At 36.0% G+C, this 144,179-nt stretch overlaps 4 protein-coding genes across 8 annotated transcripts; 1 reads left to right on the top strand and 3 right to left on the bottom strand.

The window, feature by feature from the left end:
* Positions 1-11,953: 11,953 nt before the first annotated feature.
* LOC127880275 (uncharacterized) lies at positions 11,954-15,992 on the bottom strand. 2 transcript variants are annotated; one of them, XM_052427628.1, is made up of 4 exons: positions 15,892-15,992; positions 15,642-15,698; positions 12,440-14,770; positions 11,954-12,092 (listed from the first exon to the last, which is right to left on the bottom strand). In XM_052427628.1, the coding sequence occupies exons 2-3, from the start codon at positions 15,679-15,681 to the stop codon at positions 12,894-12,896; spliced, it is 1,917 nt and encodes a 638-aa protein (XP_052283588.1). In that variant the 5' UTR covers positions 15,682-15,698; positions 15,892-15,992; the 3' UTR covers positions 11,954-12,092; positions 12,440-12,893. The 2 variants fall into 2 exon arrangements, with proteins under 2 accessions (XP_052283588.1, XP_052283591.1); XM_052427631.1 differs by having other exon boundaries at positions 12,444-14,770.
* Positions 15,993-39,115: 23,123 nt separating this feature from the next.
* LOC127880369 (probable G-protein coupled receptor 139) lies at positions 39,116-40,786 on the bottom strand. The gene has a single exon (XM_052427757.1). The coding sequence runs from the start codon at positions 40,777-40,779 to the stop codon at positions 39,685-39,687; it is 1,095 nt and encodes a 364-aa protein (XP_052283717.1). The 5' UTR covers positions 40,780-40,786; the 3' UTR covers positions 39,116-39,684.
* A 6,730-nt stretch (positions 40,787-47,516) lies between these two features.
* On the bottom strand, positions 47,517-64,750 carry LOC127880319 (dolichyl-diphosphooligosaccharide--protein glycosyltransferase subunit 1-like). Its single transcript, XM_052427696.1, has 10 exons — positions 64,397-64,750; positions 55,750-55,817; positions 54,951-55,260; positions 54,550-54,756; positions 53,184-53,376; positions 52,825-52,924; positions 51,692-51,830; positions 49,425-49,544; positions 48,406-48,651; positions 47,517-48,094 (listed from the first exon to the last, which is right to left on the bottom strand). The coding sequence occupies exons 1-10, from the start codon at positions 64,646-64,648 to the stop codon at positions 47,909-47,911; spliced, it is 1,821 nt and encodes a 606-aa protein (XP_052283656.1). The 5' UTR covers positions 64,649-64,750; the 3' UTR covers positions 47,517-47,908.
* A 147-nt stretch (positions 64,751-64,897) lies between these two features.
* LOC127880258 (importin-9-like) lies at positions 64,898-132,673 on the top strand. Of its 4 annotated transcripts, XR_008049489.1 has the most exons (26): positions 64,898-65,066; positions 65,280-65,428; positions 69,827-70,028; positions 70,457-70,545; positions 73,193-73,279; positions 73,552-73,671; positions 75,329-75,429; positions 76,031-76,089; positions 78,054-78,080; positions 80,740-80,891; positions 81,556-81,654; positions 84,424-84,527; positions 86,874-87,013; positions 92,784-92,862; positions 95,315-95,543; positions 110,677-110,755; positions 112,582-112,730; positions 113,118-113,243; positions 120,050-120,122; positions 120,665-120,867; positions 123,223-123,389; positions 124,332-124,459; positions 126,163-126,293; positions 129,721-129,894; positions 130,437-131,612; positions 131,771-132,673. XR_008049489.1 is itself a non-coding variant. In XM_052427577.1 (25 exons), exons 1-25 carry the CDS (start codon positions 64,937-64,939, stop codon positions 130,551-130,553), a joined length of 3,114 nt encoding a protein of 1,037 aa, XP_052283537.1. In that variant the 5' UTR covers positions 64,898-64,936; the 3' UTR covers positions 130,554-132,673. The 4 variants fall into 4 exon arrangements, 3 of the variants coding, with proteins under 3 accessions (XP_052283537.1, XP_052283550.1, XP_052283560.1); XM_052427577.1 differs by having other exon boundaries at positions 130,437-132,673; XM_052427590.1 differs by lacking the exon at positions 78,054-78,080 and having other exon boundaries at positions 130,437-132,673.
* Positions 132,674-144,179: the final 11,506 nt, after the last annotated feature.

Genomic DNA, 144,179 nt, shown 5'->3' with positions numbered 1-144,179 from the left:
AGGGTGCTTTTTGTTGAGTAACTTGGCTCTTGCCAAAATTTCACTGAAGAAACCCATATTACTTTAGGTTGCACTTAGGCGAAATGAATTCTCTCACAAGTAAAATTATTTATCTGTTTTATTATATTTTTCAGATGAGGACATTCTCATTTTTTTTAAATTTGTACTATGCTGTATTTGCGCGATGATTATCTGAAATATTAACTTAATGACGCTATATTTTAAAATCTTTTTCTATAAAGAAGGAATGTAGTTGACACTTGTTTGTAGTTTCATTTTATCGTTCGTCAGAAAGTTGTTACTCTGTTGCTCTGGTATCTTCAATACCATTGAGTAATTAAATTGTTATTAAATTGAATGCGTTTTAATTCCCTTTTATTATTGTTTGATTTGAGTTACAATGCCATGAAGTTAAATTTTATTTACACTTAAATGTATTATGAATATTGTTCGGCCAAGTGTGAGGTTGAGCGCTCTATAACCGGTTTAAACCCCCAATGCTTTGCATTGACCGTTCCAAGGCGGTGACCCCAGCTTTATTCATATTTTGTGTTTATGTTGGTTTGTATTGTACTGTATTGTGCTGTTTTGTATTGTTTGGGCAATCGGTCACTTGCCTTAAATAAAGGACAAACTAATTGTTTTTAATGAGAATTCAATACTGCTCCAGCAGCTGGAGTTTCACTTCTTTATATTGTACTATCTTTAATTATGCGACGGCAAGAAAAATGTCATGAAAGTTGGCCGATTTATTATTTACCCTATTTTAATTGGATTAAGTGTAATCTATCCTGAAAATTTGACGAACTTCAATTTCATATGTCGCTGATGCAATCAATAAGTATATTAGCACCAAGTAAATTGATATCTATATAAACCGTGTAAAACGCGTACGCTTTAAATCAGCTGTTGATGTGTTACGTATTTGATAAAGTTTAAATGGGAATAGACATAGTAAATATAACTGTGAATTGCAAAATTAAAGTTCCTTCTGTTATCAAGATATATTATGATTTGCGGATTTTGGATTTTAAAGAACACAAACAACAGGCAACACGTAATATTTATTCATTTATATAGAAACACTAACTATTAAATAACTATTACCATATAAAACATCATATCTATACATCATTATAAAATACAAGATTAAAAAAGTAATCCCTCTAATGTAACAATTTAAAATTGTTCTTAAAGATATTTAACATTTGTTAAAAAAAAGTGTCTTGGTTGAAAAATGTAAAGAAATGTAAACTTGAAAAATATGTGTAATTGTTACTACTAATAATAGTACAGCAAACACTCGGTCAGTGTGAGATTAATGCAGCAAAATAAACAAATATCTCATTTGAAATCATCAAAATCGTTTTCAATATCTTGCATGTAGTCGAAGCTATTTAAGTTAGGTCTTCATTGAAACCATAAAAGCAAAAGACCGGCGAGTGTTTTCTTCTATTTCTTTCCTTTTCCGTTTCACTATGGCATCTTTCAATAAGGCTACCAATTGTTCCTGAGTGAAGCCAGACTTCCTATCATACCAGTTTATACTGGTGAACGATGTTAATCCAGTTGGTGTCTTGTAAGTTCTAGAACTACTTGGACTTGTATGAACCGGTTTGATGATGCATCTTTTATATCCCATTGGATCATTAAACGAATTGATTTCAGGAAACTCTGTCGTAGCTATTGCTTCCGCGCAAAAGTAATTAATAAACGTCGTGTTGGTATGTTTAGTGAGATATATAAAAGCTACACCGCATTTGGAAATCACATCCTCGACAACCTTAACAGTTGACTGCGCAAAATGTTCACTGTCGAACAGTTCGATCCTTATTGGTTCTCTAATGTCAGATGTTTCAGGTAACCTAGTTAATTCGTTCTTGAACATCAACACAGTGTCGTAGTCCCTCTTGTCGTAAACAATCGCCGCATCGTAACACATAAAAGGCGCTGACCTCATTTCGCAAATTGCCGTCTGAACTGCCTCACGTATTCTGATTGTACGGTCATTTAAATGCTGGCTAGATAAAACTTCTTTTGCTATCGGACATTTTAAACAACTATTTGATGCATCATTCTGTGTGTAAGGCAGTTCGAATTCGCAATAAGAAATCTTTTCATTTTCACAGCCACACTGAGAATTGCTCGCAACGATACAAGTCGACTGCTTTTGTAATTGTTCTTGAAATTGACATTTTCCGGCGGTAGCTGAAATTCCAGGAACTGAATTTATGACATTTCTACTTTGAGATTGCTGTTCTTCACAATTATATTGTATGATGTTATTATTTGGCGTTGCTTTATTTTGATGCTCATTGTTTATCGCTTTTACTCCGGCTCGAGGTATAGAGTTATGTTCGTCACTCTTTTCTTTTACTGGATGTGGTTTTGCGAGTTCGTCGTGCGTACCATCTGAATTATCGACCAAATCCTCATTTTCTTCAAATGTCTCTTCGGCATCGTCCGTGTCACCAGCTAAAATGAAATGGTATGCATGAATGGGAATGTAGTCAGTAATCATGTCAATCTATCTGTTTGTCGAACAATTTGGAATATTGTTTAACAACTACATATGATGTAAACTGATCCGGAGATAACAGAAGTGAGTGTTAATGAATGGAAATGACAGTAAGTTTAAGTAACATAAATGCACAAAATCAACGAATATTTGCCAATATGTTTCGTAAAATAAAGTGAACCCATAAACAAATCAGTGCTCGTTTTTATTTTTTGTGGCACAATATATTGCATTTTAATATGCCGCAACGATATATATTTATACGAAACACGAATACTAACATGGTACATGAACATGTGTTGCATATATTGTTCCACAAAAAACAAAAAAGAGCATTTTGTATCTTGGGGACATCTATGTTACAAGAACAGTTCTAGCGTTGAAATTTTGGCATTGCTAAAAGGATTTTTTTTATGTGTTAACTTTATTTTTTCGAAATATTATTCGTTGACTTTGAGTGTAAAGGGCTTTAAAACACCTTAAGTAAGATCCTTGCCTGATCGTTATAGATACAAAATATGAATATAGTTTAACATATAAACTCTCAGAGAGGACAGAGCACCGTTAACAAGGCAATTTTACCTTTTTCGAGTAATACAGAAACTAAGGAAGATCTTGAACCATTTCGACGTTCCAGGGAAAAATGAAACTTCTTCATTAGAAATGTTGAAATGCTAGCAATCAGTTAAAAACACAAACGACATCTGTGAGTATTTATAATATGTTAACAATAGTTTGTTTGATATAGTCTAGATGTCAAGTGAACAACTGTCATATCATCGTTTTACCTATGTATGGTACATTTCACGTAGAGAGTTTGTTTTTAGTTGTATCCAATGTTGTATACGTCATCGGTCATTTGGATTAAATAAAAGACCACCTGGCGGTAACAAAAATGTTCATCCTGATAATTTCTCTGGAGTTCGATATTCCTATATTTCATACAAGTGTTAAATTAAGTACTGTTTCCATACCATTGATGACAAAAGTAATACACGAGTAAACCTTACATATTATACGAGTTAGATAATTTTGTTAATACTTATGGTAGTTGCAAAGCAGCCGTTTCCATTCGTTTACATACAAAACGAAATCAGAGTGTTATTTGTTGATAGTGTTCTCATATTCAATATATTTAAATACACTTTTTAAAGTTGTTACTATACTGGGTTGTAAAAAATAAAAGGTGCTTAACAAAATGCATTTCCTTTCCACAATGATACAGATAAACATGTTTCCAGCATTCATACAGATATAAGAAATGTATAATTAGTAACCTAAATTAGCTACAATAAGTAACCAATAATATTTTATATTTATTAATTGTGTGTCTAAACGATAAATTTCTATTATCGAGTTATCTTATACATCTTAAATATTTTTTTGTAATTTAAAAACTGTACGTCCGTCTAATATATTTAATAAATATCGTACATTTTGGTTTGATACTATGAACTGATTCTTTCTGTCTTAAACCTGTACATCCGTCTTATTTATAGTTTAATTTATCTCTTGCTAAATTGATAAGCGATGTAATTACATGTATTGAACACGTCTCTTAGTCTAATCCGAACTTGTACACACGGCTTCGTCGTTGTTTTCTCTTTTATAGAAATAATTAAATTTACGTCGAACAAGTATTTCAATGTCTTTAAAACACAATAAATAAACACACCATGTCAATTGTCCATTACAGTGCTCTTAGAGTCAAATTTATTTATCTTTAAGTTAATAAAATATTAGGAAATATAGAAACTAGGCAGACATATTATATTTTCTTACACAGACAACGCTGTAGCACATCAGGGCGAAGCCTTAGGATCATTCTACGTCCACTCATACTTTAGACACCTTTCCAAATAAATATTTCTTCATGTTTACGTTTTTTATAGTCCTAACAAGACAAAATTCAATACCGGACTTTCTGTGTTAGCAATTCCGCTGTTCCGATAATTTTTACCGCTGAGTACAACGTTTTCCTGTTAAAGTGTGTTGTGGGCGTTTACGGAAAATACGAATCGAATATAAGAAAACTTTGTCAATTATTTAGTTCCTGTAAAGTTTTTATAGTTTATAATCGTATTAGAAAATATAAATCATCAAAAGAACATAATTATATGTTTCTAGTTCCGCCAATAGTCAAACAATTGAGAAAGAGAAACTAATGTATTATACATTTATTTCCATACTTAAAGGGGCGGTCAACCAACCAAAAAGAACAGGTCTAAAATACCGTATTTTTTTACAATAATTAGTTTATATTGATTAAAATATCACGACTGGTATAATACATTATTTGAAAAAAGTTGTTAAGTTTTCATATTTTCAGTATATTCGGTAATAAAACCAGGTAATTTGGAGAGTTCTGTTGTTGTCGTTATATTTTGTGAAACTACGAGGATTGCTTATAAGTATAAAATACAACACTAATTGTATGAGCAATGGATGGCCGAGTGGTTTATATGGGAGACTTTTTACTCTTTTTACTCCAGGACTCCAGGGGTCAGTGGTTCGAGCCCTGTTCAGTGTTAGTTTTTTCTCTGTTTTTTCATTTTATTATTGATTTTTTTTTACTGGAAATTGTTAGATCCAATGTTTAAATTTATCTGTATAAAGCATTTAATGACGGTATTTAAGAACTTTTATTTTTTCGTCAATCTTGTTGACCGCCTCTTTAAAGTTGTGTATAAGGCGGATGTCGATAGCGGTTCTTTTAGGAAACACGCCTTTTAAATCATAATGTCCGCAACGTTTTTGTGCGTTTAACAGATCAAAATTAGCTAAGCATCATCACTTCTGCATAAGCTTCTGTACCAACAGGGGCATCTGAATATTCAGCATTATTTACAATATTACCTCATATATCATTAGTGGCATTATATTAACAGGTAGACAAGAATGGTTTAGAAGTTTATTGAATGGTTGTCAAATAATGCAAACATTAGTAAAAGATGGTTGCTTCTCGGGCACCTTTAAACGGAGTTTGTTTATGATTCCATAAATGATATTCGTTATTAGCAAGTTTATGTTTTCAATATGTTATGTGTTTTGTGTACCCTGTGCAATCTTTGCTACTTTTACGCTATTGTTTGCTTAGAATCCAACAATTGTACATGATAACATATATATAAAATGTTACCTATAGATTTTTTCTGTGGACATTTTCAAAGAGTCCTTTTCACGTTTTGGTAAATTGACAAAATTAAAAAAAGTTGTTTTAGATTCGCAAATTTTCGTATTAGTTATGATATTTGTGAGGAAATGATAATACTGAACATATACCATGCTCTAAAATATCCATTATATGCATATTTTGGCGATTTGAAAACCTGAAAATTATAAAACGTTGCAACGCGAAACGATTGAATAATTTGCAAATTTCTGTTGTTGTCGTTATATTTTGTGAAACTACGAGGGTTGCTTATATAAGAGAAAAATACATCCCTGAGCACGGATGGTCGAATCCCTGAGTTTGGCCTTTCACCCCTGATTGCGTCATTTAGGTCATTGGGTACGCAGTCGTTTAAATTGCATTTTCGATTTAGTTAAAATGTCGAATGTACTCGAATAACGCGATGTTTTGTTGAAAAGTTGATGGATTAAATTTAAGAAAAGTGTCAGTGAATTGTTCTTTAACTTTTCGAAGGAAATCGATGTCGAATTAAAATGGTTATTTCTTTGATGGTTTATTCGTTCCTTTGTCAGTCGATGAAAGAATGTCTATCCACAAAGAATTGCCTGCTTACATCCAGTGTTTTAAAATGGAAAAGATGGATGGCGATGAAGAAATTTGTCTAGAATTTTAACTCGTCATGGAAGCAAATTAAAAATTACGAAAAAAAAACATGGACGTGGTTACTATACAACTTCGGTGAGTAGAACAATAATTTTATGTAAGTAAGTATAAAGTGTGTTAAAAGAAGAGTTGTTTAAAGACTAAAATTAACAATATCGACGGGAATAAATGCTGAATCATGCTTCACGTAGCCACGGTATGTGTCTACACATTTTGTAAATTTCAAAATGGCGGGAGCCATGTTAGTTTTTTGGTTTTTTACAGTGGTGAAACAAGAATTGTAGTTTGAACACAACCGTCTGTGTTCTACTTGAGTGTGTTACATTTAGAACGCTGATTAAATTTGAATCGAGGCGTATTGCGATATTTTGTCTCGTTACTTTTCTTTTGCGTGGAATTCTTAAGGACTATTTCGATTGCCGTAAACAGGAAAGGTCACAATAAATATTACTACGCAATGTAAGATTCAGTTAATTTAATGTGTTTTTGCTTTTATTTTAGGAATAAATTAAATAAAACAATATTGTAGGATAAATAGAATACTATGTTAGTGTGATTGTGTACTTAAATTTATCCCACTCGTGTCAGAAAGGCTTACAAGGCTCGGCAAGCCTCGCCATGTAAACCTTTCTTCACTCGTGGGATAAATTTAAGTACACAATCACACTAACATAGTATTCTCTATTTACTCCAGGACTCCAGGGGTCAGTGGTTCGAGTCCAGTTGAGGGTTACTTTTGTTTCTTTATTTTTAAATTGTATTCTTGTTTTTTTACTGGAGATTTTTAGGTCAAATGTTTAAATTTATAAGTATAGAGCATTTAATGACAAGCTTCAATACATGCCAAAATATGTGAAAAGGCCCATTTAGCAATATATACGGGCTTATAGACTTTAAAGGGATCTTTTCACGTTTTGGTAAATTGACAAAATTGAAAAACGTTGTTTCAGATTCGCAAATTTTCGTTTTAGTTATGATATTTGTGAGGAAACAGTAATACTGAACATTTACCATGGTATAATATAGCCATTATATGCATCTTTTGACGATTTAAAAACCTGAAAATTATAAAGCGTTGCAACGCGAAACTATTGAATAATTTGGAGAGTTCTGTTGTTGTCGTTTAATTTTGTGAAACTACGAAGATTGCGTATATACAGTATAAAATACGTCACTCACATATAATTGGCATGATGGCCGAGCGGTCTAATTGGTTTTTACTCCAGGATACCAGGGGCACTGGTTCGAACCCTGCTGCGAGCTACTTTTTTTCTCCTTTTTTAAATTTTATTCTTGACTTTTTACTGGAGCTTTTTAGATCCAATGTTTTTATTTATCAATATAAAGCATTTAATGACAAACTTCAAAACATGCCAAAGTCGGTGAAAAGGCCCCTTTAACTTGTACGATTTGATGCAAATGTGCACAACGGACTTGCGGATACGTGCATATTGGATAGAGGCCTTACTTAAAAAGTTTGATTCGTCACAGTCGCATTTCCATTTCATAAGGTATGTGTCAATAAAATTAATAAGCATGAACACATGTTATTATTTAAAACGAAAATACTTGGAAAAGCTGGTTCTCACTTTATTATCGTCATATCAATAGTTTTCACAAACACTTTCATATTTGATGTATTGCAATGCGCAGAACGATTACTATCTTTGCAGTAAAACCAAAGGTTTTGATTATTTATAAACGTAGATATTATTCTAAGTATTATCATAACCCGTGATATCAGCAAACACACGATATGCTCTAGGAGTAGTCCAACTTGTTGACGCTCTCAAATATTAAGCTACCCATATAAAAGTATCTCTAAAGTCGTTGCGCGTCTTATCAATAAGACTAGCTCTCAGAGATGAAATTAAAACGGATCGCATAGCTTATCTGTAGAAAGATCTCTGAATGTCAAGCATACGATACGTTTAATCTATGTACAAGCATAAACAACTTTATATAATTTGTTCGTAATTGTTTAACTAATGACTTAGTACAATTAAAGCTCTTGAAGTCGAACACATACATGAGAAAGCAAATATAAATACTACAACAGCCATCACACTGGACTCGTTATTGTGGTATCCCAGGGAATATGAACAAGCATTTACGAGATTGTTAACATGACGTATGTTTGTTTTTGTTTCAATGATTGCAAAGCACGGAAAACATATTTAAAATACTTACGTATTATTGAATTTTCATTCTATGCAAACCGATAAGTAAGATATGCCAAATAAATTTATGTTGAAATGTAACTGTTCAAGGTTTTCTGTCCTTACACATTTTTGAAATTGAACGGCTGCCCGGTCAGTGTTTAATTCTGTAAAAAGGCTTAGTTTAAATTTTTAGCACTTTCTATATACAGTTTATACAAATATTAATATTACAATGGAATGCTGATATAAAACAATTTAGAACATGATAGACAGTGGTCTTCAGTTTAAACTTGACAAAAGTCAGACCACATGATTCGAGAGTATTGAATGAAGACAATAGTCGACACTTTATTTTCAAAGTAACGAAAAACAAATAAAATCTGAATTGATTGACAATAATTTTACCGTTGGAAAGACGCGTTCATTATCGAGATGCGTTTAGTACTGACATTTAAGAGAAGCATTACAAACAAATGCGAGTTTCAACCACACATCTCCATTATTCACTAGACAGACTATTGATTATGGATAATGACTTTTTATATAATTTTTCAACGAGAGATTATCCATCCCAGGTGGATAAGATAAAACTTTACATATCTAAAGTGGACATAGTCTAACCACATTGTATATCAGACAAAGGATTCAAGTGTCTGAAATTATGTCGGATGAAATGCAATTAATATCATAGAATGTATTATAAAGCATTAAAAGTACATTGGTATGCATATGTGCCCACATACACTTACTATATGCCTCTATAAAGCAAAGAAATTGCAACAAAATGGCTGGAAATTAGTTTTTGGTCTCCAAAAAGAATTATAAAGTAACTGTTCATACGAGGTTCCTGGTCTTCTCCAGATGGTATCCATGTTTTCCCAACATGGTCATTAAAAACGCAAATTTCTCCACATGAAATAGTTTTCTGGAGACACCCTGCTGAGAGGTTAAGGCAGACATGTGTAAGTTTGTATAAACCCTTTAATTATTGTAGTGGCTTGCAAATAACAGCAGTTTTTCTCCCCTAAATGCCTGAACATGGCCCATTTTGTCCGATCTTCTACTTCAGGGAGCCACATTTCGCACATTTTTTAAGAAAATTTGTCATGATTTTGTCTACATGTAGGCCAATACCTTTGTTATTAATGTTTAAACACAGTTGTTTCAGATTTGACTTGACAATTTTAATTTTACCAATTTACTTACCCTATGTAAGTTTATGGTAAAATACCGAACACTGTTCCAATGGTTTTACACTGCTCACAATGTTACGGGTTTCCTGGGGTCTTATCATAACAAATATTTTAATTGTCTTCAGTAGCGTTCAGTGTTCTTTTTCCACAGTGAAACTTCACTAATAGAAATATCCCACTAAGCTCTTTTTTAATGTCTGGAATCAGTCAAGTCATAGTCAAAACTATGTGTGTGTCAGCACACATTTTCACCGCCAACGTTCAGCGTGAATTTGTAATAAGTATACTTATACTTTACTAGAAAGATTTCTTTGACTGTGTATCCCCTGACTATTTTCAGAATATAATTGTTTGTGCAACCAAGTCAGCAAAGTCAGTAAATAATTATGCTTACAAATGAATGAAATTCATGTTTACAATAACCCTTACACTGAGAATTAAAATCGATATATGATAAATTATTCACTGAACTTCGATCCAGGGTTTTAGCTGTCAATCTGCTGCGGCCGCTTACCTCCCATGATCGCTGCTGCTTCTATTGCATATGGCCGAAGTGTTGACTCAATGACTCCATTTGTCCTGGTCGTTGAGTCATATCTTCCATGACTTAAAATCTTATATATAGAGATTCGTTTCCTAGTAATTTCATATCAGATCAACGCTATGTAATGAATATGATATATCAAGTACCATCATGTTCCTATTGAAACCTTTAGGATAAATATAATACGTACTGATTTGAAGCCTAGATGATTAAATATATCTGACTTTCTATACACGGAAGTATCACTCATTAGAATCTGTTAGTAAAAAAATACCAATGAGAGTGTGTTACAACTGTTTATATTACAATGTTGTTCCATCATTAGTTGGTACTTATTTTTACGTAGATTTTATATAAATCCAGCGTATCAGTTGTCGTCCTTACATTCCGGCAGTGTGTTTGTCAGTGGCGTGCTAGATTATGTTCTAGTTGTAGTCTCAGTCATTTAGCCGATATGAACAAACAAATATTTAATTTGACAAACAATTACAATAATTATAGTTCCATTGCTGGTCTTTTCGCACATAGGTTTAGTATTAAAGAATGAAAAAATCGCCGTTCCCGCCTTTTGGAAACATGTTCTTTTGACAATTTGAAATAACTTCTCTCGACTTGTAAATTTAAACTACCATAGTAATTCTTTCTAAAGAACGACAACATGTTCATTGCAGCATTCAATAGTGAACACACTTGTATGATAGTGCTGTACAATACTTAAATATTCATTCTTGTAGCCCGGTATTATTAGATATGTTACCAAATGCGATCGGCTGTCTATGAACTTTCTTTGATATGTCATTCTTTAAGCAGAAAACATAAGTCTACCCCTAGTAACCTAAAAGCTAAATGAACACCTTAAAAATTCCCCGCCTTGTTTTGGCAGAATAACCATTCGTGTAAGAAAGGCTTTCCGTTTCGACGATTCGAAAAATTGGGCCAACAAATACACACGATTGTCCAATAATTAGCTGCCATTATAAGGCAATCATCCTTGTAGTCCAATCATCCTATAATTTATCGCTTACAACTTCATGTTAACAGCAGTTACCTCTTAGTTATTACAACATGTCGGTAGAAGTTTAAGAGTGAACACAACAGATGTATTGATAGTTTATCAATTTGTTATAGTTGGTCTGCTGGAAGTTTTTTTGACATCTTTGATGAATGGAACACATCAACTGTATCTATAGTATTGTTTCAGCAATTGTTTGTCAGTTTTGATGAATCTAAGGATTCAATTGTATGGTACACAATAACAACGTTATCAAGAGAAACATCTGCACATAAAGTTTGATGCACCGTTGTATGCCAGTTGTTTGGTGCAGTGTACGCAATTTAAGTTTATCTAAGATTTAAAAATGTAACTAGGAAACTGTAAATCTGTATTCAAATAACGTCCATTATGATTGTAAAGGGTTTATAGGGTTTGTCCTGTTTGACTATAATCGTTAATAACCTTTGTTTGGTGCATGTTTGGGTAATTTATATTTTCCACTTTTGATGACAAGTTTCAAGTTTTAGGCCGGAGTCTCTATAAATGTATGACACTTGTTGAACTCAAAGCAGACAATTTATTTTGTATAAAACTTCCCTCGTCTCTTATATATCCTTTATAATATCCGGATCTTCAAATACTGTTCACTACTCACTTGAATTGTGATTTACAATACTACAATATATGGCCAGTATAAAACTCTTAAACATTTGGAAAGCTCCGGGATGACATTATAACAATAAAAATGCGTGCCATCATAACTTTATTACTTTAAATGGATGCATTTTATGTAAACATCCCGATGCCACAGCAAATCCGTTAAACGATGACATTTTCAGACGCACGCCCTCATTGCAGCAATCGATGCAGTAGCAGAAGTTTGTCCTAAAAGTAAGTAAGCGATATTAAATACGTTTGCACAGCATTTGTATAAAATGATATGTTGACGGTGAACAATAATTCTTAACAGAGTGGAATTGTTATTGATACACAACGTTGGGCCTTACATTCGTTATTAATATGCATTCAAATGAAACTAAAAATGCATACTTTGATCACGCAATGTCTCGTGACCTGAAATCGATTTTGAAATTTTAACTTTGGACTATGCAGTACTGTTAATATTAAAGCTTATATACAAACAACCAATATAAAACTGTCTCAAGTTCATCACCCGAAATTAGCCTGTAATTATATTTTAAAACGTTAACATGTATATCATGTATACGTACCTACCCAACATCTGTGTGGTATTTGAACAGGTAGTGTTCGACATGAGCAGCATGGGACCACAGTCTTTGGATGACCTGATCTCCATAGTACGTTCTTCAACCACAAGTCAGATCAGCATTTGGCAGGAATGCAGTCGATACTTAGCCCACACTGACTACTGTTTTAAATAATGATTTCATAAATCAATTCCATCGGTCAGAATTTAATACAAACATTAAACAAACAGATGTAATGATAAAAGTAATAAAACGAGCAGTCTGAATTGTTATTGGCTTGGCTGTTTTAAAAAGAGTTGATACTAGTACATAAGACATGAAAGCGAGCAGTAACTGTACTTACATTTTTTACTCAGAAAATGCACTCTGGTTCTCGTAAAGGGTAACCCTGTATGCGTACAGACTCTCCCTGCTGTGGTCACAGACTCTCCCTGCTGTGGTCTCAATCGTTTTCCATTCAGGACATCCCCTGATCGATTTCAAGGTCGTCCGAATTGAGATCATTACTGGAAAGCGCATCATGCGAGATTGACAGTCCAAGTAGCTCTTGGAAGGGTGGGATGTATTGTCGCCTATGTATTAAACTGGAGTGCTGGTTTCCAAGAACACTTGCACTTGAAAACGTAGACCGCAATGCGTCTGTACTGAAGCGATCATCAACACTGTGTTCGTTGTCATAAGGAGTTTGTTCCGGTTTTTCATTATGCTGAACATTAATGAACTGTCTTGACTGGATGTCATCGGCTTTTTTAGGATTTGTATTTGTCATTTGTAAAGTAGTTAATTGAGTATGCCCAGGCCGGTCTTCTGGTGAATGAGGTATTTGAAACTTTCGTTGATTTGGTGTATATAACGCGTGTTGCAAGAGAGGTTGATGACGCTGTTCAGAAATGTTTTCCCCATTTTGTGTTCGAGTATCCTGATTTGGTGCTGGCGAGGCGAAATACGGTGGGAGCAGTTCCATGGGGTTAGGTTCCGATTCGGGCGATGCCGGAGGTACACGCATTTGCACATACGGTATCTGTTCAGCATAAAATGTTTGTGGAATTTGAGATTGATTAACGTCTGGTGGTAGTCGTATGTGCGCAGTGCTTCCATTGGCAACGCCGAAGTTGGTGTGTTTGTCACCATTAAAAACCTGATAATTATGATGATGATTATTTGAAAGCGGTCGTATGAACGTAGAAGATCCATTAGCAACACCGCCTGGAGACCGCCTTTCCTCATAAAACGCCTGGTGGTGATGGCCCAATGACGATCTTACGAAGGCAGTAGTGGCATCGGTACTTTTAAGCAAACCACCATTTAAATGCGCGTCTCCAATAAAAGCTGGAGGATACATTAGGTGACTAGAATACTGACGTGGCGCTTCTGAGCCCGCAGTTAGTCTGTGCATGTACGAAAACTCACGCTTCGTGTTGTCCCTGTCTTCTTGTCTTATTCTTGTATTAATCGCTTCACGTAAGGTTGAGATAATCTTGTCCCGAGTAAATGAGGATGTATAATCAAAAATGTCAATGCTGGTTATTGACATAAGACCTGGTGGGATTGGATACATCCTGCGAGAAGAAGGGACCGTCTGCAAGGGTTTAATAATACACTTCAATGGACTGTCGAACGCGTTGGCAGCACCAAATGAAGACTGGTTGCTAGGGTCAATGTGAAGCCTAGCAACCGCTTCCTCGCAGAAGAAATTGATCTGTCTTGTGTCGGAATGGACGGACAACAGCACGAAAATGACGCTGCTCTTCGAAATGACGTCATCAATAACTCGCACACTGGACTGCAGGAATTGTTCGCTGTCGTACAGTTCAATCCTCACAGGTTCCTTCACATCCGATTGCGACATAATGTCTTCCATTTGATTTTTATAAAACATTACCTGTTCATAGTCCCGTTTGTCGTAAACTATTACGCTATCAAAATGCTTCCTTTTTTCAGGCTTTGCCCCTTGAATCTGCTCCTTTACCACCGATTTAATAAAACTGCGTAAATATTCATCATTTTGAGAAGTGTCAACAGGCCTCCTTTGCTTGTCACTTTCTCCCACCGTAACATACCTCACTGCACTATCATACGCGGGTCCATACGGCCGTGCATCTGTTCTTTCCCCGCCATGGTAAGCTAATTCCCCATTGGAAAGAATTTCGTCACATTGCACTGTGCTTGCACGTGACCCCAAATGAAAACTCTCATTCGATGGAAAATGTACCTGCTGTCCTACAGGAAACGGCAGACTTGAATGAGATGGATCAACGTGAGGTGGACTCAGATGGATCCCTTGTTTACTTTGCTGGGCTCCATTCCCGGGAGTTGAGGTACAATCAGCATGCACTGTTGAAGAAAAAAGTATTTGAAGACGCTAAAGAAAAATTTCTTTATAAAACTGGCGCTCTATTAATTTGGAATGTAAACACAAATTGAGCCTTACCATTTAACTGCAGCAGCCTCAATGCCTTGTAAGAACATTGAATACTAAATCAAAATCAGAAACATTATAGATTCTAAGAGTCATATGATTTAAAATGTTTAAACACTCATCCTATATAGAGCCTTGCTGATAACACACAGTCAAGTGATTGGTGTAACGTTCACACGATGTCGATGATTTATGACTGAGTAATGTATTAATGATAACAAATGATAAATGTCACTGGTTATATATATTTATATATGCTATATGCATTCCCCATAGATGACTTACACTACTTCTATAGATAGTATAGACCTAAACAAGTCAATAAAACTGTTTTTATCTTTTCAATATTTTATAATCATGTACAGACTGACACGTCTACCGGTGTATAATATGCGCATGTCCATATTGATATCAAAAGATCTACCGGTAGTTTTACATTTCATTCTTTTATGATTTGTGAATGTAGAATCGCCCCATAGATATAAAATTAACCCCAAAACTATATCGATAATGGAAAAATCAATAACTCTTCAAGAATTGGAAAAAATGAACATCGATCGAAACTTACCCAATCGAGTTATTATAAACATTGACGTCATAGTTTTAGATCGGCAATAAAACAGTCTATACAGAAAACCCACACAAAGGAATCAGATTACTCCCTCGATAACGTTTCACAAAGGCTTATACTACCCAGGTTCATTTACCACTCCTGCGTCGAGTGATATCGGGTTGCGCTTTCAATACATGTATATACAGCATATAATATATCTAGGCTGAACTCACCTTTCTTCTCACTGTCGGTTGTTCCGACGGATATAACCATATCCTCGTGCTCTCTACCTGAAAATAATCAAAATGTGATATTGTGTTTATTCGTATAAGTTAGCTTATAAATGGAAAATAAATGTTTGTAAGCAGACGACAGAGACATACCTCACATTTTAAACATCAACATTTATATTTTAGACTTATATACAACGATTTATATATTTTACTTCCGTTTAAATATGTACTGTTAATATCAAACCTTTACCTTTATTTTTATATATATTCCAAAAACAATTAGACCAATATCTGATAGAGTACTAGATCACATGAAAAATTCAACCGAAAGACCCGCAGAAGCAAAGCTCTGCTCTTAAATAGGCCTACTCGATCGACGGTTTTTTTCTGGTGCCGCGCATGAAAGGGGTTTTAAGCAGACGTTCATAACGAAAGCCGGGCTAAACGGTTTCTATTAATATAACTTTCGACCTACGTATGTTGTATATTGTGCGTTGCAGTATTAGCCTTACTCACGTTATAAATTAAATACTGTAATTTCTTCTAATTTTGTAACTGTCAATGATGTAATACACATACCAATATAGTATAAACATGGTCCGTTTGGCATGTTTATTCATGTACGAACGTAAATATCAAGATGGTTTAACTTGTTTTACTACTCAATCCAATTCACTACTTATTATAACTCGGTTTGTTGGAAAAACCATTGTTATAAAATTAGGCTGGACATTTTCAGCTTTAAATTCCCTGCAGAAATTACAAACAAAATCCAAATATTTCGTTTTCTGTTCGTAGAGTAAACTCTATTAAATTAATAATACAATAGATCTTTATTGATAAATGTTAAATTATTGACTTAAATAAGTATTTGTGTATGATAACAAAATGTACATGTATGTATATAGTTTTTATGTAATGGCATGGACATATGCACGTAAATACTAGTACTTTTTCTAAAAAAGGAACTTTTTTCCAATGTTGACATATTTAATTTTCTAAATTGGTGTCGCAGTTTCTAAAACGTAAAAATAATTATAAAACAATGTTCACAATCGGGCGCGATTAGGACATGTATACACATTTCTCAATGACCCTATGCCCTGTGTTTACATATAAACGTGTTGTTTTTTTTTCGATGTTCATGTATTTACTATACCAACACATTCAATTTTTAGAAAATTTTAAAAGAAACACGATCTCAACAACGCAATTTTTACTAAATGAATTAATACAATTAATTTACAATTGGAATGATGTTAAATGATAGGTGAAGTATACATACATTCACATGTCTGATCGTTGACTAGAAGGTCACGCGAGTTGAGAATCGTGTTATTTCTTAAAATTTGACCCATCATTTGTATACAATATTACAAGAAATGTACATTTCCAGAAAGGTAATTCGTTTATGCGTTGAATAAGACCGATTTCATGGAAATAGCCGCACAATTGATAAAGTTATGGCTGTTCAAAGCGATGCACCCTGTTTTGGGGTGATTTTGAGTTGAACACCTTATTATATATATATATATATTTGATAGTGATTTTTTTCCAGAGAAGTTGATTTTTCGTTATAATGTGATTATTTTTCATTTCGAATGATTTTTTTCTAATTAAAATCATAGCCACACGCTAACCACCTATACATACATTGAGTTTCTTTAAATGCTTAGTACTCCGGTAATATAGTCCATATAATCACCCATGTACGTCGATAATCCAAACTGAGTTGGATAATTTAAACTGAAAAAAATGTCGGCCGAAACTGAAACTGAAAGGCAGGTGATTATTTTATCATTTCTGCTAATTTAGTTCTACACTTGTGATAATGAATGTCTGACACTCACATGCGTTTTGAGTTTTGCAATGACTACATGACTAAGACCTTTATAGTTTTCTAGTATAAAACGATAAATTTGTCTTCGGAATATGCTTATTTTAATGAAATTCGACCCATGTATTGAATTATTTACACGTTAGTTGACAAAAGAGCGAACGGAACTGTAACACATAGTGTGTTTCTGTGTTAAAATGTGTTTGCAGGACGGGTATAAAAGTTTATGGATAAATCCAAATTGATATGAACATTTCTGTGGATAATAACCAAACTCAAATGGATAATGCACGAACTGCGATGTATTGAACATGTTTTCCATAGACAGGTTGGATATTATTCTTTGAGAACAACTATGTATAACCAAAAACTCACATGATGTGTATAATGGAATATAAAAAAAAACAACATTTGAACGAATATTAACATTCATTTATTTATTATTAGTGAAATCAATTTGCATATATATACAATTTAGATTAGAAGCAAAATAAGCATGCGAAATTTGCATTCCACGTACACAGAGATGTTTTAACACGTGTTCCATGTCATTTTGGATAGCATGAAAAGCATACAACTTTAAAAATGTCCCTACTTATTATTTAATCACTTGATTTAAAGGGATTCAAGTCGAAGCTGCAGGTAAAAGTGGCACTTGTCCCGCTGATTCATGTGTTGTCACCATATGAGAGGTTTCGAATATTATTTGAGGCATTACTGATCTGATTCATTTTACATTATATCCGAATGTTTGCATCGAATGGTACACGCATATTTAAGGAGCATATCGTCGGCTAGAACAGCATTTTACTTCCCGAAATATATTTACACATTGAAAAGAACATACTGAATGATTTTTAGCTCCACTGGCCAAAGGCCAGCGGGGCTTATGTCATGGTCCTGTGTCCGTCGTGTGTGCGTGCGTGCGTCCGTGCGTGCGTGCGTTAACTTTTTCTTTAAACATCTTCTCCTAAACTACTGGTCCAAATCTGATGAAATTTCTCAGGAATGTTCCTGTGGTGAACCTTTTTCAAATTTGTTCAAATTATGCCCCTGGGGTCAAATTTGACCCTGCCCCGGGGGTCAAAAAATTGAAAATTTGCTTATATAAGGCCTATTTTGTGCAAACTTTATAAATCTTCTTGTCCATAACCATTAGGCCTAGGGCTACCAAATTTGGTATGTATTGACATCTTATAGTCCTCTACCAAGTTTGTTCAAATTATGCCCCTGGGGTCAAATTTGACCCTGCCCCGGGGGGGTCAAAAAAATGAAAATTTGCTTATATAAAGCCTATTTTGTGCAAACTTTAAAAATCTTCTTGTCCGTAACCATTGGGCCTAGGGCTACCAAATTTGCTATGTAGTGACATCTTATAGTCCTCTACCAAGTTTGTTCAAATTATGCCCCTGGGGTTAAATTTTACCCTGCCACGGGGGGGTCAAAACATTGAAAATTTGCTTATATAAGGCCTATTTGTGCAAACTTTAAAAATCTTGTCCATAACCGTATGGCATAGGGCTACCAAATTTGGCATGTAGTGACATCTTATTGTCCTTTACCAAGTTTGTTCAAATTATGCCCCTGGGGTCAAATTTGACCCTGCCCCGGAAGGTTAAAAAATTGAAAATTTGCTTATATAAGGCTTATTTTGTGCAAACGTTAAAAACCTTCTTGTCCATAACCATTGGGCCTAGGGCTACCAAATTTGCCATGTAGTGACATCTTATAGTCCTCTACCAAGTTTGTTCACATTATGCCCCTGGGGTCAAATTTGACCCTGCCACGGGGGGGGGGGGGGTAAAAAAAAATTGTTTATATAAGGCCTATTTTGTGCAAACTTTAAAAATCTTCTTGTCCATAACCATTGGGCATAGGGCTACCAAATTTGCTATGTAGTGACATCTTATAGTCCTCTACCAAGTTTGTTCAAATTATGCCCCTGGGGTCAAATTTGACCCTGCCCCGGGGGGTTAAAAAATTGAAAATTTGCTTATATAAGGCCTATTTTGTGCAAACTTTAAAAATCTTCTTGTCCATAACCATTGGGCCTAGGGCTACCAAATTTGCTATGTAGTGACATCTTATAGTCCTCTACCAAGTTTGTTCAAATTATGCCCCTGGGGTCAAATTTGACCCTGCCCCGGGGGTAAAAAAATTGAACGTTTGCTTATATTAGGCCTATTTTGTGAAAACTTTAAAAATCTTCTTGTCCATAACCTTTGGGCCAAGGGCTACCAAATTTGGTATGTAGTGACATCTTATAGTCCTCTACCAAGTTTGTTCAAATTATGCCCCTGGGGTCAAATTTGACCCTGCTCCGGGGGGTCAAAAAATTGAAAATTTGCTAATATAAGGCCTATTTTGTGAAAACTTAAAAAATCTTCTCGTCCATAACCATTGGGCCTAGGGCTACCAAATTTGCTATGTAGTGACATCTTATAGTCCTCTACCAAGTTTGTTCAAATTATGCCCCTGGGGTCAAATTTGACCCTGCCCTGGGGGGTCAAAAAATCGAAAATTTGCTTATATAAGGCCTATTTTGTGCAAACTTTAAAAATCTTCTTGTCCATAACCGTATGGCATAGGGCTACCAAATTTGATATGTAATGACATCTTATAGTCCTGTACCAAGTTTGTTCAAATTAAGCCCCTGGGATCAAATTTGACCGTTCCCCAGGGGTCACAAAATTGAACATATGCTTATATTGGGCCCATATTGTGCAAACTATAAAAACCTTCTTGTCCATAACCATTGGGCCTATTTCTACCAAATTCGGTAGGTAGTGACATCTAATAGTTCTCTACTTAGTTTGTTCAAATTATGCCCCTAGGGACAAATTTGACTTGCCCCAGGGGTCACAAAAATGAACATATGCTTAAATAAGGCCTATTTTGTGCAAACTTTAAAAATCTTCTTGTCCTTAATTATAGAGCCTAGGGCTACTAAATTTGGTATGTAGTGATATCTAATAGTCCTCTACCAAATTTGTTCAAATTATTCCCCTCGGCTTAAATTTGACCCGGCCCCGGGGGTCACAAAATTGAACATATGATGTTTACCAGTGGAGATTACTGCGGCCGTTTGGCTGTGACCAACAACAACATCAACATCTTGTGAACATGAGATAAAACCCTGTCATTTAGTGCCATTTTAGGTCAGATGGTGACTAGAGCTGCAACGATTCGATCCGATTCATCGAAAATCGATTCGAAATGCTTCGATTCGATTACGATACCAAACCTACCAAATTCGATTCGATTCTTTAAAATATATACATATATACATAAATACGTAAAGAACGCTGTATTCTGACTGTTGATACGGGAAGGTGAAGGTTTTATGTTTACCTGTAATTAGGACCCGCGCGATTGGTTGCTTATTACTTTAGTCATCCAATCAATAAGCGCGTTACGGTCTACTTTCGGAAAAAGCGTCAAAATGGCTGAACAAGTTGTTTCCGACAAATTGAAATTATCAGATGCGCCTAAGTGTGGCAATATTTTGGGTTTGGTAGCCCTACCGATAAAGCAAAGTGTAAACTATACTTCACGGATGTGGCGTACGCAAAGTCCGGCTTAACCACTAATCTAATGCAACATGTCAAACAAAAACATAACGTTGATTTAGCAGGACTAAGAGGTCGCACAAGTGCAACTTCTGAAGTCGCGAGCCAGAAAAGTAGTTCTATTTCTGTTGGAATTTTGTTAAGTTTATCAGAGAATGTGATTTGTCCTACAGGTAACAGGTGATGCTGTCATGTCACAATGGCAGACATGCTTATTGCGGTTTTGGGTAAAAGTATTATGTGATAGTACTACCATTCAACTGATTCCAGATACGTTCTTATGATTATTTATTTATTTTTTATATTATTGTGTAATTAACACAATCTTCTAGTCAGAAGTTTTTATATTAAAAATCCTAATTTGCTTTTCTTTTTAATGTGTTTTATTGAATTCACATTTGAACAGAAATGTTAATTTTGAGGCATAAGAGTGAATATATGATAAAACTAGGTTTAAAGATGAATCGAATCGAAAAAATCGGTATCGGAGTGTCTGAAATCGAAATCGAATCGAATCGAGCTGTTGGTGAATCGTTGCAGCTCTAATGGTGACTGCTTACAAAGGCATTGAAGTAAGAACATGTGTTATGAATGTTTTTCTTATAAACTGAAAAAAGTCGGGTTTTATTTAAATATGTCGAAAGTGACCATATATCCGGATGAAAATATTTTGGATGACATGTTAATTTCATGTCTTTTTTGTAGTGTTAAAACCAGTTTAATAATATATTATTGATTTTAAAAACGCAACTTCCATGAACATGATATAATTATTTCAAGGAAAGTCAATATATGATACTGCACGGTAAACTCAAACTTTGTATCCAAGAGAAGGTGTTGAAATTAATGAAGTGCAATGTTCTTAACTATCGTATATGCTGCTTTTTAATAACTAATGATTCATTGTTCCATTTGTGAATCGTGACTGATCATGAATTGTTGAAATGATTGTCAATTGCTCAACAATCCATATATATTTCTGACCATTTTATAATTTTCTTAATATAAGTTATGAATTGATCTTAGAAGTCAAATGTATTACTTAATTAAATACATTAAAAATATAAAGAAATAATCTTTAGATTATCATAGTATTCTCAGGCCTGTTGGTCTTAGGGATGTGTTGGTTGATGAGCAATTTCTCCTTTTATCACAATTATTTCTACCCTACCTGATCATTTCCTTCATATTCCATTTTAATTCAATTGACGTCTGCAACCTCTTTCAAATTGGGAAAGTCCAAAATGTGTTGTTTGGTAAAGGGTTAAGGCATTTTGATTCCTATGGGTCTTGTGAATCTGTTTCAATATAAAGAAGTGAAACTCCAGCTGCTGGAGCAGTATTGAATTTTCATTAAAAACAATTAGTTGGTCCTTTATTTAAGGCAAGTGACCGATTGCCCAAACAGTACAAAACAGCACAATACAAACTAACATAAACACAAAATATGAATAAAGCTGGGGTCACCGCCTTGGAACGGTCAATGCAAAGCATTGGGGGTTTAAACCTGGTTATAGAGCGCTCAACCTCACACTTGGCCCAGCAATATTCATAATACATTTAAGTGTAAATAAAATTTAACGTCATAGCATTGTAACTCAAATTAAACAATAATAAAAGGGAATTAAAACGCATTCAATTTAATTACTATTTAATTACTCAATTGCATTGAAGATACAAGAGTAACAGAATTACAACTTTTTGACGAACGATCAAATAAAACTATTAACAATTGTCAACTACATTCCTTCTTTATAGAAAAGATTTGAGAATATAGAATCATAATGTTAATATCTCATATAATCATCGCGCAAATACAGGAAGAAGCAGAAATAATGGGTGTAAAAATTCCATATTACATAGCTTGGTTGTTTATGTGACTGCTAAACAAATTAAAAATAATTAAATCAAACAAGAAACGCCTATCAGAGAGAAAATATAAATAAAATGGAACATTATAAAACCAATGACCTATGCATGTAGATTACAACTGGGAAAGTCGGTCGTATGACGTCACAAAAATCCATAATGACATGAACAAATTCCAAGGGCAGTACTAAATAAAACTATTAATGGGGCTGTGCTACTAATAAAACAAGTTTAGGTGATTTAATATTAAGAAGCAAATGAATAAAAATGGTAATTCCATTAAAGCGACATTATTGGAATCAAATAGTATATAGGTGTTTTGACAACTGAAGACAGAAATGATTTGATGTACGATTTGAAAATCAAATGCGTAGATTTGATCTTCAGCATCTATAAATATGTGAAATAGAAAGAACGACAATATCTTTTGGAGAGATAAATGTACCTACGTTATAAGCAAAGGACCTGTGCAACAATTCCGAGGCTTTTTTGTCTGTTCAGTTAACACGGTAGTAACTTTTTCCATATATAAAAATGCTCACCCTTCCAGCTTTAAGCGCCCAGTGGGACGAGGGATAGAAAGAGAAAGTCACATGCTTGAGTACATTTCAACCCATGCGCATTACACGTTTTTTTCGCAAAGAAAAAACAGTGGAGCGATACAGGGCCATCAGGCCCTCTTGTTCAATACACAGACATAGATATTAAAAATCTTTTGTAAATTATGTACTAGTATTTTAATAATAATAACAAGTTTTCGCCCTGGCCCTTTTTGCCGGCGCGCGAAAATTGAAAAAGTAGTAAAATATTTACGAGTAAATTGTACAGTACCCCGCTATGCGCATGCTCACTGACGATAAACGACTTTTAACGATATTTTAGCATAGAAAGCTTGCGAGTTCTATATGGAATGACATTGAATCCTATTGAAACCTTGGTGGGAATAATATTTGTTGACTTTTAACTATTTTTCTTTCCGATTTCATCAATTACGTATTATTTCTTCCGATTTTATTAAAATAAAATTTGGACTTTTTGTAATTTTGAATATTTTATATTTCATTATATAGGGAAATACCGCCAATTCGTTCCTTTAAACTGGTGGCTAATTGTTTAAGAGTCGGGGCTAGGGCACATAGTAATGGCCTTATTTCGCTACGTGGTAGGACCAGACTGATAGAGGCATTCGTATGCAAATGCTTATTTATTTTCAACATTTGAATACAGTTTTATGAAATATACGTTTTTCAGTACAACTCCTTTGGCGGAAATGGAGATCGATCGGCATAACGAAGAATTTGAGTTGTCATTTCAAGACGAAGAAGGAAACATCGGTGATGTAATACCTGTGCTCATTTTGTTCTATGTAATGGTTAGTTGTGTTATGGATTAGTATTTCTTTCGGGCATTTAAAGGACTCTGTACAATAATAACATCTGTAGTTTTCCATTATCTGCTGTTTTACCTGAAAAGAAAATCTTTTTTTATGATGATTGTTTAACAATGTGCTAAAATGCTTTTGTTGTCAGCAATTAAATACATCTCGAAATATTTTACAAGAGTGTTCATTTTACATAGATCTTTACATAAAGACATCTTGCAGTTTGGTCATTATCCATCGACTTCCTAATGTTAGTTTGGAAATATCCATACACTAGTTAGGTCATTATCCAATTTGTATATTCTTGTCCCAAACAAATACGAATATATTGCGTTTTCTAGCATTTACGCCAATCAAATTTTTTACATACATATTTGAAAGTTTAATACATAAGTCCTAGCATTAAAACATTGAAAACATTCGATTATAATTGTTTTTAGCCTAAAACTTTCGACAATTTGATTTACTTTTTCCTGATTTTCAAACATATTAATTTTAATTTGACGTCACTGAATTTAATTGCTATGGGTTTATTAGCGCATTGTATCCGGCAAATAACGTTTTATCAAAAAGAAACGTTTATTATGCCTCATCTTATCTTAAATAAGCGTGTTCTTAGAAATAAATGACTGGAGTCTTTATATCTGTCGCCATTTTTCTTCAGTTTGAATTATCCTACTAAGTTTGGATTATCGACGTACAGGGGTGGTATTTATACTGAAAATATCTATTACTGTAATTACGAGTAATCATCATTTGACAATGATAATATTAGAAAGCGTGTTTACGCGTAGTGATATACTAATTTGTACTAATTTGGTGCGTTTCTGCTGTTGTTTCTGTTTGTTTTTTTGTTGTTCTTTGTGCTTACATAAACTAATATATGCATTATGCGATGTAAATGTCTTGATGACCGAGATGGCAAAAGAACCTGTCGCAGACTGCCAAAATAGCATAATGAAGTACCTGTATATTAAATTCAAACCCAAAATAACACTTTGGACAAAGAAAACACGCATGAGTACGGAAAGTATTCAAATAGTGGTTCTTTAATGGTAAATCATCATTCGAAATCTATTGCGAAGTACTAAATTAAGCGATTGTCGTCTGTTCGCTGTTCACTGATAATTTAGAAGTTATCCAAAATTAAATTACTTATATACTAGTAGCTTTAAAAAAAAATCACATGTACCGGTTTTGAATCCCGGTGATGGCAGTTGTGTTGGTTTGTTGTATTTTTTGTTTGCTTATAATTTGGAGTATTTATAATAAACATGTTTTGTAAGATAATATGCTAATTGCCATTTTATAGTAAGAAAACGGAAACTACGGTTAAAGGTGAACCATAGATGTAAACAGTTAAAGAAATTATGTCACCATGATGATGTTTTTGTTATACGTGCGCTCATAAATCTACCAAGTCGTGACGAGATAAGGCATGTAATACCAAACTTCAACAATCCCCTTGAAAAGAAACGATTTTCTACAAGGACGATATTTTGAAAACTTTACCAGGAAAATAAATATAAATCAACCAGCTCTAAGGATGTATATATTGACGATAAGACTGATCGCATGTAAGCAGGTATAGCCATGGATGACGGTTAGCGACAGAAAAAAAAGAAACCAAGAGCAAACTACTTGGGGACTTTCTAAAACACCATTCAATTCTTTTTAACGAAACAATATTTTTCGAATCGCTCATCGTTAACTTATACTCCGTACCTCTCACTTTTTGGTTACGTAAACGCAGCAAAAGAAAAGCAAAAAGATTATCACGCGTTTCGACCGTTTGAAATCGCCATACTGTTAGACCGTTGGCTTCCTAAATGAAATTTGAACGATTTTCATTGTGGGTTTATGACTTGGTTAACCGTCGGGGCAAACTTTTACTTTTGACTTACCGTAGGAGATAAGGTAAGTTTATAAATAAAGTTTCTCCTCTGATTACGCACATTACATCAAATGAAACATCACACGGGGTTATTTTCTTTTCGCGAAACCTTTCGGCATTGCTTGAAAATAAGCAGTTTGCCAAGGGGAATGGGTGTCAGTGTTCCTAATTAGGCGAAAGTGAAATATTGTGAACACTATTGTAATCACATTTTCCCCGAAGGCCTCCAGATCTTACCCCAATAGTTCCATGACCTCATACCAAAGGCCTCCAGATCTCACCCCAATAGTTCCATGACCTCATACCCAAGGACTCCAAATATCACCCCAATAGTTCGATGAACTCGTACCAAAGGACTGCAGATCTCACCCCAATAGTTCCATGATCTCAAACCAAAGGTCCCCAGATCTCACCCCAATAGCTCTATGACCTCATAGCAAAGGACTCCATATCTCACCCAAATAGTTCTATGACCTCATAGCAAAGGACTCCAGATCCCACCCCAATAGTCCTATGACCTCATACGGTCTAGTGTATTATACAGGAAGGAAAGGACTCCAGATTTTACCATAAAGGATATGTATCGAATTTACGAGTTGTAATCCCTTCATGTAAAAATGTAGGATCATAAGATGTACATAATGCTGCTTAAATAGGGCAGGGGGGGGATTGCGGATTTAAGTTGGTGAATTTATCTAATAATTCAATAAATCTAGGACATTTCTTAGTGTGACACTTGGAAATCGGGCTTTTAAATAATGATTATGAATAGTTTTATGAATCCATTTTTTTAAATTTTAACAGATTTTCACATTTGTTTTTGTATTTACCATTCTCGATTGGAAAAAGGTGCAGTAGTGGGGGAGGGGCATGCGCAACACCCGGCTATTTCACTTAAGATATGTAATTATTATAAGTATATTGTTTTGCACTCTGATTTTCCCACATTATTTCTGGTTTTGCAGTATCATACCGATTAATGTGTTTTCGAACCTTGATTTCTGGATAAGCAGATAATACCAAAGCATCTATTTATATTAATTTATTTCTGTGTGTACTTACAAACTTGGCAAAAGGTATCATGTTTTCAACACCTGGTTGTAAATATGGACACGATAAAATATTTTTTTACATGACCAAAACAGGTCATAGACTTCAACAAATAAATCTTCTATATGCTATTTATTAAAGCATCATTTGCAACAATTTCCCAAACAACGTGTTTATTTTCATTTCGACACTTAACACATTTATCACAAAGAATGTTCACCCTTTATATCAAACTATGTGATTCGGTGTATTTAATAATCAAATGCATCCACAGTTCTTCGATTTAAATAATAAATGTTATATTCAATTTGTGCTTAGATTAACTCGACATACAGTTTTTCGTAAAATACCACAACATTTTCCGCTGCTTATGAACAGGATTCACGTGTGATATTCTGCGAAGAAGAAGCATACTCGGGCCAATTAACTTCAATTACATTAAAAAAAGATTGAGTGAACTTGTATATTTATATAAAACCCACGAAATTTCAGTCCAACTATACCAACCTCGCATTGTGCAAGTGGGTAATCCCTACTCTTTCAATCCGATAAACTTGTGCAGAGTCCAAATATGGTAAACCATAGTATATCCAGAGATTTAAACTCAGCATAGCAAACAAGTGTACTCAATGGTATATACGCATTTATTTCTCTTGCACAACTATATTTGAATGTAGAATGCAAATTTAAACAAGTTCTGAATGTTGCATTTAAAATTTAACGATTATACATGTATGTTTTTGTTGATTTTGAGGAAGACATTCACACATTCGAATAAAGAACTCTTAAATAAATATTAAATATTCAAATGTGCGTTAAGCTGTATGAACTTAACTTTACATTTCTCTACATACTGGCATTTATTTAAGCTCATTTGTCATACACATATTGTATAATTATGTTTTGCGATTTGAGTGACACGTTAATCTATTTGTGTGAATCCGTTGGTTAAAACAAATTTGCCTTGTCAGCTATTTTAAAATAGAACCGTACATAGACAATTGTACAAATATTTATATATGTCTACCCATCTAGCGATCTGTCTATCTGGCTGTCTATTTAGCTGTCTGCCTGTCTGTCTGTCTGTCTGTCTGTCCATCCTTCTGTTTATATGCATGTCTATCTGTCTGTGTGTCTATCTGCATGTCTATGAATAATTTTCTCTTTTATTCTCATACTCATCATCACCATGGGCAACAACATCATCATAACAAAATGTCATATGTTTACTATGCTTCGACTATAAATGAATGGGTGCATATAGAGTTTTACCTGTTCTTACGTGCGTATGTTCGAGTTTTCGGAATCGTGTTAAGAGAATAACTTTTTTTAGTATTTAATAAATTTAAGATAAGATGGCACACAGCTAAGGATAGTTATACGGTGGTTCGCTTGCAGTGCACGTGATGCGAAGGGCACCTGGAAAGTCAAACATCAAATATAAAATGTTTAGCCATACGTTATGTCCAGAGTATAATTTAACCTTTGAAGGAAGAACTTTCAAATAACATAAACACATATGTTAAGCATTGTTAACCGATACGTATGACACTAAATACAACCTTTATGTTATTGTATTTATAGAGGGCAATGAGAAGAAGTGACGAGTACGAAAACAACAACTCTCTGTTCAGAATTTATTGAGTATTGAACTTTGCTAAAGTTTTGTCTTCTCCATTATCTTTTTTGTTCAGAGCATAACTACTGAAGTATTGAGGGATTCATATGAAAGGTCATATAGTGATAGAGAGCTTAATTGGAAAAGTACTTATTACAAGATCAATAGCTATCTCTTTAGGATTTACAGTTATTGACTATTACTCAATTCCCTTGAGCGGACCATACCTCTCATAGCACTGAATGTATGTAAAACGTTATACGTCGATAGGGAACGTTGAAAGTGAATGCAGAGTACAAGAACCACTACTATTTGAAAAGAATTTATGGAGACAGTGAACTATTTTGTATAGTAAGGTTTTTGTGCAAAGCAATCCTCTTCAAGCATTAACGGTATTCAAATAAATCTGCATTAAATAATTGCTGGCTTTAAGAGCATTGCGACATTACTTTTCATTATTGACAAAGTTATTGTCGTTCGTTTATTTTGTATACTTGGAGAATTCAATCATGAGTTTTTAGATATTATTTTAGCGCATTAATATAAATTTGGTGTACAATAAAATGCATTTACAATAATGATATGTTCGTATACATTCACAAAGACAGTTACATCTTTGGAGATATCTGCTGTATTAATGTAATTTAAATGAAAATGGATTGAGGTAAAACCGAGAAGCCATAATTCGTCTGGGCTAATGTCTGCTTATAAAACAATAGACAATTTAATGCCCAGAACCTTACAACTTGAAACATTTACTTATATTCACTACACAGGTGGTTAGCGTGTGGCTATGATATTACTTAGTGAATACATCATTTTAAGAAAATCGCTGCACAATTGATAAAGATATGGCTGTTCAAAGCGATGCACCCCGTTTTGGGCCGATTTTGAGTTGCGTACCTTGTTATATTTGATAGTGAATATTTTTTTTTCAGAGAAATTAATTTTTCGTTATAATATGATTATTTATGATTCAAAATGAGGTTTTTACCAATTAATATCATAGCCACACGCTAACCACCTGTGATTCACTACACTTGGAGACTTTTCTAACGCTATTCAAATCAATATAGCTTCCTTATTTTCGAACGTATTTTGTTGAAATTTGGACTCAGACTAATTCAACACATATCTAATAATTCATTTAAATTTAATTGAAATTGATCAACATTAAAATATAAACATAACAAATAAAAAAAAATCATTGACAATGTAAAATTCTCAAAATCGTTCATCTTAAAGGGATCTTTTCACGGTTTGGTAAATCGACAAAATTGAGAAAAGTTGTTTCAGAATCGCAAATTTTCGGTTTAGTTATGCTATTTGTGAGGAAAACGTATTACTGAACATTTGCCATGATCTAATATAGCCATTATATGCATCTTTTGACGATTTAAAAACCTAAAAGTTATAAAGCGTTGCAACGCGAAACGATTGAATAATTTGGAAAGTTCTGTTGTTGTTGTCTAAATTTGTGAAACTACGAAGATTGCGTATATAAGGTATAAAATACGCATGTTATGTATGTTGGCAGAAAAGCTCAGTTGGCTAATGCGTTTTTTACTTCAGGATTCCGGGGGTCACTGGTTCGAGTCCTGCTGCGGGCTGCGTGAAATGGCAACTACCGTGCAATGAATATTATATGCTGCCAAAAGATTGGTATACCGTAATGTAATTTTCAAATATGAAGATTCGCCCTAGCAAACAAACACGGAATGCAGAGTTATTGTCCATATGCTATTTATTTCACAAAACTAAACTTCCTTATTAGACAATACCTCTCATTAACATAACGAACATCAGCAATTAACAATGCGCAGTCAAACATTCACACACGAGAATACGCAATCAAATACAAGAATACAGGGTTTTTTATTGACAAGTACATATAGCTTCCACGAATAAAGAACATTCCTAATGTCCTAATGAGATATATTTAATCCTCTTAAGCACTCACAAGAGCACTCAGCTTGCAACAATTAAATAGTTTTACACGTCAAAGGGCACTAGAGCACTGGAATGTATACATTCGCCGGTTTTCCATATTATAATGATGGTAAAGACTATCAATGATGGAATGTAAATTCAAGTTGAGATTCTTAGAAAGTAGAACAAACGCGAAATACCTACCTGACTGATAAATTATTTACAGTTAATATAAAGCATTTTACTTGTTCTTTATTTCAAAAACGTTATGTATTAGGATCAGAAATATTTATTTGTTGTGAGCAAATACTTTAGTCATTAGTGCAGTTCGTAAGATGTTTGTTACGACGGTATCTTAATTAATTTAGATTATTGATTTTACAAAAGTACAATTCAGTGTGCGGTTACAGAAGAACAAATATTCACATTAGCAGGTAAGCAGGCAATTCTACAGGTCCAACGAACACAAAATAAAATTCAGATAAGAATGGTTATTTCACAATTCAGGGCTCGCACGTACGAGTCGCATGTAACATCAAACATTGTGTCGCATTCTTATGATACGATGTACGCTTCTTGTTATCTCGGTTCAAATATGATCATGACTGCTCGATTTTATGGTTGTTAAGTCCAAAAGAAGGTTGTTTATCTTTGATTTTGCACTTGGAGTGCATTAGCATGTAGATTTTCATGACGGTCATTCTGAATGTAAAATGCTATAGTTAAATTTAAATAGTGTGCTTTTTCCGCCATTTAACATCTTATTCCTGTTCTTATACATTAGATAATGGAAGGCCAGGGAGAAACTTGCGTGATCAGCAAAATTTCCAGAAATGTTATGTAAGCAAAATTATTTATAGTCCACATAAAAACGCGATAACATATGAGCCCCACTTATTTAATCTTTAATTACAATATTTAAATATTGACTGGTATTTACATGTGAAAGTCTTGTACTGAAGTTTGAAGAAGTATATTTCCGTCGGGCATTTGTAACCTAGTAAGCACAGCGATTTTTAAACCCGAGCTGAGTAAACATTTTGTTTACAGTATTTTACTGCAAAGGAATACGGTTAACAGACACGGTTATAAATATACTTATTTGTTTCAAGGTCGTTTAAACTAGGTAAAAGAAACTAGTGGTAAATCCAATCTCCACGCAGAGTTGTCGTTCCTCTCACATACAACATTTGTTCTAGCTATCTCTGCGCGGAGGTTGTGATAAATCATGAACTTTTTAAGTTTAAACCGAGTATGCACGAGTTTGTCAAATATTAATGAATTTATATAAAATGAGTAAAAAAACTAATTATACATATATTTCAATATAAATTAAAATAAAAGTTAAAAAGACCATGTTTCGACATTGTGTCACACCGGTCTTACTGACGACACCATTTATGTATAGAATGCATGTTTCGATAAATGCAAAATAAGCCAGCTATATAATTCTGAAATCGAAAATGTCTGTACAGTCGAATTCGCCAGCATGTATATCATGCATGTACGATGGGAATCTAAATTTAGTTTTAGTGCAGATTCGTTCATACGACACAAAGACACAATTTTGTTTTACGGATCATTTTAATTTCCTGCAACGATATCTATTCATACGACACACGAATACTAACTCCGATCCTAATAAAAAGACGAATGCTTCGGTTAATGTAGGAAAATATGTACGAAATATCTTCGTCACAATCGGTTCGGGGCGCTAATTTGTCTTTGCTGCATTTTATGAAATTCGTCTTCAATGTATAATTTTTCTTGCCTATTTTGCGTTAATGCAACATATTTTTATCAATATATAACAATTTAACACATATACAAATCGTGCATCATTGCTTTAAAGGGATCTTTTCACGCTTTGGTAAATTGACAAAATTGAAAAAAGTTGTTTCAGATTCGCAAATTTTCGTTTTAGTTATGATATTTGTGAGGAAACAGTAATACTGAACATTTACCATGGGCTAATATAGCCATTATGTGCATCTTTTGACGATTTTAAAACCTAAAAATTATAAAGCGTTGCAACGCGAAACGATTGAATAATTTGGAGAGTTCTGTTTTTGTCGTTAAATTTTGTGAAACTACGAAGATTGCTTATATAAGGTATAAAATACTTCACGTATATGTACTCGGCGGAATAGCTCAGTAGGCTAAAGCGTTTTCACTTCAGGTCTCTGGCAGGACTCCAGGGGTCACTGGTTCGAAACCTGGTCCGGGCAATGTTCTTTTCCTTTTTTAAATTTTATTCTTCATTTTTTACTGGAGCTTATACGATCCAATGTTTACATTTATCGATATAAAGCATTTAATGAATAAGTTAAAAAATGCCAAAATCTGTGAAAAGGCCCCTTTAAGTTCTCACAGTGGTCTCCTCTGCTGCACGCCGGGTATGCGGACAACAAAAGAACAACAAAAGCCACACGCGAGAGAAGAGTTCTTCAGCTTTTTTCAATTTATGTTTTGTTCATTTGATTTTCAGACACGGAACTATGTTTGGTCGATTACTAGTATAGCACTTCGTATTGCGAAGAATGAAATTCGCGGAAAACGGTGGATTATATATTAAAAAAACATACGATACAACTTCATCGATAATCAGCATGAATTGAATGATCAGTTAATATTTCAATAAAATAAAAACACTTGAAAATAAATCAAGAACGTGCCTACTATTTCAAATAAAAGATCAATATGTCCTTTACTGTTACACCATGTTATATTTTAGTTACGTATTTGATGAAATTCAATTGTTTAAAGAGTCGGATGCCAAATGTTCATGGGCACTTCTCTAACCGATCATCTCAATGACAATGGCTCTTCTATTCCCGATTAATCGACACTTTTTACATGACATAACACACTCTTTTAGTGTATCAGAAATGCAGAAATGGTCGTGGAATACTGTTATAGAAAGCAGGAAATACATAAAAATGTATGTACTGACGTAAATTTAAAACGAATTACTGAAACATTTTCTAATCCCTTTGGAATATGATTATGATTTTGTATAAATGTGAAAGATAAATGTGAAACTAATTATGGTACACGAGCTTAAACAGTTTAATTAACGTTATTTGTAGCGAAACGGTTGATCTTAAGCATGTGCAATTATGTCCTCATGAAGGTACTAAGGCCATTTACTAACATTATATAAGATCTCTCTCTCTCTCTCTCTCTCTCTCTCTCTCTCTCTCTCTCTCTCTCTCTCTCTCTCTCTCTCTCTCTCTCTCTCTCTCTCTCTCTCTCTCTCTCTCTCTCTCTCTCTCTCTCTCCTCTCCTATATTAGATAGCATGTAATGAAACATCACTCTGCTAAAACTGCTACTCAGAGATAAATATCAGCAGCGATGAAGGTCTGAAATTCTTTTTACTCAACCAATAGTGATTTAGGGTGAAGTGAATCGCATTTCGAGCTAACGTTATCATTGCGTAAAAGTAAGTGCTCCCTTTAGACAGAGTTCAAGATAAAGAGAGTTTTCCGTTCTCTTATTAATTTTGTGGCTACGCATAAGAATCGTCTTGATGATGCGATTCTAATGAGCTACAACGACATAGTATTATATGAAGAACAAAGGTGTATGTGCCTCTTAAAGACCCCTTCGCTACCTTTATTTAGAGCCCTGTTGTAAGTAAAATTAAAAACGATCGTGTTTATCCACATAATCCGTTGTATTTTCATCTCTCCAAATCTCAAGTTACCACTAAAAAACAAGTTCATTATTTAGACAATTATTTCCGGTCGTCACTTGAAACTTGAATTTCTTCAGAAATAAGCATTTTAATATTGTTTAAAAATAAGTATACATTTATAGTAATTATATTTTTGAAAACGAACAACGCCATTGGTTAGATTTCACGTGGGTTTGTAATTAAGTTATGCATATATTCACACTATGTCGCGCTGGGCTATGCGCATTGATTCGTACTTCAAAATGTTTGGAAAGAATAGCCATAATATACATAAATGCATTTCATGCAAACAATCAGTTTTCAGATTGCCCAATTTGTTGAAAGTCTCTGTTAGCTAAATTGTACTTTATCGGGAATCAAAGTGCCCGAAACCTCATGAATACCACATATTAAAACCTCGTTCTATAAAAACAAGGACTGTTTGTAAAACACGCATGCCCACCAAATGAGCTGTCAGTTGTAGTGGCAGTCATTGTGTGAATACGTTAGAAACCATTTTACTGCTTCAGGTCACTGTGACCTTGACATTTGACCTAGTGACGTGAAAATGAATAGGGGTCATCTGCCAGTCATGATCAATGTGACTATGAAGTTTCATGATCCTAGGCCTAAGCGTTCTTGCGTTATCATCCGGAAATCATTTTACTGTTTCGAGTCACTGTGACCTTGACCTTTGACCTAATGACGTTAAAATCAATAGGGGTCATCTGCCAGTCATGATCAATGTACCTGAAGTTTCATGATCCTAGGCCTAAGCATTCTTGAGTTATCATCCGAAAACCATTTTACTGTTTCGAGTCACTGTGACCTTGACCTTTGACCTAGTGACCTGAAAATCAATAGGGGTCATCTGCCAGTCATGATCAATGTACCAACGAAGTTTCATGATCCAAGGCCTAGGCATTCTTGAGTTATCATCTAGCATCATTTGGTGGACGGACCGACCGACGGACAGACGACATGCGCAAAATAATATACCACTCTTCTTCGAAGGGGGGGGGGGGGGGGCATAAAAATCAGTATTTCAAGCACAGTCATTACTTTACATGCTGGGATATCAAAACTTTCTTGCAATATTTCTAAGTAGATTTATTTTGTTGAAATGTTCACTGTTCATCCAGTTCATGCCGTTTCCATACCGACTTATATATTTTTGGGGCAAAAATCTACTGTGATTTTTTTTCTTCCCAATAGAAAAGGAAACGCCATTTATCAATTTGACCATGTGCCTTGTCTAAAACACTTATTATTAGGATATAACTTTAAAAAACTGAGGAACTTACCTCTCGCGCGTGGCTTTTGTTTTTCTCTGTTATCGCTGTGAAATCGGTTATCAAAGTATCCGCATTACCAGTGTGTGCAGCAACTGCGCAAAACTTTGATCATACAAATTTCGATGAAATGTTTGGAACGTTCAGTATTATACAGTTACGTTATAAAACCAAATTCCATGTCACAAAGTCAAGTCTCAAGTTTGTCTTTAAAATCGAATTCAATCAACCTAATACATTGTATCAAACACAATAGCTATTCACAATGTTATCAATGTGCGTGTTTTTGTGGATAAATGCTAAGAACAAAAAGTTGATACAACCGTAATCAAACCGGAAACCGAAGTTTTGAACTGGCAATTCAATCTATCTTACGGAGGTTCCGGAGAAAGTTGGTGTAGCACGGTTGATTGATTAGACATAAGATCTATATTGCCGAGGATTCCGGAGATAGTCGAAGTATACATAAGAATGTTTTCAAAATCGGAATACTCGGCGTTTTCAATTGCAAAAACTTACACATTGTATTTCACCAATTAAAGTAATCCAGGCGGCAGAGTTTCAATGAAAAAGCTTGCTATCAGCTTCAACTCCCAGCGACCCGAAGGGTCAATAGCTTGGAGTTTGATTATTGCAACTAAAGCTGAACCTATATGGACAACAGCAAACTCCACGAAAAAATGAACAGTTGTATGTTTATTGCATTGATGTGTTATTCCATTGTCTATCTGTTTCGCTTTAACATTGTCTGACATTCAAAAAAGATTGCTTTAAATCAAGAGGAGGCAATAATTTCTTACTGGTCATGTATTATTTCGACATTTCCCTTTTATTTTTCGGTCATTCGATAGTTTCGAAATTGAACATGAAAAAGTGGACTAATTGCCCTTCAATGTTTTGAAACATGCCGTTTGTTATAAATAAAGAACTTTAAAACTATCGAAACTTGTTGTCCGCTTTTCTCAATCGTGTTCATATTTTATTCAATAACATTCACATTGGTTTGTGAGGACATATCTTCGTGTTTAAGGACATTAAGATATCATCTCCCCATTCACTGTTGATTTATGAGACTTCAACTGTCTAAAAGTGGCATTTTCTACTTACCAAAATTGTTTTTTTCTCCTGACTGTATACTGTTTATATTGTTGTTAATCAGGACGGGTCATACTTGTATATGTTTAAAAAAGATATATTGTTTTGTGTTCTGAGTTGTACAAGTGATGAATGTTTACTCTGCGTCTTTTGTGTTTTCGATGATAATATTGAAAGAAAGTGAATTCATTCTGAGAATCGCTTTCCTAACAAAACACATCGCGATTTGCGAATTTTATTTTAATGTGTTCTGTTTATTTTGAAATTCTCTGTCGCATCATCTTGAGGGTATAAAACATGACATCCCTTAAAGTGGCCTTTTCACGTTTTGGTAAATTGACAAAATTTAAACAAATTGTTTCAGATTCGCAAATTTTCGTTGTAGTTATGGTATTTGTGAGAAAACAGTAAAACTGAACATTTACCATGCTCTAAAATTTCCAATATATGAATCTTTTGACGATTTAAAAACCTGAAAATTATATTTAAAGCGTTGCAACGCGAAACGATTGAATAATTTGGAAAGTTCTGTTGTTGTCGTTATTTTTTGTGACACTACGAGGATTGATTATATTAAGATTAAACTGCATCATTTATTGTGTGAGCACGATTGGCCGAGTGATCTAAGTGTTAGACTTTTACTCCAGGGGTCAGTAGTTCGTGTCCAGTTGATGGTTACTTTTTTCTTTCTTCAATTTTATTATTGTTTTTTGTGTGTGGAGCTTTTTAGATCCAATGTTTACATTTATCTATATAAAGATTTAATGACAAACTTCAATATCTGCCAAAGTCTATGAAAAAGCCCCTTTAAATACATTGCACATGAAAACATGTATCTTATAAATCGAAAATTAAGTCCATAACATATGTATTTATTACGCATGCTGTTCAATATACAAGTGTTAAGCGAGTAATTTATTATTGTATACAGAACTACGTGAACTATCTAACTTGAACACAACGTGGTTAATTTTCAATTAATAATTTTAATTTAGTAAACGATATCTCCGGATTAGTTTTCAGTATCCGTGGCAAAATCCGGATTCGTCTATGTTGATTTCCAACGGTTTCGAAAAGATGTTTCAGATAGCACAATAGCAACCAAAAATACGGCTCCTAAGCGGAACCTAAGTACCCGGTAATAATAATATAAGCTGTTGTAGATACGTTCGTTTTAGTTTAATTGCCGATTAAAGTATTTGTCGGTAAATACAGATTTCCGGTTGAGAATACGTCTCTGTTGAAGTGGAAGTTTTAAAAGTTCTATAGAAATGAAAATTGAAAACTTTAAAAATTGCTGATAAATTTCCTGATGGAGGTTTGTACACAATAATTTAAATTTCATTCAATTATTTAAGAATAGTATAGAGCACGAAGTGATCAAGGAAAATATTCTGTATCCACTAAACCATTCAGACCGTGTAAGAAATAACAATTAAGTGCACTTTATACAAAGGACATTGATAAACTCCTTGAAAATGATGTGTCAATAGATAAGCCACTAACATGGATTGTTTATAGACATGAATTTTGATGGATGAGGTCAACACCCTATTAACATGGACTCTTCTCATTTCGGTGATGTATACTATAATAATTAGCCAATACATCTACCAATGTGGAGCTCAAGTCTCAACTCGTGTTAACTAAGTTAAAAACAGTTAAGAGGTATATGATTTTTCTTTAGCACGTCAATTGGTAGCTTTATATAACAATTGGACCCAACGAACGGAAACGATCTCACTTAACAGTTAAAAATACTGGTTTTGGAGAAAACCAGGATGTATTTTAGGGTGACATCTAATGAATTTCAACAGTATATTGACATTTTCAAATACATTGTTTATTACGAAGAAGCAAACAATACACTTATTACTTCAAAGACGTCCATAAAGAGTTTGAGCATTTGTTCATTGTCAATAACAATAACATGTAAGCAGCTGATATGCTTGGAAGCTTAACGCCGAGCTCATTCCATTACACTAGAGTGGACTAATTTTGGTCCCTGAAAACAAAGTGTTGAAACTGTGTATATAAAAAGCCTAACAAGTAACCTGAACTCTTATGCCAGAAACTGATAACGTCTGTACGCAGAGGTTTTTGCATAGTCTTATACATATTTTTACGACAAATTGCACATACGCGTTACTACTATTTGGCCTAGCCAAACCGTGAACTCGCAGATGGTAAAGCCAAGTGCTCCATCAATTTATTCTACCAGACTTCTATAGAAGTGAATTGAACAGCAAGTGCATGGGATAATAAATATTATGCGAAATTTATTAGGTCCTTTTTCGCCTGAGACTGCACTAAGTGATGACCCGGATCGTGTCTTAGCACTCCTATCTTATCAACTTACTAGACTCGCGAAAGGTGCGATGCATTTTTAACTATAGCTGAGATTTCTAGATAATAAGTTTTAACCGAAGATACGTATTTGTGTGTGGTCTTGTGCTATCGAGGGTAGCCGGAGTATCCGGATGGAAGTCCACCTGTCAGGCGTGTTGACCTCAATCGTGCGTCGGATCGGGGATTGTACTAAGTTGCACGTATAACAACACCTGCGCTAATCAGATAACCGACACACTACTTTACTAGTTTATGTTCGTTAAATAGTACAAGGTGGGCTGTCGTCCCCTGAGGGCGGATGCGAAGAGGCAATACCATTTACATAACACGTGAACTGATGTTCTGTAATACTATGTAGTCGCCTTCTGGTGAATTAATAGTTTTACGAACACACCGAACAACCACAATTGCATAGTCTGCAATACACAAAATAAAGATGAGAATTATGAGCTTCTCAGTATTTACCAAACTGTCTGCACGTTCTATATGTTAGAATGCATTTCTCTCCTTTCCGAATTACCATTACTGTGAGTATGATCCGAAGTATGCGAGGTCGTTTCAGTTTCTTTGCGCATGCACGTGAAGGCGCATGCGCAATCAAAAAGTGTTTTGACCTCGTTGCGAAAACGGGATCCCATAAAGCAGTACATAACAAAGTTACATGCATTATTTGTGTATAAAAGCATATTCACGACTGCCCACCAAGGGTCTTTAAGCTTTATGTGAAGCGGAACTTCTTGTGGAATCCAATATCTATTCCCTATGAAGTAAATACATATCGGAAGCGTGCACACAATAAACACAACGTTTAGACAAACTAAGAGAACACTCATGTTGGACGTTCGTGCGTTCCTTTGCTGTGTACTTCCTCGCGTGCTAGCTGACGTCGTTGATGACCTCATCATTTTATGTCCGCTCTGAACAACTTTGTACACAATACACGCGTTTCCTGACGACAAAATGACAAACGGAACAAGAGAGAATTTGGCAAGGTCGATCCAATGCCACGTTTGGTCGTAAAAATCCTCATACCCACCATCGTGAGGCTTGCATTGTGATGTGTGAGTAGCATTCCCATTCAGTTCAACCAACCTGTACCCAACCAAAATATTGACGTTCACCGCTAAAGACGCGATGACGATACAAAACAACACTATTTTGGGTGCACGATTTGAGCATAGACTTTTGCTTCTATGCGGCAACAGCGTTGCCAAAACTCGTTCTACCGTAATCATCACCAATATCCATACCGAGCAGTCGGCTAAAACGTATACCAACCATGCGTGTATCTTACACACAGCGTCGTACGTAAACCTGACATCATATTCGAACGTGTACTTGACCCACTGACGTAGCAAGCCGACTATTAGCACCGCCATGTCCACAAAGGAGAGTCCCAGAAGATACGTCGTGGATACCATCTTAGCGAAGCGCTTTTTTGACAAGACTATGATCGACAAAGTGTTTCCAATAAGACCAAAACATATCAACATTGGAGATACGATAATCCATATGTACACACCGGTTTCCAACTGGCCCTCGGTCCGAAAGTAATCGTAATTAGGTTCCATGATCATATTTCTATTATCAGGTTCTATTCCACAGTGTCAAGAGTAATTGTTATTAAGCGACGTCGAGATAATTTGATATAATATACACGCATCTACTCCTCAGATTATCAATTCAATAAGGAACAGTATGTCGTATTTCCTCAACGATCATAAACACAGGCAGTTCAAACTTTGGTCTGTCGTTTGTTTGGAAATATTCAGAACAGACGCACACTAAGGTATCGGTTACAACGACACGTGCTGAGATCCGTCTTCAGTATCTATTTGTACATATTCGGACAAACATTTGCATAATTAACCCACGAACGATGAGCAGTCACGAACACTTCAATCTGACTAATAACGTTTTGCATTTTTTGTAGTTATAATTAATAATGGTACATGTCTGAGTATATTTAATTATGAGGACGCATGTCGTTATTGTAGTGCAGTCGTGCAGTGATATGCGTACCGGGTATGTTATGGTAGAGATGATCTAAGTTGATAAAGTTAAAGTTCACATACACATTTTTTCTTTTAATGTATGAGCAAAATATAAACAATGCATACACTTGCGATAAATGATTTGTTTGAGACTTTTTGAGAAATATGGTCAATTATAAAAATAAAGTTGGTCAACAATCAATCAATTAGAGACTCTTGAGAAAAAATCATTAAGTAGTCAACAAACTTAAAACCATGGCATATTGATTATCAAGTTTTTTTCACATTGCAACTTCAGTTTCATTTCGAGCTGTTTTTTAATGATAAATTTAGATTGAAATTACACGTATTTAATAATAAACTATAAAATCATATTTTGTCCTATATTCGTTATAAACATTAATGTTGAAACCAATCGATGGCTACTTATTTGAAATTCGTGACCTATTTAGCTTTGTCCTAGTACTAAGAACGTAACCAGGTATCCCAGCAAAGACAAATCTGCAAATGATCAATACCAGACTGCTTAACCCTCTCACAAAGTGTTAAGGTATAATACGAAAGCTTCGGACATGTGTAAAACAATGTATCTACCCTAAAGTATAATACAACACAGTTGCAATAACTTCCATACATCTTTCTGCGAGCCCTTAGCGCTCAAGATGTGGTACAGATAACACCCCGGGACGTTCTCTCGCAGAGAACGAAGGAAACTGTGAAGACCAACCCTAGTACCGTGGCGGGTAACGGTAACTGTCGCCAAACCATTTTGACTGGGTCCCTTTGTGTCAAAGTAATTAAATTGAAGTTATGATGAAATGTGAAGCTTGCAACAAATATATATTTATGATGCATATGTAACTTAAACATAATTCATGCTAAAAGTTGAAAGCAAATTAATAGAAATTTGTCACATAATGTTTAATACGACGGCCACCAGCGAATTTACTAATAAGGGAAAAATATTAACCGTCGTGGATGTCGCTACCGCGGGTCATTGGTGAGGGTTAACTTAAACTTTTCATTTTGAACAAAACAGTTACAGCTATCGATAGATATAATTTGTAAACATCGAGGATACTAGAAGGTTAAGTTATTGATTACGAATTGAAAAAAGTTGTTTGGCGACAGATGCCGTTGTTATGTAAATCTATTAACCACTTCGATACTAGAATGAGAAGAGATAAAAGACCCATGTATATGAAAGACATAGTAATGGTTCTTTTACCCTCACCTCCATGCCATGTCGATGGACATCTCTACGGAGCTGCCCCGTTTGGCAAAAGTCGCGCAATGGCATGCTTCATCTAAGTCATATAACCTTATATGAATTAGAATTTGAATCCGTTCAATGCTTTTTGGGCTATGGCCTGCACAATAAAAGAACACTATCTAAAATTTCTCTGCGTAAGAAAACACAGGATATAGCTATCGTTCTTGCATTTAGCACTACTCCGAAACGTCGCTGGTGATCGATAAATAACCAGTGGCGATAACTCTGTACAAAATTGAATTAAAAGAGTTACGTTTCTTTTCTCTGCACTTCCTCCCAAACACATTTGGTGGCACACTACAGTTTTTTTAGTCTCGGCCAATCTCGTTCACAAGCAGGAGCGAACCAATGTCTGAAAACTGGTCACCTCGCAAATCTGAAAATAAACCAAGCACATTTCCAGAATGGTTGAGGCTGTGCCTTCTGAAAAATCAGTAACATTCAAATCAAATGAGTTGGGGCAAAATGTTTTAGTATTGATTATTTCAAATCAAAACATCAGAATTCTGTGTGTTTCCGAGCCTTTTAAGCCAGTTTCAACAACAAACTGCCACTTTCCTGCAGAAGCAAGGTGCCTGAAAACCATGTTTTTACATTGGTAACTTACCAAGTACTAAACAGCAATGGAGAAAATTGGGAGTCAAAGGATTAGATTTTTTGTAATAGTTCAATGTCCGTACGCCCTTTCAATTTTCCAACAGAAATACTGACTGGAGCCAGCATTACACCTGTTTTCGAATTGCATTAATTCTACTTCCTGTATGCAGCTATAGTTACAATGCCAATGTTTTGGTAACTTACAAACATCCAAGAAAAATCACCACAACTCAAACCTGACATTCATTATTATTTAGACACTCAAAATGGTGCTTACTTAAGCAATGTTCTTTCTTTAGAAATTTGACCGGGGCCAATTCGCATTGGTGGCTAAAAAGTGTAGTGTGCAGCCTTTATCTATGTGTGAAGGATCTTTTGAATTCAATCAAAACTTCTCGAATGGTTCGTACAAGACATAACCGTATGAATTTATGAACAACGAAAGAAAAATAAGTAAAGGGAAATAACTTCAAAATCAAAACACATCACACACACGATGTAGAAAGATGTAAGATTTATTTACGCTAAATTTGCTGCCATAAACCATAAAATACTTATTAATCTATTCTCCATACATGACACATTAACAAATAGTAATTATCGTACTCAACTCTTACCTGAACAAACTTGTATACATCAAAGAAATATCTCACAGAGCCAGTACTAAAACTTCCACCGCTTCCGGTAGTCAGTTATTCAAAAAGTTAGCTATAGAAACTTCAGCGTACAGTTCATATATGCTTATGTCATGAAAGGGCAATGCGGCTGCCTTTGAAAAGGGCAGCGTGGCGATAATTGACTTTGAAAGGGGCAGCCTGGCGAAACAAAACAAGGGCATGGCGATTCGCCACGCTAAAGCGGCCAGGGAAAACCACTGGTTCCATGACGTAACATGGGTAGAAAGGCAGTTCAGATCAATGCAGGCATCCTGAAAGGGGTTTCTAGTACTTCTTTTGGGGACACAGCTTCCTGCAGAATTCTCAACACAACAAATATCATTGATCCATGTCACCTTTCTATGCAAAGACAAGCGAATAAGGTCAATAATGCCCTTAAATCACTGAATGAGAGAAGCATGTACCAAATAAAAAACAAAACAAGTTGCTGAAAGTGCCAAATTTTGTCAAAAAGATCTCTCTAATGTAAATGATGAAGGGGACACATGCTACAACAATCCTAAGTTTAAGTCGGGAGCGACACCCTTTTAAGTCGGAACCATGACTGTAAGCATATTGTGAGAAAACAATACCAAAAACAAGCTAATTGAAGGGTTTACAAGTAGCAAATCAACTCAGCTGCACTACATCCATGCTCAGGAACAAGGATAAACCTGTAAAGTGCCAACTTCAGCTGCCAACAAAGAACGAGCATGACGTGTCAGGATGCGAACTATCGATACAAACTGCTCGGGGAATTACACGACGGCAAGGGTTTGAGTGACCACACACCTGATAATGACAGTTTTTCACACCTTAAGCATCATAAATATGCTTATTTGCTTGTGTACATGATAATAAATTAATATTATTACCTGTTTTGCCATCAACAACCCTTATCCAGTGGCCCTCTTCTTAGTCGCAGACATTCCTGTATTAAACTGAAAAAGTCAAAATACCCTGAAGCCAACCCCGTATCGAAAGTCAACCAGAGTCTTGACATATTTATGTCACGCTATAAGTAAAAAAAGCTCATTTTCTTTGATACATTTCTGCGTATATTGGTGAATGAATACAAATGACCTGCATCGGGGAATATTTTAAGGTTCAAATGTTTCAAATGCATCTTAGAATAGATGAAAATAACTCATCAGTCTGAAATTCACAATTTTGACGCCATTGTCGCTTTGTCACGTGACGAGTTTTCATTTGGATACAGGTACTTTCGGATCGACCTTGACATTTTTTTGCTGAAATTGTAAATATTAATTACGTTTTCTGAAATCTATTATTTGAGATTTACAACTTACGTGTGGTTGATTATAAGACTGATTTCAGTGTGAATCAGGTAGTTTTAAATAATATTTACATTGAGTTTGTATTTACACTACAATTTGTTTACAAAACAAGCTAGAATAATCTAAAATACCAGGAAATGTCATTCTGAATTTGAAAACACTTGAGCACATGGTATGTTACTAAAAATAGAAATAACGTCATTTAACCGTGAAATCTCGGGAGTCGGTTGATTCTTATTTGAAGAAAGTCTGTCACATCGCTGTTTTTCTCGATATGTAAGAGCAGAATAGATAAATTTTAAAAGTTAAAGATAGTATTTTGTGAAATAATATATCAGTTGCAATAAGTCATCTACCAACAGGATCCACCATTTTCAGCAATATTTGAAGTTTATTTGTTGCAATAGCAACCAGAATTCTTGACGTAGGAACAAAATGAAATGACGTGCATTATCTCCATATTGCAATCTATCCATGTTTCAAGTTTCGTGAAAAATATGAAGAACTGTTAAAAGTTATCGCAGGATCAACCATTTTCAGCAATATTCATAGTCTATTTGTTGCAATAGCAACCAGAATTCTTGACGGAGGAACAAAATGAAATGACGTGCATAATCTCCATATTGCCATCTGTCCATGTTTCATGAAAAAAATATGAAGAACTCCAGTTATCGCAGGATCCAGAAAAGTGTGACTGCTGGACTGACAGACAGAGCGCAAACCTTAAAGGGATATTTTCACGCTTTGGTAAATTGACAAAATTGAAAAAAGTTGTTTCAGATTCGCAAATTTTCGTTTTAGTTATGATATTTGTGAGGAAACAGTAATACTGAACATTTACCATGGTCTAATATAGCCATTATATGCATCTTTTGACAATTTTAAAACCTAAAAATTATAAAGCGTTGCAACGCGAAACGATTGAATAATTTGGAGAGTTCTGTTTTTGTCGTTAAATTTTGTGAAACTACGAAGATTGCTTATATAAGGTATAAAATACGTCAAGTATGTGTACTCGGCGGAATAGCTCAATAGGCTAAAGCGTTTGTACTTCAGGACTCTGGCAGGACTTCAGGGGTCACTGGTTCAAAACCTGCTCCGGGCAATGTTCTTTTCCTTTTTTTAATTTTATTCTTGATTTTTTACTGGAGCCTTTACGATCCAATGTTTACATTTATCAATATAAAGCATTTAATGAATAAGTTAAAAAATGCCAAAATCTGTGAAAAGGCCCCTTTAAGTCCCTCTCCCGTTTCACCGGTAGGGGACTAATAAACATGATAGGCTTGGCACCACGCTTCCAGATTCTCTTCGTCGTTCGATGTACATGATCTTTAAAACAAGCCAAGTTTCTCTTTTGACACGAAGCAGCTTTAAATGTTCTACCAGAAAATAAACATTGCGTCAGAGAAACCACATCTTGTTTCATATATTTCTTGCTATGTATGTTTTTTTAAAGTATTACGTTATATCTATTTTTATAACATCGAGACATTTAGAAGAAATGCGATAGAAATGCACAATATACAGTTGTAATGTATTGGGTTATGAATCTCACATGTTATTGCAATTTTTAAGGTGTCCTCGTATATTTTAGTAACGGTCAAGCGAAGTTTGAACCCTCGATAATATAAATGGTCATGAAAGATTCTGTAATCACTACTTATGTTTCAATACTTAAAATGTTCGAGTTATTTGACAGCTGCATGCCTGGCGGACGTACAAAGAGTAAATCGTAAAGGTGAAAGTGTTCATTAGGTTTTATGATCAGCTCTTACATACTTTGGTCCCTTTTTTGTAATAGTCACATGATCTTTGAGATTTGTTAAAAAACAAGTTTGTAAATAGTAATCGCGTCCCATTTCATAAAATATCTTAAAAACAAACTGACATTTAATGTCTAGTAAAATTGTGGTATTGAACTTTTTTTAAGGATCTTCGATAAACCTCAAGAAGAAAGAATTATGATTTTGTACAAGTCTTTTAAATACACACACTATCATCCCAAGTATACATACTTGTTTATAAACAGTGGCTTTGTTTACTTACTAGAGTTTCAAGGTCCATGCTTTTCATGAAAAGTTGTATCTTTATACACTGATCACTTCGTTTTGAGGGTCATGTGATGGGTTTTGAACACTATAATTAAGCAATAAACTCCATAAATTATTTAACACTTTCATAAACACTAGATAGTCAGTTTGATGATAAACAATATTATTTTGTTTCACTTTATGTTTGTGTTTTATTCGAATTGTTATTCCAATTTTCTTCATGATTATCTGATTGAAGATGCTAATAAGACGAACTCAAAATGAAAGTGTTTCTGTAACAATAACGTGATTGCTACACACCTCCAGTCCCTGAAGAACTTCCCCAAGATGTAAAAAGTTGGTTCAGTAAGGTATGACAAAGCAAAGAAATTGAGATGCAACTACTTTAAAGCAAAGAACAACCGTGCTTTAAGATGCCTTTTTAAAATAACAACTAATGTAATGACAAATAAAATACTTTTATTAAATACTTAATATTAAATTGCTAATGTCCATTTGTTACATTCGTTATATTCACATCCAAATCGACCAAAAGTTTATTTGAAATTGTACACAAACATCAAAACTCAGCACAATATGAAACATACACACATTTTGGTATGCAATTTGATAAACCTAATGGGAGTTTTATTTAGCAGTGAAGTTTTCTAGAACACATAATTTCTGAAAGAAAATCTTTATATGTCTTTCATTGAGCTTGGATCTAAAAAAAATCCTCCATGATCATTTGGCAAGATTTAACAATAAGTATCGATCACTTAAAAACCTGTCTTGGTAGTAAGATAATAAAATCAAACCAAGCCAAGTGCCCTAGATAACTTCACGGCCATAGAATCAGTTAAGACTGGAGGAGATGTCCTCCATTTTCTTGTAGATTTCACTACGTTTGTCCTCTATAGCCTTGTCGGAGTCCACATACTGTGCCTTGTTGAGTTTGCCTGCCACCAGCTTCTCAGCAAGGGTCACCTGGGCCCCTAGCTGCTCCTTGTACTGCTGGTCCTGCCGGTTCAACTCTGCCACCTGGGGGTAGAATACGAGACATTTGTAAATTTCTTTGTAAAAAATTATAATGCTAAAATCTGCTTAACCTGTCATTGACAAACAGGTCATTCACTATATGACCAAAGAGTGCACAAATGAGTTGTGGTTAGGATTCATTATTTTAAATTGACCATGTGTATTTGTAAGAGACAATTATTCAGAATGACAAATTAGCATTACTTTCAATAAATGAGTAGAAAATTTATAATTCTGCATACAAATACTCATAGATATGTTGACTGCAAGGCATGTATCAGAACCTACACTCTGAGAAGTGCCCCAACACTTACCTTTTCAGCCAGGTCGGAGCCTTCATTCTTCAGCTGGGTCTGCAGGCCCTGTAACTGGGTGGTCAACTGTTTATAGTCTGCGTCTATTTTCTTCCTGGTGCTCACAAACGTGGCCTGATCCTTGCTTGACTTGTACTTGTCAACGGCGTCGTCGTAACTCTGGTAAAGGGCGCTGCGCCGGTCCTGTGCGCTCTGCACCTCGTCCAGTAGGCTGGCCACGCGCATCTTGCTCTCCTTAGCCTCATCCTGAAGGTCAGAAAGGGGCAACAGTTTGTAAGGATATGCTGTTAAATTATGCACTTCTAATAACAGAAAGTAGCAACAATATGTAGAGATAAGCTGTTGTATTTGAGCAGTGTTCTAGAAAAACTGGGTTTAATGCAAGTGTGTAAAATGTCATCCCAGATTAGCCTGCGCAGTTTGCACAAGCTGATTAGGGACAAGGGACAATGCTGTCCGCTCTTATGATTTTGTTTTTGTTTAAATGATGTCAGTTCCAAACAAAAAATCCCGTCTACCGGTAAGCAGATTAGCCTGTTCACACTTCGTGGGCTAATCTGGGACGGCATATTATGCACATGAATTAAACCAAGTTTTTCCAGAACAAGGCCCATTTTTTTTCTAGAAATGATGCACCATAAAAAGCCTCGACAAAAGAAGAATGGTGGACTTTGCCTTTTTAGCAAGAGTTCCTAGCAAAGCTTGTTTAACAAAGCTAACTTTATATTCTAATGTCAGTAATTCACAACTGCCACACACAACTTGAATCAAAAGAAGGAAAACAAGCAAACAGTAGAAGTAATATGATGGCCCAACAAACTCGTAATTTAAATTTAATTTCAAGAATAACATTTATATTTTAATGAAAATTATTGTACCATGAAATATATTAAATGAATAAATAGCCTCTTTGAATTGCTTTTAAAACATTTCAAAATGGAGTAGAACCAACCCTGAACTTAATATTCTACTAATTTTTATAAAAGCAGAGTTGCAAAATGTGGCCTGGAAGTCTTTACCTTGGTGATGGAGAAGTCGAGCCTGACATAGACAATGACGACCAGGAAAAGCAGGTAGAAGGCCCCGACCACGAGCAGGGGTTCCTGCAGGAGTCGCCACTTCTGGAACGTGTAGTGAAGCTGAAACATACGGAACAAATGTATGGACGTGAATAGGATGCTTTTATATATAGTGGGAACAAGAGATGTGTTTGTCAGAAACACAATGCCCCCTATTGTGCCGCTTTTAAATAAAATTTCAATATATCATTTGGCAGGTTTAGAAATTATCTCCCTTTTATAGCTTATTACTTCCCTTGGATTGTATTTTTTTTACTTTTGACCGTGAAGGATGGCATTAACCTTAAAATTTGTTCCAGATTATATCCTTTTAAAAAATATTACTTTTTTTGTGAAAATGATCTGTACCTGCCAAATGATATAAAATAGAAATTATCTCCCTTTAAAGCTTGTTACTTCCCTTGGATTTTGTTTTTTGACTTTTGACCTTGAAGGATGACCTTGACCTTTCAACACTTAAAATGTGCAGCTTCATGAGATACACATGCATGCCAAATATCAAGTTGCTATCTTCAATATTACAAAAGTTATGGCCAATGCTAAAGTTTTTGGACGGACGGACGGACAGACTGACTGACACACTAACGGACAGTTCAACTGCTATAGGCCACCCTACGATAAGATAATAAGCCAGTAAAACATTACACAAATTCGTGCTTTCACCAAGAAAATGCTTAACTGTAATTCTAATAACTAAAATAACAATAATAAAATTGGATTCTTGAAACAAAACAGCATAAACATTATGTTAAAAGTTTTCTTCCTTCACTTAACATTTCGTATGTTAATACATTCGATGAGCTACAAGTTATATTTGACTATATGAACAAAACTTTAAGACTTTCTTTGACAAACTTATTGATAATTCTTCCAATGCTTTGAACGCAAAAATATATTTTGTTCAGGGGTTCTGAAATATTTTAAGATTCACTTGTCCACGGACAAGTTGGACTTACAAATTCACTTGTCCGTACCAAAGAAGTACTTGTCCGTACTTTTAAGATAGATCAAGGAAAAGGTCATTACTTATTCAGCAAATAATACAAGCATACACTTTTGTTAACTTCTATTTTAAATTATAAACATAGTTAACTAGAAAATTCACATGAACAAAAATACAAGCAAGATGTGCATATAATAAGATCACGTTTAAGTCACACATGATACCATCTCGGATATTTAATAATCTCATCATGACTAGACAATTCACTTGAAATAAAATAATCTCCAATAATCATAAGTAGATAATTATCCGCTAATAAAGGAAACTCCTTACAAAGTTTACATTTACACACATCGGCAACGTTTTTAAGCCAAGGAAAATCAATTAGCCAAGACTCAACAAAGTCTCGTTTCCACTTGGCGTCGTATGTTTATCATATTCATACTTGGCTTTTCTCTTCTTTTTCGACGCCGAACTGATTTTATCATTGGTCTGATTAGCAAAAATAGAATGCAGGTCGTTAGAACATGTATTCGGCCATTTGCAATGTACGAAAAGTGTTATCTTATGCGCGATTGGCTGTTGCTATACACATGTGTGCTGGTTTCTCTATTAAAATTGTTTTCTTATGCGTGATTGGCTGTTGCTATATATACTCGTGGACTGGTTTTCTACATTAAATAATTATTATCGGAAAATAACCTACCTCCAGTTGAAAAAGTGTGCCAGTCCGCAGATTAATCATAAGCTATTTATATAAACTTTCGTTTTTGATTTTCGGAAAATAGAGTAGTTTCGTCCTCGAAAAAAAATTACCAAGGAATTTTTACTTGTCCCCGGACAAGTCAGCTTTCAAAAACTGCTTGTCCGGAAGGGGAAATTGACGACTCGGACAGCATATTTCAGAACCCCTGTTGTTTGTTTAGATGGGTTTCTACTACATTTCAATCATATCACAGTAGTTTGTCATTTTACCCTCAAACACTTTTCCTGGGTTAGCTTGTTTACCAGTGCTAAGAGCACATACTCCTGACAGTAAGTGAAAACTGCTATAAATAAATCAAAGGTAGGGGAAACAAGTATTTCATTGCCGAACCCCAGGCCATTAATGTGTACTGGCCAGGAATCGATATCGCGATCCTCAGATTAGATGCTAAGCGCTCAAACAACTGAGCAAGCCAGCCTGATTCAATTTATTTTTACTTTAGTTCAATATTTATTCACTTCAACGACCCATCAAGTGACTGTTTCACAACATTTTTACCTCAAAGTCTTGAATGTGCTGGTCAACGAGGTTGTTCTTGTATGCCACAATCACAGGTCGCCCAACAGTGTCCAAGTAGGTGTAGTGTAACCCATTCTCACCTTTCTGCACTTGGAATGGCGTCTTCAGCTCCATACCACTTAAAAAGAAGTTTGAACTTTTAAAGACATACACCTTAAACAGTTTTTATACCATTTTGATCTTACAGTTAAAACCATAATTATACACCTATAAATGTCCTAAGCATATACATTGAACTACATGTAAATGAATTTTGAATGTAAAAAGTCTATTGCCATTTTTATAGGCTTCACAGATGTTTGGAAAGAACATGGTTAACAGACAACTTACACTGAAAAAATTGTTCATAAAACTATTCCCTATACTGGGATTGCCCTGCATTCAGGAACATTGACAACCATCGCAAAATCAGATTTTTTTCTGCCTATTTGGGAAAAGGTGTCTGACCAAATTGGGAATTTTTTATCGACAAAATTGTCTATTTTGGGAATTTTTGCTCCGATGAAATGGCTCATTTTGGGAAAACATTGAGAATTTATCATGCTTAAATAAGTCAGTGGTTTAACAAATCAATTTGTTTTTATTTGTTATTTTGTCTTTTTTTATATAAACACATGCAATATTGGCCATGTTCAACATTTATTCAAGTACTGCAATTTTGTCTTTCAGTTTCAGTTACACTCTGAGATAAGACATGTACAGTCAAACTTATAGCGTATATTTTTTACCAACACAAACACCGGTTAGTCACACAAGAAACAGCATAATTTTTCTCTGCTTTCTGTTTTTGAAAGCATCGCACATCTTCTCCAATGTTTTGTCATTCAGGTCTAGACCTTCAATGCAGGTACAAAGTGTAAGCATCAGATGAGTAAGTTTGTTTTGTGTGGTAATGGTGAGCACACCACCTTAATAATAATCTAATATTCATAAGTCATAAGACACTTCTTTCTAAAAAAAAAAAGAATATTTTTATTTTTTTTGGAAATTGGGATTTTTTTTTATAATTTCGGTTTGGGATCGGGCCCTTTTCCTTTGAGAATGCCTCCGTTTTCCGGAGGCGCAGACAGTGCTGAAAAACCCCTGAAAATAAACCTGTAAGTATGCCTTACCTGGATCCCTCTGGCAGGATGACCTTGAAGGTGATCTGGTCGATGACAAGGTCATCAAACACATGGTCTACAAACCTCATCTTCAGAGCATACTGGTCACCTAGGACATAACATAAGGTCTTAAACCATTGTTGAAATAATGAACTTTTTTATTTATAAAGTTTTGCCAATTAAACTTGATAAATAACGTGTACAATAGTGATTTTACACAGACAATTTATGGAATACAGTACATTTTCAACCAAATTTACATGACAATTTTTTATGGTAGATTTATTTTTTCAGACTTTAAAAATTAGCTTACATAAATATAATACACAATTTGGGGCTAAGAATATGAGCTTTTATATTTAATGTACCTTCATTAAAGAGGTACTGATAGCTTGGCACGTTATAACCAATGGTGTACTTGGTCTTCCAGCCTCCAAACAGAGGGAATCTTGGTCTCAATTCCAACTCTACCATGTCATCGAGCTCCCGCATGGCACTGGTAGAGATGTTACCGATCTCATCTCTGTAGTACACATCACGGGCTGCTGCTGGTAGAACAGTCTGAAACAATCATGGGCCATTTGTCAAAATTAGACAAACCAAGCCTTAGAGGCCTGTATTCTTAAATCTTGTGTCAAGCTTTTTATGCTGGAGTGTTTAAAAAGGGCTGTAAAACAAATTTGATATAATTCTTCACTAGGCCAAACTGCTGATTTCAATAAGCTCTTAATATATTCAAAAAAGTAGTTTGAAGCACAAATGGACATAGTGAAGTTATGAAAGTGTAAATTAGAATGTTCAAAAATTGTGTTGGACTTTTTAAAACTGTGCTGTTAAATTAAGGATGTTAAGTTATAAACCAAATAGTTATATTCCATAAAGAGATAAACACTTTCAGGCTTCCTGAAAAGTCCCAAAAAGTGCCTGTCAACCGGACAGGCTGATGGAAAAGTTTGCTTGTCCGGACAAAATTTCACCTGACAGAACAGAGTGAGTTTATAATTGAAGAATAAAGTTAACGTTTAACTCATATTTATTGCAATGTTGCAATGTGCAGCCTGTGTACAAGTACACTGATAAAGTAAAACAAAACGTTTGCGTGTTCTTGTGATTAGAGTGTATGATGGACAACAGCTTTAAATTATAGTCAGACTCAAAACAAAATAACATAACATGACTACACATTGATTAGAAGACTTGCACCGTATTGGATCGTTTCAACATACGTCACAAAACAAATTGATTGACTCGAAATTCACAAAAAGAGGGATTCTAATGGGATGTTTTCGTTCTTTTGGCAAGTATTAGACTTTTCAGTACTTAGTCACAATTTTTTTGACCTGTCACAAGGAGTGGCGATATTAGAAATTTCGCCGGACCATAAAGAATTTTGCCGGACAAGACCGGCGGACCAGCCTTTTCAGGAAGCCTGCACTTTGGGCTTATTTGGAGCCTAAATTTGTCATGAATCCCCTGCTGAAAAGGTATACATTTTAACGCTATAATGACTTAAAATTCGCTTCCCAATGTAAAAAAAAAATCTACTAATTTTGGCAAAAACTGAAAAGGTTGAGGAGTTTGTTTATGTTCCCGCTATATTTATCAAACCCAGTTTGAGTGTAATATAATTGAGCATTTGTAGCAAGTATTTGATAGACATTTGAGACCACAAACGTTGCGAACATGGATCAAAGAAATCCCATTTGTGATAATGAATTTTCATACAACAGGTACCTTAAAGGATTTCACAGAGGCCCCATGGTCGGCAGATCTCTGGTAGTCATATCTGGAGAAGGGTCCCTTGAGTTCTGCGCCCGTGTGTCTGACCTCAATGTGCTCCTCTACTGCAATATTGCCCCAATGGGAGACCTCAATCACACGCTCCATGCTGGTGATCGTCAGAAAGGGGGTGTTGTTCTCAGAATGCACACGCAGCTCAGCCTACAGAAAAGGTAGATGCTTTTATTTATATACTAAATCCTGATACAAATGGTTGGTCATATTTCATATGCAATTTTCACAAACTGCTTCACAATTGTTTGTGATTGTATTATCCATTTTACATATTTTTTGTAAAGGAATCACACTGTTCTTATTTCGAATCCCTGTTTTGGCTACAAAAATTAAGAACCAACCTCTGAAAAAGGTTCCTTGTTCTCAAATGGTCCATATGTTATGGTGTTCTCAGTCTGAGTATTTGGCTTGGTTTTTGTGAAGGATTCAATAGTGTTGGATGCAGTAGTGACTGTGGTTTTCTGTGTTTTCACTTTGTATGGTGAGAAGACATGCAGGTTCCCATTGAAAACCACATACTGCTTCTCAGCCTGAGTAATTTGCCTTGGGAATGGGGTCAGTGCATGGCTAAACACCGTCTCCACATTCACATCCACAGTCTTGCCACTCTCTACGGCTGATGGCAGGTTTACTCTCCAGAACTGCTTATCACTGAAAATGATAGAAACAATTCTGAGAAGGAATTCTTTGACTTTTCATACTAATAATTTTGCATTTTTATTTGTGAAAATCAAGGCTCTTTTGGGATGATTTTATGGCAATTATTTGATCATATTCCAACTGACAAAAAACTTTTTTCATCAAAATCCAGTACCAAAATTCCAATATGATAGTTTTACTTTCTGATGTTGGGAAATAAAGCTGATGCGTTTAGAAAATACAGAGATTGAAGTTATAATATTCATTTAAATAATATCTTTATATTTTACTATTTTCTGTTTTATGTATATTTTATCAATGATAATTCAAAATAACATGGACGCTAAAATTCCCAATTTATGGGCATAGGTCACAATCCCAAAATGTGAGAAAAGCGCTGAAATTGTGTGACATTACAATTTGAAACTCAATACAATAAAGAGGCAATCAATTAAAATACTGGTAAGTACTTAAAATTAAGAACTGAAAACAAGTCTATACCTATGACCAGATACAGTAGTCTGTGAAACTGTCAGAGCTGGGCCTTTTTCATCCCCACTTGCTTTTAGCTGCAATGAAAAAAATCACATATTTAAAAAGACTATTGCCAAGCAATATAAGTCCCCTACTGGCTCCACCATTGTCAACTATTTCAGATTTTTTTTTATTTGTTGCCATAGCAGGGCGCTCAATCTATTAAATCTGAAGCCGAATTTCCCCCACCTGAAAAGTATACTTTTTTCCCCTTTTGGGGAAAAAAATTCCCCCTAATTTTATTTTTTATTTTTTTAATAGAACGATGTGTCTCGTGATTATTATTTCTCAATTCTATTTCATTTTAATCTTTGCAAACATACTAAATTATGAAAAATGCAATGAATTATCAATATAGTGCAAACATGTACAAATGTAATAATGAGAGAGTAAGTAAAAACAAGGGACAAAATTGTCACAAAACCAGGTTTTCATTGTGAAAAAAAAATCTGATAAAGGGAGAAAACTCAAACTGAACTTTTGAAATGACCAAAAAAAATTAACCCCCTTTGTATTTTTTTTTTTTTAAATCTATTTTTAGTCGTGGCGACCTTGACATTGAAGATATTGACGTGATTCTTTCGTGGGACACACCGTCCCATGATGGTGAACAAATGTGCCAAATGATTTTAAAATCTCACAATGAATGACATAGTTATGGCCAGGACAAGCTCATTTATGGCCATTTTTGACCTTTGAACTAAAAGTGTGACCTTGACCTTGGAGATAACGACGTAATTATTTCGCGCGACACACCGTCCAATGATGGTGAACAAATGTGCCAAATGATTTTAAAATCTGACGATGAACGACATAGTTATGGCTCGGACAAGCTCATTTATGGCCATTTTTGACCTTTGAACTCAAAAGTGTGACCTTGACCTTGGAGATATCGACGTAATTATTTCGCGCGACACACCGTCCAATGATGGTGAACAAATGTGCCAAATGATTTTAAAATCTGACAATGAACGACATAGTTATGGCCCGGACAAGCTTATTCCGCCAGCCCGCCAGCCAGCCCGCCCGCATTCGCCAATCTAATAACCAGTTTTTTCCTTCGGAAAACCTGGTTAAAAATCCTCCAAAATGGGAAACGCTGCGAAAATTCCCTCTCCTAAGGGCATCGGACCCCTACTCCAAAGTAGTGTGAGGGCGCTGCATAGCAATCAGAATTTTTGACGTAGGAACAAAATGAAATGACATGTATAATGTCCATATTGCCATCTATCCATGTTTCAAGTTTCATGAAAAAAATATTAAGAACTTTAAAAGTTATCGCAGGATCCCGAAAACCACCATTTTCAGCAGTATTTCTAGTCTGTTTGTTGCAATACGCCCATAGCAACCAGAATTTTTGACATACGAACGAAATAAAATGATGTGCATAATGTCCATATTGCCATCTATCCATGTTTCAAGTTTCATGAAAAATATTAAGAACCTTAAAAGTTATCGCAGGATCCAGGGTCCGGTTTAATGAGAGCAACCATGGTCGGGCGACTATGGTTGTACCAGCGAATATTCGTTGTGCAACAATAACGGAGTTTAATGGAGAGCGACGATCATCAGTCGGCCGCACGTTGTTCGACAAATCGTAGAACGACTGCAGTCCACCCCTCACACCATGACAGCTCATCGCTTTTTCAGCACCCAAAACCCGTGCCATGAGACTCACAGACACTCTGCGGCGGTACCAAGATCGTCTGGGCAGTCTGCGACGGTTTCAGAAGGTCTCCCAGACCAGCTGGGCCCCTGCAGGAGACTCCAAGACAGTCTGCAACGCTACCAAGACCGTATGGGCACCTGCATAAGACACCGAGACAGTCTGCGACGGTGCCAGAGAGTCTTAAGGACCGGCGAGGCACCTGCAGGAGACTCCCAGAAGGTACCAGAGTGTCTATAAGACCGGCGGGTCACCTGCAGGAGATTCGTAGACAGTCTGCGATGGCACGAAACAATCTCTCAGACCGGCAGGCAACTGTAGGACACTCCCAGATAGCCTCCGAAGATGCCAAGAACGTTTGGGCACCTGCAGGAGATTCCCTGACTGAGTGACAGACTGTCTGGCACTGTTACAGACTGTCTGTGAGTCTCCTGAAGTTGCCCAGACGGTCTTGGCACATCGCAGAATGTATGTGAGTCCCTTGCATGTGGCCAGCCGGTCTGGGAGGCTGTCTGGCACCATTGCAGACAGTATGGGAATCTTCTGCATGTGTTCTTACGGTCTTGACACCGTTGCAGACTGTCTGAGAGTCTCCTACAGGTGCCCCTCCGGTCTAAAAGACTGTCTGGCAACGTCACATACTGTCTGGGGGTCTCCTGCATGTGCCCAGACGGTCTTGGCACCTTCGCACACTGTCTCGGAGTCTCCTGCATGTGCCCCGCCGGTTTAAAAAACTGTCTGGCACCGTTGCAGACTGTTTGGGATACTCCTCCAGGTGCCCAGATGGTCATGATATTGTTGCAGACTGTCTGGGAGTCTCCTGCAGGTGCCCAGACGGTTTTGGCACCGTGGCAGACTGTCTGGGAGTCTCCTGCTGGTGCATTGCCAGTCTGGGAGACTGTCTTGCATCGTCGCAGACTGTCTGGGAGTCTTCTTCAGGTGTCCAGAAGGTAATGGCATCGTCGCAGACTGTCTGGGAGTCTCCTGCTGGTGCTTCGCCGGTCTGGGAGACTGTCTTGCATCGTCACAGACTGTCTGGGAGTCTTCTTCAGGTCTCCAGACGGTCTTGGCACCTTCGCAAACTGTCTAGGAGTCTCCTACATCTGCCCGCCGGTCTTGGAGACTGTTTGGCACCGTGCTCCGCCGGTCTTGGAGATTGTCTTGCATCTTCGAAGACTGTCTGGGAGTCTCCTGCAGGTGTCAAGGCAGTCTTTGCACCGTCTCAAACTGCCTGGGATTCTCCTGCTGGTACCTCGAACGCCATCTGTGGTCAGTCTAGTGCATTCCTCTATATGTCCCGTATCTTTTTATGCCCCCGGTAGCGTGGCATATAGCAGTTGAACTGTCCATCACTCTGTCCGTCCGTCCGAAAACTTAAACATTGCCCACAACTTTTGCAATATTGAGGATAGCAACTTGATATTTGGTATGCATGTGCATCATATGGAGCTGCACATTTTAAGTGGTAAAAGGTCAAGGTCATCCTTCAAGGGCAAATATATGGCTTCAAAGAAGCGCAATAGAAGGCATTGTGTTTTTGACAAACACATCTCTTGTTTTTACATGTGTCTGCTGTCCTCAACGCCACCCCACACGCGTTTATGGCTGCAACAATCTCCTGCCACTTTTTTCCGCTTGTTTGCCTCGGTCACCAATGGCCCTTGCTTTCCCTCCAGCAGTTTCTTGAATCTTCGTCTCCCATTTTGCACGTGTATTTTCACCGTCTGATGTTGATGGCGGAAGTGGTACTTTTTTTAAAAATAGCGACTACCACGACCGCAGTCGACTCACCACACCGTCGTGCGACCACAGTCGCAGCAACTTGCTCCTAGAACGCGACGAGTGGTCAGTTGGCGGCCGACGAGCATTGGTCGACCACACAGTCAACCGACTACAGTCGGTTTTTATAGTTTTCCATTAAACCGGACCCAGAAATGTGTGACAGACTGACAGACAGAGCGCAAACCATAAGTCCCCTCCGGTGAAACAATATGTTAAACTGTTAAGAGCTAATATATCATTTTGTTAACACCGTTAATTTACGGGAAATATAATTATAACGTTGGCGCAAAATATATATACGCATCCGACATCATTGATTTATCCATTGTTATTCTACGTAACTATCTGTTAAGTTTAAATTTGTTTAAGAGTGTGGCTTTTTGTGTAGGGAAGAATTAATATCAAGAATCGGCAGCAAATAAAAATAATGACGCATATCTCGTTTCTTCATATTGAACTGGCCAACTCTTAACACATTTAGATCAGTAACGTAAGCATGAATGTATCTACAGTCTCAGGTTTTTTTCATCCATTTTAGAAAAGTTAGTCTTGTCAAATAATTATTTTTTAATCGATGAAATAGTAAATTTGGGAATTTTTTATCGCCAAAATGGACCAAATTAGTATTTTTTTATTAACAGAAATTGACCCATCAGAACATATAAATTATACTAACAGGGCTCAACATTAACGGTTGACCGATTGCCCCTGGCAAGTAAAAGTTGGGTCCGGGCAAGTTATTTTATAATCTAGTTGTCCGCCTGGGCAAGTACAAAATAGAACAAAGAAAAACATGTGTTTCTGTGGTTAAATAGTACAAATAAACAGGAACCATTTGCCTAATGCACGAATTTACCTAGGTGATTGTTGTTTGAGGAAGTCAGAACTAACTACACATGGTGCGCATGCATTTCCAAACTTATTATTAGAAACGCCGTAAATGGCTTGGGATTCCAAACATTGGTTTTCAAATGCTATTGTGTTTATCTTTTTCATTACTATTCAGTTACAATAAAAAAGGTTTGTGGTGTATCATTTTGATATTTATTAAATTATATGAGATTTACAGTAAATGTGATATTTCATGTTTGGGCAAGTGGCTTTACATTCAGGGCAAGTAGATTTTCTAAGTACTTGCCCGGTAGGGCAAGTTGGTTTTTAGAGTAATGTTGAGCACTGGACTAATATAACTTCTTTTTAGATGTTTATGAAATTAAATTGAGATATAGTAGTCAGGGGTTCCACTGGCCCAAAAAAACTTGTCGCCACTTTTTCGCGAAACTGTCAGTTATTCCGACCTTATTAATTATGACAATCGTCTAAGAAACCTTACAACATCAATGTCATTGACTATATTATTATTTTTAAAAGTATGTAAATACATTAATAATAATAAGTAACTTCATAAGTCTTAATAAGCTTTATTTATACATAAAAACGTTGGTTTGCACATGATAAACAATCACATATAACCAAACTTATCTAATAATGTTAACATCAATGGAACAGTATGCTGCATACATTTTTTATAAAAATTTATTTAAACATACAATCACACAAATGTACATCATCTGGAAGGGCAAAAAATTCAAACATCAGTAAATAAAGCCTCTCAATTTAATTGTTAAACAGTTACATTTCAGAAAATAAAACATCTAAATTTAATTGTTTAACAGTTACATTTGGTCATTTGGCTAATATGATGCACATAAACTGAAAGGGAAAAAAATGATACACATCTGAACGACAAACATCTCAATTTAAATTAACACCGCCTTATATATCGTTATAATCATTGATCTTTGTGCCAGTTTGTCCTAAGTGTTACATAATTGAGTGTTCTTTATCATAAAAGAATCGTTAATCCGATAATAACCCCCATAAAACTTGACAATAGCAGTAAAAACACCGACTGTAACACTTTCACGCTTCCGTGATTTCAGTGCACTCTACACTGTAGGTCGCTTACATCGTCGTAAATCAATATTTACAACTGACAAACGCTGGCCGCTTATGCTCGGTCGCGTGCTTTTCGACTCGCAGTACATTTTCGGATAGGATTTTACCGATTTTTTTAAATTCGCCACTTTAAAAAAATTGGAGCCACTTAAAAAAATTTAGCGCCATTTGGCGCCAATGGCGATCGACAGCGGAACCCCTGTAGTAGTAATCCTAAGCCACTTCTTTCTAAAAGACTTTTTTTTTTTAATTGGAAAAAAACATTTCGGTTCTTGATCAGGTCCACTTGCTTTGTGATGAGGTCCGGTTTACAACCTTTTTTAAATAGCAGAAAACCCCCTGAGACTACTCAAGACAACATTTTGCCACATGACAATTACACAGTGAATGGATCAATTACGAAACTATACTAATCAAGGTTGGCGCTAAGGAAAAAAAATTAGTAGCCAAATTTCAGCACTACGATGAATCCACATTACCGGTATAACCTTATTTGCTCAATGAAGGACATAATCATCATGAATCTATAGGTATCAATAATGACTGTATTAAATTATCAATGAAGTCACATTTAAATAAATAATTTGTTAATTTGTCAAATAGTTTCATGTTTTTTTATTTTTCATTTATATTTATTTTCATGCACTGGCATAAACGGTATACACTGTTAGAACTTTCAGATATGCCTCGGTCTTTGATTGGGTGGGTCTTGCGTAACTCCTATGCGTCCCCCCCCATTCTCCCAATAATTTTTGCCGTAGTCTGGTGCTTCTTGATTCTTGAAAAATACATTTACTGCAATGTGTTCTTGAATTAACATATTTTTCCATAGTTGCAATATAAAATTTATTCAAACGTACCGGTAAATTTGTAAGTCTTAAATACTGCATGTACTGAGCGGCTAGGCTATATTTAGTTACACATCGTCTGTTTTTTAAAAAGCATGCTTTGCATGCGTAGAACTTAGCATTGCCGACGACAGCAATAATTTCGCGCTCTTTCTTATAACACGGGTTCTTCGTGGCATACCGGTATTAATGCATAGTGAATAGTTATTATCACGTGGCTGTAGAAAAACGGTGTAAATCAGTTCTACAAATAGACATGATAAAATATACATGCACTGGATTTAATTTGTTACCGCATCAAATTATTAACGGGTTTTGTTTTTTCACAACTTACTCGCCGTAAGTAAATTTACACTGCTCACCAATTGCAATTAACTTTTCATAATTATTGTTTACAGTACGGCAAATAGGTGTGATGATGATGCCCGAAACCGCCTTTAATGTACTGCTTTATTTACCGGCTTTATATCACGTATTAATGCTACAACTGTGATTGTTGATAAACCTGCGATAAACGCTTACTCTGTGACCGACGTCAATCAAAAATAATAATAGCTATATAACTCCGCCTCCATAAACATTCTCGTAACCAATTGGACGTTAAATATCACAGTTTGGTGACTGGAAAGTTACCCGAAAATTTCCCGTGATGCATCTGTCAGCATACATGACTGTGTTATGTGGCTTGAATATACGATAAGGGCATCCGGTTATCTCTTATCAGTGGACTATCTATTACCACCTGGAACATTTATGGCGATTACATGTGGAAATCGGTACCGAGTTCTCTTTAAAAGTAGGGAATATTATATACTTATAGAGAAATATCAGGGGTTTTTGCAATCGCCATTTTCATTCACATTTTAAACTTTAATCGCCAGCTAAAAGATTCAATCGCCTTTGGCGATTGGAAACGCTAACATAGCTACTTTCTGACATTTTAGCAATACATTACAGCGATTTTTTTTTCCGTCCAATTGAGAAAAGTACCTGTACCGGTCCAGTTGGAAAAAATTGAGTCGTGAAAGCCTGAAAATTGGGGAAAATCGAGTCATGAAACCCTCAAATTGGGAAATTGGTGTATTTGATTTTATGCTCCCAAATACTTTAAAATTGATAACTAAGTGTTTTCAAGCTGTCAATATTATATTTACCTAGGTTCAAACCATAGAGCTGCATAGGGAAACTAACAAAATGTTGCATTTTCCAAAAAAAAAAAAAAAAAAATTCACCTTAAATTGGGAATTTTTTGGACAGCAATTGGGAAATGTATAGTTTTTTCGTAATTGGAAAGTGCCTTTAACGGTACTTTATAAAGAAGGAAAAAAATCGCTAAAGAAAATTTCAGCATTAGTTTTCATTTCATTTTGTTTTCATTCATCCTAAACTGTTAGCACAATCTGATATCTGGCAACAGTGGACAATACTGACGATTGTAAAAATAGCTGTTGCGCCCTACAAATACAGTTTTTATGTGATTTGGCCGTTTCGTTTTCATAATGAAGTGTTTTTTTGCAATCTTTAACTTTTCAAGTAATGCAGTCTTTTTTGCCAATTCACAACCATTGTGCATTTGGTCTTGTGAGATGTATATTTATTTGTGTTTTATTTAGATTGCAGTTCACAATATACTATTAGCTTGAAACACCAGCTATCTGTCAAATTTGTTTATGGTGGACGAACCAGTTATCGAACACCTAAGAAATTACGTTAAATTACCTTAAAATTGAAACACTTAAAATGATAAAAACATTTTGTTTTAACAAATTACTAACAGTTCAATCATTGAATGATTTATCTGTAAAGTTTTCCAGCAAACTACCTTCAAGAATTCAAAACAATGTTTCCCTGATTATTGTCACCTCTAGCAGACAAAACAAAATGGCGGCCGATGTAAACATGACCTATTACCCGACACTTCATAAATACTACTCCAGTATATACAAAGTCAAATGACTATCACGTGACCCGGACTCGGCGAAAAAATCTGCGTCTGCTGCAATCAAAATTGCAAACGGGAATATGCTTTTTGGTGTGTAAATGCACGTTTTGATAAATGCATTCAAAAAGTAATAGCAAAAAACACACAAAATGTTGTAAATAACAATAAATGCATTCTTTTAACCTGTTTTCGGCGCATTTGTTTCAAGCTAAGCAGGCAAGTAGGTCATGGACTGCATGTGCGACCATTTGTTTATCAATGTGACGTCATGCGCACTTTTGCGCATGTGCATACAGAACCAAAACAAAACGTCCGATAATAGGTGCTGTTCGATAACAGGTACTTACACGATAAAATTCAAAACGTCAAAAGACTAATTTTTAGTTTTAGCAATTACTGCAACAAGCTGATGTTTACCGCAGCTCCAAAGAATGAGAGAGAATCTGCAAGACCCGTATCGACTGGAACAAGGAAATACCCGACCGAAGACTTGCCAGCATTTTCTAATGTATATGCCGTGTTGATTTTCACTAAGTGGGTTGAAATGTCAACTTTCCTATCGGCAGCAGAGACGACTATATCGCCATTGATAGAATCCTGTCTGTTCACCGCAGCAGAAACAAATGCAAGTGCTACTAACACTAATGACAGATGTTTGACGATTGCCATTGTACAACAATGATATTAAACGATATCTCTGCAGATGTTAAACAAAACAAAATTTAGCCGGCTACTCCCGGAAGTTGTTGTCCGGAAGCAATGTGTCAAACAAAGCTATGCGCTAAGACTCGAATAATAGTCAAGTATTTGTTATATGGAGGATTCGGTTGCACTTTATAAAATAATAATTACTGGAACTCGTATATTAAGTAAGAGTTATAATACAGAATTCTTTTTATAAATCTGTTCGAAACTACCACCAATGCTTACCATTTCCCGCGTTTTGTTTGGGACAAGATGTCGGGCCACACGTTGGAGCAAACATTAAAAGAAGCGCTCATTGAAAGCCTTACAGCTATTCTTTCGCCAGATCATAATACCCGAATCAATGGGGAAGAACAAGTGAAAGCGTTGGAAGTCACTGAAGGTTGTTTCAAAGTTGCAAGAAAAATATATATTGAGTAGATTTCGGACATAATATTTTTCGGACATTTATGGTATTTCATCTTGTGACTTTTGAAATAATGGATACCAAACATGTGTATTTGTTCACAACCTCTAGCTAAACCTTGCGCATTGATATTTATTTGTCTCTTTAGTAATTTGATAAAACTAATTTACTTAGATGCTTGGCTTTCAGAATTCGGAGTGCATCTTGCACAGCTGACAGTTGACAGGAATGGCCCTCTTGCAATCAGACAGCTTGCTTCAGTGCTTCTCAAACAATATGTTGAGGCCCATTGGTCACAGCAGTCGGACAAATTTCGCATACCAGAAGCATCACCGTCTGTATGTATAATTCATTATAAAGCTCCTATTAAATGGATCTGCAGGGCTCAGCCTAGGTTCAAACTTGAGGGAGAAGTGACTTCTCCCTGAGCTGAAATTAGGGAGAAGTGAGGCCACTAGAAGGAGAAGTGATTTCTGTTCAGCGTTTAATAAAATTTTCCCTTGTTTTATACCCCTCATTACACCAAGCCTTAGTATCATCATCAATGACAAACAAATACTATTTTCAAATTCAATAAATCCTTACATATTAAGTCACAAATATCAATTCATACAAATAAAACTTATGATTTCCATGTGCATCATAAAAATAAACAGTACTTTAATAATGCAATGACAATCCAAACCCTATTTACATCATAATGTACATGATAATTAGTCAGTGATTTTTTTCACCCAATTGGGAACAGGTCCGGTACCAATGCCATTGGAAATTCTTCGCGTCATGAAATCACCAAATTGTGGTAAAAACGAGTCTTAACAAAACACAATCTTAATGCATGGGACATATAGTATATCTATTACTGTTTATCCGAATTGTATACATATCCCAAATATGTACACTTGAGAATGCCTTACCTGTTTCATTTAATAATCCAAATGTTCCTTGTTGTTATCTGGTTTAACAAACCTTATTACACGTACAGTACACTCCACGCGTTTTCCCCAATTTCCCTCCATACTCCGCGGGTTTCGACCTGGAGGGAGATAAAGAAAATCCCGCTATACGCGGCGTTTGCATGATTTTGGACGCGGCGGTTAACGATCGGCAAAACTGATAAGCCGACGCTGCGGCCCTCGGCTTCGGCAACGCGGGGGAAACTCCGCGTTTAACGAGATAACGATCAATTTAATTTTGTTTGACTTCATGATTTTCAAATAAAATTACATTTATTACAAGTTCATACATGTACGTGTACATGTAGTATAATATTTACAATTAAAAAAAACAACCAAGATAGATCGATCCCGACGTGGTTGTAGAAGTAGTTGTTGTTGTATAGAAAACTCATTGATTTACGACACACAAAACGTCGTCTTTTAACTATTACTTACCAATTAATATAAACACAGTTTGCAACATTGTTTTTATTTTGATAATTTAATCCAAAGTTTTCATGTTAGCAGCTGATTTTCTATACTGAACATGTATACAAATGACCAAGGACCCTACAAATCTCGCAAATCTGTGTGAATTGACAGTTTGATGTAATCAAAGAAAAGCCGCTTCCTGTCTAAAGGCATATCTTACTCAAGTAAACACGTTCAACGAATGCACAAGGAATGGTTTTAATTGTCGGAACAAAGTTAATTCTCTGCTCGCTAATGCATTGATTTTCTCTTTGTTTGTAGGTTATTCCATTGATTGCTAAAAGGTGGTAACTATTGAGTTGATAATTGCATTTAGTATTCACAGTTGTCTTCTTGTTGCGTCGACATTCTAAACAATGTTTACCAGTAATTATGGACCAAATCGGCAGAGTGACATTCACACATGTTAATCCCTTTTGTCAAAACATCGCAGACAGCAGTCTACACAATAGGTCAGTAGACAAGCTTTGCGTGTTTTCATAACGTCAAACACTTAAAATCCAGTTCCGCCCAGATGTCTTCTTTATTCAGTTTACAGTACAATAAGTGTTAAAATAATTACTCTACTAAAATACCGTAACGATAAAGATTCGGCGTGTTCGATTTGAAATTATTTTAGAGGAAATATCAACTTATTCGCGATATAATTTCGTTAATAAATACCAAAGAAACTTTTAACCGAAATCAACAAAATTCAATGTTCTCTGCGCTACAAAGTTTGTATAAAAAAAAATCAATACACGCACGCTTTGCAGGAGTATACATTGTACCTTGACCTTGTACATTGCAGCATAATTTTCGCGCGCTTTTGTCGGGAAATATACGTGTAACTGTATATTGGAAGCATTTGTAAACGTCGTGTTAACAATTAAAAATTGTAGTGTGTTTCGGATTACTAATTATTATTCTCATTTGGAAATTTTAAGAACGGAAAGTGTCTGCATTTACCGACTAGCCTAAAGTAATACACGCCGCGGGAATTAGCGAACGCGGCGTAACGCCGAGCGTTTTATCGAGTTCACCTCGCTCTTCCAACGCCGCGTGAACACTCGCTAGCAGAAAAAACCCCGCGGAGGGAGCGCGTTTTTTGGGGAAAACGCGTGGAGTGTACTGTACATGTTTGTTAAATCCAGTTAATGCTTTCTCCATTATTGAATCACCATTACTTGTTATTTGAATCGCCAGCTTTGAATTGAACGCGGGTTTAATGTTACAATACATCTGCCATTTGCAATGTCGAAGGTCATGAGTCATGACGAAGCAATTTTATTCTACTCGGATAATTTATATCTAATCGAGGAAATGTGTTTTCTCAATGTCTATTGTGGTGACATATTGTGTAGTATTAGGACGTGTTAGTATAAAAATGAACTGTGATTCCAGTTTTTATAAGATGGGTGTTACTCGTAATTATCGGTTGATTAACAAACTGACAAAACTTGCTGGACTTTTACAGTAGTGGATCTACGTAATTAATAGACCTTTGATCAATTTGTTTTTCTTTAATAAGTTTTCCGACTTTCTTTAACTGTGCCGTCTGCCAAAAACCTGTAATTATCGAATGGTCAATCAATTATCACGTAATCATTAAACAACTTACAGCACGCGCAAAGAGGTTGCGGGATATAAAATAAAGTCATTTACGTATGGATACGGTAGATAAAATTATGGAAATTAGCACCACAGTTTGCACGGGTGGGTTGTTAGTTTTCGTTTATATGGTTATGAATTAATGTCTGACAAAATAAATTGCACATCGACTGGATAATTAGTGTTTATGAGTTTTGAAACACGAAACAAGTAAACAGTAGAACATACAAGAATAAATCGTATTAATATTTACTGTTGGGAATGTGTTGCGCCTGTAAACTTTTTTGAGCGTAAATACATGTCTATAACGACGTCATTTCATCGCTCGGGTAAACTACTGCATATGTATATACAATGTGCGCGTTCTCATTGGTAACTATCGATGTTAATGTACCGCTTAACTCCGCCTGCAAGGCGTGTACTAATTGGGCTTGCAGAATAGAGAACTATCCAAACTGTCGGCGAAATGACACGCTATGATCTTTTGATCTAAACCGTTATTGTTTGGAAGGAATGCCCATGTATGCTAGTTGCCTGGATAAGCTTTCACAGCAGTCGATCTTTTGCTGTGATAATAAACTGATAACATAACAAGCGTCATCGGTGACTTTATGACATGTAAAAATAGAGAATTTTTAGATGAAAAAGTTGAGAGAAAAAAACGTCGATGTTGTAAAAAAAGAAGGCGAAGTCAACTTCTCCTTCAAGTAATTTAAGGGCGACATTATTATGTCCCGGGCGAAGATGTCGCCCTCACGGCCGAGCCCTGGATCTGGTTGTATGATTTTAAAAATATGAATCATTTAAACAGATACAATGTGGAAAGTGCATTTAAAAGATTAAGGGTAATACAATTAACAGACTACCATAGCAGCATTTTTTTTGCTCAATTGGGAAAGGAAATGGTACAAGCCCAATTGGGAAATGCGGGCGAAAACCCCTGAAATTGGGAAAATTCGCGTCATGAAGTCTTCATATTCACATTGGGAACTTGGTGTATTTGAAATTTTTCTCCCAAATACTTTAAAATGTATAACTTAATATTGTCAATATTATATTTACTTAGTTTAAAGCCTTAGAGCTGCATATGGAAACAAACTAAATGTTGCATTTAATTTATTTATTCTTTTTTTGAAGAAACCTTTAATTGGCATTTTTTTACTACAGCAATTGGGAAATTTGTAGTTTTTTCATAATTGGGAAAGTGATGTTTTCCTGTACTTTATAAAGAAGGAAAATATCCCAGCATAGCGACTCACTTTTATTCTGTTTCAATATAAAGAACATGAGAGGTTTCTTACAAAATTTAGTGTTAGCAAAAAGTTTAGGGGCCATGTGCAGATATGTTAACTTATATCCTTAATTGATACAAGTTTTTAATTTGATTAATTATGTCCCCCACCACTATAGTGGGGGACATATTGTTTTTGCCCTGTCTGTTGGTTGGTTGGTTGGTCTGTTTGCGCCAACTTTAACATTTTGCAATAACTTTTGCTATATTGAATATAGCAACTTGATATTTGGCATGCATGTGTATCTCATGGAGCTGCACATTTTGAGTGGTGAAAGGTCAAGGTCATCCTTCAAGGTCAAATGTAAAAAAACTAAATCAAAGCGGCGCAAAAGGGGACATAGTGTTTCTGACAAACACATTTCTTGTTTTGAAATTATTTACATAGCAATAGTTAACAAGTATACCAATTAATAACCTTACAGTCTAAAGCAGAAATTAGAAAGATATTGCCCATGGGACTGAATGAGTCAATCAGCAAGGTTCGGTCCAGTGTGGCGTACGCAGTGTCAGCCATTGCTCACTGGGATTGGCCCGAGGCTTGGCCAGACCTCTTCCAGATTCTCATGCAGGCCTTGACCAGTGGAGACACAAACGCAGTGCATGGTGCTATGCGAGTACTAGCAGGTGAGACATATTTATGTCAATCTAAGGAGAAAAAATTGGAGCTGAGCTGTGGGCAACTTTTGTTGATACTTCAAATATTTAAAGAGATAAAATTTAGAGTAAGTGTAAAGAGAAGCATGTTTTTTTTTTTTGGGGGGGGGGGGGGTTCTTTTGGATTATTTTTCTACATAATTTAGATGGTTTTATTTTCCAGTCGGGAATCATGAAAGGAAAATCAGTATCTTTAATGGCAATAAGTTTATGTAGTGAGAAAACACAGGGATATGATTATGCGTTGAGAAATATTAAGATTACATGCCCACCTATTAGCATTAGTGTTTGTTTCATGTCATCACTTCCATGGAGACTGGCAAACCATTCATGTAGCTAAATAATGCCCAGCTGCCAAATTTTTTTAAATTGCTAATGTTGTTTTTTTTGCTGTTTAGAATTCACTCAAGATGTCACAGATCTACAAATGCACCATGTTGCTCCAGTGATCCTTCCAGAGATGTACAAGATATTTATACAGCATGAGGTGCGGCTTTACATTCTGTTTGAAATTTCAAATTTCACCATTATGAAATTGTCTTTATAGAATAGATTAGATGCCAGTTGAAAACTGTCCATATAATTAATCAATAAAAGCTATTGTTAGGTAGCGGTTACTCAGGGATTTCAATAGACGCAGAAACCTGCGATTTGATGCGAGCAAATTAAAAATGACTCGTTTTTGACGCAACCCTTTTTTCTGCTGTGCGTCATTTTAATGCATCGAAAATTAGACCCGTGCGTCAGTCAGTTAACATATCGAGTTCCATGGTAATAAATCCCGCTGTGCTTCTCATTGAAATTAATGTATCAGAATTTGAAACTCGGTCTATAATCGAGAGAATACCCCGGGCATTGTTTATCTTATCTCATCTCTTCCAATACACATGTCACCGTCTAAATAGTGGGTGCGCACTAACTGGGTAATTAGCAGCCGTGATTATGTGATAATTGGTTGACCATCCGATAATTGCAGAGTTTTTTGCAGACTTTGCAGACGGCAAGGTTAAAGAAAGTCGGCAAAAATATAGAAAAAACAAAATTGATCAAAGGTCTATTAATTACGTAGATCCACTATTCAGTCCAGCGAGTTTTGTCAGTTTGTTTATCTACCGATAATTACGAGTAGCACCCATATATCTTATATCAACTGGAATACCAGTTAATTTTTTTTATACTAACGAGTCATAATACTACACATAAACATTGAGAAAACACATTACTTCGATTATATATAAATTATCCTTGTAGAATTAAATTTCTACGTCATGACTTTCGACATTGTAAATCGTTGACGTATTGTAAATTAAATTATAACCCGCATTTAATTCAAAGCTGGCAATCCAAACTACAAGTAATGGTGATTCAATAATGGAGAAAGCATTAACTGGAATTAACAAACAATTGATAAGGTTTGTTAAACCAGAAAACAAGAATGAAAATTTGGATTATTAAATTTAAACTACTACAGGTAAGGCATTCTTAAGTGTACATATTTCGGACATGTATAGTGTTCGGATAAACAGTAATAGATATACTAGATGTTTCATGCATTTAGATTGTGTTTGTTACAAAAGCTATCATAGGGATGATGATAATATAATGAAGATAAATATGTGATGAAAAGATGCTATCATATATCTTAAATTACTTAAAGGTGTTAAAAGACTTAAATGTGTTATGATGAAGTAGATTTTAATTAGCATTTATTGTTTTTACAAATAAACAAAGTATAGTGATAGAAATAATAAAAGTTGTGAAATGAAAAACTTAATGTGGATATTGTTGGCACAAATTATTTATGTTTTGTCATTATCTTTGTGTACCATTAAAAAATGTTGTGTTTTGTATCATGGTATTGTTATTTAATAAAGCAGTATAACTTTTTAAGATATTGTGTTACTCTTAGAGCATATGTTTATAAAAAAAAACATGAATAATACAGACAAAAAACACAATAAACGCGCTTCGAAATTGACCCCAGCATTTTTCAATTTGACTCCTCAAAATTTCAGTCCAGGGGTCATTGACTCCTGGTTTTTAAAATCTATTGAAATCCCTGGTTACTCAAAACTGTGTGTTCCTTTTATATGTCAGCTTTTTAGACTAGCTCACAAATTTACTGCTGAACAATAAAGTCTTACCAATTATGACCTTTAGCTAGGTTTTTATGCCCCCGAAGGAGGGCATATGGTGATCGGAGCGTCCGTCTAACCGTCCGTCTTTCCGTCACACCTTGCATGTAGGTTTTGCGTTTAGGTTTCGAAATGCTCATTACTTCTATGTCCCTTGAGATTTAACCTTCATATTTGGTATGCATGTGTATATGGACAAGGCCTTTCCATACGCACAAAAATTGTGTCCCCTGTGACCTTTACCTTGAACTTAGGGTCCGCGTTTAGGTTTCAAAATCTGCATTTAGGTTTCGAAAATGCTCATAACTTCTATCAGGCTTTTTCCACCCTATGCCAAGGGTCCGAAATTCGGCGCCATTCCCAATGCAAATATGGTGTGTTTTTTTCCAATTGAATTTTTTTTTCCCAATTCCAAAAAAAAAATTTTTTTTTTTTTTTTTTTTTTTTACCTTAAAATATATAAGTTAACCTGATCCGGTGTAGAAAATAGAAAGTGTTGCATAATTAAATTATCTGTTGCCTTGAATTTGTTTTAAAAACTATAAAATATGTTAATAATTATTTAAGACTTTCCTTATTTTCCTCAAAATCCGGCGCTTCGCATGATTTTTTTCACCTCAAAAAAGGCCAGGCCTTTTCCCCAAATTCAGATTAAAAAACCTGAAGTTATCTCACATGTTCATAATTCTTTGTAAAATTTTAATAATAAGTTATCAAAATAGTCGTTATTTACCAGTTAACGGCTTCGTTGAAATATAAGAAACACTATTTACATGCGATAATTTTTCCCAATTGAGCCAATTTTGCGAATAATTTTTTTCCCAAAATGGGTGTTTTCACGATGCGAAATTCCCAAAATTCCAGTGTGGCGTATTCCCAAAATGGAGCGGAAAAAGCCTGTCTATCAAAGCGTTTATAGGGGGCATATGTCATCCTATGGGGACAGCTCTTGTTTAATGCTTAATTCAATACAATTATTTAGAAGTCTTTTTCCTTCAGGTCTTTAGCATTCGGACGCGTTCTCGAGCAGTTAATATTTTCAACATTTGTGCAGGAATGATCGCAGCTATGGATGAATTGAAGAAGGTAGTTGTTGAAGTTTTTATTTTGCTTCTTTAATTCTACAAATTGAAAAAAATGCATGAACCTTTAAATTAAGTTTCCCATTCCAACCTTGCTATTGCTTTTGTAATTGTTCACTGGATGTAAAAAAGAAGTTTGGTAATACAAACTTTTTTCTGACAAGGTCTGAAGACTTAACTTCCCAATATGTTTTTTCCAATCTTAAATGTGTAAACATACAAATACTAAATGATTCCTTAAGATGTGTTATTGAGTTTGAATCAATATTATCTCAGGGTCTAGCCAAACAGCTGCTGTTTCCAGTGCTTCCACAGTTCACAGAGGCATTTGTACAAGCCCTGGTTGTTCCAGATGGCCTGTCTTCAGACAGTGGGCTCAAGATGGAGGTTATGAAGGTAACACTTCTTGTTTCAAGTAGTGCTTATTGTGAAATGATACAACAGGGGTTTTTCTGCCTACTTTGGGAAAAGGAGTCTTACCAAATTGGGAATTTTTTATCGACAAAATTGCCCATTTTGGGAATTTTTGTTTCGTGAAACGGCTCTTTTTGGGAAAAAAATTGAACTAATCATGCTAAAATAAGTCTGTGGTTTAACAATTTTCTTTATATAAACACATGCAAAACAAACACTGCCCAAACACAAGTTACAGCAACATTTTTGGCCGAGCTAAAATAGAGCCATGGGTATTTCATTTCATACTTTAATGTATTAAGTGACGATTGAACTACAACTTTCTTACAAGGCTCTGAGCATTCAGTTGCCGATTTTGTGATTGACGGCCCTGGCATTACTTCTGTTGCTGTTACATTTTGCTGCGTATCGTCCGAGCCTGTCTGTTCAGGGTTACTCGCAGCAGTAATTTCGGAAGATTCTGAGCGTTTCGAAAACATCGATGATTTTGTTGCACATCCTTTAGCGTCTATTTTTTGTGTTTTTTTAATGTAATATTTACTATTGTGCGAAGCCATGATTGAAAATAAGCGTCTACAGATATGGTATAGAATGTGTATTGTGCGGCTCTATATACTCTTGTATAATGCGGAACAGTTCGAATGTCATCGCTGAGAGTAAATGCATCCGGCAAATACACCAAAAAATCTGTGTCACTAAAGGCTTTATTACGTCACGAATGATGGGAAGTCACTCTTTCAATAAAAATTATGTTTACTTTTTATGATTTTTGAAGATTTTATTTTTTGGAATTGGGAAAAATGATATCAAAATTCAATTGGGACTGAGTCTGTTTGCTTTGGGAATGCCTCCGTTTCCCGGAGGCGCAGACAGTGCTGAAAAACCCCTGTACAATAAAAAATTTCTAAACAAACAATGCCATTGTTTCATATTATGTGAACTTACTCAGTGCTGTATATTTGGGGAACAATACTTTGGCGATTCTGTGTCTGAAAAACAAATGACATTGTGGACAAATGACTCTAAATTATCTTTAATACAAATAAGCAGTTACATTATTAACTAATAATTGCTTCATTAATAGGAATAATAATTTCTGTGATTTATTTATTCCCAAAATAAAGAGCTCATCTAATCCAGAAATATAGGTAAGTTTGTATCAAAACGTAAATAACTAAATGACAAACAGTTTAGACAGAAAAAAACTATTAGTTAAGTCTGTTGCCCTGATTGTTATCAATAATTTTGTAACTGCTTTATTGTAATCATATCCACTAAGATAACAATAAAAAAAATCAACCTGGTTAGTGTTACAACTTACAATGCTAGTGCCAATTACAATTTTAATGTAATTAAGCCAATGACAGTTAAATCACGTTAAAATATGACTTTGTTAAGTGGCCAGCACCTAAACACATTCTAAGCAAACTGGATTAGAAATAATTCTGCACATAGATGTTCAAATCACTTTTTAAGAAAGTTTTCATTGAACACAGAAAGTTCTCATTTGTAAAAAAAAATAATTTATCGGAATGGAACAAGTGCATATTAATTACTGTAATGTGAAAGTAATTGTTCTGCTTAACATCAGATGATACTAGCTGTACACTAATTCCTCTACATTGTGTTATTCATTTAGGCAGTGACGACCCTAGTGAAGAGCTTCCCCAAGGTGATGTCCCAGTGGATAGGGCAGATCCTGCAGCCCGTGTGGACCATATTCACACACAGCTCTGACTTGTATCCTTGCTTATTGTGGCACACATTGCCCTGGGGCTCAGTAAACCAAGTGTTACATGGAACCTCATGCTGATGATATTCCCTTGGGAACACTACTAGGGCTAAACTGGAAACCTGGCATGACATATTTAATGAATAAAAAAAATACCTTCCCTATTTCAATAGCCAAATAGCTAACATAGGACTTGTGTTTCTGCATATGGTAGCTTTTTTAAAACTGTCCACAAATGGCTTGTAGTTCAATTAGTTATAACAGTTTTGTAAAAACACCCTAAGGGTTGTACGAGTATTATTTTGATGTGCCTATGGACTATTTGGGGGCTAATTTGTGACTAATGTGCAATGTTCAAACGTTTTGGTTTTTACATATATCTTTTTTATGTGATGTAGACAAAAATATGTTCAATAATTGCAAAAGAAGGAATCCATAGAAATATTACAATGGTATGTGACTTGCCAGGCGAGCCACTTACTGTGTAAAATCACCTGCCTCCAGATTTTAACCTGGCAGGTGTCAGTGGGTGTCCGCGGGTGTCAGCTGAAGTAAATCTCCTATCTTACATGTATCAGCTGAATTAAAAATTCTCCTTGACTACTATAGTTATGTTAAAACTGTAATAAACAACACAGAAGAGGCAGATGACCCTGTTGATTCTGATGGTAAGTATTCAAAGTAAAACTAAAATGCAATCTGCTCAGGTATAAAATATATTTGATGCAAAAACTGTCATGGAAATGAATTGAAACTTTAAATATTTCATCAACTGAAAGAGTCACGGATATGAACTAAATATCTATGGTTGATTTCTTGCTGGAGCAACTATCGTAATAACTTTGTTTGCCCAGTCAAAGATTTAGGAGCTCATAACCAAGTGCCTAAAATGTTGTGTTATCATGATTCTTGTGTATCTAATACTTACTTTTAAGAAAAAAATCAGAAAACAAAAGATTTATAACAAATATGGAGTCAGATTCTCAATGTGTTTTTTATGCCCCAAGATCAAATGATCGGGGGTATATTGTTTTTGGCCTGTCTGTCTGTCATTGTATGTGTGTGTCTGTCCCAAAACTTTAAGGTTGGTCATATCTTTTGCAATATTGAAGATAGCAACTTGATATTTGGCATACATGTGTATCTCATGGAACTGCACATTTTGAGTGGTGAAAGGTAAAGGTCATTCTTCAAGGTCAATGGTAATTTTTGGCTCAGCGTTTTCGGAGAAAACCCAAGGTATTGTCATAGCCAGCTCGTCGTGTCGTCTGCCGTCTGACATCCGCGTCGTGCTCAAACCTTAACATTTTGTTAAGGTTTTGAACATTGGATCTAAAATCAAATTGCTTCCACCTACAACTTTGAAACTTGGGTCACTAGGTCAAAGGTCAAGGTCACTGTGACCTTATTTTTTTTTATATCTAACAAGCTTTCACTTGTTCAAAACTGCACTCGTAGCCGAGCGTGGCACCCGTTATGAGGTGCTGTTTTATAAAATAGCTGCCATGCAGCTTCAAAGCGCACTAGGGGCATTGTGTTTCACATACACAGCTCTTGTTTAAGTAATTAACCAGGTAAAATAGTTACAAGCTAAACATAATTTAACAGTTTTGATTTAATAGTTACATAATAATTTACCTTATGTAAAAATCAATTGTGGTTTTGTAAACGGTACTGCTACTTCACAGTATGAATGGCATATGCTACAAGACAGGGTTCGCACAGGGCTTGAAAAGTGCTTGAAAACGAGTCCTAGGCTTGAAAAGCCTTGAACAATGGTTGGCCTGGAAAAAGTGCTTGAAAAGTGCTTATTTCATGTAAAAAAGCCTTGAAAATGTTTATTTCTGCTCAAAATTATTTGTATCATTGCTTTAATTATAAACTTAAATGGTTCTTAAAGGAAATATTACAAAATTAATAATTCCTTCGCGCAAAAAGTTGAGTACGAAATATAAGTTCCGTACACTAATGAGTACGAAACATTATGTGTACACGTCACAGATTATGTGTACTACCTCAGAGGTTCTCCATTGTGATCAATTTTCGCAAGTGAAAACGCAGCGATGGAGAAGCTTTGTTTCAAACCAGGGTGGTTAAGTGAATATTCCTGGGTACAGTAAATAAATGACATTCGAAAAGCACATTGTCGGGTCTGTATGAAGACCATTGATGTCGGGGGATGGGGGAAAGAGCTTTGAAAAGCCACGGGCAACCCACAAAGAAAACATGAAATTGAAAAGCAAACAGGGTTTATAATAATTTTAAAAAGTAAATACATATGTGAGACTCATTGAGTTAAGGATGGATAACATGTATTTGTATGTAATGACTAGAAATAACCTGTATGAGTTATTGTAGAATAAGTTTAATGTGTTTGAGCAAATAAATGATATTTACTGTGTTGATCTGGCTTGAAAATGCATTTTGATCTGGCTTGAAAATGCATTTTTTAAAGGTACTTAACATACGGTTCTGGGCCTTGAAAATGAAAATTTGGCCTTGAAAAGTCATTGAAAAGTGCTTGAATTTAGGTTTGAGATTTCTGCTTGAACCATGCAAGAATGAAGCAACTCCATTTGGTTATACAAATAATATGACTATTGTGTCAATGTTTTACTTGTTTGAATATTAGGTTGGCCAAGCTCTAATGGTTCACAAGGTATTATTTAAATGTTGAGTGTTTTTGTGAATTTAACACATTATCCAGTTCATTGTGTAAAGGTACTTTCTTTTTGTCATTTGAACTTAATTTTAACATTTTAATTATTTATTTAGCAGTTTGTAGATTCTGTTACATCCTTGGTTGGGTAAAAATGTAAGGTCAAACAGGGGTTTCCACTCAATAACTCTAAAACAAATTTAGATTTTTCAAATTACACTTTATGTATAGTTACCATTATCAAAACATCAACAGGGATTGCATGTGTGAAAAATGGTGTAAAGGTGATAGTAGCAAAAATATGACTTCAGATTTTTAATGAAACTTATGGTACCTTTATCAAAACCTCATCAATAGTTGCTTGTTAGTAATTTGGTGTCAGGGTAACAGTTTCTAAACAAGTAAATTGAAACTTCATGTCTTCATGTATAATAACCTCACTTTGATTGGATAGGGTCAAGGTCTCAGTTACTGAAAATAATGTGTTTCTTTCTCATTTATGAACGAAAAAAAAGGTATTGTTGTAAAACTACATACATAGAAAACTGATATTCAGACTTTTTGAGGCTGTATATGCGATGGGTTGGGGTCAAAGTCACTTAAATAGTAAAATGAATACTCAACAATACAAGATCTGATAAATAGCTAGCAAAAACAAGCACATTTTAAGAATAAGCAAAACTTTGTAGTTTTTTTATGGATTTTCCAAGTTTCCTGTTGAATTTACAAAATTTATTTTGTTGATCGATTTTTAGTTCCTTGCAATTTGACCCCAGTGCAATTAAAACAGTTCAAAGTTAAGCTTAATGTTTATGACTATTGTTTCCTGTATATTCATAAGATTGTTTGCACTTCATAACTTTATAGTGTTTTTCCCAGGAGGGCAAAGGGGCATGGCGCATTACTTTCAAAAAGGGCATTTTAGCGCGCAGTTTAGGCAAAAAAGGGCAAAAACGTTCCTTGAATACCTGAATTAGGGAGAAACATGTAATCGCATCAGAGGCAGTTGTGAAAAAAAAATATAAACAAGCACATTTAATGGTAATAGATGTATTTAACTTCAATGAGTTATATTAATATATTTACCTTGCAATGTACATTTAAGTTCCATGCTGTTTCAATAAACTGTACAGCACGACAAACATAATAAAGCAATATATGCATATGAATCTGATTATACACAGATCCACTAACATATAAATGAAACAATGTTTGTCTTATCCGATTTTCTAACAATAATCTTGACAGATGTTTAAAATAACATTGCAAGTAAATTGATCGCTAACAATATGCAAAGACTTGTTTCCGTGAGGTACATCCACCGAGTAGATTACAAATAAATAAATAATGTTGTTGCTATCTAAAACATTTTATGCATCGTTGATTATCACAGACATTTCATTAATTCCTTCTTAATGTATAATCTCCATCGTTAATTCGATCGTTTACGACGTTATTTGCCATTTTTGCCGAGTCACAATTTAATTATGTATAGTCCGCCATGTTGTATAAAATGTCAAATGATGTAAGCGACAGGTGCGCATAGCAACGTTAAATCGTATACGCGATTCGCATTTTGTTAAATTAGTATACGTCTCAGTAATTATTTCAATAATTAGATCTAATTATCTTAAAGACGAAAATGATAAAGAATAAATTTGTTTGTGATTTTAAATGTAATTTTGCGTAAAAATATATGTTTTGATATAACTGAATAATGCATGCAATGCAAAATTGCCACGAGAATAACATCCAGTTTTTCATCAAAAGTCTCCGAAGTAATGATTTTATCGTGACTGAGTACACATTGCCGACCGAAAAGTGCGCTTGGTATAACATAGCCTTCGGCATTATCGATTGATACTGACACGGGGTTATTCACGCATGACTAATTCACAGCTTTGGAGCAGTCAGTAAGACCTACCTATAAATCGAGCACTGTAATTGATTAAATCTGCTCAATTTATATAGTCGATTAGACGTTGACGTTCTTCGAGTAAATCAAGCACACTCGGAGCGTCACAGGCAATCAAGGAAGCTGATTTTGCGGACCAAGTTAGATCGTAAGGCAATAAAGATGTTATCGATAAGGGCGTGTGGCGAAATTTGCCTTTGAAAAAAAGGGCGCGTGGCGAAATTTGCCTTTGAAAAGGACAGAGTGGCGATCCGGGAGGGCGCCGTGGCTTTTCACCACGCTAAAATGGCCTGGGAAAAACACTACTTTATATAGTCTATACAAGTAATAATGGTATAAAATGAGCTATTTAATGCCATTGCCACACATTCATTTTTTGTCAGATGTTCATACTGGCATTTTGAATTTATTAATGGTTAACCCATTGAGAATTAGAACTAGGACTCATCAATGTATAGACTGTCTCAATAATAATGCCATGTTGCATGGCAACAATATGTTGTGCTCCTTCTTCATTTAAACCTTGATAGTGCAAAACGAAGGTCTCTTTAATTCAATAATATATTGTTGGGTTGATCCCCAGGTGTTCCTATGAGTAAGTTATACAGAGTGTCCAAGGCTTTGGATGCAATCATCAAACAAATAATTTCTCTTCAAATCACTTATGAACAAATTGATATCTATGTTTAGGGGGCGCTCTAGGGTTTGAGAACCTGATCTATGGTGTGTTTGATCTATGTTTAGGGGGCGCTCTAGGGTTTGAGAACCTGATCTACGGTGTGTTTGAGTTCATCCATGCACTGCTGGACATCAACAAGTTCAAGGGGCTGGTGAAGAAGTCGGCCAACGACATCATCTACTATGTCCTCCTCTACATGCAGATCACAGAGGACCAGGTTGGTAACGTGTAGAAATGTACCTGGCTTTGGGAAAACGGTGCTAAATGCATGTGGGTAAAGTGTCATCCCAGATTAACGCACAGGCTAATTGGGAACTACAATTACCTGATATCATATGGAATATTTTGTTTCATGGAAGTTTCTTCTAAACAAATATTCAGCTAAGACAGAAAGTGTCGTCCTTGATTAGCCTGTGCAGACTTCACAAGCTAGCCTGTGATGACACTTTATGGACAAGCATTAATTCCAGTTTTCACAAAACATGGCTTATAAAATGAGTGTGATCTGGCCTTAATGCAAAAAGTTTAAAGTATGTAAAAACAATTATGCAAATATTTGAAAATTGGAAGGAATAAAATTAAAAAAAAACATTTGAAGAGTGAATTTTGTATTCATTGCTATCACTAGTTTATAGAAAAGATTTCATTTAAGTGACTTCAAGCCAAATGGCTCTTGAAACAATGAGGATGTTTTTAAAGTGGGAACTGTTTGCTTCTTACCATTATTTCTTTGGTTGCAAATTAATATTTGTCTTCATATTGTAATTTCTGTGCAATTTGTTGTGTTGGTTTCAAGATATTTGGTATTGCTCAACTGTAGTGTATACTAATAACCTCTTATTGTGTATTATAATATATTATGGTGGTGGTCTTTGTTTCAGGCACGAATGTGGACATTGAATCCTGACCAGTTTGTAGAGGATGAAGATGATGATACTTTCTCATATTCTGTGAGAATTTCAGCACAAGATCTTCTCATGGTATGTGCTAATAGTGTTCTTTTTATTTTGTGCATTTTAATGGCAGCCAAAAATACATGACTTAATATTGTTTTAAACACATCAATGTATTAATTTCATGGTTTAATAATACATGACATGATAGCTACAGGTTTATATTTAAAAATCCCAGTTCATTGATTTTGTCTTAATTGCACATTTCAGCGCCAAATTTCTCACTGAATTAATGTTTTGATTAGGAGATGTTTTGAAATGGAGGTTTTCATTAAAGAAATAAGGACTTCACAATTTGGCCGTTTAACTGACTTTCATCAGTTTTTAAGCTCATCTATTTTTTGAAAAAAAAATATGAGCAATTGTCATCACCTTGGCGTCGGCGTCCGGTAAAGTTTTGCGTTTAGGTCCACTTTTCTCATAAACTATCAATGCTATTGCATTCAAACTTGGTACACTTACTTACAATCATGAGGGGACTGGGCAGGCAAAGTTAGATAACTCTGGCTTGCATTTTGACAGAATTATGTGTCCTTTTAATACTTAGAAAATTGAAAATTTTGGTTAAGTTTTGTGTTTAGGTCCATTTTACTCCTTAAGTATCAAAGCTATTGCTTTCATACTTGCAACACTTACTAACTATCATTAGGGGACTGTGCAGGCTAAGTTATGTAACTTATACTGGCATTTTGACCGAATTATGTGCCCTTTTTATACTTAGAAAATTGAAAATTTGGTTAAGTTTTGTGTTTAGGTCCACTTTTTTCCTAAAGTATCAAAGCTATTGCTTTCATACTTGCAACACTTACTAACTATCGTAAGCGGACTGGGCAGGCAAAGTTATGTAACTCTGACTGGCATTTGACGGAATTATGGGCCCTTTATACTTGAAAATTTGGTTAAGTTTTGTGTTTTGGTCCACTTTACCCCTAAAGTATAATAGATATTGCTTTCATACTTGGACCACTCGCTAACTATCATAAGGGGACAGTAAAAGACAAGTTGCATAACTCTGGTTGTCATTTTTACAGAATAATGGCCCTTTTTTGACTTAGAAACTTTGAATATATGGTTACATTTCGTGTTTACATCCACTTTACTTCTAAAGTATCAAGGCTATTGCTTTTAAACTTCAAATACTTTCATGCTATCATGAGGGTACTGTACCTGGCAAGTTGAATTTCACCTTGACCTTTGAATGACCTTGACTCTCAAGGTCAAATTATTAAATTTTGCTAAAATTGCCATAACTTCTTTATTTATGATTAGATTCGATTGATACTTTGACAAAACAACTCTTACCTGATATACAACAATAGACTTCACCCAAACCATCCCCCATGCCACCCCCGAATCCCCCCCAAATCCCCCCTCAATCCCCCCTATTATTTTCTATTTAATTAAAGATCATCTAATAAATGCCCACCACACCCTCACACTATACCCCCCCTCTCCCACCCCCCAAAAATAATTTGTATGCCCCCGGTAGGGTGGCATATAGCAGTTGAACTGTCCCGTCAGTATGTCAGTCAGTCTGTCCATCCGTCCGAATAAAACTTTAACATTGGCCACAGCTTTTTCAATTTTGAAGATAGCAACTTGATATTTGGCATGCATGTGTATCTCATGGAGCTTCACATTTTGAGTGGTGAAAGGTAAAGGTCAAGGTCATCCTTCAAGGTCAAATGTCAAATTTATGGCGTCTGTCTGTCCGAAAACTTTAACATTGGCCATAACTTTTTAAATATTGAAGATAGCAACTTGATACTTGGCATGCATGTGTATCTCATGAAGCTGCACATTTTGAGTGGTGGAAGTTCAAGGTTAAGGTCATTCTTCAAGGTAAAAAAATCTAAAAATTTCAAAGCAATGTTCTTATGAAGCTGCACATTTTGAGTGGTGGAAGTTCAAGGTCATCCTTCAAGGTCAAAGGTAAAAAAAAATTAATATTTTCAAAGCAGCGTTCTCATGAAGCTGCACATTTTGATTGGTGGAAGTTCAAGGTTAAGGTCATTCTTCAAGGTCAAGGTCATCCTTCAAGGTCAAAGGTAAAAAAAAAAATTCAAAGCGGCGTTATCATGAAGCTGCACATTTTGAGTGGTGGAAGTTCAAGGTCAAGGTCATCCTTCAAGGTCAAGATCATCCTTCAAGGTCAAAGGTTAAAAAAAAAAGATTTCAAAGCGGCGTTCTCATAAAGCTGCACATTTTGATTGATGTAAGTTCAAGGTCAAGGTCATTCTTCAAGGTCAAAGGTAAAAAAAAAAAAAACAATTTTCAAAGCGGCGCAATAGGGGGCATTGTGTTTCAGACAAACACATCTCTTGTTTTTTTTTAAACATTGTACAAAAAACACAAATATTTATTTTTATTATTTTATTTTTGAAATACCGTGCAACCACCCCACCCAAGAATCCCCCCCCCCCCCCCAATTTTTTTTTTGCATTTTTTGAAGATAATGTAATAAATGACCACACCCCTACACTAAACACCCCTCTCCATTCCACCCCTCCTACCTTTGTGATTGAAATTGAGATAGGTCCCTACACCTTTAAGAAGAAAAATTGATGAGCGGTCTGCACCAGCAAGGCGGTGCTCTTGTTTTAATATATAATCACTTTTACTGAAACTTAGTCTAATGTTGCTAATCAAAGTATTATACTTTTCCCAATATAAAATAAATTGATGCTTCACTTAAAAAAATGTAATATTTCTAAAATAATGAAAACACTGTCACACCCAGTCCCCACTTTCCATCTTGTTTCAATTCTTGATTATAATTGCTGTTCCTGTGTTCAGTTGATAGGTCAGGAGTTTGAGGAGGAGACTGCACTGGGTCTGTGTCTGGCGATCACCAAACACCTGCAGGAGGCCGAGGCCCAGAAACACCATAACCACAACTGGTAGGAAGGGATTAACTAAAAGTATCGCAAGCACTATGTGAAAACTGGGATTTATGCATGTGTGTAAATTGTCATCACAGATTAGCCTGTGCAGTCTGCACATGGTTATCTGGGACCACACTTAATGCAGATACTATGAAATCAATTTTTTCTGAGTGAGACTCAAATATTATGTTCATGTCGATGTTCATTGCATGTATGACTTATCTTAAGTTGAGATATTTATACCCCCATTACTGGTAATGGGGGCTATATAGGAGTCACTTTGTCGGTCTGTCGGTCTGTCCGGAAAATGTCATCCGATCTTCACCAAACTTGGTCACAAGTTGTATCTAGATGATGTATAGGTCAAGTTTTAATATGGGTCATGCCCTGTCAAAAACTAGGTCACCGGGTCACTTAGTTTGTTTTAAACCGAAAGTTTGTCCGGACCATAACTATGTCATTTATCGTTAGATTTTAAAATCCTGGTAGGAAGGGATTAACTAAAAGTATGGCAAGCACTATGTGAAAACTGGGATTTATGCATGTGTGTTAATTGTCATCACAGATTAGCCTGTGCAGTCTGCACATGGTTATCTGGGACCACGCTTAATGCAGATACTATGAAACCAATTTTTTCGGAGTGAGACTCGAGTTTATGTTCATGTCGATGTTCATTGCATGTATGACTTATCTTAAGTTGAGATATTTATACCCCCATTACTGGTAATGGGGGCTATATAGGAGTCACTTTGTCGGTCTGTCGGTCTGTCCCAAAAATTTCATCCGATCTTCACCAAACTTGGTCACAAGTTGTATCTAGATGATGTATAGGTCAAGTTTTAATATGGGTCATGCCCTGTCAAAAACTAGGTCATGGGGTCACTTAGTGTGTTTTAAACCAAAAGTTTGTCTGGACCATAACTATGTCATTTATCATTAGATTTTAAAATAACTTGGTAAATGTGTTCACTATCATGGGACGGTGTGTCGTGTGAAAGAAGTACGTCAATATCTCAAAGGTCAAGATCACACTTGGAGTTCAAAGGTCAAATGCATGTCCAGGCCATAACTTTATCATTTATTGTGAGATTTAAAAATTAATTGGCAAATTAGTTCACCAGTAGGGGACAATATTGCTTGGCAATCTCTTGTTTCAGATGGAAACTGCATAAGTGACTTGAGATCAACACATGTTTGTGATTTTGCTAGAGGTCAACGTGTAAGTTAATAATTATAATTTATATTTCAGGTGGAAAGTGCACAATTAACTGAGGTCCAAGTATGAGTTTATGACAGTGATATGTATTACAGGTGGAAAGTGCACGAGTAACTGAGGTCCAAGTATAAGTTTATGACAGTGATATGTATTACAGGTGGAAAGTGCACGAGTAACTGAGGTCCAAGTATAAGTTTATGACAGTGATACAGTGTTCATTCTAGACCGCGCGATTGCCCGATTCGCGTTAATTTTTCAAAGATCGCGCACATCTGCAGCATGTGTGCGAGAAAATTCGCGCACTCTATATCCGTTAGGGTTTTTTAAACTGTTAAATTCTGCTTCGCGTATTTATTGAGAAAAACACCGGAAATCAAAGGGAATTAACTCTTCGATTCACGGGTTAATAAACTTTAAAGAATTTTCGTTTAAAATGATACCCTGGGTTAATTAAAAAATAAGAAATTTCCTTTAAAAAATAAAGGGATGCGACTCGTGAATGATGAAGGAAGAAAATTGTCCTTTGATACTGGAATGTAAAAACTTAATTCTATACATTAATTAAGACACTTACATGACTTAGGTTTTAATATCATATCATCATTCATAACATATCATGATAGACAATCAGTATTATTTTTTTTATTGTTTTAAATGATACAAAAATATCATGTGAACAATTATTTTCATAATCCTTTGTTTTTATTTAAGTCAGCAATATACTATGGAAAGTGCAGTTATATTTAACAGCAGTTACAATGGTATTTCACTGACTTGACTGTTTTAAGTAATGTAGAAGTTAAAACAAATAAACATTAAAACGAAAATGAAAACATATAAATGGTACTTGATCAATTCCCCCCCATTTGTGAAAAATCCCCCCTATTTTTCAAAGTGAGGGGGGAAATTCCCCCCTACTTTTCGATTTCTAGAATGAACACTGGTGATATGTATTACAGGTGGAAAGTGCACGAGTAACTGAGGTCCAAGTATAAGTTTATGACAGTGATATGTATTACAGGTGAAAAGTGCACGAGTAACTGAGGACCAAGTATAAGTTTATGACAGTGATATGTATTACAGGTGGAAAGTGCACGAGTAACTGAGGACCAAGTATAAGTTTATGACAGTGAAATGTATTACAGGTGGAAAGTGCACGAGTCCTGTATGCTGGCCCTGGGTACGACATGCAGTCTGCTGGTGGACATGGTGAAGTCTGGGAAGGTGCAGTTTGATGTGTCTGCCTTTCTACAGAACGTGGTTCTCACAGATATGAACCTTTCGGGTTAGTGTAAACTTCAACTTTCAGATTTATTTCCAAAAGGAAAGCATGATATTTAATGGAGGAAACGATCTGTTATAAAAATAGTTTAAAATTGTGGGTTGTAATTAACTTTATTATACTGCTTTTTACTGTAATTGAGCACATTAGATATAAAATGTCAATTTAGAATTTCAAAACATTTATAAGAGTAATTGCATGTTCTTTAAGAAATGACAGAGTTATAATTGTTGCTACAGGCCTTCCAGCGTTCCTACTTTTTCCTACTTTTTAGCTCGACTATTATATATGAAATATACATAGTAGAGCTATCCTACTCACCCCGGCGACGGCGTTGCCGTTCCCGTATCTGTTGCCGTTTGCGTGCAAATGTTAAAGTTTGCGTACTACCCCAAATATTTTCAATGTCCCTTGACATATTGTTTTCATATTTTGCATACTTGTTAACCATCATGACCCCAACCTATAAACAAGAGCAAACAACTGTATCAAGCATTTTGACAGAATTATTGCCCCTTTTATACCTAAAATATGCATATTATTGATAAATCTATGTTAAAGTTTGAGTACTACCCCAAATATTTCCTATGTTCTTTGACATATTGCTTTTATATTTTGCATACTTGTTTATCAACATGACCCCAACCTATAAACAAGAGCAGACCACTGTATCAAGCAATTTGACATAATTATTGCCCAATTTATACTTAGAATAGGCATATTATTGATAAATCTATGTTAAAGTTTGCGTACTACCCCAAATATGTCCCTTGACATATTGCTTTCATATTTTGCATACTTGTTAACCAACGTGACCCCAACCTATAAACAAGAGCAGACAACTGTATCAAGCATTTTGACAGAATTATGGCCCCTTTTATACTTAGATAATTGAACATTTTGCTTATATTGCCAAAACTTTTTTTATTTATGATTAGATTTTATTAATACTTTGACAAAACAACACTTACCTGAATACCACAATGTATTCCACCCAAACAATACTGTCTGTCTGCCTGTCTGTCATTCTGTCCCAAAACTTTCACCTTACAGTAAAGTTTTGCAATAACTTTTGAAATATTGAACATAGCAACTTGATATTTGGCATGCATGTGTATCTCATGGAGCTGCACATTTTAAGTGGTGAAAAGTCAAGGTCAAGGTCATCCTTCAAGGTCAAAGGTCAAAATTTTTAAACTTTAATATATTAAAGTTTTGCAATAACTTTTGAAATATTGAACCTAGCAACTTGATATTTGGCATGCATGTGTATCTCATAGAGCTGCACATTTTGAGTGGTGAAAGGTCAAGGTCATCCTTCAAGGTCAAATGTCAAATTAATGGCGTCTGTCGGTCCGAAAACTTTAACATTGGCCACAACTTTTTCACTTTTGTAGATAGCAACTTGATACTTGGCATGCATGTGCATTTCATGGAGCTGATCATTTTGAGTGGTGAAACTTCAAGGTCAAGGTCATCCTTCAAGGTCAAGGTCATCCTTCAAGGTCAAAGGTAAAAAAATATAATAATTTCAATGCGGCGTTCTCATGAAGCTGCACATTTTGAGTGTTGGAAGTTCAAGGTCAAGGTCATCCTTCAAGGTCAAGGTCATCCTTCAAGGTCAAAGAAAAATATTTCAAAGCGGCGTTATCATGAAGCTGCACATTTTTAGTGGTGGAAGGTCAAGGTCATCCTTCAAGGTCAAGGTCAGCCTTCAAGGTCAAAGGTTAAAGATAATAATTTCAAAGCGGCGTTCTCATAAAGCTGCTCAATTTGAGTGGTGGAAGTTCAAGGTCAAGGTCATTTTTCAAGGTCAAAGGTCACAAAAAAAATAAAATTCAAAGCGTTTCAATAGGGGGCATTGTGTTTCTGACGAACGCTTCTCTTGTTTTTTCCTTTTTTTATTTTTGAAAGATCGCCTAATAAATTATTGAATATGAACAATTTCCCCATCATGGCTTAAGTTATACTGTCAAGCACTCGAATAGTCGAGCGCGCTGTCCTCTGACAGCTCTTGTTTAATAGCTTCCTACTTTGTTCTACTTTTTGCTAAAAAACTCCTACTATTCCTACTTTTTGGGGAAAAAAAGTCCGCCAAAAAAATAAATATGAACTTTGTGCTAGTTATATTTGCAGAAAATGAACAAAAGATGTCAAACTGGCTGGTTTCTGTTGTTGAAAGATGTGGCAAACATGTCCCTCCCCGTGTGCATCATCTTTCATCATCATGAAGGTGAGTCTCTCAGGTATTTTAAATCTTTTTTGGCTGAACTCCAGAAGCATAGAATCCTCACAATGCTATGCATGTATAATCCCAATGATGCCATGCTGATGGTATTTTTGGTTATTTTCAAATGTTGTTTGCATTTCAAAAAAAGTATGTATCAAATATTAGAGATGTGATTTCTTTGATTTCCAGTTATAGAAATACATTATCATTTGAAAGTAACCAAAACTATTTGCAAAGCTATTACCAGCTAAAGGAAAATACTATTCCAATGTTATAGCTGCAGCTTTACATTTCTTTTGCTGTCACTATTTACTTGCTTGGGAACCTCATTTTCACTGACATACATGTATGTTTTTGATTTTATGTTTGTTAAAGATTATAAAAATAGCCATTTGAATAGTGACAATAAAAGAATTTCATTCTTCTAACATACAATGGCTTTGATAAAGTTGCTTTCCACATGATATAACTGCATGATATAAACTAGCTATGCCAGGTGGAACAACTAAGTTCAACAGGTCTTGGCTTGTGAAGCTTGACAATAATGGAAAAAGTATTGGTGACTGGTGTGTACAAGAGAAAGAGGATGATAGATGACTGCCTATCAAAGCAAAATACTGCCTTGGATAAGGGCCAATAGAATAGTTTGAATGTGCTTATAGTGCTTGCTTTGTTGATGTATGTTAATATTCAGCTGCTTGCATCTGGAGTTCACAAATACATATATAATAATGCATGTAGTTGTGTATTAATATGCCATTTGTGTTTTGAATCAGTAACTTTACCTTTTATTAACAACTAACATTATCTTGTGTTTAACCATTTCCATTTTATACAACATGTTTACTGTATAGATCTGCATTAGCATTAGTGCTCTAATCATTGTTAATCATCTGGCTTACTAATTCACTGTACTGAATATAGTCCTTTATATGTAGCTTGTAACCACATACTTATTTACCATTAACATGCTAGTAAATGCTTTACTAGCATGGTTATGTTATGTTTGTTAATTTGAGAATAAAAAAAAGTTTCAGGCTGATCGAAGATGACCACACAGTTCAGCAACAGAAACTGGCCAGCATTGGTATACAAGAATAGTCCACGCGTCATAAAGAATGGTAGGGTTTTGCATTTAGGAAGCCTCCTCGGGTAAGTTATTTGCCATGATAAATTAACAATTTAACTGAAAATATTCCTACTTTTCCTACTTTTTTTGAAAAAAAATTCCTTCTATTTCCTACTTTTCTGTCAGAGAACCTCCTACTTTTTAGCTCACCTGATTGCTCAGGTGAGCTTTTCTGACCGATCTTTGTCCGTCGTATGTCCGTCCGTCCATAAACATTTGCTCATTAACACTCTAGAGGCCACATTTCTTGTCCCATCTTCATGAAACTTGGTCAAAAGCTTTGCCCCAATAAAATCTCAGCCGAGTTCGAAACTGGGTTGTGCCGGGTCAAAAACTAGGTCACTAGGCAAAAAAAAGAAAAACCTTGTAAACACTGTAGAAGTCACATTTCATGCCCAATCTTCATGTAACTTTGTCAAAATGCTTGTCTTAATGATATTTTGGTTGAGTTCAAAAGTGGTTCCTGTGTGTTGAAAAACATGGCCGCCAGTGAGCGGGACAGTTTTCCTTATTTGGCTATAGAGAAACCTTGTAAACACTCTAGAAGTCACAATTTTTGCCCAATCATCATGAAAGTTGGTCAAAACATTGGTTCAATTGATGTCTCGGACGAGTTTGAAAATGGTGGAGATCGGTGAAAAAAACATGGCTGCCAGTGGGCGGCGCATTTTCTCTATATGTATATAGTGGCAGTTTTCCCTATTTGGCTATAGAGAAAGTTGGTCAAAACATTGGTTTTATTGATATCTCGGACGAGTTTGAAAATGGTCGGGATTGGTGAAAAAACGTGGCAGCCAGTGGGCGGGGCATTTTTCTCTATATGCATATAGTGAAACGTGAACACAGTAGAAGTCACATTTTTGGCCCAATTTTCATGAAATTTGCTGAGAACATTTGTTTCCTTGATACGAGAGTTGAGTTCAAAAATGGTTTCGGTCAGTTCAATTACATGGCTGCTGGGAGGGGGGCAGTTTTCTCATTATGCTCCCCCCCCTTTTGAAGAAGAGGGGGTATATTGTTTTGCTCATGTCGGTCCATCCGTCCACCAGATGGTTTCCGGATGATAACTCAAGAGCGCTTATGCCAAGGATCATGAAACTTCATAGGTACATTGATCATGCCTCGCAGATGATTCCTATTGATTTTTAGGTCACTAGGTCAAAGGTCAAGGTCACGATGACCCGAAATAGTAAAATGGTTTTCGGATGATAACTCAAGAACACTTATGCCTAGGATCATAAAACTTAATAGATACATTGATCATGACTCGCAGATAACCCCTGTTGATTTTCAGGTCACTAGGTCAAAGATCAAGGTCACGATGACCCGAAATAGTAAAATGGTTTCCGGATGATAGCTCAAGAAAGCTTAGGCCTAGGATCATGAAACTTCATGGGTACATTGATCATAACTCGTTGATGACCCCTATTGATTTTCAGTCACTAGGTCAAAGGTCAAGGTCACGATGACCCAAAATAGTAAAATGGTTTCTGGATGATAACTCAAGAACGCTTAGGCCTAGAATCATGAAACGTCATAGGCACATTGATCATGACCCGTAGATGACCCCTATTGATTTTCATGTCACTAGGTCAAAGGTCAAGGTCACGGTGACCCGAATTAGTAAAATGGTTTCTAGATGATAACTCAAGAGCGCTTATGCCTAGGATCATAAAACTTCAAAGGTACATTGATCATGACTCGAAGATGACCCCTATTGATTTTCAGGTCACTTGGTCAAAGGTCAAGGTCGGGGTGACCTGAAATAGTAAAATGGTTTCTGGATGATAACTAGAGAACGCTTATGCCTAGGATCATGAAACTTTATAGGTACAATGATCATGACTCGCAGATGACTCCTATTGATTTTCAGGTCACTAGGTAAAAGATCAAGGTCAAGGTGACCTGAAATAGTAAAATGGTTTCTGGATGATAACTCAAGAACGCTTTAGCCTAGGTTCATGAAACTTCATAGGTATATTGATCATGACTCGCAGATGACCCCTATTGATTATCAGGTCACTAGGTCAAAGGTCAAGGTCACAGTGCCAAATAACATATTCACACAATGGCTGTCAAGGTCACGGTGACTCAACTAAGAAAAATGGTTTCTGGATGATAACTTAAGAATGCTTACGCCTAGGATCATGAAACTTCATAGGTATATTGATCATGACTCGCAGATAAAAAAATGATGAAACTTGAGCAGGATGTTTGTCTGGACAATATCTAGGTCAAGTTTGACATTTGGTAAAGATTGAATGAACCGACTCCTCTCAGGTAAGCGAACTAGGGCCATCTTGGCCCTCTTGTTTCCTATTTTTTGTGAGTGGCTGCTGGAAGGCCTTTTGTTACAAAAAGCAAGAAGATTACTTGAATAGAAAGAAAATATTGTATGTAATTATCATTTCCAGTGTCCCCATTCCTGATTGGCCGATGTTTGTGGACGGCCAGTCGATATTGTGAAGGAATGAATACAGACTTGCTACAGAGGTTCGTTAAGTGCTTATACGTTGTCAATTATGTTCAGATTAAAAAAAAAACAATCAATTTTGTTATTGAATGTATTATATAAAAAAACATTTACATGTTTACAAGTGTTTAATACAAATACTGACAGTGTTTTTATGCTCCTCCAAAATTTATTTTGGGGGGAGCATATATCAAGGGGGGAAAAATAACGGGACGCCTGCTGGCATTGGCGACTGTATTTTAGCCTCGGGCAAATGGAATCTCCAAAATACTTGCCTGACCGGGCGACCGCATATCTACATCAGCCAGTGCTTTGATAAGGTAACAGGTGCTAGTCTGGTTGTCATGTTAATAGACTGTGTGGTCGTTTAATAACGATAGAAATGCTGCGCTTTGTGCTGGAACTGTAGCCAGTCTGCAGTGCGCATGGGGTAATGTTTATCGGGACACCGTTTATATTCCCGCATTATGTCGTCGTCGAAACAAATCGACATTCATAACTTTTAAGGAGCGAATAATTGTAAGGATAATAAAGATTGTGATACACAAAAATCTTGACAAAATAAAGAAACGAAAGCTAGAACAAAGGAATTAAGAGCAGTAAAAAAAAGAAAGCGTCAGGTTTACGTTTCAAACGGGATAGTTTTATTAAAAATAAAAGTGATAATTTTGACTCACTGAATTCAATAGTTGGTGAATGATTATAGGACAATGGGTGTATAAAAAGAGAAGAACTTGTTTTTTTTTCAGTCACAGTGTGTTTTTTTACACAAGTCAACACATGGTTAATGTTTACAGACATAATAAGAATAGCATGTCAAGTAAACAATTGTATTGTTTTGAACACAAACATTAATTTTAAATATTTTAAATATTTGCTGTGAAAAATGCAGTGCGACCACAAAATCATTATGGGCGACCTGCTTTTACAAGCTGGTGGCCCTGCAGGGCGAGTCGCTTTTAGCAAAATTCTACAACCCTGATATAGTCGCCGCTTCGTCTGTCCGTGTGTGCGTCTGTCTTTATGGGAAGCTTCACTACCAAGAGGAGATGTGCATATTATCAGCGGGTTCTGGTCGGATGATTTTTCACAGAGTTATGGCCCTTTGAAATTTTCTATAAAAAAATTCTTGTCCCCCCAACTACTGTGACCTCAAGACATTTCCTTTCATATGAATATAAAGTGCAATATTGTGACAAAAAAGAACTTTAGAAAATTGAAAATTTGGTTATGTTTTGTGTTTAGGTCCACTTTATTCCTACAGTATCAAAGCTATTGCTTTCATACTTGCAACACTTATTAACTATCGTAAGGGGACTGTGCAGGCAAAGTTATGTAACTCTGACTGGCATTTGAACGGAATTATGGGCCCTTTATACTTAGAAAATTGAAAGTTTGGTTAAGTTTTGTGTTTTGGTCCACTTTACCCCTAAAGTATCATAGATATTGCTTTCATACTTGGAACACTCTCAAACTGTCATAAGGGTACAGTAAAAGGACAAGTTGCATAACTCTGGATGTCATTTTTACGGAATTATGGCCCTTTTTTGACTTAGTAACTTTGAATATATGGTTAAATTTTGTGTTTCAATCCACTTTACTTCTTAAGTATCAAGGCTATTGCTTTCAAACTTCAAATGCTTTCATGCTATCATGAGGTTACTGTACCTGGCAAGTTGAATTTTACCTTGCCGTCCCCCCCTTCCCCCCCCCCCCCCATTTTTTTTATTTTTTTTTTTAAGATCATCTCACAAATGACCACCACACCCTCACACTATACCCCCACCCCACCCCCTCCCCATTTTTTTTTTTAAACGGTTAAAAAACAAAACTATTTATTTTGATTATTTTATGTTTGAAAAACCGTCCAACCATCGCACCCAAGAATCCCCCCCCACCCCCCCTCCCCCCCACCCCCCACCCGAATCCCCCCCCCCCTAATTTTTTTTTTTTTTTTTTTTTTTTTTTTTAAGATCATCTCACAAATTACCCTCACACTATACCCCCCACCTCGCCCCCCCCCCCCCCCCCCCAATTTTTTTTTTTAAACTTAAAATACACAAATATTTATTTTTATTATTTTATGTTTGAAATACCCTCCAACCATCGCACCCAAGAATCCCCACCCCCCACCCCCCCCACCCCCCCACCCCCCGAATTTATTTTTTTTTCCCTTTTTTTTGCATTTTTGGAACATAATGTAATAAATGTCCACACCCCCACACAATGCACCCCTCTTCACTCCACCCCTCCCTCCTTTGTGATTGAAAATGAGAGTCCCTTCACCTTTAAAAAGAAAATAGATGAGCGGTCTGCACCTGCAAGGCGGTGCTCTTGTTAATTGAAATTGTATTCTAAAAAGTTGTTGAACTCAAAGATTTTTTTTTTTAAGACACAAGATTTAAGTGGGTTAAGAAATGTGCACCTGCTTTAGAAGCGTTCAGGTTGATTGTCTGTTATGTTCAATCTCAGATGCTTGCAAGCGACGGTCGGTGGAATTCACCCTAGTCAACCCCCAGTGATCAGAATCTCTGCCATCCGTGCCGTCTACAGCTACTGTGACTTCCTTAAAACCTCTGAAAACACAGCCATGCTTGTACCGTTCTTGCCCAACATTACGGAAGGGCTGGTTGCTGTGGCAACCCAGTTTTCCTCTGATGTGCTTTCTCTGTGCCTAGAAACACTGTCCATGGTCCTATCTGTGAGTTGCTTTGTTTTGTTTGTTCGTGTTCAAGAATTGTCACATGCACTAGTCAATGATTGTGGTCATTTTGTTAGCTGTTTTAGGGTTTGTGCATTAAAAATGATGCATTGCACAATGCAATAGTTTGATAGCATATTTACACAGGGTGCAGTATCAACGGGGTTTTCAGGGGTTTACACATGGGCTGAAGAGAATGTAAACACACCAATAAAGCCACACACCTTATTTGGCATAGTAAATTAAAGTATAAATAAGAAAAATATTTTTATCTATGCCAACTAGAATATATCTCGTGGTTACAAGGTAGAAATCCGGCTTTTTTGCGCTTCACAACTTAAAAATAATCGAGTTTGTCGAAACAGACATATATGTCTAGAAATCCTACTTTCGGTTTTAAAAGCGGTACCGTTTGAAAAATAATAAATTACTTGCTAACTAGGCTATAGATTTAATTTTATCTTAGCCAATTAGAATTTATATGGTGGTTACAAGGTAGAAATCCGTCTTTTTGCGCTTTAAAACTTAAAAATAATCGCGTTTTTTTTAAATGGACGTACACATGTATATGTAAAGAAATCCTACTATCGGTTTTAAAAGATTTTGAAAAATAATAAATTACTTGCTAACTAGGCTATAGATTTAATTTTATCTTAGCCAATTAGAATTTATATGGTGGTTACAAGGTAGAAATCCGTCTTTTTGCGCTTTAAAACTTAAAAATAATCGCGTTTTTTTAAATGGACGTACACATGTATATGTAAAGAAATCCTACTATGGGTTTTAAAAGATTTTGAAAAATAATAAATTACTTGCTAACTAGGCTATAGATTTACTGACAATTTTGCACACTTTCAAATTGCATCTATATGTATTGATAAATGTGTATTTTATTTCAAGGTGTATGGCTTTAAGAACTTTATTTTTGCAAAAATCACAAGTTATTGAAATACATTTGCTTTTAGCTTTAGTGCATGAAAGACAATTTTATGCTCCCCCAAAAAAATTTGGGGGTAGCATATAGTCGCCCCTTCGTCTGTCCGTGCGTCTGTCTCAGCACAATTTTTATCCGGGCTATTTCTCAGCAATTAATGACTGGAATTCAATTAAACTTTATGGGAAGCTTCACTACCAAGAGGAGATGTGCATATTATCAGCGGGATCTGGTCCGATGATTTTTCACAGAGTTATGGCCCTTTGAAATTTTCCATTAACTGTACATATATTGCAATTCTTGTCCAGGCTATTTCTCAGCAACTAATGACTGGAATTCAATGAAACTTTATGGAAAGCTTCACTACCAAGAGGAGATGTGCATATTATCAGCCGCACTTGTCGGATGATTTTTCACAGAGTTTTGGCCCTTTGAAATTTTCCATTGTACATATAGTGCAATTATTTGTCCAAGCTATTTCTCAGCAATTATTACGGGAATTCTATGAAACTTTATGGGAAGCTTCACTACCAACAGGAGATGTGCATATTATCAGCCGGTTATGGTCCGATGATTTTTCACAGAGTTATGGCCCTTTGAAATTTTCTATAAACTGTACCTTGAGGAGATGCGCATATTATTAGTGGGTTCTGGTTAGATGAGTTATTTAGAGAGTTATGGTCCTTTGAAATTTTTAAGTTGCTAAACCATCCATCGTATTATTTTGTCCAAAGTTATGCCCATCAAGAAGTTTCCTTTTATCTGAATATAATGTGCAATATTGTGACAAAAAAAAACTTAGCGGAGCATCACCAGTCTCCGACGGTTTCTTGTTCTTGTAGTTTATGCCGATATCTTTAGGTAGAAGAATAAATCCTTGAATATGTCTGAAATCAGTGACAAAATTTCATGTTGCGTGAAGGATTGCAATGTAGTATTAATCTAATTTTTAGCTCACCTGATTGCTCAGGTGAGCTTTTATGATCAGTCTTTGTCCGTCTTCCGTCCATCCGTCATCCACATTTGGTTTGTAAACACTCTAGAGGCTACATTTCTTGTACGATCTTTATGAAACTTGGTCAGAAGATTTGTCCCAATGATACCTCAATCGAGTTCGAAACTGGGTCATGCTGGCAGGGTTCGCACAGACCTTGAAAAGTGCTTGAAAATCAGGGTTTATCTTGAAAAGTGCTTAAAAACGATCTGGAGTGCTTAAAAGTACTTATTTTCAACCATAGCCTTGAAAAGTGCTAAGAAAGTGCTTGAATTTGGCTGGAAAGGTGCTTGAAAAACGGATAAAAATATTTAATTTCCGTGAGTTGGAAGTCTTAGTTTTTTTCACAATTTATGACGGTTCCGATCTGTTCATACGGGCAGGTACTGGATTGGTACGGGTTGGTACGGGTTTTAGAACGTAAGGGAGGCAACCACTATTAATCTTCCGCCAATTGGTCTACTTCGGTTTTTGTTTTACGCATTACGGTGCTGACAAGTTGAAATATGCCAGCGAATAATTGCTTTGTTCAGAAAAGTTGACTTTTGAAGTACCCTTGGGTTGTTGACAATGCCGATTCTAAAGTCAAAGCATCTTGTAAAGAACGCAGAACAGGTATATAGATCGACAGTATGGGGGAATCGGCGTTGCAAAGCCACCTAATATGCAGTTTGTCATCAGGTTTTTTTTTCCTTCTTTGTGACCCGCCGATCATCGGCCCTTTCCCCTCCGATTTTTTGTTCCCCTCAGCTGGTAAATTTTCCCCTAGATTTCATTTTCCCCTCCCAAAAAAAAAATTTATTTTTTTATTTTTTTTTTTTAAACCTTTAAATATATAAGTTAACCTGATCCAGTGTAGAAAAAAGAAAAATATTGCATGATTAAATTTTCTGTTTCCTTGAATTTGTTTTAAAAACAGTAAAATATGCTTAATTGATTATTCAAGACTTTCCTTATTTTCCCCAAAATCCGGCGTTTCGTGTGATTTTTCCCCCCAAAATCTGGCGTTTCGCGCGATTTTTTTCCCCTCAAAAAAGGCCAGACAAAAAAGTTGCACTTGACTGATTGTCAAATAAATTAGATGATACTGTGAAGAAGCTGCAATCTGTTTACATGAGTGCAGACTCTCAGTCTGAACATACACAGTATACTATTGCATCTATAACAGATTTTACACGTACATGTGTACCTGCTGTAGAAAATTACTTAATAAGTATAATTTTTACAAGCCTCAATTAATACATGGCATTTTATATTGCCGTTGCGAGATTCTGTACATTGGTAGTTTTCTATTTTTCTTCAGAATTAATTTGTATCAGATGCAAAATTGTCTTTAACATTTTGTAGCAGCTATACCACTGGAATATCTGTTAAGAACATTTAGAATACATAATGAAATTCAATACAAATAACAGGTTTTTTTTGGTAGGTGTAATGCCTTGGTCAATTACTATATCACAATGAAATATCTTACTTTTGATTAAACAGTTGTTACTGTAGCAAGGTAGTGCAGACTGTTGAAGTTCACATAGAATGTTAGGCAAGAAGAGACCAATTTAGCGAAAAATATTGTCAGTGTTGGCCACAGAATAATATACAGTTTTCAGTAGGTCAGACTAAAAAAGTGCTTGAATTTGGATTTTTTCCCTTGAAAAGTGCTTAAAAAGTGCTTGAATTTAATTGGAGAAAATCTGTTTGAACCCTGGCTGGGTCAATAACTAGGTCAGTAGGTCAAACAAATGAAAAACCTTGTAAACACTGTAGAAGTCACATTTCATGCCCAATCTTCATGTAACTTTGTCAAAATGTTTGTTTTAATGATATGTTGGTTGAGTTCAAAACAGGTTCCAGTCAATTGAAAAACATGGCTGCCAGTGGGCAGGGCAGTTTTCCTTATTTGGCTATAGAGAAACCCTGTAAACACTCTAGAGGCCACATTTCTTGTCTGATCTTCATGAGACTTGGTCAGAATATTTTTCTCAATGATGCCTCAATCAAGTTCAAAACTGGGTCATGCTGGGTCAAAAACTACGTCACTAGGTCAAAAAAAGAAAAACCTTTTAAACACCGAAGAAGTCACATTTCATGTCCAATCTTCATGTAACTTTGTCAAAATGTTTGTCTTAATGATATTTTGGTTGAGTTGAAAATTGGTTCTGGTCCGTTGAAAAACATTGATGCCAGTGGGTGGAGCAGTTTTCCTTATTTGGCTAGAGAGAAACTTTGTGAACACTCTAGAAGTCACAATTTTTGCCCAATAATCATAAAACTTGGTCAAACCATTGGTTTTATTGATACCTCGAACGAGATCGAAAATGGTCCAGATCGGTGAAAAAACATGGACGCCAGTGGGCAGGGCAGTTTTCTCTATATGTATATAGTGAAAACATGTGAACACTCAAGAAATCACATTTTTGGCCCAATTTTCATGAAATTTGGTCAGATCATTTGTTTCCTAGATACAAGAGTTGAGTTTTTAAATGGTTCCGGTCCGTTGAAAAACATGGCTGCCAGGGGGGGGGGGGTGGCGCATTTTCCTTGTGATTATATAGTAAAAAAAAAAGCTTGTGAACACTCTAGAAGTCACATATTTTGCCCAATCATCATGTAACTTGGTAAAAACATTGGTTTTTTTAGCGAGGCTGTTTTCAGAGAAAACCCGAGCTATTGTTATAGCCAGCTCGTCGTTCGCCATAGGCGTTGTACTCAAACCTTAACATTGGCCATAACTTTTTAAATATTGAAGATAGCACCTTCATGTTTGGCATGCATGTGTATCTTATGGAGCTGCACATTTTGAGTGGTAAAGTTTCAAGGTGAACATCATCCTTCAAGGTCTAGTGTAGAAAAAACAAAGTCAAGGGAAGTAATAAGCTTTAAATGGACATAGTTATCTGACCTGCCTATGTATATATTTTTGTTAAATAAATCAAAGCGGCACAGTAGGCGGCATTGTGGTAAAAGGTCACGGTCATCCTTTATGGTCTAAGGGAGAAAATTATTCAATATTGAACATAACCACTTTATATATTTGGCATGCATGTGTATCTCATGGAGCTGCACATTTTGAGTGGTGAATCTTCAGTCACGGTAGTGGCTTTTAATCATTTGCTACTAAAAATAGAGATTTAGTACAGACAATTATTTTCAAGGGAAGTAATTTATATAATTATAAATCTCATATTATATATTTTCTTACCAAGAATTGAAGTTCTTTTCACAGTTACTGTACAGATTTATTATTTAGATTATTTATAACCCAAATGATTGATTTATCAATTATTTTATTTTTTAAATGATATAATTAAAATTTCTTTGATGTTCATTACATACCTGTGGACTTATGTTCATAGTTACATGATCAATTCTGGCTATGATCTCTTTTAAACCACAGGCCTTGGCTGTCAGTGATGTCTGACATGGTCATAATTGACTGTGAGACCCTCCCCACCCCACTCCCCCACCCCGATGATTTCTATACCTGCCAAATGATAAATAGAATTTTTATTTCAATGGGGCGCAGAAGGGGGCATTGTGTTTCTGACAAACACATCTCTTGTTGGGTCACTAGGTCAAAGGTCAAGGTCACTGTGACCTCTTAAAAAAACAAAAACGAAAATTCTGACAAGCATTCGCAGCCGAGCGTGGCACCCGTTATGCAGTGCTCTTGTTTATATCTCAGATAAGTTAAAAAATGGTCACGATCAGTCTAAAAACATGGCCGCCAGGGGGGTGTGGCAGTTTTCCTTATATGACTATAGAGAAACTTTGTGAACACTCTAGAAGTCACATTTTTTGCCTAATCATCGTGAAACTTTGTCAAGACATAGGTTTTTAGCTCCACTGGCCAGAGGCCAGCGGGAGCGGGGCCTATGTCATGGTCCTGTGTCCGTCATGCGTGCGTCTGTGCGTGCGTGCGTTAACTCCTTTCTTTAACTATACAGTCAAACCTGAATTCAGCGGTCATTCAAGGGAAATGATCAAAGTGACCGTTGTCAACAGGTGACCGTTGAATTCGGATCACAATTTTAAGATGGTTTGTCAGTTGTTAGTATTGCTACGTCGTTACCCCACCCAGTCGTTTGCATACAGTGTTAAACAAAGGCTCATTGCCGTTAACTAAGCATAATAAAAGAATTAACTTACGTGTGTATATTGACTTTTACAGAATAATATCTTATATATTGATTTAATTTCATATTGTTAAATTAAAGCAATGTTGTTTTCAACCCTCAAGTAAATAATTCACTAATGCATCTCGCTCATTTAGTAAATAAAGCTTGTCACGTGCCGTTGACGTCACGTCCGTACAAGTCTAAAAAGCGGATTCGCTGTCATAAACCGATAGTACGGTGTAATTGTACCGTTCTAAAAAGACGCAAAAAGTTTGTTAAAATTTATTCGTACGCAAACATCACACAAAAGCATTTTTATTCAACAACCTCATATAAAATACAAACATTCATTCATTCCTCATCAAAAAAAACATAGCACATCATGCACAAAATCCTGTTCGCCTCATAACGCACAGGTAGCTAATCTGTGCTTATCGACCCAAAACACCGCGGTTTCCGGGACTTTCCGATAACAAGTGGCGTGAGCTTTTCACCTGAAAATTAAAAAAAACGTTTTCAATTTTAGCTTTTTTACATGAACAAATAGTCTTTCATAAATGCCTTAAGCTTGTTATAAATGTTGCAAATCAGTCCATGTTTTGCCATTAAAGCTGATCACTAATCCTCTTATCGCCTTCTTATCAAAACACTCGCCCACTTAATGTTGTTTTTAACACTTAATCAGCGATACAGATCAATTGACTTTGTCACGACGCTAATGCGTTATGCATGCAGACGATAATTGCTATTAATACACATTGTTAATGTCACCTGTTTAAAGTGATATTATGGGCATCTAACAGTTTATAGCTGGCTATCGCAACCGTTGTTTATTTTTGGTATTTTCACTTCATATACAATCTACACTTATATTTGTTAATTTAGCATCAACATACTAAAACAATATCCCGGAGAAAAAAAATGCATTTGAAAATCAACCGTCTTTTCGTTAACCAACTGATCATGCATTTGCGATGTGAACCTAAATTAAGTTTTAGTGCAGATTCGTTTATACGACACAAAGACACAATTTTGTTTTACGGATCATTTCGGCTTAGAGGAGTGGGTTAGTCATGTAAAATGACGAATATAAAATATATTTTTAATAAACAACTGGTAGCAAACTGAGTTGCAGATTATTGGTTTTTTAATGCAATCAAAATGAAAATTCAATAATAATGGTGAAACAATTTTACTTACCGGTCATGGATGCACAAACGGCGCAGAAAGCTCTTTTAAAGAATGATCCGAAAATGTTATTTTTAAATCGAGACTCAATGTTGTAAGTACAATGTATTAATAAGCGGTCATTTAATAAGCGATAATTACTGTAAACGTGTCACAAACTCTGGCATATTTGCTTATAGACGGACACATGATGTGCTGTGTTTTTAATTTTCGCGACTCGAGACGACTGACACGTGACCGTTGATTTCAGGTCAAACATGAATTTCGGAGCGGAATGTAGTGGCCGTTGGCCGTTATGGACAGGTGGCCGTTGAATTCAAGTGTAATATAGAGTGTTTTTCGTCGGGGGGATTCCAGACTGACCGTTGTCTGCAGGTGGACCGGTAATTTCAGGTGGCCGTTAGGTCAGTTTCGACTGTATTCTCCTAAAGTACTGGCCCAATTCTGATGAAATTTCTCAAGAATGTTCCTGGCGTGAACCTCTTTTGAATTTGTTCAAATTATGCCCCTGGGATCAAATTTGACCCTGCCCTGGGGGTCACAAAATAAAAAATTTGCTTATACATTCGAAACCTGATGGCTTGAACCCACTTGTCTCGAATTTCCGGTTGGCTCTAACTCGCATCAGAGCATCGATTTTTTATGCCCATATATTCATATGAAATTTTGTTGGATGGCTCGAACTCGTTGGCTTGAATTATCAGATGGCTCGAACTGTTTTTACAGTCCCGGCTACAGTTTTCAATTTTTTTTTTGTTCGGATGGCTCGAACTCGCTTCGGATCCCAAAAAGTGTTAATCGATTAGGACCGCTTGATTAAAGGCACGCACAAATTTATTTAACGCCGGTCGCATAAACTGTTAATCGATAAGGACCGCTTGAATAAAGGCACGCAACAATTGATTTAACACCTGTTTGCTGACATGTCATCGACTCGATCGTTAATTGATTTGTGTAAAAGATGACATTTTGTATAAAAGCTGGCGTTCTTTTAGCTGCTGTATTATAATGGCTGCAACGGCTAAATCGCTTCTTGCTGAGGTACGCTAAAACGTGCTGATGTTTCTCAAATGCTATTTGATAATTGTATTTGTAACTGTTTTAAAATTTTCGTATATTAAAGTATTAAGTATATATTTGTTTCTTATTAACTTATTAATTCAAAAGCAGTAAGTATTGCGAAGTAGTACAGAGTTTAAGCAATATGTGCTCTCTTCAACTGGAGGTGAAAATATACTGCAGACTTGTTCGTAAACAAAAGTTTATTAGAAATCAGATGGCTCGAATTCCGGATGGCTCAAACTATTGTTGCCGGTCCCGACGAGTTTGAGCCATCGGGTTTCGACTGTATAAGGCCTAGTTTGTGAAAACTTTAAAAATTCTCTCGTCCATAACCATTGGGCCTAGGGCTACCAAATTTGGTATGTAGTGACATCTTATAGTCCTCTACCATGTTTCTTGAAATTATGCCCCTGGGGTCAAATTTGACCCTGCCATGGGGGTCACAATATTGAACATATGCTTAAATTAAAGGCCTATGTTGTGCAAACTTTAAAAATCTTTTTGTCCATATCCGTATGGCATAGGGCTACCAAATTTGTTATGTAGTGACATCTAATAGTCCTCTACCAAGTTTGTTCAAATTAAGCCCCGGGATCAAATTTGACCGTTCCCTAGGGGTCACAAAATTGAACATATGCTTATATTGGGCCTATTTTGTGCAAACTTTAAAAATCAACTTGTCCATAACCATTGGGCCTATTTCTACCAAATTTGGTATGTAGTGACATCTAATAGTTCTCTACTTAGTTTGTTCAAATTATGCCCCTGGGGACAAATTTGACCCAGCCCCGGGGGTCACAAAAATGAACATATGCTTAAATAAGGCCTATTTTGTGCAAACTTTAAAAATCTTCTTGTTCATAATTATAGAGCGTAGGGCTACTAAATTTGGTATGTAGAGACATCTAATAGTCCTCTACCAAATTTGTTCAAATAATTCCCCTTTGCTCAAATTTGACCTTGCCCTTGGGGTCACAAAACTGATTGATTTATACCAGGGGAGAGTACTGCCGCCTTGTGGCTGTGACCAGCAACAACAACAACAACATCTTGTAAACATACATACATATCCGGTTAGGGCCGCAAGCTGGATCAGCTTCTAATAGCCCCCTCATGTTGGTTAACCCAGGTAGTCTCCGGTATAACTGAGTACATTTTGTCACCAATGTATTTGTCCAATCTGTTCTTAAAAGTATTCAGGGATGGCGCAGTAACAACAAATTCCGGTAGATTATTCCACGGATCTATCACTCTCTGAGAAAAGAAGTATTTTCTGATGTCCTTTCTACAAGATTTCTTCTTGAGTTTTAAACAGTGACCCCTTGTTATAGTATTGTTCATTTAAAAATATGTCAACTTCAATATCTGCTTTTTATTGAAGATTTTAAAAACTTTAATCATGTCTCCATGGAAACGATGATATGACAAGGATGGTATTTTCAAAATTTTAAGTATTTCAATGTATGGCAAGTGTCTAACATAGTATACAAATTTAGTCACATGTTTTTGTACTCGTTCCACAACTTCTATATCTGTTTTGAATAGTGGGTACCAAATTATATTACCATATTCCAAGTGAGGTCTGATTAACGACTTATGTAATTTCCGTAGTTGTTTTGTAGTAATGTGAAGAAAAGTCCTTCTAATTAGTCCTATTTGGCTGTTGGCTTTATTTATAAACTGGTTCATATGTTCTCTAAATTTCAAATTAGGACTGAATATAATCCCTTAATCCCTTCCATGGGTTTTACTTAAAATTTTATTTCTTTCGGATCCTGTTCCAAGCAAATAAGTCTTTTTTGGGTTATTTTTTCCATAATGTATTACTCCACATTTTTCAGTGTTAAATTTTAGAAGCCAAATGTCACTCCAATTACATAATTTGTCATTGTCTCTTTGAATTTGGTCCGTATCTTGTCGTGATTGTGTAATATTGAATACATTGTAGTTTTGTATCGTCTGCAAAAAGTCTAATGGTACTTTCAATTAAGTCCTCAATGTCATTTATGTAAACTAAGAAAAGCGTGGGCCCTAAAACACTTCCGTGTGGTATGCCGCTTGTAACATTGCACCATTCAGATTTACTTTTATTTAAAATAACTTGTTGTTTCCTGTTAGTAAGAAAAGCTTTTACCCAGTTCAAAATTTTCCATTTATACCATAAGACTCTTATTTCTTCATCAATCGGGTGTGTGGTACTGTATCAAATGCCTTGCTAAAATCATAATAAATACAGTCAAAGCTGATACCGGTGTCTATCCATTCAGTCCATTTTTCCATTTTGTCTACAAGTTGTAGAGCACACGAACGTAAAGAACGGAAACCAAATTGAGAATTTGAAAACATGTTATTTGAGTTCATGAATGAAACTATACAGTCTCTAACAATTAAGTTTTTCCATCATTTTGCAAGGTATACAAGTCAAACTTATGGGTCTGTGGTTACCAGCTTCATCTCTGGCACCTTTCTTAAACAATGCCTTCACATGTGCAGATTTCCAATCTTCAACAACAGTTTCACTTTCATAAGATAGTTTGAAAATCATTGTAAGTGGGACGACTAAATTGCTTCTACATTCTTTCAAAATTCTAGGATGAATAGTCAGGTCCATAGGATTTCAAAGTATTCAAATTTTCTAGTAATTTCATAACTTTATTTTCATCAATCATCAGTTCACCAATGTTTAAACCATTACTCCTGTCATTAGCATCTGGAATATTATTCAAATCTTCAACTACAAAAACACTTATGAAGAATGAGTTTAGTTCTTCTGCCTTCTCTTTATCATTTTCAGTAAATCCTCCATTAGTCTTTTTCAAGTTTGAAATTCCTACTTGCACTTTGAATTTGCATACTTATAAAAAGCTTTTGGATTGTTTTCCTCTGATATTTTATTTTCAAAGTCATTTCTTGAGATAAAACACTGTCATTTAGTGCCATTTAAGATCAGATGGTGACTTCTTACAAAGGAATTGAAGTAAGAACATGTGTTATGCATGTTTTTCTTATAAACTGAAAAAATTAGGGTTTTACTTAAATATGTCGAAAGTGACCATATATCCAGATAAAAAAAATCGGATGACATGTTAATTTCATGTCTTTTTTTGTAGTGTTTAAACCAGTTTAATAATATCTTACTGATTTTAAAAACACAACTTCCATTAACATAATTATTTCAAGAAAAGTCAATATATGATACTACATGGTAAACTCAAACTTTGTATCCAATAGAAGGTGTTGAAATTAATGAAGTGCAATATTCTTAACTATCGAATAGGCTGCTTTTGAATTACTAATGATTCATTGTTTCATTTGTGAATCTAGACTCATGAGTTGTGGATATGATTGTCAATTGCTCAACGATCCATATATATTTCTGACCATTTTATAATTTTCTTAATATAAGTTATGAATTGATCTTAGTAGTCAAATGTATTACTTAATGAAATACATTTAAAAATATAAAGAAATAATCTTTAGATTATCATAATATTCTCAGGCCTGTTGGTCTTAGGGATGTGTGGGTTGTTAATTATATTTTGAGATGATTCTTTACAAAGAAAGATGCTACTATTGTATTTGTTATACATGTGTGAAAGGCTCTAAGAAGGAACCAGACATTATTAACCCTTTACCAAACACTAACAGGATTTTACAGGTTTGTAGCTGAGCTATTTCTCCTTTTATCACAATTATTTCTACCCTACCTGATCATTTCCTTCATATTCCATTACAATTTATTTGTCATCTGCAACCTCTTTCAAATTGGGAAAGTCCAAAATGTGTCGTTTGGTAAAGGGTTAAGGCATTTTGATTCCTATGGGTCTTGTGAATCTGTTTCAAATCAAATGCATAGATTTTATCTTCAGCATCTTAAAATATGTGAAATAGAATGAACGACAATATCTTTTGGAGAGATAAATGTACCTACGTTATAAGCAAAGAACATGTGCGACAATTCCCGGGCTTTTTAGTCTGTTTAGTTAACACTGTAGTAACGTTTTCCATATATAAAAATGCTCACCCTTCCAACTTTAAGCGCCCAGTGGGACGAGGGATAGAACGAGAAAGTCACATGCTTGAGTACATTTCAACCCATGCGTATTGCACGTTTTTTTCGCATAAAAAAACCGTGGAGCGATACAGGGCCATCATGGCCCTCTTGTATTGATATCTCGGACAAGTTGAAAAATGGCTCAGATCGGTGAAAAAAAACAAACACTATAGCTCACCTGATTGCTCAGGTGAGGTTTTAGCATCGGTCTTTGTCAGTCGTCCGTCTGTCCACATTTGGTTTGTAAACACTCTAGCATTCACATTTCTCAAGCATTTTTTATCAAAGTTGCTGAGAACCTGTATGGCCACAAGATCTCGGTCATGTTTGATAGTGAGCAAAATCACATAATAAATGCCAGAATTATTGCCCTAAGATTGTCAAAATTTTCATGATATCATACAAAATTCTTGTAAACACTTTTATGAATCTTGGTCATAATATTTATTTTTGAAAGCAAAGTTTGATGTCTGGTCATTAGGGGTCAAAATATTGGTCACCATATCAAATCTTACAAAAACCTCTTAAACACTCCATACGCCAGAGTTTAAGTTCAATATAGATGAAACTTGACCAGGATGTTTGTCTGGACAATATCTGGGTCAAGTTTGATGTTTGGTAATGTGGGAACAAAATCTAGGTTTATCTATCTTACAAATCTCTTATAAAAACATATATATCTTACATAATCTTACAAAAATCTTACAAAAACCTTGTAAACGCACTAGAGGTCATAGTTTTGGTCCAATAATGATGATACTTGACCAAGATGTTTTTCTTGGTGATATGTAGGCAAAGTTTGACATTGGGTCATGTGGGGTCAAATCTTGGTCATGAGGTCCAAATCTTACAAAAACCTTGTAAACACATGTAGAATTAGCATTACTTGCAAATGTTTGCTTTGCAAAAAAAACATGCAAATGGACAGTACTTGATCAGAATTAATCATATGCTCAACTGCAAAAGTAAACAGTAGAGAACCAATCTAATATGCTCAAGAGTACTGAGTTTTCAACTAAGCAATGAAAAAAAAAGGTGAGCGAACTAGGGCCATCTTGGCCTTCTTGTTTATCAAGAATACAGGCTTATTAAATAAAGTGATTCCAATGTATTTTAAATTGCCATAAGCAGCTTAAAAATCTGTCTGTCATGCACTATTTGAAATTGTTAAGAAAACTTGTTTTAGAAAGTTATTTGAAAAAAGCACCATTTACCATTGACTACATCAATTAACATTTAATTGGGCTCCCCACAAAGTCACGTGATCCTGCATCCTGGTACTTTATATATTTGTTCAAAGGTACTTTTTTACTCTGATTCACCAGTTTTCAAAAGAAATTAAAGCCCTGCAGAATTATGGAATGATTAAATTATAATCCCCCGCCATTGGGGGAGGGATATTGTTTTGGCATTTTCCGTCTTTCCGTCTGTCCGGCACTTTTGTGTCCGGAGCCATATCTTTGAAGTGCTTTGGCGGATTTCATTGAAATTTGGTATGAGTATATATATGAATAAGACGATGATGCACGCCAAATGGCATTGTACACCATCTGTTAATGATGGAGTTATGGCCCTTTATATCTTGAAAAAATGCTTTTTTGTGTCCGAAGCCATATCTTGGAAGTGCAGGGCTTTTTTGGCCCTATTTTATAGCCGAAATTCGGCTATATTCCCAATCGCAAAAAGTAGTTTTTTTCCCAAAATTTTCTAAAAAATTCCCTATTGGGAAAAACACGCTAATGACATCGGCTGTTTAGCTTTTTAACAAAGCGTAGTCCGATCACGTCTCTTACGGGTTTTAGACTACACCTCGATTTGGATAACGTTGGTATTATTCGTGTGCATAATATTATCTGTTTTGAAAACAAATATGTGGCGCTATTCGAAATATTTCGTGAAACAAATTCCTAAGAAAAACCCTGACAGCAAAACGAAAACTTTTGATTTTGCAAAGCAAGCTTCATTAAATAAACAAACATCGTCAAGAAGTACTTGTCTTTGTCCAAGTGACTCTTTTGCATCGTCATCGTTGATTTCCAAAAGCAAAGTGCTGACTGATATTCAACATGTTGAAAGCAGTAGTTCTTCTTCAGAAGATGAAGCACCTTCTAATAAAATGGTGCCTGATGTGACTGAAGACTTTGTGTGAGCTTATTATGTGGAAAACTGTTGATCCTGGTGGTGTTTGTGATTAAAGACGCTGAACTCATTCATGTAGTTTTAAATCCCAATTATTTTCCCAATTTCTTGAAAATGCCGATAAAATTCCCAATTTCAAAGCCATGAGCTATCATCCAAAACAAGCTGAAAAAAGCCCTGAAGTGCTTTGGCGGATTTCATTGAAACTTGGTTTAAGTATATATATGGATAAGAGGATGATGCACGCCAAATGGCATTGTACACCATTGGATAACAACGGAGTTATGGCCCTTTGTATCTTGAGAAAATGCTTTTTGTGTATGTCCGGAGCCATATCTTGGAAGTGCTTTGACAGATTTCATTGAAAATTGGTATGAGTATATAAATGGATAAGAGGATGATGTTGGCGTTGTCCATCTATCCAGAAATATTTGTGTCCAGAAGTATTTTGGCTGGGGATATCAATTCAATGAATTTGCTTGTTTTCTTAGAAATCTTATACAGACTTTTATATATACCTGTCTGTTCTCTAATTGTACAAAAGTTAAGATGTATTTTACGGATTGCAATTTATATACCCTACTTTTCATTATATTGACTTTCTGCAAAGTTAAGATTAAGATCTCCAATTCTGTTTTTATTTTTAGGTGGATAAATCATTTACAGCTTCATGTGAATCTAAAGTCACTCCCCTGACAATAGCTGTGTTCCTGAAATACTCAAGTGGTAATATCTGCATCAATATTATCAATCTTAATAAAGCAATTCATTAGAAAACATCTTGTTACCTTTTTACAGAGCTTCAGATAAGGGTCATATTTTTGTAATTAAGAATTATTTTTAAGTCCGTTACGTATTTATTTTAAAATCTGGTCGTACCATTAAGAATTACATAATCAAGTTACGAATATTATTTTTAAATCGGTTCGTATCGTTTTTAGCAAGGCTGTTTTTGGAGAAAACCTGAGCGATTGTCATAGCCAGCTCGTCGTCCGCCGTCCACCGTAGGCGTCGTGCTAAAACCTTAACATTGGCCTTAACGTATATATTTTTGTTAAATAAATCAAAGTGGCGCAGTAGGCGGCATTGTGTTTCTGACAAACACATTGTGGTAAAAGGTCAAGGTCATCCTTTACGGTCTATGGTTTAAAATACAGATTTAAGGGAAGTAATAAGCTTTAAAAAGGGAGAAAATTATTCAATACTGAACATAGCCACTTTATATATTTGGCATGCATGTGTATCTCATGGAGCTGCACATTTTGAGTGGTGAATCTACAGTCATGGTAGTGGCTTTTAATTATTTGCTACTAAAAATAGAGATTTGTTACAGACAATGATTTTCAAGGGAAGTAATTTATATAATTATAAATCTCATATCATGTATTTTCTTACCAAGAATTGAAGTTCTTTTCACAGTTACTGTACAGATTTATTATTTTGATTATTTATAACCCAAATGATTGATTTGTCAAATTTTTTTTAATGATATAATTATAATTTCTTTGATGTTTATTACATACCTGTGGACTTATGTTCTTAGATACATTATGAACTCTGTTAAACCACAGGCCTTGGTTGTCAGTGATGTCTGACATGGTCAAAATTGACTGTGAGACCCTCCCCACCCCCCACCCCCGGTTGGATTGGACAAAATTCAAGGGAAGTAATAACCTTTAAAGGGAGATGATTTCTATACCTGCCAAATGATAAATAGAAATGTTATTACAATGCGGCGCAGTATGGGCATTGTGTTTCTGACAAACACATCTCTTGTTGGGTCACTAGGTCAAAGGTCAAGGTCACTGTGACCTCTAAAAAAAAAAAAAAATCTGACAAGCTTTCGCAGCCGAGCGTGGCACCCGTTATGCGGTGCTCTTGTTTATTGAGTTATTTTCGCGTATTATAGATCTTTTTGGTACTTTTATAGAATGGTTTTCAGGTTTGTTTAACGAAGCGCATTATTTTCCAATAAAAGCGGCGTGTACAGTCTATCTGTCCAAAAAAATGGCTGCGCCCAGAGGATGTCCTAAAAACTGCAAGCCATGCAAAAAAACACAATTTTAAGTTATAACATATTGTACGCAAAGTGAGCCGAAGTTGAATGTTAAGAAAGACATTATAAAAAAGATCTCATACGATGACACTCATTATAATTTATTTTTAGGTCATTTTGAAAAGTTAAGAATTATTTTCCAAAACTTAGTAGTAACGTTAAGAGTACAATATCAGAGTTAAGAATTCTTTTTGAAAATCTGGTAGTAATGTTAAGAATTTCACAAAAACTTCTCTGGAGCTCTGCCTTAGTTGAGTCTTTAGTATTGAAAGATCAACTCCATTTATACGTGAACCAGCATTGGAAACAGCCTGAAAAATAAATGTCCTTAATAAAATTCATTTCACTATATAAACACTTATAAAGTTCTTGAGATTCTAAAAATATTTCTAGAATGTACATGATTCTCAGGCATATTTACATGATTCTCAAGCATATTTCCATGATTCTCAAGCGCATTCCATGGTTCTCAAGCACAATTCTATGATTCTTCCAGACCCTGTGATATCAAACATTGTTCAGGACATGTTTAAGGAGTTGGCCCTCAATGAGGCCTGCATGCTGCCCCTACAGCAGAGGCTGCTGCCCACACTGATAAGCATCCTACAGGCGGGGCAGGACAAGGTGGCTGTGGGACTCCCTTCTGTATGTACTTATTACTTTCAACTCATTTTTGACTGTTTTGGGGACTAAAATTCTTACAACATAGGTGATTATTTTCAGTGTGTGCAATAACATAGATATTTCATTCAAGGAACAACATGTCTTGACACTTTAGAGAACCTTAACATTTTGTTGCAATCCCTATTTTGAAGAGTACATGTCAGAAATGGTGATGTGACACCAATTCTTTGATTTTAATATAGTAATCTTAATATTGTCAAAAGAAACTTTGCATGCAATGCTTTTGCCAATATGAACAGCAGCAGTTATACAGACTTTGCAAATTTATATTTGGGGTTGCTAATATCACACGATTTTACAGGATTTAAATGCTGTCCTTGATTGTGTCCAATATATTGCCTGTTCCAGGTTGCCCTGGATGTTCTGACTACCATTTTGAGGGCCAGCAAGTCACCAATATCAGAGCAGATGCTGAGTGCTTTCTCTGCAGTGGTCTTCTGCACCCTGCACACTGACGATAATGCAACCATGCAGGTTTGAAAAGCAGGGCTTACAAGAGCTATGTTGCTATCCGTTAATTTGATATTTGGCATGCATGTGCATCTCATGGAGCTGCACATTTTGGGTGGTTATAGGTCAAAGTCATCCTTCAATGTCACAGGTCAAATATATGGCTTCAAAGCGGCTCAGTAGGGGGCATTGTGTTTCTTACAAACACATCTCTTGTTTTAAATATCTTTTAAATATTTCATATCCTTACAATATTTGCCAATTTGTAATTAGAATAGCATAAAAATGATAATCTGAATTAAAGCATAATCAAACACTGAAGGCACTGCAGTTGTTCGCTGTTGTTGTCCTTGATTAGCTTGCACAGGCTAATCTTATTTGACGTGCATTAAGCCCCGTTTTCCCTGAAAGCAGCCAATATGTACAGATTTCAATGATAAACACTAGACTGGCCAATGTCGACTTACAAGCTGGTATATAAACTCACTGCTAGAGGGTATATACTCTCACTGCTAGAGCAGAATCATTTATCGTCTGCTGCAGACAGGCAGCGGTAATCGTCCCTTGCAGAGTGAGCTGTGGTTCTTACCGTACTTGAGGCTTCTAAGCACATACTGATTTGCAAAATATGCTGTAAATTCAGCTGGCCGCTAACGCGACCAACTAATAAAAACTATTAAACAGTTGTACAGAAGATTTTTACTTAGATCTGACATGTTAAGATAGTTGATTAAAGGAAATAAAATGATTAGGTAAAGATAGCCGCCTTTCCTTTATACTTGGCCACTTCACAATGAAATGGCTAGGTATACAGCCACTACAGTTACCTTGATTGTTTTAAAAATGAATAAACATAATTTCAATACCAGTGAGACATTACATTTTGTATCTTTAAAACAAAATAATGATACAATTATTTGCACATCACATATTTCCTAAATAACAGACAAGTTCAAGGAAATCACTTTAGATTTGTTCATAACATTCATATAACCTCCACTTTTTATGCTCCCGGTAGGGTGGCATATAGCAGTTGAACTGTCCGTCAGTCTGTCCGTCTGTCTGTCCGTCCGTCCAAAAACTTTAACATTGGCCATAACTTTTGCAATATTGAAGATAGCAACTTGATATTTGGCATGCATGTGTATCTCATGAAGCTGCACATTTTGAGTGGTAAAAGGTCAAGGTCATCCTGCAAGGTCAAAGGTAAAAAAATACAATCCAAGGAAAGTTATCAGCTTTAAAAGATAGATAATTTCTAAACCTGCCAAATGATATACTGTGAAACCATAATTAATCGTCAGGCATTAATTTTCATATATTCTGTCAGTCGACCAATTGACGAATTCAAGATCCTAACGAACAATGATGTCACATATTTGAACAAATTATAAAGACTGAATTACCAAAGGCATGAGGCCCTAAAATCCAACGTAATCCACGCATAGATACTCCGTCTGTTTCGTTATCAAGACTAATCCGGTTTTGACACAAAGGGGTGTAGATTACACAGTGTTCTTAACTGACACGTGACATTGCTCTAAAACCCGAGTGCAGTACAGCTGTATCGACTGCGTTGACTTCGTTTAGGTAGAATAGTAATGATTAGCGCTGATTGTTAACACCTTTATTACCCATGGTGTGTATTGTTTTTTAGCTCACCTGATTGCTCAGGTGAGCTTTTCGACCGGTCTTCCGTCCATCCACATTTGTTCGTAAACACTCTAGAGGCCACATTTATTGTCCGATCTTCATGAAATTTGGTCAGAAGCTTCGTCCCAATGAAATCTCGGTCGAGTTCGAAACTGGGTGCCGGGTCAAAAACTAGGTCACTAGGTCAAAAAAAAAGAAAAAAACTTGTAAACACTGTAGAAGTCAAATTTCATGCCCAATCTTCATGTAACTTTGTCAAAATGCTTGTCTTAATGGTATGTTGGTTTAGTTTAAAAGTGGTTCCGGTCCGTTGAAAAACATGGTTGCCAGTGGGCGGGGCAGTTTTCCTTATTTGGCTATAGAGAAACCTTGTAAACACTCTAGAAGTCACAATTTTTGCCCAATCATCATGAAAGTTGGTCAAAACATTGGTTTTATTGATTTCTCGGAAGAGTTCGAAAATGGTCCAGATCGGTGAAAAAACATGGCGGCCAGTGGGCATGGCATTTTTCTCTATATGTACATAGTGAAAACTTGTGAACCCTTTAGAAGTCACATTTTTGACCCAATTTTCATGAAATTTGGTCAGAACATTTGTTTCCTTGATATAAGGGTTGAGTTCGAAAATGGTTCCGGTCAGTTGAATAACATGGCTGCCGGGGGGAGGGGGGGGGGGGCAATTTTCCTTATTTGGCTATAGGGAAACCTTGTAAACACTCTTGAAGTCAAAATTTTTGCCCATCATCAGGAAATTTGGTCAAAACATTGGTTTTATTGATATCTCGGACGAGTTCGAAAATGGTCCAGATTGTTGAAAAAACATGGCCACCAGTGGGTGGCGCATTTTTCTCTATATGTATATAGTGAAAACTAGACTGTTAACAGCCCTGCATTATCATTTTATAGAGATAACTCTCTCCTACTTCTTGTACCGTACTTATACTATATAGAGTTACGTTTTCTTATCTGCTTAAAATGCAATGATAATTCAGCCAGAATAGAAAAAGAGCTTTGATATTGTATTGCAATACATCTCAATAAGTAATTGTGAAATTAGAAAAAAAAATCAGCCTGTTGACAGACTAAGTGAAAACATGTGAACACTCTAGAAGTCACATTTTTGGCCCAATTTTCATGAAATTTGGTCAGAACATTTGTTTCCTTGATATGAGAGTTGAGTTCAAAAATGGTTCCAGTCAGTTGAATAAAATGGCTGCCGGGGGAGGGGGAGGGGCGGGGGCAGTTTTCTTATATTTATACATAGTAAAAAAAGCTTGTGAACACTCTAGAAGGCACATTTTTTGCCCAATCATCATGAAACTTGGTTAAAAGATTGGTTTTATAAATATCACATAATTAATGCCATAATTATTGCCCTTAGATTGTCCAAATTTTCATTATATTACACAAAATCCTTTTAAAGACTCTACAGGTCACAATTTTGTTTCAGATTTATGAATCTTGGTCATAATATTTGTTTTTGTAAGCAAAGTTTGATGTTTAGTCAGGGGTGTCAACTCAAAATATAAGTCACCAGGTCAAATCTTACAAAAACACTCCATATGCCAGAGTTTTGGTTCAATAATGATGAAACTTGACCAGGATGTTTGTCTGGACAATATCTAGGTCAAGTTTGACGTTTGGTAAAGATTGAATGAACCGACTCCTCTCAGGTGAGCTAACTAGGGCCATCTTGGCCCTCTTGTTTCAGTGTTGTTGCAAATTATACAGCCTCCACGCAGCAGATACGGGTCAAAGACAATAAACGAAATTAAAAGATGATGATGTGTGATCAACACCTGACTTATATTTTGCATTGATTACACATTTATACAGAACACATTGATTTGTGTTTGGTTGATGGCTTTTAAATACAATTCTGATGTAAAATAACTTGTGCTTTGTTTATGGGCTATCGATATTTTAATGATTGACAGCTTTGACAAGCAATTGAAAACGTAACAGGTAAAGAGAAATTAGCAATCATGACGATTAGTTTCATCCAAACGTAAGGTATTTGTTTACAAAAATTCACTTATATTTGTGCGCGATTTTCAAGAAAACCACGGAAAGCACGTTTTTCGAATGTCTTAGTATGACACAGTAAAACATTACTTTGTATCCTACTGCATTTAATCTAATTTAAACTCATTCGTCCATTGGTTGTTACAATTAAATCTGAACTGTGCCCTATGAAACCGCTGTCCCATAATGCACTGTTAATTTTACCCTTCTGAAAATTATTGTACTTAAAGTGATCAAATATTAACGATGCAAAACTCTAGAAACTATTGAAAATTTACCAAATAGTTTGCTAACACTAATTTTCACCAATAATCTTCGCATCTTCTCTTATTTGCACCAATAAAGGTAAGATTGTTATTAGTTTAGCGATGATTATAAATGAATAAGACCAATTGGCAATTGGCTTTACTGTTTCACTCATTAGCGGTTACTGTATTCATTCCCACTAATCCGCTAATCTTAATAATGATACACTAATTGGGGCCAATGACTGATCACCTGATAACAAAAGACTAGTATATTGACATGTGACAAAAAGGCCCCACCTCCTGCAAGTGACTCTAAAAGTGTCCTCCCTCTTTCCCTACTACTACGATTTATCCCAACCCCAATAAATTCCGGACAAACATATCAGATATTGACTGAAGCATTTTTAATTTTTTAGCTCACCTGATTGCTCAGGTGAGCTTTTGTGACCGGTCTTTGTCCGTCGTATGTCCGTCCGTCCGTAAACATTTGCTCGTAAACACTCTAGAGGCCACATTTCTTGTTCCATCTTCATGAAACTTGGTCAGAAGCTTTGTCCCAATGAAATCTCGGCCGAGTTCGAAACTGGGTTGTGCCGGGTCAAAAACTAGGTCACTAGGTAAAAAAAAAGAAAAACCTTGTAAACTCTGTAGAAGTCACATTTCATGCCTGATCTTCATGTTACTTTGTCAAAATGTTTGTCTTAATGATATCTTGGTTGAGTTCAAAAGTGGTTCCAATCCGTTGAAAAACATGGCCGTCAGTGGGTGGGGCAGTTTTCCCTATTTGGCTAAAGAGAAACCTTGTAAACACTCTAGAAGTCACAATTTTTGCCCAATCATCATGAAAGTTGGTCAAAACATTGGTCAATTGATGTCTCAGACGAGTTCGAAAATGGTCGAGATTGGTGAAAAAACATTGCCGCCAGTGGGCAGGGCATTTTTCTCTATATGTATATAGTGGCAGTTTTCCCTATTTGGCTATAGAGAAACCTTGTAAACACTCTAGAAGTCACAATTTTTGCCCAATCATCATAAAAGTTGGTCAAAACATTGGTTTTATTGATATCTCGGAAGAGTTTGAAAATGGTCGGGATTGGTGAAAAAACATGGCCGCTAGTGGGCGGGGCATTTTTCTCTATAAGTATATAGTGAAAACATGTGAACACAGTAGAAGTCACATTTTTTACCCAATTTTTATGAAATTTGCTCACAACATTTGTTTCCTTGATAGGAGAGTTGAGTTCAAAAATGGTTCCGGTCAGTTGAATAAAATGGCTGCTGGGAGGGCAGCAGTTTTCTCATTATGCCCCCCCCCCCCTTTCGAAGAAGAGGGGGTATATTGTTTTGCTCATGTCGCTCCGTCCTTCCACCAGATTGTTTCAGGATGATTACTCAAGAGCTCTTTTGCCAAGGATCATGAAACTTCATAGGTACATTGATCATGACTCGCTGATGACCCCAATTGATTACAGGTAACTAGGTCAAAGGTCAAGGTCAGGATGACCCGAAATAGTAAAATGGTTTCCAGATGATAACTCAAGGACACTTATGCCTAGGATCATGAAACTTCATAGATACATTTATCATGACTTGCAGATGACCCCTATTGATTAACAGGTCACTAGGTTAAAGGTCAAGGTCACGGTGACCCAAAGCAGAAAAATGGTTTCAGGATGATAACTCAAGAACGCTTATGCCTAGGATCATAAAACTTCATAGATACATTGATCATGACTCGCAGATAACCCATATTGATTTTCAGGTCACTAGGTCAAAGGTCAAGGTCACGATGACTGGAAATAGTAAAATGGGTCAAAGGTCAGGCACGGTGACCTGAAATAGTAAAATGGTTTCTGGATGATAGCTCAAGAATGCTTATGCCTAGGATCATGAATCTTCATAGGTACAACGATAATGACTGGCAGATGTCCCCTATTGATTTTCAGGTCACTAGGTCAAAGGTCAAGGTCACGGTGACCTTAGTATTAGAATGGTTTCTGGATGTAACTCAAGAACGCTTATGCCTAGCTTCATGAAACTTCATAGGTATATTGATCATGACTCGCAGATGACCCCTATTGATTATCAGGTCACTAGGTCAAAGGTCAAGGTCACAGTGCCAAAAAACGTATTCACACAATGGCTGTCAAGGTCACGGTGACTCAACTTAGAAAAATGGTTTCCGGATGATAACTCAAGAATGCTTACATCTAGGATCATGAAACTTCATAGGTACATTGATCATGACTCGCAGATGAAATAATGATGAAACTTGACCAGGATGTTTGTCTGAACAATATCTAGGTCAAGTTTGACATTTGGTAAAGATTGAATGAACCGACTCCTCTCAGGTGAGCGAACTAGGGCCATTTTGGCCCTCTTGTTTTCAAAGTCGGGCATTGGCGAATTTAAGTGCTTACGAAAACGTCATTTTTATATAAATGACGAAATTTCGTGCTGGCGAAAATAAATGGTTTCACAGTATTTAGATTTTATTTCAAAGCGGCGCAATAGGGAGCATTTTGTTTCTGACAAACACATCTCTTGTTAGTGATAATTTTGATTGGACAACACTACTTTTTGCAATTTTCATAAAAAATCACATCCATTGCTTAATAGACTTAATAGTACAGACATGCTGTTTTAAAGTGAATATTTTCAAAATTATTGACCAATAAAGTTGTTTTCTTTTATAAATGAAATCTCAATTTCAAGTAACACAATATATGAGAATGGGTTTACAAAAAAGCACTTAAATTATCTAAAAAAAAATAAAAATGTGTATAAACTTCCAAATATGAGTGTTGCTGTATGGGTAAGAATATATGAACTATAAAAAAGAAGGATACCTTTACGCTAATGAAATAAAAATGTGTATTTTGAATGATCTTTTGACACTTTCAGAGTGGTGGTGAGTGTACTCGTGCATTTGCCTCGGTGGCCTTGGATCAAGTGGCTCACTGGAGGGATGAACAAGGTAGACCAGCCTGTCTTGCCGTTACTTGAATTTGAGCCTTGTTCTGGGAAAACAGGGCTTATTGCATGTGTATACAGTGTCATCCCAGATTAGCCTGTGCAGTCTGCACTGGCTAGTCAGGGACAACACTTTCCGTTAAAACTGGATTTTTACTTAGAAAATACTTATTTAAAAAAAAAAAAAAGACAAGTATCTGCCCTGACAAGCCTGAGCAGACTGTAGAGGCTAGTCTGGGCAACACTTTATTAACATGTACTAAGCCCAGGTATCTCAGAACAAAGCTAATTATAATATCATCAGGCCTAGCCAGGTTTAATGATTGACCAAATTGCTCTTGGAATAGCAGATTTTTGGCCCTCGGTTTATTAAAATATTTTTTTTCACAGTATAACTTCAATAGTTTTTACCCATTCTTAATTGAAATATTTTTCACACTATTGGTTTTAACATTTGAGGATTTTCTGTTTGAATGCAGCTTTTTTATGAAGTAAATACGGACAAAATGTTTTACAAAAAATATATATATCCATTTTGTCCTTCAGGCAACACGGGTCTCACCTACATAATCCAGGTAATCTCACGCCTGCTGGACCCCAAGACTTCAGAGTTCACGGCCTCCTTTGTTGGCAAGTTGGTGACAGTGGTGCTGTCCAAGGTTGGGGGTCAGTTGGGAGAACAGATGGATCTTATACTAAGGGCAGTGCTCAGCAAAATGCAGCAAACAGAGACCCTGAGTGTCATGCAGGTAGGTCCAAACGCTCACTGACTTGGATTGTTTTTCCTTTATATGAGGCAGTCGGTCTGTCCACAATTGTTTTTTTAGCTCTGTAACTTTTACATGCATGGCTTGGATAACGTAAGAATTTTATTCCCCACTTCTTGACAGTGAGAGTTGTACTTGACAGTACAACATCATGCTTTGAATGGGCTAGTTCACAAGTCAAGGTCAATTCATATCCACTTTGTAACTTTTGCAAGCCTAGATAGAACTTTGGATAACAATTTCCCACTACAAGACAATGTGCCAATTGCAACTTCCTCTGTAAAAGGCAAAGGTCACAATTCACTGTCAATTCACTGCCTACCGGACAAGCACTTACCGAAAATATGTCACATCCTATGACATTCCTTGTTTAAAATAAGAAATTAAAGAAGAATTCATGTTTAAAAAAAATGTACACCCATTGATTCTAATGGACACACTTTTTTTGCATTGCCTATTCGTGGCTTCACTTGTACAGTCTACAACCTCACTATTGCAGTCTACAACCTCACTATTGCTGCATAATTTCACTTGTACAGTCTACAACTTCACTTTTGCTGCATGATTTCACTTGTACAGTCTACAACCTCACTATTGCAGTCTACAACCTCACTATTGCTGCATGATTTCACTTGTACAGTTTACAACCTCACTTTTGCTGCATGATTTCACTTGTACAGTCTACAACCTCACTATTGCAGTCTACAACCTAACTATTGCTGCATGATTAACCAGGTTTTCCGAAGGAAAAAACTGGTTATTAGATTGGCGAATGCGGGCGGGCTGGCTTGCTGGCGGGCTGGCTGGCTGGCTGGCGGGCTGGCGGAATAAGCTTGTCCGGGCCATAACTATGTCGTTCATTGTCAGATTTTAAAATCATTTGGCACATTTGTTCACCATCATTGGACGGTGTGTCGCGCGAAATAATTACGTCGATATCTCCAAGGTCAAGGTCACACTTTGAGTTCAAAGGTCAAAAATGGCCATAAATGAGCTTGTCCGAGCCATAACTATGTCGTTCATCGTCAGATTTTAAAATCATTTGGCACATTTGTTCACCATCATTGGACGGTGTGTCGCGCGAAATAATTACGTCGATATCTCCAAGGTCAAGGTCACACTTTGAGTTCAAAGGTCAAAAATGGCCATAAATGAGCTTGTCCTGGCCATAACTATGTCATTCATTGTGAGATTTTAAAATCATTTGGCACATTTGTTCACCATCATGGGACGGTGTGTCCCACGAAAGAATCACGTCAATATCTCCAATGTCAAGGTCGCCACGACTAAAAATAGATTTAAAAAAAAAAAAACTTACAAAGGGGGTTAATTTTTTTTGGTCATTTCAAAAGTTCAGTTTGAGTTTTCTTCCTTTATCAGATTTTTTTTTCACAATGAAAACCTGGTTTTGTGACAATTTTGTCCCTTGTTTCACTTGTACAGTCTACAACCTCACTATTGCTGCATGATTTCACTTGTACAGTCTACAACCTCACTATTGCAGTCTACAACCTCACTATTACAGTCTACAACCTCACTATTGCTGCATGATTTCACTTGTAAAGTCTACAACCTCACTATTGCTGCATGATTTCACTTGTACAGTCTACAACCTCACTATTGCTGCATGATTTCACTTGTACAGTCTACAACCTCACTATTGCTGCATGATTTCACTTGTACAGTCTACAACCTCACTATTGCTGCATGATTTCACTTGTACAGTCTACAACCTCACTATTGCTGCATGATTTCACTTGTTCAGTCTACAACCTCACTATTGCAGTCTACAACCTCACTATTGCTGCATGATTTCACTTGTACAGCCTAAAACCTCACTATTGCAGTGTACAGCCTCACTATTGCTGCATGATTTCACTTGTACAGTCTACAACCTCACTATTGCAGTCTACAACCTCACTATTGCTGCATGATTTCACTTGTACAGTCTACAACTTCACTATTGCAGTCTACAACCTTACTATTGCTGCATGATTTCACTTGTACAGCCTACAACCTCACTATTGCAGTCTACAACCTCACTATTGCTGCATGATTTCACTTGTACAGTCTACAACCTCACTATTGCAGTCGAAAACCTCACTATTGCTGCATGATTTCACTTGTACAGTCTACAACCGCACTATTGCAGTCAACAACCTCACTATTGCTGCATGATTTCACTTGTACAGTCTACAACCTCACTAGTGCAGTCTACAACCTCACTATTGCAGTCTACAACCTCACTATTGCAGTCTACAACCTCACTATTGCTGCATGATTTCACTTGTACAGTCTTCAACCTCACTATTGCAGTCTACAACCTCACTATTGCAGTCTCTGCTGATGATATTTGCACGACTGATGCATGACCAGATGGATGCGGTTCTTGAGTTCTTGACAAGCGTCCCTGACCCAATGGGGAAGCCTGCGCTGGAGTTTGTACTGAAGGAATGGTGTGCTAGACAGCGCTCTGTGTATGGGGCATATGAAAGGAAAGTCATGTAAGTAGCAGTTTTAGAAGTATTTGCTTTAGTCTCGCTCTGTGAAAAGGGGACTATTTTTTTGCTTATGAGGGACTTGATTTAAAAGAAAAATTTCACAAAAGAAGAAAGTATGATCCCTGCTGACTGCACAGGTTAATCTTGGATGACACATTTAGCGCATGCATCAAGTCTTGTTTTCCCAGAGAGAGGTTTATTTATTTAATCAATCAAGTTCAGTGTGCATGTATGATAAAACACAATCTTGATTGTTCAGTGATTAATCAGTACGCAAATAGTATTTGTTTTACAATAATTATTTTTGTCCTGGCTAATTGCTGGGGCATATAGTGACTAGTAAATATACATTGGCAGTTTTGTTGCAGTAAGCAAGCTGCCGGGACATTTTGACCGTTATGTTTACATTGGCAGGGTTGTTGCCTTTAGCAAGCTGCTGGGACATATAGTGACCGGTATGTTTACATTGGCAGGGTTGTGGCCCGTAGCAAGCTGCTGGGACATATAGTGACCGGTATGTTTACTTTGGCAGGGTTGTTGCCGTTAGCAAGCTGCTGGGACATATAGTGACCGGTATGTTTACATTGGCAGGGTTGTTGCCTTTAGCAAGCTGCTGGGACATATAGTGACCGGTATGTTTACATTGGCAGGGTTGTTGCCTTTAGCAAGCTGCTGGGACATGTAGTGACCAATATGTTTACATTGGCAGGGTTGTGGCCCGTAGCAAGCTGCTGGGGCATTAAGTGATCTGTATGTTTGCATTGGCAGGGTTGTGGCCCTTAGCAAGCTGCTGGGACATTTAGTGACCAGAAAGTTTACATTGACAGGGTTGTGGCCCTTAGCAAGTTGCTTGGTCATATAGTGACCAGAAAGTTTACATTGACAGGGTTGTGGCCCTAAGCAAGCTGCTTGGTCATATAGTGACCAGAAAGTTTACATTGACAGGGTTGTGGCCCTAAGCAAGCTCCTGGGGCATATAGTGACGAGTAATGATGCCAGATTGAAGAGCATTGTAGTGGAGGGTGATGAGGTACAACCAGCTGCTGGAAACGGCATCAGGACGCGGTCTAAAGGTACACACTAAGCAGCACTTCACACAAGTAACTGAGGTTATTGGGGAAGATTATTTTTATCCCCTCTGAATTTTTATTCGGAGGAGATATTGTAATAGTTTCTGTCCGTTTGTGCGTCCTTCTGTCTGTCCGTCCGAAACTTTGTCTAGAGCTTATCTCCAAATCTATTCTATGGAATTACTTTAAACTTAGAATATAAACAGATGGCAACTAGGAGAAGTTCAGTGACCAAGAACCATAACTCTATCTACCTTAGTTTTTGAATTATTTCCCCTTTCAAATACGGTAATTTAATAGTAAATTTTTGTCCGGAGCATAACTCTAAATCTACTGGAGGGATTTACTTAAAACTTAAAATATAAACAGATGGCAACTAGAAGAAGTGCATTGTCCAAGAACCATAACTCTATCTACCTTAGTTTTTTAATTATCTCCCCTTTCATATAATTTCATAGTAAATTTTTGTCTGGAGCATAACTCTAAATCTACTGAAGGGATTTACTTGAAACTTAAAATTAGGAATGGCAACGAATACCGATTTTGGTATTCTAATATTCGGTCATCTTTCTGAACGAATATTCGGATATTCAGTCAACATCTGTTGGGAAAAAATAGACAAAATCAACTTGGTTTGCTGTACCATTACTCTATGAATTCTACTTTTGTTTTTACAGAAAGTTTACCGGAAGTGACTTAATATTGACACAGCGTTGCGGTCGCTAATTTGAAGTTGATTTTGTTGATTTTTTTTTATTTGATGTTGATCAAATATTCGTGAATATTTGTTTAAAAGCTTGATCGAACAAAGGAATCAGACTTTTTCTTCATTGAAAGGGAGATGGGTAGGGGAATCGGCGAATTGGAAGGTAGGTGGGTTCATTCTTGTGGGCATTGAATAGTAACAGCCACGTCTAGCTTTCAGTGTTAATAACGTCAAAAATGTCAAAACGTTCATATACACTTTTTTATTTTGATATTAAGACTGTTTATAACTAGATGTTATTGTTAAAATTGAATGAAATAATCTGTTTTTAAACTTTTAATATTGTACATTATGGGCGAAATACCAAAAACATTTCTTTAAGTAAAGTACCTGATTGAATATTGAGTAATTAATTAACGTTTGGACTGTGCGATACGCAAATACTCGTTAGAAGTTGAGTAAATTATTGTCTTAAAGCTTTTTTGATTGGACAACGTGATTGTAACCATACAATACGCAGTGCAGGTCGGTGTTTTAATTGCCGATGCAATTTGCACCTATCATAAATTTGACACAAAGTGACTGTCTTTGGTCAATTAAAGTTTTCCTATAGGTAGATTAATGACATGTGTACTATCATCACCATAGCGACGCATTATTGCGACTACAGGAATAAACACTATGAGATGAGGAACAACTTTTTTAACAATGTTTAACGCAAATTTCACGAATGCAAAGTCTTTGAAATTACTCATTTTTTTTTCTTTGAATATTCGATTCGGAAAATACTATTCGAATATTCGGTGCCGGACCGAATATTCGGATATTTGTTGACATCCCTACTTAAAATGTAAACAGATGGCAACTAGAAGAAGTGCAGTGACTAAAAACCATAACTCTTATCTACCTTAGTTTTTTAATGATCTCCCCTTTTATATAATTTCAATGTAAATTTTTGTCAGACCCATATACTGATTTCTCTTCCATCCATTGCCTGCAGGCAAGGTACAGTGGACCCAGATCCCAGTGGAAGTGCAGATCTACAAGCTTCTCATCAACGAGCTCAGTAATCAGATCGAGAGCCAACAGTCTACCACCCAGAATGATGACACTGTAGAGGATGAGGAAGATGTAAGTAGCTGAGGGTCTTTCTTGAATGTAGTTTACATCAAGATCATATGGAACTTGCTAGTTGTTTACTTAGCACTTGAATACTGGTAAGACTGAGTCTAAATTTGTCATTGACAATTTTGAGAAGGGTAATTTACTGCTGTCATACCACATAATTATCAGGGGTTGTAAAATTCCGGAATAATCCGGAAATCCGGATTTGGAGGCCCCCGGACCAGTTTTGAGATTGGCGTAAATCCGAGGAGTTTTTTTCAGGGGGGCGAGGGGGCTGGGGTGCAAAAAAAGTCTCTGTACAAAGTATTTGGTGACGAACCGCGAAATCTGGGTACTTGCGATTAATCCGGACCATGTCGAATTTGGCAGAAACGTAAAGTCCGGCTGCCAATCGTTTGCATGCGTTACTATTCATATGATACCGTATGTCTTAAAGCAATAAATTGATTGGCCAGTTATTTCCGGAGTTTCTTTTGTTTACAAGTATTCTGCAAAATAAAGTGCAAAAAAGAACAACAAAAAACGTGTGTTTATGTGGTTAAATAGTACAAATAATCACGGACGATTTGCCTAATGCACGAATTTACCACGGGGGTTTGTTGTTTGCGGAAGCTAAAACTAACCACGCATGGTGCGCATGGATTTCCAAACCTATTTTTAGAAATGCTGTAAAAGGCTTGTGATTCCAAACATCGGCTTTCAAATGCAATTGTTTTTATTTTTTTCTTTACTTTTCAGTTACAAATAACATCCTTGGTGTTTTAAGTCACGCAGAAAACTACTAAAATTATATAGATCTAGCTTCCGTATATATATATTTCATATTTTGCGACATACATTTTCAACAATCTTTTGCTTTACGTCAATTCACATTTTTGTTACTGTTCAGGTGTTGTTTACACCCTTAGCAGACGAGAAATGTCTAGTTTATTTAGCTCTGGCTTTACAAGTAACTGTAAGTCAAACATTGGCACAAATCTACATTTAGACTTAAATTAGAATTAAATTGCTGTTTTCATTTTGTTTAATTAGCAAAAATAAAAAAGGTTTTGTGGTGTATCATTTTGATCTTTATAAAAAAAAGAGGTTTACAGTTAATGTGATATTTCATGTTTGGGCAAGTGGCTTTACGTTGAGGGCAAGTAGATTTTCTAAGTACTTGCCCGGCAGGGCAAGTTGGTTTTTAGGTTAATGTTGAGCCCTGTAAGTGACAACATGGAAAAAAGGCTTCTAATGATTTAATGTGTCTAAAGCAAGGTCAAGTTTTAGTCTGTCAGTCAATACATTTACCTTAACAATAAAACACAATTTGACATAGCAAGGATGCACTTTTTAAGTCCTCAAAGGCTCAAAATTATTTGGCTTCGGGGGGCTTGGCCCCCCTGAACCCCTACAAGGGGTTCCACCCCTGGACCCCGGCTGATTTTCAGGATTGGGACTAAAAGTCCATTACAACCCCTGATTATGCCCCCTTCGAAAAAGAGGGGATATATTGTTTTGCACATGTCGGTCGGTCGGTCCGCCCACCAGATGGTTTCTGGATGATAACTGGAGAATACTTAGGCCTAGGATCATGAAACTTCATAGGTACATTGATCATGACTGGCAGATGACCCCTATTGATTTTCAGGTCACTAGGTCAAAGGTCAAGGTCACATTGATTCAAAATAGTAAAATGGTTTCCAGATGATAGCTCAAGAATGCTTATGCCTAGCTGGGATCATGAAACTTCATAGGAACATTGATCATGACTGGCAGATGACCCCTATTGATTGTCAGGTCACTAGGTCAAGGTCACAGTGACTCGAAACAGTATAATGGTTTCAGGATGATAACTCAAGAATCTTACACCTAGGATCATGAAATTTGATAGGTACATTGATAATGACTGGCAGATGACCCCTATTGATTTTCAGGTCACTAGGTCAAAGTTCAAGGTCACAGTGACTCAAAATAGTAAAATGGTTTCCTGATGATAACTCAAGAATGCTTACGCCTAGGATCATGAAACTTCATAGGTACATTGATCATGACTGGCAGATGACCCCTATTGATTTTCAGGTCACTAGGTCAACGGTCAAGGTCACAGTGACTCGAAATAGTAAAATGGTTTCCGGATGAAAACTCAAGAATGCTTACGCCTAGGATCATGAAACTTCATAGGTACAGGGATCATTACTGGCATTTGACCCTTATTGATTTTCAGGTCACTAGGTCAAAGGTCACTAGGTCAAAGGGTAAGGTCTCAGTGACTCTAGACAGTAAAATGGTTTCCGGATGATAACTCAAGAATGCTTACGCCTAGGATCATGAAACTCCATAGGTACATTGATCATGACTGGCAGATGACCCCTATTGATTTTCAGGTCACTAGGTCAAAGGTCATGGTCAAATTGACTTTAAACAGTAAAATGGTTTCCGTATGATTACTCAAGAATGCTTTTGCCTAGGATCATGAAACTTCATAGGAACATTGATCATGACTGGCAGATGACCCCTAATAATTTTCAGGTCACTAGGTCAAATGTCAAGGTCACAGTGACTGGAAACAGTATAATGGTTTCAGGATGATAACTCAAGAATACCTACGCCTAGGATCATGAAACTTGATAGGTACATTGATAATGACTGGCAGATGACCCCTATTGATTTTCAGGTCACTAGGTCAAAGGTCAAGGTCACAGTGACTTGAAATAGTAAAATTGTTTCCTGATGATAACTCAAGAATGCTTACGCCTAGGATCATTGAACTTCATAGGTACATTGATCATGACTGGCAGATGACCCCTATTGATTTTCAGGTCACTAGGTCAAAGGTCAAGGTCACAGTGACAAAAAACGTATTAATACAATGGCTGCCATTACAACTGACATCCCATATGGGGGGGCATGCATGTTTTACAAACAGCCCTTGTTCTTGATTAAAATAGCACAAAAAACACATAAAAAATGCACTGAAAACAATGGTACCTGACACTGTCTGTTATGGCAGGGGAATAGTGTAATAAAGTCAACTGCATTATGTACCTCTGAAATACTGATGATATAGTTCCAAAACAATAATTCTGTGGTTAGTAGGGTTACTATGGCAACTACAAACTATCTGCATTTGCATAAAGTGTTGTCCCAGATTAGCCTGTGCAGTCTACCATGGCTTATCTGGGACAACACTTTCTTCATTTATGAAACTTTTTTTGATAAGAAGTCTCTTTTCAATTTAAGGCCAGTCTTGGCAGAAAGTGGCGTCCCTGATAAGCCTGTGTGGACTGCTAATCAGGGACGACACTTTACTTACACATGCATTAAGCCCTGTTTTTCCAGAATGAGGCTCATATGGGAGATAAATGCATTTGAGAAGTGTCGTCACAGATTAGCCTGCGTATTCTGCACAAATGGTAACTATGGTAATAACACACTATCTACAATGATGCAGGGGGATGGCTGGGAGGATGAGGACGAGGGTGGGGACATGCCGCCTAGTGGTCAGACCCTGTCCAGCCTTCTAGAGGAGTTTGTGGGTGAGTTCTCCACACTTGCTGACGAGGCAGAGGAGGAGGAGGATGACCCTGACGCACTCACGGACCCTGTCAATCAGGTCAACCTACTGGTACGCATGGTTTGCTTGAGCCACAAGTATCCAATATAGTTATTGGCTGCTTTGTTTCCTTATTGGCATCTCATAGGTGTGATTTCTCCTTCTTTCAGCCGACATTTTACATTCAATTCCAAAAATTGGGCACTAAAGTAAAATCTAAGAAAAACCTTGTAACAACTTTTAAAGCCACATTAATGTCTCGATCTTGATAACACTTCAGAATGTGTATCTCGGCAATAATGAGGCTTTGATAGGATCTTGATTCAAGTGTGGTCAAAAACGAGCTCATTGGTTCAAATAAAGCCTGTTACCTCTCTAGCAGCCACTTTATCTTGAGTTTACCTGCTTGAAATGTTTCTCTTGGCAATATCTAAGGTAAAGTTGGAATCATCACTGGTTGAAATCTTAGAAAGACATTAAAAAACTATAAAAGTTTGTGACTTACGATGAAACTTAGTCTGCTTGTATGAAACATTTCAAACGTGATCAGAAAGTAACTTAGTATAGGATGTATTACATACTTTACGGCTTATGAGGAACTCTACTGTTTTCAGCCATACCTCACTGAGTTCCTGCAGTCTCTCTCCCAACAACCCTACTACACAACCTTTGCTGCACATCACACGGAAAATGAGAAACTGGTTCTACGTAGTATCAATGTACAGGCATAGGAACATTGTTTTAGCATTTTATTTATTTTTATTCTTGTTTGCTCTTCAGATGATCCAAATACTATAAAATTGGGAAATGTGAGATTATGAGCGATTAGTTGTGCATCATAAGCTTGCAGTGATTTTATTTTACAACATAATACTTACATGTATATAATTATAATATGGTACAACTCTAAATTATATTAATAAAATGGTGTAAGAGATAATAGTTTTTATGTAAATATGAATGAGTTTCAACAGATCATTATTAAATAAATCTTTTGAATTTTCTACATGACAAAGTTATTTATGTTGAATTACGGGATCCTGATTTTCCAAGCTCTCTGTTAGGACAGTTGAAAGTGGCAAAACTGATATTACTACACTATACTGACTGCAAAATCTGTTTGATTGATGGAGTCTTTTTAGCTGGCAGTGTTAACAGAGTTCTGATCCAGAAGCATCAATATATTGAAAAGCATCCATATATTGGTTTACAAACTCCATTTTGATCCATAATATCTTTATAGATACAGCCACTGTGAAGATGTCAAGCACACTTTTAGACCTACATGCATTAATATATGAATCAATACAAGTGCATACATTTTGTTAATTTCTTGTAGAGTTTATAAATGCTAGGTGAATGTTTGTGTGTTTTAATGTCATTGCTTGTATGAACTCAAATACTATGTATTAAATTGTTAAATAGATCATCTTCTTACTTCTTACATCATGCTTTAAAATAGTAGTTTAACTGTGCAATATCAGTGGACAATTATTTATTGTCAGTATTCATTTGTAAGTCATTATAATATTTATTTTTATGCCCCCGAAGGAGGACATATAGTGATCAGACTGTCCGTCCCTCTGTCCGTCAGTCTGTCTGTCCATCTGTCTGTCACACTTTGCGTTTAGGTTTCGAAAAATGCTCATAACTTCTATGTCGCTTCAGATGGCAATTTTATATTTGGCATGCATGTGTATATGGACAAGGCCTTTCCATGCGCACACATATTTTGACCCCTGTGACCTTCAACTTAGGGTCCGCGTTTAGGTTTCGAAATCTGCGTTTAGGTTTCGAAAAAAGCTCATAACTCGTATGTTCTTGAGCTATAACCTTTATATTTGATATGCATGTGTATATGGACAGGGCCTTTCCATACGCACAAACATTTTGATCCCTGTGACCTTGAACTTGGGGTCCGCCTTTAGGTTTCGAAATCTGGGTTTAGGTTTTGAAAAATGCTCATAACTTCTATGTCCCTCGAGATATAACCTTCATATTTGGTTTGCATGTGTATATGGACAAGGCCTTTCCATACGCACACAAATTTTGACCCCTGCGACCTTGGCCTTGAAGTTAGGGTCCACGTTTAGGTTTCAAAATCTGCGTTTAGGTTTCGAAAAAAGCTCATAACTTCTATCAAGCGTTAAAGGGGGCATAAGTCATCCTATGGTGACAGCTCTTGTTTTAAACAAAGAAGGTGTTTTGAGCAATCCTGTTAAAATTTAATTGACTGATTAAGTATCATGTGTTTATATAGCTGCATCATTGGAAAGGGTTTAATACTAAATAGTAAATACAGCCAGCATAGCTCCAGACCTCCCTTCACATTCTAGCAGTCGGCCCAGGAGCCACCTGGTCTGCTATAAAGTCATGAAAGGTTTCTTGGTCTTGTGAGCAGGATTTATGAATCCTATATGTGCTTAGTCCCAATTTTGGATTTAATGAAACTTTCTTTATAATAACATAATTAGATCATGTATTTGCATGAACATAGATTTCTATATTCATATGTATATAATAAAAGTTATTCATACAGTGTATTCATGCAAACAAGCAAATGTGATGCAGACAAAACGTCTTGATAGTTGACTGCTATATATTGGTAATGTGATCAGCGTATTTAGATAGAAAGAATGATCTGTTAAAAAACCCAGAAAGAATGATCTGTTAAAAAATCCAAGCCTGTAAATGATCGTATTCAAGTATTTGATACAACTTCAAGTTGGTGTTCATATCAGTTATCTTTGAACTAGTATAATTATCATAAAACACCTTTATTTAGTTTCCTTTATTGTTTGATGTGTAAATGCTTTTAATATTCCAGTATTTAATAAATATAAAGAATGTATTTTCTGTGTTAGTGATTGCTGCGGTTTCTTTTACTGTGTCACTATCAACGCATTTGAGACATTGATTTATAAAGGTTATAATATCCGGAATCTGGTCTTTATAACTAAATGAATATTGTGTTATACAGTTAGTAACGATGACCGTTTTATATAACTAATGAAATCGAATTAAAAGAAATCTCCTGGAAATCCTTTTATTGAGTCAATAAACTCGTAAAACACGTGCACGAACAATAAAGGTCACAAGTACTTGTTTATATACCAAAAAAGAAACTCGTTGGTCACCTTTGTAGAGGGTTCTCACATAATGCAGCATAACGTGCGGAATGACCCTATGAACTTTCAAATATTAATTAACCCTCGCACATACGGTCATTCCACAGTGTTCTAGCGGTAAGACACATACGCCTAGGGGATTGAGCCAGACTCAAACAATAGCATTGGGGCCTGACACAGAGACTTTTTAGATTATCAGTGGCTCAGTTATTCTGTTTCTAATAACAAAAATCCAATCATCCATAAAACATTTGTCCATGAGGTAAAGTCTTTATCAAATATAATTTAATGTTTATATCAATTAAACATGTAATGTTACTCAATACAATAACCATAAGCAAATAAAAACACATAACGGGTAACTATATTCATAAATTATAAAAATGGACAAAAAAGATTGAGACATAAACATGGAATAGGCCAGATATTTTAAAAGGGTTTGTTCATAAAAAATAAACTGATTTTCTTCTTAAGCTTATTCTCTAAATTGCATATATCAACCACTTAATCCATAAAGATTAAAAAGATACAACACAATACAAGTGTCCGAATATAATATATTGACGCTAAAATCATTGTTAACACTCCATTAGTCACTAGAAGGATTTAAAACTTTGGTATTTATTGATACTCAAATCGAAATAGACGAGATTCGGCAACACTTTGTAAAGCAGTTCATCTCTACAGGTACTACTTTAAAGTCCCCCAAGGTAATATTTTAAGTGTACCAAAATCTACCGCGGAAAATACGCTTTTAATAAATGGACATTTTCACAGACATTGCCATTAATTAAAGTTTGCCATTAAATGCTTTGTGATTTATGTAAACATCGGAACTTAATAGCTCCAGTAAAAAAAAGAATAAAATTTAAGAAAGAAAAGAAGTAATCCCCAACTGGGCTCGAACCACTTACCCTTGTAGTAAAAGTCAATCACTCAACCCACTCAGCCATCCGGGCTCCTAAAGTTAGTGTTGTTTATAGCTCATCTATTTTTTGGGGAAAACATGAGCTAGGGTCATCACCTGAGCGTCAGCGTCTGGTTAAGTTTTGTGTTTAGGTCCACTTTTCTCTTAAAGTATGAAAGCTATTGCATTTAAACATGGCACACTTACTTACTATCATGAGGGGACTATGCAGGCAAAGTTAGATAACTCTGGCTGGCATTTTGACTGAATTATGTGCCCTTTTTATAATTGAACATTTGGTTGAGTTTTTGTGTTTAGGTCCACTTTATTCCTGAAGTATCAAAGCTATTGCTTTCATACTTGCAACACTTTAATACTATCATACGGGAACTGTGCAGGCAAAGTAATCTAATTCTGACTGGCGTGTTGACAGAATTATGGCCCCTTTTATACTTAGAAAATTGAAAATTTGGTTAAGTTTTGTGTTTAGGTCTACATTATTCCTAAAGTAGCAAAGCTATTGCTTTCATACTTGCAACACTTACTAACTATCGTAAGGGGACTGTACAGGACAAGTTGTATTACTCTGGTTGGCATTTTGACAGAATTATGGCCCTTTTGTGACTTAGTAACTTTGAATATTTGGTTAAATTTTGTGTTCAGATCCAATTTTCTTCTAATGAATCAAGACTTTTGCTTTCAAACTTCAAATACTTTCTTACTATCATGAGAGTACTGTACCTGGCAAGTTGAATTTGACCTTGACATTTGAATGACATTGACTCTCAAGGTCAAATTATTAATTTTTGCTAAAATTACCATAATTTATTTATTTATGAACAGATTTGATTCATTCTTTGACAACACAACACTTTTAATACCTGACATACCACAATGGACTGAACCCAAACCATCCCCCACGCCCCACTCTGAATCTCCCCTCCCCCATTGTTATCATGTTTTTATTTTATTTTTGAAACATCATCTAATAAATGACCACAGCCCCACACTAAACCCCCTCTCAACCCCCCCCCCATCCCACCCCCTACCCCCCCCCCCAAAAAAAAAAATAAAAAAATATTAAAAACAACAACACAAAACCAAAAATATATTATTTTTAGCTCATCTATTTTTTGAAAAAAAAATATGAGCTATTGTCATCACCTTGGCGTCGGCGTCCGGTTAAGTTTTGCGTTTAGGTACACTTTTCTCATAAAGTATCAATGATTGCATTCAAACTTGGTACACTTACTTACTATCATGAGGGGACTGGGCAGGCAAAGTTAGATAATTCTGGCTTGCATTTTGACAGAATCATGTGCCCTTTTTATACTTAGAAAATTGAAAATTTTGGTTAAGTTTTGTGTTTAGGTCCATTTTATTCCTTAAGTATCAAAGCTATTGCTTTCATACTTGCAGCACTTACTAACTATCATAAGGGGACTGTGCAGGCAAAGTTATGTAACTCTGACTGGCATTTTGACTGAATTATGTGCCCTTTTTATATTTAGAAAATTGAAAATTTGGTTAAGTTTTGTGTTAAGGTCCACTTTTTTCCTAAAGTATCAAAGCCATTGCTTTCATATTTGCAACACTTACTAACTATCGTAAGGGGACTGTGCAGGCAAAGTTATGTAACTCTGACTGGCATTTTGACGGAATTATGTGCCCTTTTTTAACCAGGTTTTCCGAAGGAAAAAACTGGTTATTAGATTGGCGAATGCGGGCGGGCTGGCTGGCTGGCGGGCGGGCGGAACAAGCTTGTCCGGGCCATAACTATGTCGTTCATTGTCAGATTTTAAAATCATTTGGCACATTTGTTCACCATCATTGGACGGTGTGTCGCGCGAAATAATTACGTCAATATCTCCAAGGTCAAGGTCACACTTTGAGTTCAAAGGTCAAAAATGGCCATAAATGAGCTTGTCCTGGCCATAACTATGTCATTCATTGTGAGATTTTAAAATCATTTGGCACATTTGTTCACCATCATGGGACGGTGTGTTGCACGAAAGAATCACGTCAATATCTCCAATGTCAAGGTCGCCACGACTAAAAATAGATTTAAAAAAAAAAAAAACTTACAAAGGGGGTTAATTTTGTTTGATCATTTCAAAAGTTCAGTTTGAGTTTTCTCCCTTTATCAGATTTTTTTTTCACAATGAAAACCTGGTTTTGTGACAATTTTGTCCCTTGTTATACTTAGAAAATTGAAAATTTGGTTATGTTTTGTGTTTAGGTCCACTTTTTTCCTTAAGTATCAAAGCCATTGCTTTCATACTTGCAACACTTACTAACTATGGTAAGGGGACTGTGCAGGCAAAGTTATGTAACTCTGACTGGCATTTTGACGGAATTATGTGCCCTTTTTATACTTAGAAAATTGAAAATTTGGTAAAGTTTTGTGTTTAGGTCCACTTTTTATGTCAAAGGCCAAAATCGCTCATTTTATGAGTACTTTTGCAATATTGAAGATAGCAAATTGATATTTGGCATGCATATGTATCTCATGGAGCTGCACATTTTGAGTGGTGAAAGGTCAAGGTCATTCTTCAATGTCAGAGGTCAAATATATGTGGCCCAAATCGCTTATTTTATGAAAACTTTTGCAATATTGAAGATAGCAACTTGATATTTGGCATGCATGTGTATCTCATGGAGCTGCACATTTTGAGTGGTGAAAGGTCAAGGTCATCCTTCAAGGTCAAATATATGGGTCAAAATTGCTCATGTAATGTCACTTCTCCAATATTGAAGCTAGCAATTTTATATTTGAAATGCATGTGTATCTCATGGAGCTGCACATTTTGAGTGGTGAAGGGTCAAGGTCAAGGTCATCCTTCAATGTCAAACGTCATATAGGGGGACATTGTGTTTCACAAACGCATCTTGTTTCCTAAAGTATCAAAGCCATTGCTTTCATTCTTGCAACACTTACTAACTACAGTGGTGTCAATTTTCCGGATTATTCCGGAAATCCGGATTTCAGCCGACCATTGTGAATTTTGAGATCAATATCAGATTAGATATTTTTTTAGGAGGGGGGGGGATAAGGGTTAAAATCGTTTGAAAGCACGATCAACGGAGAACAAAATTAATATATTTGTCAAAGCTTCATCGTCGTTTTGCTCGGTACCGATTTTGCACGGTATTTTATTGATTAATTTCTGATTGGCTAGCCGATGGCACGGACATGAGCAATAACTGACGGAAAATCGTCGCTACTTTCCGAAATTCCTACGAGTCAACGAACATATCCGGGGTATGATTTAATAGCGGAAAGGGCCATTTTCCGCGGAAAGGGCTTTCGGTGTTCGGAAAGGGCCTAAATTTATTTATTTTCAATGTTTAAAAAAACATTGGTATTTTCATAAACAGTACCTAACATTGTGTTTATATTTATGCCCCCCTTCGAAGAAGAGGGGGTATATTGTTTTGCACATGTCGGTCCGTCCGTCGGTCGGTCCGTCTACCAGATGGTTTCCGGATGATAACTCAAGAACTCAATCATGAAACTTCATAGGAACATTGATCATGATTGGCAGATGACCCCTATTGATTTGCAGGTCACTAGGTCAAAGGCCAAGGTCACATTGACTCAAAACAGTAAAATGGTTTCCGTATGATAACTCAAGAATGCTTACGCCTAGGATCATGAAACTTAATAGGAACATTGACCATGACTGGCAGATGACCCCTATTGATTTTCAGGTCAATGGTCAAAGGTCAATGTCACAGTGACTCGAAACAGTAAAACGGTTTCCAGATGATAACTCAAGAATGCTTACGCCTAGGATCATGAAACTTCATAGGTACATTGATAATGACTGGCAGATGACCCCCATTGATTTTCAGGTCACTAGGTAAAAGGTCAAGGTCACAGTGACTCGAAACAGTTAAATGGTTCCCGGATGAAACTCAAGAATGTTTGCGCCTAGGATCATGAAATTTCATAGGAACATTGATCATGCCTGGCAAATGACCCCTAATAATTTTCAGTTCACTAGGTCAAAGGTCAAGGTCACAATGAATCGAAACAGTAAAATGGTTTCCTGATGATAACTCAAGAATAATTAGGCCTAGGATCATGAAACTTCAGATGACCCGTCCGTCCTTCCATCCGTCCGGCCGTCCGGAGCCATATCTTGGAAGTGCTTTGGCGGATTTCATTGAAACTTGGTATGAGTATATATATGGATACTAGGATGATGCACGCCTAATGGCATTGCACATCATCTGATAATAACAGCGTTATGGCCCTTTGTATCTTTAAAAAATGCTTTTTTTAAAGTCAAATATAACTATTTTGTGTCCAGAAGCATATTGGCGGGGGATATCATTTCAACGAATTTGCTTGTTTTTCATTGGATAAAATGATATAAGTGGAAGATTTCTGTATAACATATTTGTAATTACTTGATTATTTGATCACGCAATTGGTGGCATGCTTGCCATGTTTTCACGCCTAGCTAGTGATAATTGTCGTAATTGTCTACAGATTACAGCATATGAAACCCATCTGATACAAATCGTCTTATTATCCGCAAATGTGGTCGGTACTTGTTCAAGTACATTATACATATGTGTCATCAAACGACGCAATCACGTTAAAATAACTTGTTAAAAAACATGAACTTTAATAATATATTAAAATTATGGATAAAAAGATTGAATGACCGCGAAACTTTTATTATTTCAGACATTAACTGTAATGACCGCCAATGGACGCAACATTCATTAAGGTATATTGGTGGTTAAATGATCATTGAAAAATCTTCAATTGTATCCAAAAAAAATCAATATACTGTCAAACTGGACACCAGTCAATCGAATACAGAACAATACTTGTACATTGTACATGTATTAACTGATATAAATGCATTAAGATTTATTTGTTTTTCACAGAGTTCATAAAGAGTGTACACGATAATTTTAACAAAGGTAACAAAGGTAATATTTAATCTATACCATACATGCCATATTTAAACGTCATATAATTTTTTAAGATTATTTATTTTGTATATCAATTCATATTGATGAAACTAAAATACATCGTATCTGGACTAAGCTAGATTTCAATAAATCAAACAAGCATGGGCGAAATTTCAATATTTAAATATCGTGTCATCAAATTCGGAATGTTCATTTTTAAATCTGTCAAAATATTTAATTCTATCATAAATATCAACTCATTAAAACGCGAATTATTTTTCAAAGGAGACGCTTCAAGTGGTTCTAGCATAATTCCTCGTGTATTCAAACAAATATTTGAGGACGTGTCGACAAGACGTGTTTGTATAAGAAACTCCAGTACTTGCCATTAATGAACTATTTACATAATCGGACATTGATTGAGCGGAAACGTAATGATTAATCATTACTATTTAAACAGACAACCCATCGGAGTTCGAGTTAGTTTTGATCAAATCTTGTTAGAAAAAATGGTCTGGACGAAAAAAATCCGTTCTCATTAAACGATACTCGCTCGACCTGTCGAATGCGTTGTCTGCTTGTTAAATAATTCAAATTTACACAGAATAATCACAAGTGTGAATGCGTTTGTTCATGGATCGATTCATGCATGTGATTAATTTGTCGTCCAGATTAGCTTGTGCACATTTATCAGAAACGGCACTTGCCGCCTAATTTGGATTTTTGCTAAAAAGATACTTTTTTCAACGAAAAATAAAACTATGACAACTACAACTTCAGGCACATTAACCAAGTTATCAAGCACCGTTCGTAGATCCCGAGAAGCCTGTGATTACAATTATGTGGAGCAGTGTGCATGCTCAATCGAACATTAAAATTGGTCAGAGACGCAACACAACCTGGAAAGCAAATCACTGTTTTCCATTGGTCCAGGAAAATTTTCTAAACATCCAATGTTTGTTCACATCCAGTGATCACGCTTTTTACGGAGCAACAGATAAAACGATTTTGTTGTACGAACAACGGAACTGTATAAGGAATGGACAAAACATACAACCTTGGAGAGTTTCACGTAACACCAACTGTTTATAAGGACTTATCTGTAATTAAAAAAGCAACCAATGATCATCCAATTTGCTTTGGACCTACTTTTATACATCAAAGCTCAACCACAATGACTTACCAATTTTTTTACACGACATAACGGATAATTTAACGTAATAAGAAATTGAAAGTTTGCTGGTTGGCACTGATGAGGAATATGCCTTTAAAAATGCTATCAAGAGGTGTAACCAGTCTACACATGTACTTTGCACCCGACATTCAAAAGAAAACAACAAAAGATACAGTAAAAACGTTGTAGGGTTAAAGAAACAAGATCGCGACGAACTGTTAAATAATATATACGGTGCAAACGGACTAATTGACGCGTTAGACGACGATACATTAAACTACCGGCTCAGCCAACTACAAAAAAATAATAAAAGAAAAGGAAGTCAGCATTCAAACAAACGAACATTTCTCAATTACTTCGAAACAAAACTTCAACATTTCCTCATTGAACACGTGATCAAACCGACTAGACGAGGAAGACTTTCAAAGTGTTGGACAAACAACAATTTTGAAAGTGCAAATAATGTCTGAAAAATGCAACACAGTGGCGAAAACAAGATTTTCCACGATTAATTAATACGTTGTACAACCTCGTCAATGGTGAACAGGAGAAACGAGTAAGAGCCATACGCGACACAGGAATTTACGGATTGGCAGAAAAATATCAGCACCACAAAACCAACATCAGCTTCTGGGCAACAATGACAGAAGAAGCCCGACAAAAGCAAACACGAAGATTTTTGAATGATTATGTGAAAAACATTAACACAATAGTATCAGCTGATGGAACAAGGACAGTCCAACGAACACCAACAGCCGGCAAAAAAACCACACCAACGGAAAAGAAAAAGAGCGGAAAGATCGAGAACACCAAGTGCTAAAAGACAACTTAAACAACAGTAATGAAGAAATAAAAAAACAAACTCGTCGACATCATTAAAAGAACTTAAAAAAGTTGATCTCCTTGAAGACAAATATTAATTATCGATAACGTCTAAGACATTGAAAATGTCTCGATTTAATTATGATGATTTACTTTGCAGGCCCTGTGACTTGGTTTTATGTACATGTATATTGTATTGGCATATGATTTCATGCATACTCATGGGCATATTGCCTACTGTATTATTGTTGTTCTTCATTGTACAGTTTCAGTCATAATGTATGCTATGTTGCCAATTGTTAGTGTGTGTTATTATGTTATTACGTATGATACTCTGTGTATATTTATGCTAATAAAGATAATATAATACATTTCGCTTTTGACGTCAAATATGGTATCATAAAATATATTTCGCTTTTTACGTCAAATATGGTATCACAAAAATGTATTTATCAAATATACACAACATTCAATAAAAACGGAACAATGATCACAGTTTTATTACTTGTTTACGACAATACCTATGCATGTTTTAAGAAAGTAACCGTTTAAATATATAAAGCACTTTCCGAACATCGACAGGTATTTTTAGTTTATTACGAAACTTAACGATGATCGAGCCCTGTCCGGGGTGCTCGTCCATTTCCATTACTCGTATCGTTAGACATTAAAAAATATTGTAAAATTTAATCATTTCTTGATGGATTTGAACGAAATTTAACATGTAAACATAAAGTAACGTTTCGTTTATCAAAATGCAAATGTCCTTAAAACTTTAAAAATAAATAATTTTATCCTCTTTCGGAAGGCCGAGACCCTTTTCCGCTATGAGCCCTTTTCGTGGTGCTCGCTCCTTTCCGTTACTCGATCGTATCGTAGGGCATTCAAAAATATTGTAAAATTATATTATTTCTTGATGGATTTGAATGAAATGTAAAATATAAACACAATGAAAGATACTGTTTATGAAAATACCAATAAATAATTTTTTAAACATTATAAATAAATAAATTTAGGCCCTTTCCGAACACTGAAAGCCCTTTCCGCTATTCGATAATACCGCACATATCCGCCATCATGAAATATTCTAAGTTATCGATTAGCAAAGTTAAGCAGTTCAATAGCATATTGTAAAGCAATATGTTAACCAAATTACATATTGATTACGTATTTGCTAGGTGAATGTTTTTCATTTTTTGGCATTCATACGATATGCACATTTTATTTAATGTTTAAAACACGTATATTTTTCGGATTTTTTCGTTTTCGGATACAGCGATTTTTCTCTGATTTATTTTTTACTTCCATTATAAACAAACCTATAATGACGAATACAGATGCGGTGATCCGGACGGTCTGATTTATAATATTTGCTTAGTTTCCACCAGAAATTGCAACTGGGAATACTATAAAATAGTACAATTATTAGAGAGGGCTCGAGGCGGGGGGGGGGGGGCATTGCCCTTAATCACTGTTGGGGACCTGCGTTCCCAGACCCCTGGCCTAATTTTCCGGATTTTAAATTTGGAAAAATTGACATCCCTGTAAACTATCGTAAGGGGACTGTGCAGGCAAAGTTATGTAACTCTGACTGGCATTTTGACAGAATTATGTGCCCTTTTTATACTTAAAAAATTGAAAATTTGGTTAAGTTTTGTTTTTAGGTTCACTTTTTTCCTAAAGTATCAAAGCCATTGCTTTCATACTTGCAACACTTACTAACTATCGTAAGGGGACTGTGCAGGCAAAGTTATGTAACTCTGACTGGCATTTTGATGGAATTATGGGCCCTTTATACTTGAAAATTTGGTTAAGTTTTGTGTTTTGGTCCACTTTACCCCTAAAGTATCATAGATATTGCTTTCATACTTTGAACACTTGCAGACTATCATAAGGGGACAGTAAAGGACAAGTTGCATAACTCTGGTTGTCATTTTTCGGAATTATGGCCCTTTTTCGACTTAGAAACTTTGAATATATGGTTACATGTTGCGTTTGGATCCACTTTACTTCTAAAGTATCAAGGCTATTGCTTTTAAACTTTAAATACTTTCATGCTATCATACGGGTACTGTACCTGGCAAGTTGAATTTTACCTTGACCTTTGAATGACCTTGACTCTCAAGGTCAAATTATTAAATTCTGCTAAAATTTCCATAACTTCTTTATTTATGATTTGATTCAATTGATACTTTGACAAAACAACTCTTACCTGATATACCACAATTGACTCCGTCCAAACCATCCCCCACGCCCCCCCCCCCCCCCCGAATCCCCCCCTCCCCCCCGAATCCCCCCCCCAATTCCCCCCTCACCCCCCCCTTTTTTTTTTTAATGAAAGATCATCTGATAAATGACCACCACACCCTCACACTATACCCCCCACCCCAAAAAATAATTTTACGCCCCCGGTAGGGTGGCATATAGCAGTTGAACTGTCCGTCAGTGTCAGTCAGTCTGTCTGTCTGTCCGAAAAAAAAATAAACATTGGCCATAACTTTTGCATTTTTATGCCCCCCTTCGAAGAAGAGGGGGTATATTGCTTTGCTCATGTCGGTCTGTCGGTCCTTCGAAGAAGAGGGGGTATATTGCTTTGCTCATGTCGGTCTGTCGGTCCGTCCACCAGGTGGTTGTCAGACGATAACTCAAGAACGCTTGGGCCTAGGATCATGAAACTTCATAGGTACATTGATCATGACTCGCAGATGACCCCTATTGATTTTGAGGTCACTAGGTCAAAGGTCAAGGTCACCGTGACCAGAAATAGTAAAATGGTTTTTGAATGATAACTCAAGAACGCATACGCCTAGGATCATGAAACTTCATGGGTAGATTGATCATGACTTGCAGATGACCCCTATTGATTTTGAGGTCACTAGGTCAAAGGTCAAGGTCACGGTGACCCGAAATAGTAAAATGGTTTCCGGATGATAACTCAATAACGCATACGCCTAGGATCATGAAACTTCATGGGTAGATTGATCATGACTCGCAGATGACCCCTATTGATTTTGAGGTCACTAGGTCAAAGGTCAAGGTCACGGTGACCCGAAATAGTAAAATGGTTTTCGGATGATAACTCAAGAACGCATACGCCTAGGATCATGAAACTTCATAGGTAGATTGATCATGACTTGCAGATGACCCCTATTGATTTTTAGGTCACAAGGTCATAGGTCAAGGTCACGGTGACCCGAAATAGTAAAATGATTTTCGGATGATTACTCAAGAACGCTTTTGCCTAGGAACATGAAACTTCATAGGTACATTGATCGTGACCCGCAGATGACCCCTATTGATTTTCAGGTCACTAGGTCAAAGGTCAAGGTCACAGTGACAAAAATCGTATTTACACAATGGCTGCCACTACAATGGACAGCCCATATGGGGGGCA

Source organism: Dreissena polymorpha, chromosome 1 (assembly GCF_020536995.1).
Source record: "Dreissena polymorpha isolate Duluth1 chromosome 1, UMN_Dpol_1.0, whole genome shotgun sequence".
NCBI lineage: Eukaryota > Metazoa > Mollusca > Bivalvia > Myida > Dreissenidae > Dreissena > Dreissena polymorpha.
Note: the sequence above shows the minus strand (reverse complement) of the source record. Positions and strands in the feature narration are given on the sequence as shown.

Coding starts and splice junctions, on each gene's coding strand:
- LOC127880275 (XM_052427628.1), bottom strand. CDS start 15,681: ATGGTTATATCCGTCGGAACAACCGACAGTGAGAAGAAAG. Junction 14,771..15,641: donor AACCGACAGTGAGAAGAAAG/GTGAGTTCAGCC, acceptor TTTCTTCAACAG/TGCATGCTGATTGTACCTCA.
- LOC127880369 (XM_052427757.1), bottom strand. CDS start 40,779: ATGATCATGGAACCTAATTACGATTACTTTCGGACCGAGGGCCAGTTG.
- LOC127880319 (XM_052427696.1), bottom strand. CDS start 64,648: ATGGCAATCGTCAAACATCTGTCATTAGTGTTAGTAGCACTTGCATTT. Junction 54,757..54,950: donor ACAAGGAACCTTTTTCAGAG/GTTGGTTCTTAA, acceptor CCTTTTCTGTAG/GCTGAGCTGCGTGTGCATTC. Junction 48,652..49,424: donor TCGACTTCTCCATCACCAAG/GTAAAGACTTCC, acceptor TCTGACCTTCAG/GATGAGGCTAAGGAGAGCAA.
- LOC127880258 (XM_052427577.1), top strand. CDS start 64,937: ATGTCGGGCCACACGTTGGAGCAAACATTAAAAGAAGCGCTCATTGAA. Junction 76,090..78,053: donor TGACCCTGTTGATTCTGATG/GTAAGTATTCAA, acceptor TTTGAATATTAG/GTTGGCCAAGCTCTAATGGT. Junction 87,014..92,783: donor CACAGATATGAACCTTTCGG/GTTAGTGTAAAC, acceptor TATCATTTCCAG/TGTCCCCATTCCTGATTGGC.